This window comes from Anser brachyrhynchus (assembly GCF_964034855.1).
Source record: "Anser brachyrhynchus genome assembly, chromosome: W".
Classification (NCBI taxonomy): domain Eukaryota; kingdom Metazoa; phylum Chordata; class Aves; order Anseriformes; family Anatidae; genus Anser; species Anser brachyrhynchus.
In genome coordinates, this window is record NC_137704.1 from 13891010 (window position 1) to 14035188 (window position 144179).

Consider the following 144179-nt stretch of genomic DNA (forward strand, 5'->3'; position numbering starts at 1 on the left):
ATTCCAACCTCCCAAGGAGGAATTTCTGTTACAAAATGTGTATGATTGTTTATTGTCAGGACAGGAGAAAACAGTTGTGAAGGAAGCTACTAACAAGCTATTCAACTTTCTGGGAAAGCAGGGCTTGGGAGTATTGAAAATAAATTACAATACGTAGAAAGAGAAGTCAGGTATTTAAGGCATCTGATGTCTGAGGGAAAACTGAGAATAAATCCAGAGAGGATTCAGGGAATTGTTGAAAACTAAGAAAGAACTAAAAAGTTTTTAAGAGAGATTTCTTTAAGGAATCAGGAGCCACGAAGTCTGAGGGAAAATGGATACTCCCTGATGGGAGAGAAATGCTGAATAAAGCACCAATGAGGCAAATATGATGTTTTACATCAAGAGAGTCATTGGGAGATGCAAGCAATGTGTGATGTGGTGCTAAGAAAGTATGTCTGTGTAGGAATATACACTTTAGTGAAGCAAATATGCAGAGGATGTACCATATGTCAAAAGGCAAATAAAAAGGTCATTTGTAACTAACCTAGAGGGGGACGGGAGCCAGGGATTTGACCTTTACAAAGTATACAGGTAGACTTTACTGAGTTACCTAAAGGAGGGAGACTTAAGTACTTGTTTGTCCTAATTGACCACGTGACTGGATGGGTGTAAGCTTTCCCCTCTGTATCTGCCACTGCAAGCACGGTGGCTAAGGTATCACTGGAGCAAATAGTCCCTAGATACGGGATAGCTGAAAACATTGATTCAGATCAAGGAAATAATTTCATTTCACAAGTACTGCAAGGGTTAATGCAGGCCTTAGAGATTGAGTGGGCTTTTCACACCCCCTGGCACCCCTCCTCTTCTGGGAAGGCAAAGCCAATGAACCAGACATTAAAGAAGCAATTAACTAAATTAGTGTTAAAAACCCAACTTCCTTGGGTAAAATGCTTACCTTTAGCACTCCTACAGGTTCAAACAGCACCAAGAAAGGATATAGGAATTTCACCGTATGAGATGCTGTTCGGATTACCCTATCTGGGCAGAAGGGATGAGATACCACAATTCAAAACAAGAGAGTTTTCTTAAGAACTGTATTCTGGGGTTGTCCTCTTCTTTGTCATCTCTCAGGACCCGTGGGAAATTGGGTCCTGATTCAGACCTGGAAAGGATCAACTCCGGCCCGAATGGGAAGGACACTTCCAAGTACTACTAACCACTGGAACAGCCATAGGAACTGCGGAAAAAGGTTGGACTCACTATACTCGAGTGAAGGCATCCATCGACCCTAGTACCTGGGAAGCTATTCCTACAGAAGACTTGTTGGAAGCTGAAATCGAAGAGAAAAATCTCATAGTGGACTCTGAGCGGGATAAGAGCTTGCAATTGTAAACTAACCTTTTATTTTCACAGGTAACTAATGAGTGTGACTTGTGACTGAGAGAAAGGACATACCTATAGTGAATTGAAGTGTTCCCAAGGGGGGTTTGTTATAGTAGTAGTGTATATCTTATTCTTTGTATTGATAATTATTTGGAAACCTAAGGTTTAAAAATAATGACAGGGAAAAATCAATTATTAATTTTGTTTTTAGTGATTGTAGGCCTCAGAGAAAGTCTTGGTCAATTGGCAACTTGGAAAAGGCATGACCAGATAATAGTAAGATGGGATACCCCATAAAAATATGGGTGAATGTGACAGAGGGTTATGTACTGCAATCTGTCATGTTTGATGCTTGTGAGGTGTTAGCTTGTGGAGATTTAAATGCCCAACGACAATTGAGCAGAGGGAACAAATAACTGGTAGAGACCCAACAGCCAGATTGAGAATAGCTGTATGGAAACGATCCTCTATTGCCATCAGAGAAAGGGAGAAACTCAAGGAGAAAACAGGAGAGAAAACAGGAGGCCCTCTTTGAAATGCGGCAGTTCAAACATTTGAGATTGAAACAGGGTATGGGGATGTGAATGCCTGGATAGAATGGGTCAAATATACTGTCCAGAGTCTCAACCATAGCAATTGCTATGCTTGTGCCTCGGGATGACTGATTGCCCAGATAGTGCCCTGCCCATTGGGGTGGACCAAGGATTCCCAGGGAATGCGATGTATGATTGCATTGTACCAAGAAAAGACTGCAGACAACCAGACTCCTTAGAGCAATCAGGTGAAAATCACTACGTTAAGTCAAGCCAGATAAGGGGAGAAAACATTACCATCTCAAAAACAGGCCGGCAACTTAAGGCCAGGCATTGTCTGTGAAGCATCAGGTAGATTGTGAACCTGGATTACCCACTCCAGTGGGGAAACAGGGGAGGGTCCTGTCATCAAAAAGTATATAAACTGTGTTTTTGGAACTAGTAGGTGCGCTCTCCTGCTTGTGGGGCGCCTGCCATTGCAATCGCGAATAAATTACTACATCACTGAGATCCTCGCCTGAGCCTAAGTTATTGGCTACGGAGTGTTTCTCACAATATATAGCAGTCATGGCAGTGATGACATACAGTATTATATAATAATTAACATACTACAATTCAACTCATGGGCTATTCTCACCCAGTATCAAATCCCCTTGAGGTACACACCGGACCTCCCCATTCTTTTGCATTACCCACCAAGTGCATCCAGGTCCCTGAGCAAAAGCAATTCCACGAATGGGTTTGCTTTTCCTGAGCCAGGAGTAGCCCAGACTGTTTTACCCAGCATGTTTCTTACGTGCACTACAGGAACTTTATCCCCTTCTACAGTGCGTAACAGGTTTGATTGGGCAGGTCCAGCTCGGTTGGCAGATCCCCTAGTATTGACTAACCAGGTGGCCTTTGCCAAATGTGTATCCCAATTTTTGAATGTCCCAGCACCCATTGCTTTCAGTGTAGTCTTCAACAGTCCATTGTATCGTTCAACTTTCCCAGAGGCTGGTGCATGATAGGGGATGTGATACACCCACTCAATACCATGTTCTTTGGCCCAAGTGTCTATAAGGTTGTTTCGGAAATGAGTCCCGTTGTCTGACTCAGTTCTCTCTGGGGTGCCATGTCGCCATAGGACTTGCTTTTCAAGGCCCAGGATAGTGTTCCGGGCGGTGGCATGGGGCACAGGATATGTTTCCAGCCATCCGGTGGTTGCTTCCACCATTGTAAGTACGTGGCGCTTGCCGTTGCGGGTTTGAGGGAGTGTGATGTAATCAATCTGCCAGGCCTCTCCATATATATATTTCAGCCATCGTCCTCCATACCAAAGAGGCTTTGACCGTTTGGCTTGCTTGATTGCAGCACATGTTTCACAATCATAAATAACCTGTGCTATAGTGTCCATGGTCAGGTCCACCCCTCGATCACGAGCCCATCTGTATGTTGCATCTCTACCTTGATGGCCTGAGGAGTCATGGGCCCATCGGGCTATAAATAATTCACCTTTATGTTGCCAGTCCAGGTCCACCTGAGCCACTTCAATCTTAGCAGCCTGATCCACCTGCTGGTTGTCCTGATGTTCTTCAGTAGCCCGATTCTTGGGCACATGAGCATCTACGTGGCGTACCTTTACAACCAGGTTCTCTACCCGGGCAGCAATATCTTGCCACAATGCCGCAGCCCAGATGGGTTTGCCCCTGCGCTGCCAGTTGTTCTGCTTCCATTGCTGTAACCACCCCCACAGGGCATTTGCTACCATCCATGAATCAGTATAGAGATAGAGAACTGGCCACTTTTCTCATTCAGCAATATCTAAAGCCAGCTGAATGGCTTTCACTTCTGCAAACTGACTCGATTCACCTTCTCCCTCAGCAGCTTCTGCAACTCGTCGTGTAGGACTCCATACAGCAGCTTTCCATCTCCGATGCTTTCCCACAATACGACAGGACCCATCAGTGAACAAGGCATATTTCTTCTCATTTTCCGGTAGCTTGTTGTACAGTGGGGCTTCTTCAGCACGGACCACCTCCTCCTCTGGTGATATCCCAAAGTATTTGCCTTCTGGCCAGTCCATAATCACTTCCAAGATCCCTGGGCGTCTGGGGTTTCCTGTTCGAGCCCGCTGAGTAATCAGTGCAACCCACTTGCTCCATGTAGCATCAGTTGCATGATGTGTAGAGGGGACCCTTCCTTTGAACATCCAGCCTAGTACCGGCAGTCGGGGTGCCAGGAGGAGCTGCGCTTCAGTACCGACCACTTCCGAAGCAGATCGAACTCCTTCATATGCTGCCAATATTTCCTTTTCAGTTGGAGTATAGCGGGCCTCAGATCCTCTGTATCCCCAACTCCAAAACCCCAGGGGTCGACCTCGAGTTTCCCCAGGTTCTTTCTGCCAGAGGCTCCAGGTGGGACCATTCTCCTCGGCTGCGGTGTAGAGCACATTCTTTACATCTGGTCCTGTTCGGACTGGCCCAAGGGCTACTGCATGAACTATTTCCTGCTTAATTTGTTCAAAGGCTTGTCGTTGCTCGGGGCCCCATTCAAAAGCATTCTTCTTACGGGTTACTTGGTAGAGCGAGTTTACAATCAGACTGTAATTTGGAATATGCGTTCTCCAAACCCCCACGACACCTAGGAAAGTTTGTGTTTCTTTTTTGCTAGTTGGTGGAGACATAGCTGTTATTTTGTTGATCACATCCATTGGGATTTGTCGACGTCCATCTTGCCATTTCATTCCTAAAAACTGGATCTCTCGTGCATGTCCTTTAACTTTATTTTGTTTTATGGCAAAACCGGCCTTCAGAAGGATTTGGACTATTTTCTTCCCTTTCTCAAAAACTTCTTCTGCAGTGTCACCCCACACAATGATGTCATCGATGTACTGCAGGTGTTCAGGAGCTTCCCCCTGCTCCAGCGCAGACTGGATCAGTCCATGGCAAATTGTAGCACTATGTTTCCACCCCTGGGGCAGCCGATTCCAAGTATGTTGGACTCCCCTCCAAGTGAAAGCAAACTGTGGCCTGCACTCTGCTACTAGAGGGGTGGAGAAAAATGCCTTAGCGATATCAATTGTGGCATACCACTTGGCTGCCTTTGATTCCAGTTCATACTGGAGTTCTGGCATGTCCGGCACTGCAGCACTCAGTGGTGGCGTGACTTCGTTCAGGCCACGATAGTCCACTGTTAGTCTCCACTCACCATTAGACTTGCGCACTGGCCATATGGGACTATTAAAAGGTGAATGAGTCTTGCTGATCACTCCTTGGCTCTCCAGTTGACGAATTAGCTTATGGATGGGAATCAGGGAGTCTCGGTTGGTGCGATATTGCCGCTGGTGCACAGTTGTGGTAGCGATTGGCGCTTGCTGTTCTTCAACCCTCAGCAACCCCACAACAGAAGGGTCCTCTGAGACACCGGGCAAGGTAGACAACTGTTTAATGTCCTCTGTCTCTAAGGCAGCTATGCCAAAAGCCCAGCGGAACCCTTTTGGGTCCTTGAAATATCCTCTTCTAAGATAGTCTATGCCAAGGATGCACGGAGCATCCGGGCCAGTCACAATGCAGTGCTTTTGCCACTCATTTCCGGTTAGACTCACTTCAGCCTCCAATACAGTTAACTGCTGGGATCCCCCCGTCACACCATAAATACAGATGGGCTCTGGCCCTTTATAGCTTGATGGCATTAGAGTACATTGTGCACCGGTGTCTACTAAAGCCTTATACTTCTGTGCGTCTGACGTGCCAGGCCATCGAATCCACACAGTCCAATAAACTCGATTGTCCCTTTCCTCCCCCTGGCTGGAGGCAGGGCCCCTCTAGTCCTGGTCAGAATCTTCGTTTCTGTGTTTAAAGGACTGCCTGCTGGAAGTTGGAGCAGCAAACATTTCAGAGAACTCCTTTTTCCCGATTGTTTTCTTTTGCAACTCACGTACCCGTGCCTCTAGGGTCGCAGTAGATTTTCCATCCCATTTTCTCATGTCCTCTCCATGGTCACGTAGGTAAAACCACAGGGTGGCGCGGGGTGTGTGCCCACCATATTGTCTTCCTTGCACAGATGAACGTTTACCCCTAATAGCTGAGACACTGGTTTGTACAGGTGGGGAGGAAAATAATCTCTCTTCAAGTTGGTGGACCTCTTCAAACAGTTTCCCCAAAGTATTTTCCTTTAGCTGGTGGACACTGGTTTGTTCAGGTGGAGGGGAAGATAAATTCTCTTTAAGTTGGTGGACCTCTTCAGAAAGTTTCTCCAAAGTATTCTCTTTTAGCTGGTGGAACTCTTCAGAGAGTTTCTCCACAGCCGAGACACAGGCCTGTAGGGAAGAGGAGAGATTTCCTTCATACTGCCGGAGTATTTTAGCCACTTCATTCACTGTGGGTTCCTGATCCTCTTTCCAGGTTAGTATTGCCAATGAGCTGGCATATGATGATGGTGCACTCCGTACAAACTTCCGCCACATGGGTCGTGTACACTGGACTTCATCTGGATCTGTGGATGTTTGTGCGTCATCTAGGTCCTTATAAATTACTTCCCGTATGGCTAATTCCCTCAGGTACTGAATTCCCTTCTCCATGGTGGTCCATTTGCCTGGTAGACATACAAGTTCTTCCTTGAAGGGATACCTTTCCTGCACAGCTGACAGGAGACGCTTCCAGAGGCTGCAAGAGCGTGTTCCATCTCCAATTGCTTTGTCAATACATGCGTCCCTAGCAAGGGATCCCAGCCGCCTGGCTTCCTTGCCCTCTAATTCCACACAATTGGCTCCGGTGTCCCAGCACCGGAGCAGCCAGGTGACAAGCTGCTCACCTATACAGCGACCAAAATCTTTACGCACATCTCGTAGCTCACGCTGGTATAGAGTCCGGGTAGTTACTGTTGATTTTTCGACATCCTCATCCTCATCTTCATCCTCCTGCACCTTTGATGGCCCAGCCTCGTCTTCTCTATGCCCAGACCTAGCAGAAGACTGTCTGCGTTCTAAACGACCTGAGTTTCTATACCATTTTTTCACCTTGTCTACAGGGGCAACTTGCACTGCTACAGCTCGTTTCTCTAATCCAGACACAGGGTCTGCCACAGGGGTTGGAATACCCTCTGCGGGGTCAACTTGCACTGCTACAGCTCGTTTCTCTGACCCAGCCACAGGAGTGGGAGCAACTGCAGGAGCTGGAGCTGCTGCAGGGGCTGGAGTGGCTGCGGGAGCTGGAGCTGGAGCGGCTGCAGGAGCTGGAGCGGCTGCAGGAGCTGGAGCGGCTGCAGGAGCTGGAGCTGGAGCGGCTGCAGGAGCTGGAACTGGAGCGGCTGCAGGAGCTGGAGCGGCTGCAGGAGCTGGAACTGGAGCGGCTTCAGGAGCTGGAGGGGCTGCAGGAGATGGAGCTGGAGCGGCTGCAGGAGCTGGAGCGGCTGCAGGAGCTGGAACTGGAGTGGCTGCAGGGTCTGTCGCTAGGTTGATAGTAGCATCAATTGCAGCTCGATAGGCACAAGCCAGACCCCAGCACGCTACAGTGATTTGTGTCACTTTGGAACTGCCAGAGTCATGACACCTTTTTTTCAAGCATTCTGCCAGCTTTTTAGGATTTTGCAGTTGTTCAGGGGTGAATTTCCAAAACACTGGAGGTGACCACTGCTCTAGAAACCTGCCCATATCCTCCCACACTCCCTGCCACTCGCAACTATCCTGCCTCAAGACAGATCTCCGGATGAGATTCCTAAGTAGTTGTTTAACCTTAAACAAAACCTGAAGTGCATTCAGGAGACATAACAACAAGAACATGCTGGTCTGAGTATCCCAAGGATATCCAAAATCTTGAAGAGCTATCGTGACTAGCCTGGAGGAGAAGAGGGTGCTGAAGGAGAAAGGGAGAGTGAACAGGTAGGGAAACATGTCTTCCCCTGTCCCCTCCACAGATTGGCTCCCTAAAGAAAAAAGGCAATAGGTGTAATTGCTAATAGTTTCCGAGATATGGTTTCCAAAGTATAGAGTCGACGTCAGTGCTGAGTACAAATACCAGGTTAGAGTCATGACCAGAAATCTCAGCATTTCATAAGCCATTGTTACACCGCACAGTACCATAACAATCTTAAACCAGGGCCCGCAAAGGACAAACAGTGCGACAGGGAGCACATACAGAAAGTATCGTGCTATAAAATTTGGAAATTTGTAATACAGGTACAGCAGACTGGAGATTAAGGCAATCAACATCGTGACTAGCAACTATTAAGCAGGTCCAATACTTATACCAATTTTAGTTTAACACACTCTGGTCAAATCTGTCGATATCTCAACCCTTCGAGCCCCATGCTGGGCGCCAAAAGGACTGTTGTGGTTTAACCCGGCTGGCAGCTAAACACCACACAGCCGTTCGCTCACCCTCCCCCCTCCCTCTCTGGGATGGGGGAGAGAAACAGGAAAGTGAAGCCGGTGAGTTGAGATAAAGACAGTTTATTAAGACAGGAATATAATAATAACAATAATAATAATAGTGATAATGATAATAGTATTATGTAATTATGTAATAATAGTGATAATGATAATAGTATTATCACCCCACAACCAGTCCCTGGAATTCACCCGTGTTTCTTATTAAAAAGAAAAGCGGGAAATGGCGATTACTTCACGATTTACATCAAATAAGCAATGCAATGGAGGACATGGGAGCTCCCCAGCCCAGCTTACCTTCTCCTGCTATGATCCCTCGCAATTGGGATATCTTGATTATCGATTTAAAGGACTGCTTCTTTACTATTCCGCTTCACCCTGCTGATGCTCCTCGATTCGCGTTCTCTGTCCCAAAAATCAATAAGACCGAACCAATGGATAGGTATCATTGGACTGTGCTGCCTCAAGGGATGAAAAACTCCCCAACAATTTGCCAGACATACATAGCAGGAGCACTATGCCCCGTACGCAAACAATTCCCGCACGTATACATCTATCATTATATGGACGACATATTGCTGCTCGGCTGCGGGATCGACTGTGGAACGGATGCCCCTAGGTGCACCCCGAGCATTTTCCTCGGAGGGGTCTCCACTCTCAGCCGCTCACCGCGGGAGTAGACAAGGACCTCCTGAAGCCGCGGACAAATTATTTTAAGTGATATTTTCTTGTGGTATGAATGAGAAGTGCAAGAGGCCTCTTCGCGTGATTGTGTGATTGTGCTGTGTGAGTGAGAAGCAGCATCGCTGCAAAGCAACATCCCTAGCGCTTAGTGGCTTGTTGACTGATGTAGATTCTAGTAGGCACGCTACTTTACAATCGTAATTCTGCATGTGATTTTCACCCTGTTGCTTAGTACCATGCTTATTGCAATGTTTGCGATGATTGATGGAAAAATCTATAGAAAGCATTTGGTTGGTTGAAAATAAAAAAGGGGGAATTGTGGGAAAGGAATTCGCAGGTGGCTTCGCGCTGTTTCACATGTCCCTGAATTAGAGATAATGAGGAAACAAGAGGTAGAACCAAAAACTTGAGCAAGGTCGAGATAAAGTAAATTGGCTACAGTGTTAAAGATGAGCTTTGGGCAGTGGCCAATTGCTGGCTGGCTCGAGGCACGTGTCTGAGGGTCTCTAACCAATTGTAAGACAGATTCGGGCACGTGGACAGCGCGTGGGGCTATGGGGAAAGTATATGTAGCAATGAAAAATGGCAATAAAGGTCTCCTGTTCAAGAGCCATCAGGAGTCCATGTCTTTCATCCCTTCATTTAATGTCAGTATCTATAGCATGTGAAGGGTGTACACAAAACTGATTTCATCATCCCTGAAATCCCCTAGGGTGCATGATTAGAGTCTTACAATGATGCAGGAACTCTGCGATTCAAGTTGAAATACTGATTTCTTTATGCCATTTTCTCTCATTAGAATCCTTCCCTTGCACGAGTGAATACTGAAGAAGTAAAATGAGAACTGGTAAGAGTTTTTATCTTTCACAAAGACTTAAATGGGTGCTGTCATTCCAAAACAAGCTATATGCATTAATTGCTTGTGGATTTATCTACTTCAGATCATAGTCTTAATGATCTCTAGAGGGAAATTTTTGCTCTGGTATGGCAGAAGCAGTGCATGTTGGTAGGAGGAACTATTGGAGGAACAATATATAAAGCGACAAAGGCAGTTGAGCATAATGGTATCAGTGAGGATTAGGTATCTGTATGCCTCTGTATTTTCTGCTTCACATGTCAGAATGTTTATTCGCTCAACTGTGCTACAGCTTCTTGGTCTCACGACCTTCATTACTTACTGTGCCTGACTTCTCAAAGGGTAGTAGGGCCCATGTGTTATTGAACAGCTGCTTTGTGGACTGCAACAGGGACCTTTCCCTATAAAACACTGCCCATTTCATACTTGCTTGTGTAACCTGCAGTCATTGTTGGGAAAAACGTCATCTAAAGATGTTTGGGAAGTCTGTAGCTTTCCAGAGTGAGCTGGGCCACGTCTGAGCATAAAAGCTGTCTTTTATTTCTTTGGGTTACTGTCTGCTTGTTCATAGATACAGCACAAGGTATTCAGTGATAAGCCTTAAAACTGTGATCAGAAAACATTTATTTGAGAGTATTCTGTATGTTTTCAGATAGGACCAGTCAGGTTGGTGAGCCACTTTTTTGTTCCAGAAACACAAGCTCACCTTACCAGCCTGTAAGGCTTTTGTCAGGTGTGTACGCTCTGGAGTGCACCAGTTCAGCTCCAAGGTGTCTAATGTCCCATTGGGGCACAGTACAAAGGCCACAGAGCATGTTTGGCTGTTCCTTTGGAGTTTCCTCTGTAGTGACTACTGACGCTACTGACACTTGCAGCAGTGAGAACTTCCAGTTCAATGCTTGGGTTAATCAGTGCTAATAATATCCTGAGGTTTGATCGCTGCAGATGTTTTCATATATTCTTCTGATAAAAACACTACTGTGTGATCACTGAGTCCTTGTTTTGTTGTTTTGTTTTTTTCTTCTCCTAGAATGCCTTGGAGGCAGAGTTCTCAAAGCAAATTGACATGCTGACTCTTGAGATGCCAGAACCCAACAAACTCCAGTTCACCTGAAGTGGCTTGAATGGAAGATTTCTTTTCCAATTTTCTATTTACTTGCACTAGTTTGGACTTGAAGGCACGCATGACACGGACTCCTGATGGCTCTTCAACAGCAGGACCTTTATTGCCATTTTTCACCACTACATATACTTTCCCCGTAGCCCCACACGCTGTCCACGCGCCCGAATCTGTCTTACAATTGGTTAGAGACCCTCAGACACGCGCCTTGAGCCAGCCAGCAGTTGGCTACTGCCCAAAACTCATCTTTAACACTGTAGCCAATTTACTTTATCTCGTCCTTGCTCAAGTTTTTGGTTCTACCGCTGTTTTCTTCATAATCTCTAACTCAGGGACGTGTGAAACAGCGCGAAGCCACCTGCGAATTCCTTTCCCACAAAACAGCACAAAGCTCCCTGCGAATTCTTCTCCCACAATTCCCCCTTTTTTATTTTCAATCAACCAAACGCTTTCTACAGATTTTTCTATCAATCACCGCACACAATGCAATAAGCAAGGTACAATAAGCAACAGGGTGAAAATCACATGCAGAATTACGATTGTAAAGTAGCGTGCCTACTAGAATCTACATCAGTCAACAAGCCACTAAGCGCTAGGGATGTTGCTTTGCAGCGATGCTGCTTCTCACTCACACAGCACAATCACACAATCACGCGAAGAGGCCTCTTGCACTTCTCATTCATACCACAAGAAAATATCACTTAAAATAATTTGTCCGCGGCTTCAGGAGGTCCTTGTCTACTCCCGCGGTGAGCGGCTGAGAGTGGAGACCCCTCCGAGGAAAAATGCTCGGGGTGCACCTAGGGGCGTCCGTTCCACAGTCGATCCCACAGCCGAGCAGAGCGGCTCCTGGCGCAAGGAAGGATGCTATTATAATTTGTATAATGACAGCAAAGAGATGCATTGCAATAAGGAGCAAGTGTGGTGTTGACCTTTTTTTTTTTTTTTTTTTTTTTTTCCAAGCAATTAAACCTTACACATGCTGTTGCTGTTACACATCCCAGGATATCTAATTCCTGTGGCTCTAGGGGCGCTTGAGATAAGTAGACAGTCCAGTCTTTGTCATCCGCCGGGTTCCCCACCAGACGTGTTGTAGACGGGTCGTTTCATTGGCTCCACCAGAGCCAGGAACCTCCTCCCATCTAACATTTAGTGCACTGCTGTATTAATCAGCTCCAGATTATCACCGAATGGGTCACTCACAGTCTGGGCTGGACTGAGACCCAGGAGGCGCCAAAGGTGCAGAGGCGGACGAGGATGATGGTCCCAACCATGGTTGCACGCCACGAGCCGGCACCCATCGTGGTCCTTGCCCTGTGGAAACACAAGCGTACCCTCGCCCCCAGGTTATTAAGGGATATAGTCCTTCCCACCCCCCAGTATCCAGATTTCTCATCATAACCATCGCTTTTCCTGTTGGAACGGACGTTAGTCCAGATTCCATTGATTTAAAATGCTTAATTATAGGTGGTATTTCTTCGTATTGAAAAGGTAGTGTCAAATGATTCATGACATACACCACTTTGTTTAATCTATTCTGCGGGGTCTCCTGTGTCTCCCCCTTTTACCGTTTTGCCAATAAGTCCTTTAATGTGCGGTGAACACATTCTACTATTGCTTGTCCTGTGGATGAGTGTGGGATGCCTGTCTTGTGAGTGATACCCCAGCTATGGAAAAAAACCCGCATAGAGCGGCTTGCATAAGCCAGGCCATTATCAGTTTTTATTTCTTTAGGGATTTCAAAGGCGGCAAAGGCCGCACGGAAATGCACCTGTACGTGACGGCTTGTTTCGCCCGTCATCGCAGAGGCCCAGAGCGCGTGCGAAAAAGAATCTATGGACACGTGAATGTATTTTAGCCTCCCGAACTCGGGAACGTGAGTAACGTCAGTTTGCCAAAGCTGAAGAGAAGAGAGGCCCCTAGGATTAACTGTAGTCAGTGGGCCTGGTCGTTGCTGACAATCTGGGCAGGTCTGTACTATGAGCTTAGCATCTCCTATGGGGATGGCAAACTGTTTGGACAATGCCTTTGCAGCCTGGTAGAAGAATTGATGTGATAAATGAGCCTGGGACAATGTATTTGGCACTGGGACTTGCAATGCAATGTTAATCAATTATTCGGCCTGGGCATTTCCTTCTGCAAAGAATCCCGGGAGTGTCGTATGATTTCTAATGTGGATCATGCAATAAGGGTGGGTATGGTGCTCTACAAGAAATAATAACTCTTTAAATTTTAAGAATAGTGCTTCGTTCTGGATGTGTTTGATCTGAGATCTTTCAATTCGTTGTGCTACTCCTACTGCATAATGTGAATCAGACACAATATTTAGTGGAGCCTGGTCCCATTGCTTGAACGCCATTACTACCGCATGTAATTCTACTATCTGAGGGGAGCCCTGTATTGTTTCTATCACATGTTGCCAGTGGCCTCCTTGTTCCCACGTGACTACAGCTTTTCCCGTTCTCCCTGACCCGTCTGTAAATACTGTTTGTCCTTGGACTGGGTGCCATCGATATAGTGGCTCGTCCTCAGCGTGTACATTATTATAAAAGGTAAGCATTTTATGAGACGAGAGATGTATATCAAGTTGACCATTGAAACCCGAAAGGGCTGATTGTAGCTCTAAGCTATTCTGGAGGCACCAATCAAGATAGTCTTTAACTATCGGAATGATAATGGATTTTGGCTCTTCTCCGGCCATTTCTATAATTCGTTCTCTTCCCTTCCTAATCAAATCCGAAAACATTTCAATGCGGGTGGCAAGTGTCTTTGTTGGATGGTCGGGTAGAAACACCCATTCTAATAGCAGCAACGGGTCTGTTGCGTTGGAGTCCCATTGCGCAATAATAGCTAAAGGTTGTGGATTCTGGTTGCATATGTAGAGCTGAATGGGTAAACTTTCTGCTCGCCGCTGGCATTGTTGGGCAAAGATCTTCTCCTCTATACAGTTTAGTGCCACCCTGACTTCATTAGTCAGCCGGCGGGGAGCATTAATATTAGTGTCCCCTTTTAACAACTCGAACAGGGGTGCTAGTGTATGGTTGCCAATTCCGCATTGCGTCCTTATACAATTTATATTGCCTATAAGCTTCTGGACATCATTGAGCGTGCGAATTTCCCTTGTAATGGCTACGTTTTAGGGTTGAATACTTTGCTGCAGTATCTTCCAGCCTAAATATTTCCAAGGCACCTCCATTTGAATTTTCTCCAGTGCGATTTGTAATCCCCATGTCTGGAACTCCTGCCATAGAACAGGCAGTACTTCTTGCGTTAAGTTGCCTGTCGGACTGGAGAGCAATATGTCGTCCATATAATGATAGATGTATACGTGCGGGAATTGTTTGCGTATGGGGCGTAGCGCTTCTGCTATGTATGTTTGGCAAATTGTTGGGGAGTTTTTCATCCCTTGAGGCAGCACAGTCCAATGATACCTATCCATTGGTTCGGTCTTATTGATTTTTGGGACAGAGAACGCGAATCGAGGAGCATCAGCAGGGTGAAGCGGAATAGTAAAGAAGCAGTCCTTTAAATCGATAATCAAGATATTCCAATTGCGAGGGATCATAGCAGGAGAAGGTAAGCCGGGCTGGGGAGCTCCCATATCCTCCATTGCATTGTTTATTTGATATAAATCGTGAAGTAATCACCATTTCCCGCTTTTCCTTTTAATAAGAAACACGGGTGAATTCCAGGGACTGGTTGTGGGGTGTCCTGGTTCCAGTTAGGACAGAGTTAATTTTCCTCATAGTAGCTGGTAGGGTGCTATGTTTTGGATTAGGATGAGAAGAGCGCTGATAACATGCTGATGTTTTAATTGTTGCAGAGCAGTGCTTACACCAGGCCAAGGACTTTTCAGCTTCTCGCTCTGTCCTGACAGCGAGCAGGCTGGGGGTGCAGCAGGAGCTGGGAGGGGACAGACCCAGGACAGCTGACCCAAAGTGGCCAAAGGGGTATTCCATACCATCTGACGTCATGCTAAACAATATATAGGGGTGGCTGGCCGGGGTGGGGGGCGGCTTCTCGGGGATAGGCTGGGCATCGGTCAGCGGGTGGTGAGCAATTGCATTGTGCATCACTTGTTTCTTACACATTATTATTATTAATACTATTATCATTATCACTATTATTATTGTTATTATTATATTCCTGTCTTAATAAACTGTCTTTATCTCAACTCACCGGCTTCACTTTCCCTTTTCTCTCCCCCATCCCAGAGAGGGAGGGGGGAGGGTGAGCGAACGGCTGTGTGGTGTTTAGCTGCCAGCCGGGTTAAACCACAACATGGGGGTAATGTGTCCCAATTGTAACTGTTCTTGGACAAGTTCTTGGAGAGCAGAGACCTTTTCCACAGGGAGCGGCCATTGAGTCACCCACACAGGATTATTAGTCCTCCAGGTGAGTCTCACGCGTGATCATTTGTCAATGGCCGCTATCGAAAATTTTCCGGAAAGCTCAGGGTGAACTCGCCCTGTTCCATCACATCCCTTCCCAGGAGACTGACAAGTATGAGGGCAGCATACGGCCAGACGTTATACAGCGAGCCTTCATGAGTCTTAATGGTAAGCATATACCGGCTCTGAAAAGTATCAGAGACACCACCGACTCCCACAAGGCCTTTTGTGGTGGAATCTAAAGGCCAACTTTTGGGCCAGTCGTGAAGAGCAATTACCGTGACATCTGCCCCGGTATCCATTAATACGGTTTTTTGTGCGCTCAAGAGGACAGCCTTTGGGTGATGAAGTGTTAGGGTCAGTGTAGGTCTCTTGATGGTGATGGCCGAGGCCCAAAAAACTGATGGGCGTCCCGTCGATCCAAACTCCGCGCTGTGTCGGTCGCATGTCTCTGCTTGTGGAACTATGGCTTTAAACAGTATTAACTGTGCAATTGTAGTCCCCTTGGGAATGAGCATTGGAGGAGAAGGAGTCCATGCCATTGCTTGTATTATTCCTTCATAATCAGCATCGATTACTCCAGGCAGTACAAAAAGACCCGTTAGTGTGGTGCTAAACCGTCCTAGCAAGAGGGCGCTGCATCCCTTCCCTATTGGTCCCTTTACGTTTAGAGGTATTCTGCGGACCCGAGTGTCCCAAAGGGTGCAGCTCGTTACTGTGGAGACATCCAATCCGGCGCTTCCTCGGGTTCTGGCTGTGAGGGAATCCACGGTGACGTAGTAGGCGGGATCGCTGGAGCAGTGGGCGGCTGCAGTCGCAGCCCGGTAGTCATCATCGCCCAGGGCGGTGACTTCCGCGAGGACGGCCCGCCCACGAAGGAGGGCCGGGGCACTTGTGTCATCGCGCGGCCCCGCCCTGCGCTCTGCTTCCCGTTTCCCTGCCGCGGTTGTAAAGGTCGTCCCCCTGCATCATGCGTCGAACGGCACTGGCTAGCCCAGTGCCATCCCGTGCCGCACCGTGGGCAAACAGTGGGAGGGGCAGAGTTACCGCGTTCCCCCCCCGCTCCTCGCTGTGGGCATTCGGTGGCAAAATGTCCTGTGGCTCGATAGCGAAAACACTGTTTACCCCCAGTTTTAAGCGCAGCAGCAAAAGCTCCGGCCAAGGCGGCAGCGTGATGTTCTATGGATCCGACTCGATTGCATGCCTCTATCATTTGTACCAGTGTAGTATTAGCAGGCAGGGCTTGGAGTATTTTCTTACAGTCTGTGTTTGCATTTTCCACTGCCAGTTTTAGTATAAGGGCCTCTTTGGCCTCGCGGTTGTCAATTTGTTTGTCCAAAGCGTCTCGCAATCTATCAATGAATTGCATATAAGGCTCTGTTGCCTAATGCTGGTAAATGATGGCTCGGCTTTTCCAACTTCAGGCAACTTCAGCATAGCCTGGAGGGCCAGAGACGCGGACTGTCGCAAGATGGCATCGTCGAGCCTAGCCTGCAATCTCGGATCAAATAACGGCTCAGACCCCATCAACTGTGGGATCCCGACTCCCCGGAAGGGGTCGCCAGGCTGCCGTTCTATGTTACCCAGTGTAGCGGGTTTACGTGGCAAGGTTTCGGTAGAAAGGGGGCCATAGGGGTGGCTTCTGTGAAAAGAATCTAGAAGCTGCCCCATGTTTGGTAAGGGTCCCACTGCTGACCAGAGCTGAGCCAATAAGCGATGTTGTTTTGCGCATCTCTAAGAGCATATTTAAGACAGGGGAAAAGCACGCTGCACCACACACACCAGCTGAGAGAGTGAGAGGAGTGAGGAACAGCCTTGCAGGTGCCAAGGTCAGTGAAGAAGGAGGGGGAGAGGTGCTCCAGGCGCCGGAGCAGAAGTCCCCTGCGGCCTGTGGTGAGGACCATGGTGAAGCAGGCTGTCCCCCTGCAGTCCATGGAGTACCACAGTGGAGCAGGGTTCCACGCTGCAGCCCGTGGAGGAGACCACGGTGGAGCAGGTGGACCTGCACCGACGGAGACTGGGGCCTGTGGAAGACCCCTGCCAGAGCAGATTCCGGGCCAGACCTGTTCCTGTGGAGAGGAGACCACGCAGGAGCAGGTAACCTGGCAGGAGCTGCTGCCCGTGGGGGATCCAGGTTGGAGCAGTTTGCTCCTGAGGGATGGACCCCGTGGTACGGACCCATATCTGGAGCAGTTCTTGAAGAGCTGCTGCCTGTGGGCAGCCCGCGCCGGATCAGTTCAGCAAGGACTGCATCCCGTGGGAGGGACCCCACAGCACAGGGGACAAGAGTGACCGAGAAGGAGCGGCGGAAAAGAAGCGCTGTAGACTGACCATAACCCCTGTTATAAATGACTGAGTCCCAAATAGGATTACAATCAAAGTTTACAATTTATTAAATGAATAGAGGCAAGCAAACAGCGCTGGGTGTGCCGGGAGTCTCTGCTCCACCAGGACGCACACCTGTTACGTAAGGCGGCTGGTTTTTATGCTCCTAGGCTAATACATATTCATTACTACTTCTAGAAGAGGCAGGGTTATTATAATTGGTTTCCCGAATCCAAAGTCCTCCCAGGTGCGCCTGCTTATCAGTCTCTGTTAGTCTCTCGGGGGCCGCTCGGACAGGGAGGCTCATATTCTTCCTCCTTATCTAGTGGTCTCTTGGCTGGATGTCAGAAGCTACTGCATGTCCGTGCAGAGTCAGCAGTTTTTCTCTGAAGAAATCCCTTTGTTCTCTTCTCACCTAAACCCAGGCCTCAATGTTAACCCTTCAAATCCCTTAGTGTGGGAATAGAAATGTTGTTTTTGCAGTGTTACATTGTTTAGAAGGAAGGAATGTGGTATTGAGATATGCTTACAGTGATAAGAAAGCTCAGCAGGTGACCTCCTAAAATGCAGACAACCAGACTCCTTAGAGCGATCAGGTGAAAATCACTATGTTAAGTCAAGCCAGATAAGGGGAGAAAACATTACCACCTCAAAAACAGGCCGGCAACTGAAGGCCAGGCATTGCCTGTGAAGCATCAGATAGATTGTGAACCTGGATTACCCACTCCAGTGGGGAAACAGGGGAGGGTCCTGTCATCAAAAAGTACATAAACTGTGTTTTGGAACCAGTAGGTTCCTGCTTGTGGGACGCCCGCCATTGCAATCGCGAATAAATTACTACTTCACTGAGATCCTCGCCTGAGCCTAAGTTATTGGCTACGGAGTGTTTCTCACACAAGAAAAGACTGCCTGGGGAAATGAGGCCTGTAAGTCTCTGTCTTTGCTATTCCCTTCCTTGCGTGATAGCAATATCAGGGCTCCCCCTGCATTCTCTACAGCTATAGGTAACCATACAGCTTGCCTCTCACGGCAGGGTGTGAGTGCTACCCGGCATCTGGGAGAATTTGCCTTGTAGCTTCTCAGGTTCCCTCTTCAGTTTCTCCCGCTACTAATAGATCGTCCACATATTGCAATAATTTGACCCTCCCTAGGTAACGTGAAATCTTGTAAAATCTTTTCTAAAGTTTGTCCAAATAGATTTGGTGTCTCTGTAAACCCCTGTGGTAGCACAGTCCATCTTAATTGTTGTTTTCGTCCCGTTTTGGGGTCCTCCCACTCGAAGGCAAAATAATCTCTGGATCTCTCATCCAGAGGGCAGTGTGGGAATAGAAATGTTGTTTTTGCAGTGTTACATTGTATAGAAGGAAGGAATGTGGTATTGAGATATGCTTACAGTGATAAGAAAGCTCAGCAGGTGACCTCCTAAAATGCAGACAACCAGACTCCTTAGAGCAATCAGGTTAAAATCACTATGTTAAGTCAAGCCAGATAAGGGGAGAAAACATTACCATCTCAAAAACAGGCCGGCAACTGAAGGCCAGGCATTGTCTGTGAAGCATCAGATAGATTGTGAACCTGGATTACCCACTCCAGTGGGGAAACAGGGGAGGGTCCTGTCATCAAAAAGTATATAAACTGTGTTTTGGAACTAGTGGGTGCGCTCTCCTGCTTGTGGGGTGCCCGCCATTGCAATCGCGAATAAATTACTACTTCACTGAGATCCACGCCTGAGCCTAAGTTATTGGCTACAGAGTGTTTCTCACAGCAGGCCCAAAATGCATCTTTCAGATCTATTACACTATACCACGTATGTTTGGGAGATATACGACCCAATAAAGTATAATAATATAAATATAAATAAATAATGTTTTGCCCTCGGGGGGAACCGCTTCCCTTATTCCCTGTATGATTAATGTTCTCAAATCCCTCATATTCTGTCTTCCTTGGGGTTGTTCATGATCCCAGTGGGGATCCACGTTTGGCCATTTTTGGTCTCCCGGGGGTCCTGCCTGATTCTGTCTCTCCCACATTCTCATTCCAGCTTGCCTAATCATTCCTTTTTCCTCGACAGTAAATAAGATCCCTAAAATGGACTGTATTTCTTCCCAGGTATAAGTATTGGGACCTAGGAATTGGTCCAGTTTTTCAGCTACTCCGAGGGGGTCATCTAATAAGGCCCCCATTTCTTTCTTGAAATTCCTTACATCTGTGGTATTTAAGGGGACTGCCACAAACCCAATGCCTCCCTGATTGCCTCCGAGGGGTACCTCTCTTAAGGGATACAGAGAAGCTCCCTCAGATGTGGCAGTCCTACTTCTTGTACATGCAGCCGGAGGTCGGTCTAATTCCGGTGCTGTCGGCGGTGGAGATACCACAGCTGCCGGAGGTGGGGCCACTGCCGGAGGTGGATTGTTAGAATATAGAGGTGGTAAATTATCTAATGGCTCCCATTTATCATCTTTTTCTTTTTCCCGTTTTTCTTCTCCTTCTTCAAACTCCTCCTCTGTTTTTAGTGTAAATACTGAGGCTGGAAAAGGACGTGAAGTCCTGATTCATAATTCTGCATAATCACTTTCCTCCTGGCTAAAAGGTTCCTTTGAATTAACATGTAGATTTAAAGCCTGGCAAACCCAGTCTTCAAAAGATCCGAAAATAGGCCAAAAGACATGTGGTCTTAAAGGCTCCTTCGGCCATTCTATCATACAATACTGAATCATTTTTAATTTACTTTTTCCTTTTCCGGGGCCCCTATCGTTCCAATTTCTGATCATTATCCCTAATGGACTTTCTGGTGGTATGTCTGGTAATTTGCTCCCTTTTCTCTGGTCCCGGGTCTTCGACTTTGTCTGACCCATCTAGGAATTTTACTGTGGCAATTCCTACAGCCCTTGGTTGCCTTAGTGAGAGTGTCTTGCAGGGGATTCAGGACCTATCACCCACCCACGAATCCTATAGGAATCGCTTCGGTCCTTCACCGGCCAAGTCCCTCGCGGGAGATTGGAACCGCGGTTAGAAGACCTCCACAATCGCTTCGGAACTACGTTCCGTCTCAGTCACACACTCACACACACACAGGCAACGGAATCCCACCCAACCGAACGGTATACGCCTTAAATACTTACGACTCCGTCGTCTTCGTTCGGATCTTCGCGCGCAGAATTACGGGCAAAATATAGTGCTGCAGCCGGGAAAGGGAGCTCATAAAAAAATCTAAATCGTTGCTTGCCCTTATTCAGGTTCAAGATGGCATTAGCCCCGACCCGACTCGAACAGGAGCCACCAAATGGTGGGGGCGCCCCTCCTAGATCAAGTCAGAATTCAGGAACCAAGACCATCCCGTACGAGCCCCCAATTGTTATAAATGACTGAGTCCCAAATAGGATTACAATCAAAGTTTACAATTTATTAAACGAATAGAGGCAAGCAAACAGCGCTGGGTGTGCCGGGAGTCTCTGCTCCACCGGGACGCACACCTGTTACATAAGGAGGCTGGTTTTTATGCTCCTAGGCCAATACATATTCATTACTACTTCTAGAAGAGGCAGGGTTATTATAATTGGTTTCCCGAATCCGAAGTCCTCCCAGGTGCACCTGCTTATCAGTCTCTGTTAGTCTCTCAGGGGCCGCTCGGACAGGGAGGCTCATATTCTTCCTCCTTATCTAGTGGTCTCTTGGCCGGCTGTCAGAAGTTACTGCACGTCCATGCAGAGTCAGCAGTTTTTCTCTGAAGAAATCCCTTTGTTCTCTTCTCACCTAAACCCAGGCCTCAATGTTAACCCTTCAAATCCCTTAGTGGCACGAATTGCTGGACCATTCCTTACACCCCCGTTCCCCTGCACCGCTCAGGGGGAAGAGGTGGAAGAGGGTGGATGGGGGGGAAGGTGTTTTTGGTTTCTTTCCTTTGTTTCTCACTTCTCTAGGTTGTTAGTAATAGGCAATAAATCTCACTGTCTCCCTATGCTGAGTCTGTTTTGCCCCTCACGATAATTACCGTGTGACCTCCTCGTCCTTATCTCAACCCTTGAGCCCTTTTCATCATATTTTCTCCCTGTTCCACTTTGAGGAGGGGGAGTGAGAGAGCGGTTGTGGTGGAGCTCAATGGCAAATTGGAAAAGGCATGACCAGATAATAGTAAGATGGGATACCCCGTCAAAATATGGGTGAATGTGACAGAGGGTTATGTACCACAATCTGTCATGTTTGATGCTTGTGAGGTGTTAGCTTGCGGAGATTTAAATGCCCAACGACAACTGAGCAGAGAGAACAAATAACTGGGAGAGGCCCAACAGCCAGATTGAGAATAGCTGTATGGAAACGATCCTCTATTGCCATCAGAGAAAGGGAGAAACTCAAAGAGAAAACAGGAGGCCCTCTTTGAAATGCGGCAGTTCAAACATTTGAGATTGAAACAGGGTATGGGGATGTGAATGCCTGGATAGAATGGGTCAAATATACTGTCCAGAGTCTCAACCATAGCAATTGCTATGCTTGTGCCTCGGGACGACCGATTGCCCAGATAGTGCCCTGCCCATTGGGGTGGACCAAGGATTCCCAGGGAATGCGATGTATGATTGCATTGTACCAAGAAAAGACTGCCTGGGGAAATGAGGCCTGTAAGTCTCTCTCTTTGCTGTTCCCTTCCTCGCGTGATAGCCATATCAGGGTTCCCCCTGCATTCTCTACAGCTATAGGTAACCATACAGCTTGCCTCTCACGGCAGGGTGTGAGTGTTACCCAGCATCTGGGAGAATTTGCCTTGTGCATGAGGACCTTGAATGCTACCAAGGACTTGATGGGAAACTGCTCAAGACTTGAGATCCCCAGGGCAGATCTCTGGTGGTACTGTGGAGGGAAGATCTTACGGTCCACCCTGCCATCTAATTGGGGAGGCACTTGTGCACTTGTTCAATTAGCTATACCCTTCACCCTGGCATTTGAAAGAGAAACATCACAAATACCCAGAAGAAGTAAAAGAAGCTTAGGAGTATCATTCGATGATAGAGCGTACATAGATTCTATAGGGGTGCCTACAGGAGTTCCTGATGAACATAAAGCCAGGAATCAAATTGCTGCAGGGTTTGAGTCACCGTTCTGGTGGGTAACAATCAATAAGAATGTGGATTGGATTACTTATATTTATTATAATCAGCAGAGATTCATAAATTATACAAGGGATGCGATAAGAGGAATCGCTGAACAACTAGATGCCACCAGCAAAATGGCTTAGGAAAACAGAATAGCATTAGATATGATGCTTGCGGAGAAAGGAGGTGTGTGTGTGTGTGATACTGAGCAACCATTGTTGCACTTCTATACCCGACAATACTGCCCCGGATGGCACAGTAACTGAGCACTGCAAGGGTTTACCACCCTTGCCAGTGAATTGGCAGAAAAATTAGGCATATTTACATCCTTGATCGTAGTAGCAGGAGTTTTGACAGCCGTTGGTTGTTGCATTATCCCCTGTGTAAAAGGACTACTACAGTGGTTAACTGAAACTGCACTATTGAAACAAATGACCACGAAGCCACCACCTTACTCAGATAAGGTGATGATATTAGAGGAGATGGAAAGCAAAGAAGGTGAAGAAGAGGAAGATATCTACCAAATTACACCTTAGAGAAAAATTTTGCAAAAATCAACAAATTATAAAAAGAGAAAAGGGTGGAGTTGTGGGAATAGAAATGTTGTTTTTGCAGTGTTACATTGTTTAGAAGGAAGGAATGTGGTATTGAGATATGCTTACAGTGATAAGAAAGCTCAGCAGGTGACCTTGTAAAATGCAGACAACCAGACTCCTTAGAACAATTAGGTGAAAATCACGGTGTTAAGTCAAGTCAGATAAGTGATGAAACATTACCACTTCAAACAGTAAAAAAGTCAAAAGAAATTTGAAATTTAACAGGCCGGCAACTGAAGGCCATGCATTGCCTGTGAAGCGTCAGATAGATTGTGAACCTGGATTACCCACTCCAGTGGGGAAACAGGGGAGGGTCCTGTCATCAAAAAGTACATAAACTGTGTTTTGAAACCAGTAGGTTCCTGCTTGTGGGACGCCCGCCATTGCAATCGCGAATAAATTACTACTTCACTGAGATCCTCGCCTGAGCCTAGGTTATTGGCTACGGAGTGTTTCTCACAGGAGGACTTTGGATTCGGGAAAACAATTATAATAACCTCGCCTCTTTTAGAAGTAGTAATAAATATGTATTAGCATAGGAGTATAAAAAATTAGCCGCCTTACGTAATGGGTGTGCGTCCCGGTGGAGCAGAGCTTCACTTCTAGAACTTTCTACTTCTCTAGCTTGTTAGTAATAGGCAATAAATCTTACTATGTCCCTATGCTGAGTCTGTTTTGCCCCTCACGATAATTACTGTGTGACCTCCTCGCCCTTATCTCAACCCTTGAGCCCTTTTCATCATATTTTCTCCCTGTTCCACTTTGAGGAGGGGGAGTGAGAGAGCGGTTGTAGTGGAGCTCGGCCACCCACCGGAGTAAAACCACCACACCTAGGGCAGCTAATTCACACCCTTCTTTCCATTTTTGCTCCCACAGTAATTTTTGTGTTGGCGTTAAAATCATCGTGGCTATCTGAGGGCAGTCGTATGGCACCAACAATTGACCAGTCATAACATTTTTTTAACAATGACTGAGTAAATGGTGCGTGTAATCCATATGGAGTCACAGTCTTTCTTAATTCTTTAATTAGGTCCCATTGGAAGGCATTATATTCATTTGGACTGTTGGGTCACACCTGCACCGGGAAAGCTATTCCTACCGGGTCCCCGTCCTTTAGCGCTTCCCGGCGCACCAGCTCCCATCGTTCCCGCGGGTCGAAAGCTCGGGCCCCCAGGGAGGCATTATCAGGGGTAGGCAAGGCAGGAGCCGAGGCGGTCAGCAGGGAGGGGCTCTGCGGCAGCGGTCCGCGGCCCTCTTCCTTGTCATCCCCCAGGTCTATCAAATTGCACCGCTCTGGTGACCTTGCAGGCTCTGATCTCGGTTCGGCTGCTGTTATTGCCTGGGCAGCGGCATTCTGTACTTCCTTTTCTGCCTGCCACGATCTTAAAGTCTCTGTCACCAGCCGCCACGTAGTCATCCCCTCAGCAGCATTAGTATCCCCACTGGACACTGCTTCCCATACTTTTTCCCCAGCTTGGTCCCAGGTTTTTACATCAAATACTGTGGAAGCCATTGAGGGGAGTCCTTGTTTTCACAAAAATTTCAATAATAGCTTTATCTTAAATGGATCATATTTTACTCCCCCTGTCTATTAGGAGTTGCGCTAGTAGTTCCACTATAGCCTCTTCCTCTGCCGAAAGGCTAGCTCCCATGATTAATGCCCAGCTGCTCACCTGTCCTTCAGGTGATGTCCCAGGGCTGAAGCTGCAGTCCAGCTGCAAGCTTGACTTGTTTGGCTGGGTTCCCTTCAGACGCTCATGCAGCGCTGCTCCTCCCCTATCACATCAGGGTCACCATTTGAAGGGATGCAAGACACGGACTCCTGATAGCTCTTGAACAGGAGACCTTTATTGCCCTTTTTCACTACTACATATACTTTCCCCCTAGCCCCACACACCTGAATTGGTCATACAATTGGTTAGAGACCCTCAGACACGCGCCTCGAGCCAGCCAACAACTGGCCACTGCCCAAAGCTCATCTTTAACACTGTAGCCAATTTACTTTATCTTGACCTTGCTGAAGTTTTTTGTTTCTACGGCTTGTTTTCTCATTATCTCTAATTCAGGGACATGTGAAACAGCGCGATGCCACCTGCAAATTCCTTTCCCACAATTAAAAGCCTATTATCAGTTTGGTTTGGACAATCAGATATTTTTCAGAAGTTTGCTATGACCTAATGCCTAAAGAAATATTTGTATCTATTTTCCAAAACTACCAATTGAGGAAGTAGATTTTAAACATATCCAGGAATGAAGTTACCAGAGCACAACAAGCCTTTAGTAGTGTGCAAGCATTAACCTTCCTCCTTCATTTTGTCTGCACCAGCAGCAAGGCATCAGGGCTCTCTCCCCATCTCCACTGACAGAGAGTTGGGGGGGGGGGGGGGGGGGGGCGCGCAGAGGCGGAATTGCAGGAACCTAATCCAATTTGAACATCCTGTTTTGCTCGAGAGGAGGCAGCTGCCTCTTGGGGTAAGATGGATTTAAAAGAGTATCACTCCCCCCCCCCCCCCGCTTCATCCTTTTGTTCTAGGAGGGAGACAGCAGTATTTGTATAAAGGAGAAATTAGGTTACAGGAAGGGGTGCTGGTGCTGAGGAGCAGGAACTCTGTGCAAGGGCTGAGGAGGTAAAGGGTGATCCAGCAGACAGGTCCCCAGTTCACAACACAAAATACATGATTCATCTTAGAATTTCTACGTGAGTTTGGACAAGTCCCTTTGTTTCTCTGGACCTCTACTCCCTATTTATAAAACTAGAATAAATCCTTCACCTCTCAGAGGTTACCTGTCTTATGGACTGTGGGGTGCTCAGATGAGGAGGTAACGGTGGCAATAGCAGGTAACTCAAGTACAATTGCAACCATTTAGTTTACCGTTTTTATTTACTGTAGCCAAAACCCACTCAAATATCCGCTCCAGTTTTTGCCAAATCTCACTTGAATGACAGAGAAAATCCTTAATACTCATCTGTAAAAGTAGTGACGATCTTCCAAGGGAGACCAGAAATACTCGGGCTGAATCGTCCCAAGTATCTCAGGCAGTGATATACACACATCACACAAAGCCAAAGACATCTGTTTCACGGATTTACCGTTTCTCCATGATTTCTTTAAGCCATTAAGTTGTTTACAGAACCACCCTCAACTGAAAGTCTTTTGTAACACGGGTTCTTCTCATTTGAAATGAGTAAAACCCTTTTTATAAAAGGTGCTTCAGAGAGCGGCCTGATGAGGTGTGTACCCAGCACCCTCAAGAGAAATCAAGGAAGAGGATGGAGCAGCCAGTACTCATACAAGCTACAGTACTTGACTTGCTTAGGGAGAAGACTACATTTGGGTATTTCTTCATAATTTTTACAACGTTGCTCAGAGCTTTAACCTCTGCAGTGTGCTGTGTCTGCCATATTGACAGCCTGATTTACTAATGTAAACTAATTAGGACATGTGAAATCTAAAAACTTTTGTTATACTAAGGAATTACATTTTCTTCTAAATTTTTAACTTCTGGCTAATTCATCTTGATACTGGGCTCAACTAGCCTTTTTCTTCAGGTCACATTCCTAGACATTTTGTTAGAGCAAAGTTTGCCTGGCAAACACTTTTTTTGGGCTTTGATTAATCAATATATAGCTTAAGTGAAGTCTTTTGTTTACACCACTCATTAATAGATCTATAGATAGATCTTTATCTATTGAAACATGCAACAATTTCCTTTATATTTTTGAAGCCCATTGAAATTAATCTGACTGCAAATATAAAAGAACAGTGAAAAAATAATTACAGGAGTTAAATCAAGGTAGTACTCAAGTTTCTTCTTCAAAGGCACAATTTCTTCCTGCATTTCAGCCAGTTTCTGTGGACAGAACAAGTATTATATTCCATAGTCTTACATGTAAAGAGATGTAAATCAGTGAAACACATTTAGAATTATCTACAGCATTTCAGAATTCACTGATATTAGAGTTCTTGTGATCCTTCTCAAAATGTATGGAGAACTAAAGATCTACCTTTCACTCAGTCAGTCAAACCCAGTTCAAATTTTACAGAGGTACATTCTCTTCCTTTCTGAAAACATACAACACTGTTTCCTACAGGATAACCACCCAATCTCACCTCCCTGACAGGAGGGAGCCTGTCAACTCAGAAGCCACCAGAGGACTTTCATGGTCAACATCGCTGTAGGCCACACACAGACCTGAGCCCCAAGGAAGGAGATACAGTCTCATGTCTATGGCTTGTGTGTGAAAATTTTACACACGCAACAGAAAAAAAGTCCCCAAACATGCACTGCTTTGCTCATTGTGTTAACAAGGGAAGGTAGTTTCCCTGAGGGGCTGAAAATTTAGCACATTACAAAGCCCTTTTTATTCCCCTCAAATAATCAAACTAAAACATACCAAAAAACGCGCTCCAAAGATGAAGTCATTTGTGCTGCATAATTCACAGAGCTCTTGGCAAAGCAGACATAGAAATGCCAGGGAGTCAAACATGCCCTTTTACTCAAGTTTGAGAAGATGATGAAGGTCAGATAAAGACTAGAAAGGTTCCAATTCCATTTTGTATGTAGAATTCCAACATGATTTTTAGTTAGTGCTCTTCTGAAACACTGTGCAAAGTCAACATTGCCACCCAGTGCTGGTTCACAAGAATGACAGCGTACATTCAGGAAACCTATCTTAATTGTTCAACCTAATAGGCAGGAAGAGATAGTAAAAGAAATGGGAAGAGAGACTGAAATGCCCATTACAGTAACAGCAAGTAACATTAAAACACATTGAGTGCAGACAGAACTACTCAAATACATTAAATTTGTATAAATACTCAGTACAAAGCTGGACAATCTATAGTTAGTAACTCAAGAAATGTGGTTTTTTCCTTTTAAAAATATCCTGCTGGACTTACGATTTAGTTAAAAATGTTATGTTTAAAGACAAGAAAAAGGCACACAATAGTTCAGAATCTGGGCTTTGCTCAACCTCCTCCCTTTGCTCAGGGGCATTTGAGAGCAGGTGTATTTCACACACACTAGAAGCAATCACCTGGGTAATTTTATTTAGTAATTGCAATACACAGGCAGCCATGTAATGAGATATATTCCACAGAATATCCACTCCATTTGCAACATGGATTGCTGTAGAAACATCTGTCTTGTACCAACAGACCTACCTCAGACATGCTCACTAGTGACTGATGTGTCAATGACTGATCCAACCCTGTGGCAGCAAGCTGCTCCTACAAACAGGAAAGAGTTCAAAAGATACATGACAAAATATAACAGGAAAGAGAAAGATTTTGCCATTTCCTTGGGTTTTGATTGAAACAGTCAGACAAGAACACAGTCTGAAAATAGTAGAAACGTGCTACTTGAACTACAGCTCTAGCTGGTGTATGAAATCAGTCACTACTAAAGTTTACTCCAAGAATAACAAATCTTTACAGAAAATTAGTGGGAGAAGAGCACATGGCAAGGTTGTGAAGAGGTTTCTCAGTAAAGTGTTGTTAACACTAATTCAACATTTTCTATCTGATATTTGTCAGGATATTGAACAGCATCCAAGTATTAAATAAAGCATTCACATATCCTTCATCACATAGGGAAAGGCAAAGAAGACAGAACAACTTCTGCCTTCAACATTTAATCATTCATTAATCCCCCCCCAAATGGCTATATTCAGGATTTTGATACAATTTTCCTCAGTGAATCATATGTTCTACTGTTAATATAAGAGTATACAGACAAGTTAACAGTACATCACAGCAAACACAAAGTAGTCTTACCTAATATTCCCAGAAGGGAAAGTATCCTTGCATTTACCCAAGGACATTCAGAAGAATGAGCATGTACATATCAAGAACAATTGAAGTATGATAATGACTCATCCTGTTAGGCCAGATGTCCTAAATCCAGGAGTTTAGGAAGCTCCAGCGATGTCCCTAGCTAGTTTTTAGGCCTGACCAATCATGACTATGCCAACCTGTTACAGCATCCTGTTAGATAATTCCTTCCATCTACCTCAGCAGCCTTAATCCTGATTTTGAAATCCTCAGATTTGTCTTTCATGAACTTCAAGTTCTGGGATCGGCTCTCAGCCTTGGCTCTTTCTACCTCAAGATGTTCCTTTGGTTTTTTTTTGTTTGTTTGTTTTTTGTTTTTTTAAGATCCATTAAAAAAAAAAAAAAGAAAGAAACCTTTACATTCAAAGAAACACCAGTATTCACATACCACTTAGTCATCTATGCTCAAGCTAAATGCCATAATATAACCAACTTCAGAAGGGAGAGAATGTTTGCATTTTCCTGTGAGATTCCCTTACGTAAATATCCATGGCCGTCAACTCCAGACTCCCAAGACCCACAGGATAAAAGGTCAAGGGGAAAGCCATCTGTGTAACAGCACAGAGTAACAGTCTTCCGCTTAATTCTCTAATTCGCTTAGGGACATGTTATGAAGGCTAAACTTATGAGCATAGAGAGGAGCCATGGCAAAACTGGGAGAGGCATGTGGATCTTGTATCTTTGCTACAAGAGCACCACAATTACAACTTTGACAGAACCAGACAATAATTAGAATGGAAAGAAACTGTGGAGATCATCTGGACCAATGCCCAGGGAGGGGCTGATCACGCTGTACTTGGCAAAGCCCTTCAGATGACATCCTTTAGGAAATGGACTTGATACTGATTACTTTATTTTTTCTTTTAGACTCTCCCGTGCAACGGTTAAAGGAGATTCTTACCTGGGAACCCTTTTTGTTTTGCCTGGCTCCTTCATTCTAACTACAAAGCCCACAGTAAGCGTGGTAAGATGATGTGGTTTGCCCTCAACCTCAGCTGAAGAGGACTGGTGGAAGATGCCGTCCCATATCTGAAAACTGCTTGCAAACCATTTTTGGTTTAAAATAATAGGTTTGATCATAGCCCCAAAAGTCTTGACTTCTGAACGTGTCCATAGCACACAGCTTTTGGCAGACACTTCCCAATACTGTGGATTAAAGATGCATCAAAAACCTGTCAGTATGGTTACCCTTGTTAGTTGTCACAACGAATACACCACATGGCAGAGATCAGCAGCACTGCCTACATCTTTCCCCTTTCTCATCCATTACTTACTCCTCTGCTTTTCCAGCGCCAGTGCAGCAGTTCATTTTTTCCTAATGTTGGTCAACTCCAGTTCCATTTCTCTGTTCTTTGATTCTGTTGTATACAGCTCGGGACTCATATCATTGATGGCACAGAAGCAGCTGGTGGAAAGAAAGATTCAGTGGGAATACTAAACAGTCAACTTTTATGAAACTCAGAAGTCTTGTTGTTGTTTACCCCACACACACTTTCCTCAAGTGACCTGTTTTTCTCATGTTATGATGCGTCAGGTAATTAACTACCGGGTATTTTAGAAGAGGAAAATAAATCACTGAAGGTATTTGCTTCCCTTAATTAGCAGAGATTTTGTCCAAAAGGGGAAACAACTCAGTAAACTGAGTACTAGGACAGGCTAAACAGGACCTGACATTCTAGTGAATATAGCCACCAGGTTTGAAATAATAAAACGCTCCACTCCTGGCTTGCCAAACTGCCTTTGAAATTCAGTTTCTGAAAATACATGTCCCTGGGACACTCCCAGAAGTATTTCATTCACTCATTCTTCTCAAATTGTTCATTGCTGCCTGCCCCGCTGTCTCTAAAGAGCTGTAAGAGCAAAGCTCCCAAATGTGATTTTAAAAAAAATGGATTCCAAGGCAGATTTCAGCTCCTCCTTACTGAGGATGCTCAAGGGACTCCTGCTGTGTTATAGTTTAAGGTCAGGCAGAGGGGCTGAGAAAGAACAGACTAACAGCTGCCATTTTTCTCTGTGGCTGAGCCAAAGAATCACAGAATTGTAGGGGTTGGAAGGGACCTCAAGAGATCATCGGGTCCAACCCCCCTGCCAAAGCAGGTTCCCTAGAGCAGGCTGCACAGGTAGGCATCCAGACGGGCCTTGAGTATCTCCAGAGAAGAAGACTCCACAACCTCCCTGGGCAGCCTGTTCCAGTGCTCCGTCACCCTCGCTGTGAAGAAGCTCTTTCTCGTATTGGTGCAGAACTTCCTGTGATCCATTTTGTGGCCATTACCCCTTGCCCTGTCCCCACAGACCACTGAAAAGAGGTTGGCCATATCCCTCTGTCTCCCACACTTAAGATATTTGTAAACACTGATAAGATCCCCTCTCAGCTTTCTCCTCTCAAGGCTGAACAAACTCAGCTCTCTCAGTCTTTCCTCATAGGGAAGATGTTCCAGGCCCCATATCATCTTTGTGGCCCTCTGCTGGACTCTTTCCAGGAGATCCCTGTCTTTTTCGTACCGGGGAGCCCAGAACTCGACACAGTACTCCAGGTGAGGCCTGACCAGGGCAGAGTAGAGGGGGAGGATCACCTCCCTTGACCTGCTGGCCACGCTCCTTTTAACGCACGCCAGGATCCCATTGCCCTTCTTGGTCACCAGGGCACACTGCCAGCTCATGGCCAACCTGTCGTCCACCAGGACCCCCAGGTCCTTCTCCTCAGAGCTCCTCTCCAGCAGGTCATCCCCCAGCCTGTACTGATACACGCGGTTGTTCCTTCCCAGGTGCAGGACTCTACACTTGCTCTTATTAAACCTCATTTGGTTTCTTCCTGCCCATCTCTCCAGCCGGTCCAGGTCTCACTGAATGGCAGCACAGCCTTCTGGCGTGTCAGCCACTCCTTCCAGCTTCGTGTCATCAGCATACTTGCTGAGGGCAGACACTATTCCCTCATCAAGGCGGTCGGTGAAGATGTTGAACAGGACCAGACCCAGCACCGACCCCTGGGGAACACCGCTAGTCACAGGTCTCCAGCCAGACTCTGCACTGCCGATCACCACCCTCTGAGCTCGGCCAGTCAGCCAGTTCTCAACCCACCTTACTGTCCACTCCTCTATCCCACACTTTCTCAGCTTTGCTATCAGGATGTCATGGGAGACAGTATCAAAAGCCTCGCTAAAGTCAGGAAATCTCCTTAGAATAACTGAGGCTTGATAAGAAAGGAAAGAGAGGAGCTGAGACCAAACAACCAGTTACATTTCCACAGTCCTTGTCTCAGCAGTATAAAAGCTGCTCCAGCTTGTGCTACCTAGCATGAAAGTTGTAATGGACACATCCTGCATGCACTGATCATGAAGGCATGGGCTAAAAAGAGGTTTAATTGTAGCTAAGGCACCTTCTGGGCTTCAAAGACTTTCCTTACTGGGAAAGTCAAGTGTTGTGCTCAGTTTCTGGGTCCTCTAAAGCTGCCCCAGTAGTGCAAAAGAAGCTGGACAAGTAAGATCCCTGGTGTGAAAGTACAGTTTGAAACCGTAGAAAGGGAAATAGCACAAACCATCACCTCTGATGCAGAGTGGAAAGAATTACCTGACAAGAGAGGTGCCTTTCGTTTCAAGTGTCATTGCACTGTTTACCAGGGCACTGAGGTAGGCGGTGCCTTCGCTGGACAGACTAGATAATGAAAGACAAGATTTTTTTTTTTTTTTAATATAACTGTTCTTTTAAGCTCTAGGTATGACCCAATCCCACTCCAGAAGGTTTTGTTTTTTTTTTTTTAAAACCTCTCTGCTGTTACGGAAAGAGCCACCATGCTTGTCACATGAAACCTCTGCTAGTAATGATATTCCTTCCTACCACAGGAGTCTGAAATTGCAGCAGAGCTCGCACCCATACCTGTCTGGTAGCATCCACATTCTCTGACAGCCTAAATCAACTGTACAACCTCCATTATTGTTTATTTGATAGCAAGTCACTAGAGGACCCAAAGAAAAAAAATCAAAGAGAGTTTTTTACCACATTGTCCTCTTGTGTACAACGTCAATCTCTTTACAGAGCAGTAAAATTCCTTCCTGAAAGAAGCCAAGGAAGGGATGATCCTTTAGTACATGTGTTAAGATCTATTATGGCCCCCTAAACCACTCACTTGGTCTAGAAAAAACATTATTGGACACAGACTCCAGGCTGTGAGAGCATAACTTAATCACCTCACTGTTGTTTCAGATTCCTCAAGTGTTTTCCTTAACAGTAGATTAGCACCAGTTCAGACTCTTAAATCAGCTGTAGGGTCTCTCTGCTATCTATCCAGACAATATTCCAAAGCTGTGCTTATTCAGCCCAGCAGGCTAGGAGGCTTTAGTAATCAATCTGCCTGTCCATATTTACAGCCTACTCAAGCTGGCTAAAAAATTGCTTTTGACCAACCTTATGTCAGTCAGAGTGTATTTTGCTGAAAGGAAAGCATGGAGTACATTGGAGTAAAAGCTGTACCATAACAAAAGCTAAGCTTATTACTAGTTTGTTTTTTTAAATATGCTAGGTCATAAGGTTTTAACAAAAAAGTCTACAAGCTCACTAAGGAAAACCGTGATGAAACCAAGAACTGGAGCTTCTAACTCACCGTCTGCTTCATATTCTGCTGCCCTCTGCTCCATGCCTTCTATCAGCAAAGATATATCTCTGTCTCTGGATCCACTGTATTCTTCAGGCTTATACAAGATATCAATGGTCTGCGCATTCACTTCATATTGTGGAATGGGCTGATTCCCAAATATTTTCTTTAGCCATAAGGTAACCTGACAAGGAATGGGTGTGTGTGTGTAAAAAGTAAACAGTCAAGGGAAAGAGAGAAAATAGCTAATGGCTGTGAGAAATGTGAAGCACTGTGAGCTCTCCATTCCCGAAGAGCAGCTTCTACTACAGCAGTCAAAGCACTGCTGGAGAAAGGGGAAACAGCTTCCTTCACCTCTGCTTTAGACACCCTCTTCAGAGAACCACTTCCCTTCTAACCATCCTCATTTTTTTCTGGGCACCTTCTTATCTCCTAATTTTAGGAAATTTTATCTTTTTATTCTCATGTCCTGCTTGCTACAGACGCACTGATGACCCAAGAGACATTAAAGACCCCAATCACCACAGCCCCCTCGCCCACCCCTTACTCACCTGAGCCCAGGACCAAGCAGTGCCCGGGAGGACACAAGCTCGCTGTCCCCAACCATACGCATTCCACTTCTAAGCCCAACAGCGCCCCAACACCATTAGCGACTACAACTTCTCCCCCATAGCCATGACCATCAACAGCCGCCTTCAGCCTCCGCCCCGGCGTTCCCCGCGCGCCGCGGGGCCTGCTGGGAGTTGTAGTCCTGCGGGAGCGCCCAACCAGCCAGCCCCCATCCCCGGCGCCTTTACTGCAGGCACTGAGCCCGCTCCGCCTCTGCAATGTAGCCACAGCTGCGGTTGTCCTTTTCTTTTTCTTTTCGGGTCTGAGTTTTAGCACCTGAAACCTTTTCAGGTTCCTATTGCTTTATCCAGCCAGTGCAGTTCAGCGACAAGGTCACTAGCAGACAAGCGACCGGGAGCTCTCCATTTAAAGTTTACATATAACACCTTAGATATGAGGTTACAACATCCTAGTTTTAAAAATCTCAAAGCGTAAATAAAATAACAAATTGGTTCAATTCACTAACTGCAGCCATCACTTTTAATAGAACTGATTTAAGTGCTCTGAATGTTTTGAAATAATTTGCTTTTTCCTCTTACATACCTGATAGTTTAAGAAAACAGTCTTTAATCAGTAAAAATACTTGAGGTGAAATCAGTAAAATACTGAGGTGATTTTTGATGGAACTGTATGTTTCATGCATATCACAATACAAATTGCAAAAAAAAAGACATATAAAACTCTTCACCAAGAAGGTGTGAATCATCATGTAAGGAATGGTCCAGCAATTCGTGCCACTAAGGGGTGTGAAGGGTTAACATTGAGGCCTGGGTTTAGGTGAGAAGAGAACAAAGGGATTTCTTCAGAGAAAAACTGCTGACTCTGCACGGACGTGCAGTAACTTCTGACAGCCGGCCAAGAGACCACTAGATAAGGAGGAAGAATATGAGCCTCCCCGTCCGAGCGGCCCCCGAGAGACTAACAGAGACTGATAAGCAGGTGCACCTGGGAGGACTTTGGATTCGGGAAACCAATTATAATAACCCTGCCTCTTCTAGAAGTAGTAATGAATATGTATTAGCCTAGGAGCATAAAAACCAGCCGCCTTACGTAACAGGTGTGCGTCCCGGTGGAGCAGAGACTCCCGGCACACCCAGCGCTGTTTGCTTGCCTCTATTCGTTTAATAAATTGTAAACTTTGATTGTAATCCTATTTGGGACTCAGTCATTTATAACAATTGGGGGCTCGTCCGGGATGGTCTTGGTTCCTGAATTCTGACTTGATCTAGGAGGGGCGCCCCCACCATTTGGTGGCTCCTGTTTGAGTCGGGTCGGGGCTAATGCCATCTTGAACCTGAATAAGGGCAAGCAAAGATTTAGATTTTTTTATGAGCTCCCTTTCCCGGCTGCAGCACTATATTTTGCCCGTAATTCTGCGCGCGAAGATCCGAACGAAGACGACGGAGTCGTAAGTATTTAAGGCGTATACCGTTCGGTTGGGTGGGATTCCGTTGCCTGTGTGTGTGTGAGAGTGTGACTGAGACGGAACGTAGTTCCGAAGCGATTGTGGAGGTCTTCTAACCGCGGTTCCAATCTCCCGCGAGGGACTTGGCCGGTGAAGGACCGAAGCGATTCCTATAGGATTCGTGGGTGGGTGATAGGTCCTGAATCCCCTGCAAGACACTCTCACTAAGGCAACCAAGGGCTGTAGGAATTGCCACAGTAAAATTCCTAGATGGGTCAGACAAAGTCGAAGACCCGGGACCAGAGAAAAGGGAGCAAATTACCAGACATACCACCAGAAAGTCCATTAGGGATAATGATCAGAAATTGGAACGATAGGGGCCCCGGAAAAGGAAAAAGTAAATTAAAAATGATTCAGTATTGTATGATAGAATGGCCGAAGGAGCCTTTAAGACCACATGTCTTTTGGCCTATTTTCGGATCTTTTGAAGACTGGGTTTGCCAGGCTTTAAATCTACATGTTAATTCAAAGGAACCTTTTAGCCAGGAGGAAAGTGATTATGCAGAATTATGAATCAGGACTTCACGTCCTTTTCCAGCCTCAGTATTTACACTAAAAACAGAGGAGGAGTTTGAAGAAGGAGAAGAAAAACGGGAAAAAGAAAAAGATGATAAATGGGAGCCATTAGATAATTTACCACCTCTATATTCTAACAATCCACCTCCGGCAGTGGCCCCACCTCCAGCAGCTGTGGTATCTCTACCACCGACAGCACCGGAATTAGACCGACCTCCGGCTGCATGTACAAGAAGTAGGACTGCCACATCTGAGGGAGCTTCTCTGTATCCCTTAAGAGAGGTACCCCTCGGAGGCAATCAGGGAGGCATTGGGTTTGTGGCAGTCCCCTTAAATACCACAGATGTAAGGAATTTCAAGAAAGAAATGGGGGCCTTATTAGATGACCCCCTCGGAGTAGCTGAAAAACTGGACCAATTCCTAGGTCCCAATACTTATACCTGGGAAGAAATACAGTCCATTTTAGGGATCTTATTTACTGTCGAGGAAAAAGGAATGATTAGGCAAGCTGGAATGAGAATGTGGGAGAGACAGAATCAGGCAGGACCCCCGGGAGACCAAAAATGGCCAAACGTGGATCCCCACTGGGATCATGAACAACCCCAAGGAAGACAGAATATGAGGGATTTGAGAACATTAATCATACAGGGAATAAGGGAAGCGGTTCCCCCCGAGGGCAAAACATTATTTATTTATATTTATATTATTATACTTTATTGGGTCGTATATCTCCCAAACATACGTGGTATAGTGTAATAGATCTGAAAGATGCATTTTGGGCCTGCCCTCTGGATGAGAGATCCAGAGATTATTTTGCCTTCGAGTGGGAGGACCCCAAAACGGGACGAAAACAACAATTAAGATGGACTGTGCTACCACAGGGGTTTACAGAGTCACCAAATCTATTTGGACAAACTTTAGAAAAGATTTTACAAGATTTCACGTTACCTAGGGAGGGTCAAATTATTGCAATATGTGGACGATCTATTAGTAGCGGGAGAAACTGAAGAGGGAACCTGAGAAGCTACTATTAAATTGCTAAACTTCTTAGGGGAAAGGAGATTAAAGGTGTCTCGATCGAAATTACAGTTTGTGGAACAGGAAGTAAAATACTTGGGGCACTGGCTGAGTAAGGGGAAAAAGAAGTTAGATCCTGACAGGGTATCAGGGATTCTATCTTTAAGACCCCCACAAACTAAAAAGGAAATTCGGCAAGTATTGGGATTATTACGATATTGTAGACCGTGGCTTGAAGGCTACAGTGAAATGGTCAAATTCTTACATGAGAAATTAACTAATAACCAACTTAAGTGGTTCACAGAAGATGATCAGAAATTTGAGGAAATAAAAAGGGCTTTAATACAGGCACCTGTATTGAGCCTCCCCGATCTGGAAAAACCTTTCTATCTCTTTGTAAATACATCGAACCAAACAGCATATGGAGTTCTCACTCAAGATTGGGCAGGGATTAAGAAACCCGTAGGGTATTGCTCTAGGTTGCTTGATCCAGTAAGTAGAGGGTGGCCTGCTTGTCTTCAAGCTTTGGTCGCTACAGCATTATTAATAGAAGAAGTTAGGAAGATTACCTTTAGTGCTCCTTTAAAGGTGTATACTCCACACAATGTTAGAAGTGTCTTACAGCAAAAAGCAGAAAAATGGTTAACGGATAGTCGGATCCTAAAGTATGAAGCAATACTCAATAATTGACTCACCTGACTTAGAACTGAGGGTAACCTCTGCTCAGAGCCCAGCACAATTTTTGTTCGGAGAACCACAGGAGGGAGTACAACATAACTGTTTAGAGGTAATCGAGACCCAGACAACAGTGAGGCCGGATTTAAGGGATGCTGAGTTGGAGAAAGGAGAGGCACTGTTTGTAGATGGCTCCTCCCGAGTAGTGGAAGGGAGGAGGAAATCAGGATATGCAATAATCAATAAGAACTTAGAACCTGTGGAATCCGGACCTTTGAGCCCATCATGGTCAGCTCAGGCTTGTGAGCTGTATGCCCTATGTAGGGCCCTGGAACTATTAAAAGGGAAAAGTGGGACGATATATACAGACTCTAAATATGCATATGGCGTGGTCCATACTTTTGGAAAAATTTGGGAAGAAAGAGGTCTAATTAATACTCAAGGGAGGAATCTTATACATCAAGAGTTAATGATAAAAATTTTAAGGGCATTAAGAGAACCAAAGGAGATAGCAGTGGTACATGTAAGAGGACACCAAAAGGGACTGGATTATCGAATCAGAGGAAATAATCTAGCAGATAAGGAGGCCCAGGAAGCAGCCCTGAGGACTCAGGTTGTTAAAATCAATGTGATACGAGAGGAAGAAAGGCGAGAAAGAGGAGAAAAGAAATTTACCCCTGAGGAACAAGCAAGATTGGAGAAAATAGGGGCTAAGTTAGAACAAGGAGAATGGACACTGCCTGACGGGCGAGAGATATTGCCAAAAGCCTATGCGAGGCAAATACTGGAACGTTTACATGCACAAACACATTGGGGTATGAAGGCATTAAGCGATCATTTCCTTAAACAATTTGGTTGCATTGGGATTTTTGAAATAGCGAAACAAATTACACAAGGCTGTTTAACTTATCAGAAAATAAATAAGAAAGTGTTTCGACAAGCAGCTACGGGAGGGAGAAAAACAGCTTATAGGCCTTTCGAGAAAGTACAAGTTGATTCCACTGAATTGCCCAAGGTAGGGAGAATGAAATATCTATTGGTAATTGTAGATCATTTAACACAATGGGTAGAAGCTTATCCTGTAGCACGAGCTACGGCACAGACGGTGGTAAAAATTTTATTGGAACATTTAATACCAAGGTATGGGATAATCCAGTACATTGATTCTGATCAGGGCACACACTTTACTTCTAAAATAATAAAATTGTTGTGTCAATCATTAGGTATTCAGTGGGAATACCACACTCCGTGGCACCCACAGAGCTCAGGGAAAGTAGAAAGGATGAATCAAACAATAAAACAACAATTGACTAAGTTAATGATCGAGACACAGCTGCCCTGGACGAAATGCTTACCATTGGCACTTTTAAACATAAGAACTAAACCACACAGTGAGACTGGATTATCATCATATGAAATGTTATATGGTATGCCATATTCTCAAGGGATGCCCCTAGGGAACAATGTAGTTGAGGATCATAGTATCCAGAAATATATAATTGCCATTGGAAGGAGATTACAGGAGCTAAGAGAAATTGGGATGATGACTCAAACACCACCTTTAGGATTTGCTATTCATAAGATACAACCAGGAGACAAGGTCTTAATAAAAACCTGGAGAGAAGAATCATTGAACCCCCGATGGGAGGGACCGTACCTTGTTTTACTTACTACTGAAACAGCTGTGAGAACAGCAGAAAGGGGTTGGACCCACGCATCCAGAATAAAAGGACCAATAGCTACCGAAGCCTGGAGGGTTGAGTCCACTCCTGGGGAACTGAAACTGAGACTAAAGAGGAACTGATATCCCAGCAATGAGGTTCTGCATGAATGAAGGGCACTGGATAAAGAGGACAAGGCTGAAGGGAGGAAAGGGAAAAGGCAAGACCGGGGTAGGACCCTCCACTGCGGTGTGTATGGTCTACCGAGGGAGGCAACCCCTATGGGTATTGACAGCCGAGTGAGAGTGCCTCGACCGGACTTCTCCCGCGCTAAGATCAGGTTGTCCTGAGAAAAATAACATGAGAACCTTTTAAACCCATAATAAAATTGTGATTAGTTTTTCCAGGAGCTGGATCACCCCGAAGGGCTGAATGGTAACACAAGCTCTGAAAGCGGGCCCAACCTCATGACTGAAGGCGCTTACCACACTCTCAAGATTGGACGGCGAAAAAGGATAAGAAATGCTATACTTCCTGGTATTGTTTTTACAGGGGCAATTGGGCCATGGGCAGGAATGGAGGAATAACTTTTTCACTTTGGGGGAGGAAGTGGCTTAGGCCTTTAACCTTAGTAACTGCTGGATTTGTGGAGGACCAGGGGGGAACTGAAAGTTGGCCCTGGGTAGCAGGCCCAGTTGAACCCAAGTGGTGGGTCAGTAATTTGAGTGAAGTTCATAATGGGACGCAATTTTGGAAAGAGGAAGGAGGCCCATGGCAGTTGCACTCGTCAGCTCGGGGTGTATACTGCTTGAACAGAACAGGAACAGTGGCAGTGGGAAAAAGTATTTGCAATTGGACTCTGTCTCCCGGATATGATTGTACCGATCCTGGATGTAGTCCTATAAACTGTACAGCACGTAGTGGGAAATGGAACGCCACACATTTTCAGCTGAGAAATGGGACTTGGCTGAAATGCTCATACAGAGAATTTTTTGGATCCGGATGTAAAACTGTGGCAAGAGCACAAGCGGGGGGACAATTCGATGGTCAAATCTTGAGCTGTCAGCGTGATAACACCACTAAGGAACAGCATGTGGTGCGGGTCTATCGCTGGAGATGGCAGAATGAGAATGGGAGGCGTGTTCTTTAAACATTTCTGGTCAGCTTATAATATGACAGGCCACCAAGGAGAACTGAATTGTGACTGTAAGTGGAAACCCGATGCAGGAGCTTGAAGTGCACATATACGAGTACAAACGGGGCAGACATTGTAACAGGACCACTCGGTAACAAGGACACTCTGTATTATCACGCCCCAAGGGCTAAAAAGGGATGGGATGGTCCTTTTCCAAAAGGGACGTGGACCCTAAAGGGACATTATTGGGTGTGTGGCAAACATGCTTACAAGAGGCTACCTGGAAACCGGTCGGGAATATGCTATGTGGGGTACATAAGACCCTTGTTCTTTTTATTGTCACAAACACAAGGAAATCATTTAGGAATAAGATTATATGATGACTTGAACAGAATGAAACGATCTATTGATACTTCCTTAGCCGGGGATAGTGCCCAAAAATGGGGAAAGGATGAATGGCCTCCTGAAAGAATCATACAGCATTATGGGCCAGCTACCTGGAACCCAAATGAGTTGATATCAGGAGCCTGAGAACCTATTTATAATTTGAACCGAATAATTAGGTCGCAAGCTATCCTCGAAGTTGTAACAAATCAAAGAGCGACAGCCTTGGATCTTCTGGCTGATCAATCCACTCAGATGAGGAATGCTATATTCCAACATAGAATGGTCTTAGACTATTTACTAGCAGAAGAAGGGGGAGTATGTGGAAAACTGAACGATTCTAATTGTTGTCTACAGATTGATGATAATGGAAAAGTGGTCAAGCAGATAACAAAAGAAATTAGAAAGCTAGCCCACGTCCCAGTACAAACTTGGAAGGGTATGGATTGGGATTTCTTTTCGTGGTTGCCCGGTGGACCATGGGTTAAAAGGATTCTGTTTTTATTTTTATGTGGTATAGTGACATTATTGTTTATACCTTGTATGATACCTTGCTTTACGTTGTTGATATGGCGAGTAATAAATAGCACCCAATTTGTGATGACTTCGGTGGAGAGAAAAGGTGATGTGTCGATAATGATGCTTAAGAAGTGGACACCCCGAGAACTGACTGATGAAATCCAATTGTTATTGACAAAGGTTGAAGAAGAGACACGAATTGATGATATTAAAAAAAAGGGGAGGAATTGTAAGGAATGGTCCAGCAATTCGTGCCACTAAGGGGTTTGAAGGGTTAACATTGAGGCCTGGGTTTAGGTGAGAAGAGAACAAAGGGATTTCTTCAGAGAAAAACTGCTGACTCTGCACGGACGTGCAGTAACTTCTGACAGCCGGCCAAGAGACCACTAGATAAGGAGGAAGAATATGAGCCTCCCTGTCCGAGCGGCCCCCGAGAGACTAACAGAGACTGATAAGCAGGTGCACCTGGGAGGACTTCGGATTCGGGAAACCAATTATAATAACCTTGCCTCTTTTAGAAGTAGTAATGAATATGTATTAGCCTAGGAGCATAAAAACCAACCGCCTTACGTAACAGGTGTGCGTCCTGGTGGAGCAGAGACTCCCGGCGCACCCAGCGCTGTTTGCTTGCCTCTATTCGTTTAATAAATTGTAAACTTTGATTGTAATCCTATTTGGGACTCAGTCATTTATAACACTCCCTCTCTCAATTGCACTGTCTTTGTAATCGCTCTCAATGCTCAAAATGCCCTGTGCTGGACTGAAGTGCCTGAGGGAAGAGAGTTTTCTTCTCTCACGGTGATAACATGGAGTTGTGCAAAAAAAACAACTCATCAATGTGTATAAATTTACAAGGGGAGGGTGTCGGGAGGATGGAGCCAGTCTCTTTACAGTGGTGCCCAGTGACCAGACGAGACGCAACAGGCACAACCTGAAGCACAGGAGGCTCTGGCTGAATATGAGGTGGCATTTCTTTACTAGGAGGTGACAGAACACTGGGACAGGCTCCCCAGGGAGGTTGTGGGGTCTCCTTCTCTGGAGATATTCAACACCCACCTGGATGCCATCCTGCACAACGTGCTCTTGGCGATCCTGCTGGGCAGGATCTGGGTGATCTCCAGAGGTCCCTGCCAACCTCGGCCATTTGGCGATTTTTTGAAATTCTGTTCCATTCAAGCACTTTACCTGCACAAACGTTTAACTTGGAGAAGAGGCCCTCTTCCCATGCAACTGAGGATGCTCCTGTAGGAGTTGTGTCAGCTTCTTATCACTGATACGTAACCTTGGCCTGTGTAGCAACAGGCATACTATAAAATAAGCATTTTTTTTTCTTATTGTGGGGAACTGGCAGGAATAACAAAGGTGGCACATCATAAAGTTCTGTGCGTGTCTTGTACCTTAGACATCAAGCTCGTGTGGTCTTGATCGCTGATAAATCCATCTGCAAAGATAAAAATGTCACAACAGAAACTTAAATGTAATAAGGCAAGTTCCAGTCATGGTGCTGGCTATTTTAAGTGTTATAAAAAGTACATACATGCTACATGTTGTGCCTGTAACCACAACAGCCCAACAGAAAATCAGAAGGACGTGCAATGATGACGGATTGGATGGTTGTTACTGTTCAACAAGCAGGAAAAAAGATTCTGTATTGGATATTTGCTAAGGAAGGCTTGGAAAACTTGTGCGTGGAAAAATAGACAGCACTTGCAACACACCTATAAAACAGTAGTTTCTGAAGACAGCTTTTAGCCAGGTGACTTGCACGTAACCTCGCTGTTTTCTTCCCCTGTGCCTTTATACTTCGAGGGCTGGCCTCTATTTGAGGCCGATTCTTGTGCACCCATTTGTGTGACAGAAAAGCTGCTCGAGTGCCCCCTCTGCAAGAGGAGGGAGTAACCCCTCTGGGTGCTGAGTGTCCTGGAGCCCTGAGAACTTCCAGGCCAGCAGCAGTCTGCAAAATCCTCGCTGGAATGCAGGTAGTCAGCCACTGCATAGCCTATGAATTAGGACACCTGAATTGTGCCGTGGGCTGGATCGCTGCAGATCCAGTTTGCAAAAATAAAATTCACAGCATCCACTTTTTCAGAGCATTTTGAGCTTTATAGTCAGAGTCGTGTATCATTGCTTAGTGGTATTGTATTTGTTTTTACTTGAACAACACCATCGGTGTCGCTGGGACTTGCCAAAATGTGCTTGCTGAGGCCTTGAACCAGCAATACCAGACCTAATGATCCTCTTCCCAACAGTCTTAGTTGTTTAGAGAATTTTTGACGCGCACAAATAAAGGCACTTAAAAAACAAATAGCACCTGATTTCCATATATAGCGTCTTTGGGAAAATACCACCCCATCAATTATGTATTTTTTTAAACACTGCCTTTTATTTCTCTGTCTAAAGGGGCCCATTTAATACTACGAGTAATGTTCTGAGTAATACCGGGCTTGGCACAAATGAGGCGCTTAACTGAGTTCCTTATTTTTATTATCCATTGTCTGCTAACCAGTTTTCTGTTGTTTCATTTATTTACCTTTTCCCTGGGGAAGGAAGGACAGCAACTCGGTGCGCACTGAAAGCTGTCTTGGTGGATCTCAGCGGCACATTTCATGTTGAAGAATCAGCTGTGCCAGGCGTGCAGGAAGCTCTTAAAAGGCAAGCTACCTTTTTCGATTTCCTCTAATAGGTTGCGTCAGTGCTGCTTGCACAAAGACATTTCTTTAAGTAAACAGGCCTGAAGATTCTGCCTTTTTATGCTGGTATGGATAAGCAAATGTGTGGCCAAATTCTGCTTTCATTTACAACAACAGGAGAACTCAGCAAAGGGCGTAGACAGTGACATGCCACCATGTACCACCTGAGCCCCTGCAGCTTTCCTAAGCTGCTATCTAGGTCTCTAGTCTAAGTCTTTTCTAGACAGAAAAAAAAAAGACTTCAAAAACAGCTAATTCATATGGGATTGCAGCCTTAGCCCAAAGTGGAAGGTGTTAACCTGAATTACCCCATTCTAGTCACTTCAGCTCACCTGATGCTCAGTGCTTCATTTGGCTGCAGGAACCTGCTCAAATGTCTGAGCCCTTAAACCTGTGGTGAGCTAAACTGGAATAACAGGGAGAACATTGTGGCCTGGTGACTGAGGCATTTTTTGTAGAGTCCTCATTTCATGTGCTCTTTCAGCTGTGGATTTGCTTTATTATTTTTTTAGTTTCTGTTGTGGTTTAACCCGACCAGCAGCTAAACACCACACAGCCGTTCGCTCACCCTCCCCCCTCCCTCTCTGGGATGGGGGAGAGAAACAGGAAAGTGAATCCTGTGAGTTGAGATAAAGACAGTTTATTAAGACAGGAAAATAATAATAATAATAGTATTACTACTAATAGTATTACTAATAATAATGTGTAAGAAAACAAGTGATGCACAATGCAATTGCTCACCACCCGCTGACCGATGCCCAGCCTATCCCCGAGCAGCCGGCCCCCCACCCCGGCCAGCCACCCCTATATATTGTTTAGCATGACGTCAGATGGTATGGAATACCCCTTTGGCCAGTTTGGGTCAGCTGTCCTGGGTCTGTCCCCTCCCAGCTCCTGCTGCACCCCCAGCCTGCTCGCTGGCAGGACAGAGCGAGAAGCTGAAAAGTCCTTGGCCTGGTGTAAACACTGCTCTGCAACAATTAAAACATGAGCATGTTATCAGCGCTCTTCTCATCCTAATCCAAAACATAGCACCCTACCAGCTACTAGGAGGAAAATTAACTCTGTCCTAACTGAAACCAGGACACCAACACAATGAAGGAGTGCAAGAGAGACCTGCTGGAGAGGCTGACGAAACTGGGCTTCGACATTGCTGAAAATGAAATCTTCACATCTCTGACAGCAATCAGAAATCTTCGGGAGCAGAAGCAGGTGCAGCCTCTCCTCCTGGTGGACAAGAAGGCCCTGCCTGACTTCACAGGTGAGGTGCATGGAGAACAACATGGGAGAAGGTGCTGAATAAGGAAACATTCTGAACTCTGTTTTGTGGAATGACAGCCATCTGTAGTTTGCTAGCCACGATGAAGCCTGAATCATGGACTCTCCCGATCCTTTCTTCTATTAAATTTAACATTAAGCAGTTTGAAGTTGCGGTTGTGATAGCTTCTTGACGAGTAGTGAGAATAGGCAGGAATGCAGAAAGAACTTGATCCTTTTTTATTAATTTCCAGTGTAGAAAGTAATATTTATCACTAGATCATTGGAGATTTATTGCGCCTACCAATGTTGAAATGTTTTAAAGCAAGAATGTGATGATTTATTGGAAACCAGATTTCCCTCAGCTATTGTAGAGAGATTATGTCCATAAAGAACTAGTACTTCCATCAGTTCACGCGTCTGATGTTGGTCCTATGCTGCTGCAGCATGTTTTGTCCTACTGTCTTGTGGAGATCTTTCTTAGGGAAAGTTCAATATCAAAGTGTCCTGCATTTATTGTTAGGCCAGCAGTGACACAAGTTGCTGAGAAGCTGGTGTGTGGGCACACACTGGAGGCTACTTCTCTCTTAATAGATGATTATTAAATGTAAAACCTTAAATGTAAAACCAGGAGGCTGTGATGATACTCTCTGGAGACCTGGGAGCTTTAGCTGTCATAGTAAAGGTGTAGGGGATATGTTGTGTGAAGGCAGACCGAAAATGTTAGCAGAAATGCAGCTGTTACAAGAGTATGAGAGATTTATTTACAGCAGGTTATGTTTCTCCTGTAGATACTCTTCTGTAGATACTCTTCCATTGCTGGTTTAGTTCTTCACAGGCTTTTTAGGGTTGTATCTTTTAGGGTTGTATCTAGTTCCTTCAGAGGAGATGCTGCTATGTAAAATGATCATGCTCCCCTAGTGAGGGACACAGGAGGTGCAAGCTGTTCTCAAGGAGACTGGCCTGCATTAAAAACAGGCCTTCCAGAACCTTCCAGAAGAGCCAAAACTAACCTGGTGAGATAACTGTTAGGCCGTGCTGCAACACCATCTTTGCCACCATAACCAGACAAGATAGAACAACAGTCAAGCTTTGTATCCTAAGTGACCAGAGGAAAGTGAGAGAACTGGGTGGAACTCACTAATGTTCTTGCTTTACTGTCTTGCAAAGCCCATGAATGTATGTGGAGAGAGAGAGATCCTCACAAAAAGCTGTTCAGTGAAAAAAGTGATTTATAGTCTACAGCATCTCAGTGGAGGCAGTGGGAGAATCATTGCTAGACGATCACTGATCATCCAGACACAGATGTGTGCTTTGTGAAGGATGGTACAGTCTGTGTACATCAACACCTTTTCCACAGAGACTTACCTTGTTTCTAACATAGATAAATCTTGTCTACAAGATGTCTGTGACAGAAAATGCTCATTTTTGCTGTAAAGTGATTAAATTGCTCTTGTTGCACTCGCTGACTGTGTATTGCTAAGTATGACCAAGATTCACTTCATTCAGAATAACCATTGGTACCACGTTTTGATTTTCCAGGGATAGCCACTGATGACCCCATTGCAGTGGTTGTAGGACTGGCTCCTGAGCACTTTCACTACGAGATGATGAATGAGGAATTTCGGTAAGTCAGCCTCTCCTTGTGGCTTTTTGAAGGGTGGCTGTCTTGTGCTGTGTCCCTACAGTGCAAGGAAATCCTTCCACGTGGGGAGAAGAGGACGATACTGCTGCCAGCATTACGTAGTGAGGATTGTGGTGTCTTCCCCTGTGTCTGAGAGAACCTTTGTGGATTTGGGGCTTTAACTGTGAACTTCAGGCAGTCTGGCCCTAGGTTTCATAGCTTTCAGTCTGTAAACAACCTACAAAAGTGCAGCCTCAGTTGTCATCGAGGTGAAACGAGTTAGCAGTGCTTCAGGAGGAAAGACTGCTGCTGTGTTCAAAGCTGACTCTTCAGGGCCCACAGCTTAGAGGGAAGGAAATGCAATTGTTTCTGAAGCATCTTGTGTTCAGGAGCGGCCATTACAGGATGCTGGGTTATGGACTTTATCTGGTCTGTTTTACATCTAGAATGCTGTTTGTCTGTAGACTAAGTGGTGAGTAAACTGCTGCTGGTGTCAGTCTTGTTTGGTCTAAAGGAAGCATTAACTACTGGCTGCATTCTCTTCTTGAGCCTTATGTCATGTCCATATGCCTTGTCCTTTACTGCTCAGCTAATTAAGTCCCTTGGGATGTGCAGTGCTCATTGCAGAATGTTAAGGTGAACCTGATTAAATGCAGATACCTACAGTGCAGATGCCTGTATCTGAGCTGGTGACCTGGGCTCCTGAGGGAGAGGGGAGCTGCTTGTAAGGCGTCATTCATTTTCCTTCCACTAGTGCTTAAAATAGGACAGACGAACTGTGCCCTAGACGTGCCTTTTCCTTTCCACTGATGATGAGGAGCTCAGGCTGACTAATTTCCTGTTAGGCAACTACTTGGTTGAAACCCAACATTAGGCTAGGTAAATCTAACCCAATACTAGATACACAGAGTGAGGCCCTTCTCTAGGTACCATTTGGAATGGCTGAGACTAAATTTCTTTTTTCATGTACGTGGGATTTTGATGCCACATTGAAAAGAATTCTCTCAGGTGAGATCTTTCCTATAAACTGCTGAATGTAAGTGGTTGTAGTGTTGCTGTCAAATTAAATTCTTCTGTGTTCCACTATGAACATATCTGTCTGCTTGGAGATACACATGCCAGCTCTCTTGTTATGGAGCTTGCTTTGAAATGCATTGATCCAATAGAAATACTTTGTGATAATTAAGTGAAATAAAATATTATCATTGCTGAGAGTACCCAGGCTGCTCTGCAGACACATGGAAAAGAACAGGCAGCCCCCAAGGAGCAAGCAGCTAACCTGAGCCAGCTTCTGTGAGCAGAGCCACAGCAGAGCTCCAGAAAGGCAGTGAAGGGGCAAAGCAAGATTTTATTTTCTTAAGGGCTTTTTTGTAAGTCAGGCAGAGTTGAGGAGAAAAGAAAGCCTTCTTTCTGCTCTGAAGGTAACTGCCAATAGTTCCTTTCTGTCCCCCAGCCTTGCTGTTTCTGCTGTGCTTGTTACATTCCTATCTGTTGTGATAAAGACTTGAGTTGTCTGCAGTACCTGAAGAAGGTGCTTTAAAATCCAGTGGGAGGCATTTGGCAGTCACTGCCTCAGCTTTTATGGATGCTGTCTGGAGGGCTTTTATTGCGCTGAACCTGAGGCTGGGGAGGACTGTGGTAATGTTGCTGTGTTTGGTCGTGTCAGGAGGATTCCTCAGCCCCAGCTGCTGCCATGCACATTTCCCTTTGCTACAGAACAGGTAGCTGCTGGGTTGGCTCCAAGAAAAATCTACCAGGCAGGCAGCAGAAATGGAAGAATCAAAGATTCTGGAGGATTAGGTCCAGAGCCTGTGAAAGCAAGCTCTCTTAAACTTCTCTTTATTATTCTGTTGTCATGGCCCTATTGATTCAGGCACCGCATGCTAATGAGACACTCCCTGCCACAAAGGTTTGACAAGGCGAAGGTTAGATGAGAGCCCTCAAGCAGGCATGAAATGAATTGGCAGGACTGACAGGGTAGTGAGGCTCAGGAGCTGATCGAGATTGGTGGAGAAACAGCACTTTCCTAGTTACTTCTGCCCTTCCAGTTCTGTGATTCTGATTTTTTCCACCTGTTCCCAGTGCCCCCGTGTTCTGTGCAGATTTTTAACAGGTAGGCAGGAATGTGAATGTGCCCAATATCTTTGTGCCTTTTCACTTAACTTGTTGTAATTCCTCCAACATTAAAATACAAAATCAAGGTCTGCCTTCTACTTGGGATTTACCTGAACATCCATCTCTGCTGGAAGTGCGTAGCCGTTGACATGTTTGGCTGTTACAGGAGATAGCAACAACCCTAAGAGCTGCTGGGCCAACTGCCTGCACTGTAGACTTCCTGCAGCAGCATCCTGAAAGCATAGTTGTGTCTGCAGTCCAGGCAAGGAGATTAATGCTGTGGCCATCAATCAGCTTCCTACAGTCACTACCTGTGGCTAATGTATTTTAAAATATTTGCATGGGAAAATCAGATGGGTCCTAATGTTAGGATGTTGGCCTTAGCAAAAGGTGAGGTTGCTTAGAGTAATGAACCTAATTGCATTAGAGAGAGTATTTTAAAAAGTTATATGTTAAAATCCTCAAGATAGTAACTCCTTTCTCTGCAGGATTTTTTTTTTTATTAGCTGTTTCTGGACAAAAGAAAGGAAGGAACTTTACTTAATTCTCCATGTGAATGCTAGCTTGATGGAAACCCCATTATAATTTGGGTCTCCATGAAAGTTTTGTCATCAACTTAAAAGCAGAATTGGGCCTTCAGCTGTAAGTATCTTTAATATAAGTTTTGTGTTCTCTTCTTCATTCATCCTTCAGGCTGATCTTAGATGGCACTCCTCTTATAGCTATACATAAAGCCAGGTATTTCAAGAAAAAAAAATGGCTTGGCTCTGGGACCTGGACCTTTTGTAGCTGGGCTGGAATACGCAATGGACACCAAAGCAACAGTGGTGGAGAAGTCAGGGAAAACTTTCTTCCTAGAAGCTTTACGAGGGACCAGCTGTGCCCCAGAGGAGGCTGTCATGATAGGTGATGTACGTGGAGACCAAATACCTTGTCACCTGCCTGCTAACATAGTGTGTGCAGGTACTTCCCAGGGGCCGTGAACCGATTTTTCTATAAGCTTTGTGATTAAATGAAGGGTGAAAACTGAAACATTGAAACTTGCACAATTTAAGGTGTAGTCCATGGGGTTAGTTCTCTCATTTCAGTGGCTTCTGGAGAAGCCCTAAGCATCCTGCCTGAGGGCACGGAAAGTCTGCTGGCAATTAGCTCCTGTCCTCTCTCTGATGTCCTTTCTAAAATCACCCAGTGACTTAACAGCTCCATTGCTGTGTTGATTAGGCCTCACTATCTGATTAGGCAACAGCACATGGCAAACCATTCCCTTGACAGTTTGTCTAATAGGTTGCTAAAGAATTTGGCTTGGTGTAGCTGCTTTTAAGTGGCTGATTAGTGATGTGCAAGGCAGAGAACGTTATGAGCCACTCATTAACAAATTGTCTCTGCCCACAAACTAACTCATCTCCTGTTCTGTCACAGGACTGCAGGGATGATGATAGTGGGGCACAGGATGTGGGCGTGCGTGGGATTTTGGTAAGGACAGGTAAGTACTCGATGGTGCAGTCATTTCTGGGGACAGTGGTGGATTCCGTGATCTCGTCCTGAGCACTGGCAGCTCGCATGCCCAGAGCAGAGGGGCCTGGGTCTAGCCCTAGGCATTTTTAGAGGCCTGGCATCCCTGCAGATGTAAGTACACCAGGGATTTGCTGGGAGAGCCTGAGTGTATTATGGAGCAACTCCTTTTGGGTGAATTCAGCAGATACATTTCCTCAGCTGCAGCTTTACAGGCTGCCAAGTAGTAAACTGCAGTTAAGTCAGGATAGGCTTCAGGTTATATTTAATGTTAATGATCGCAGGATGGTATGAAGTGATGGGTGGGAGTGGGTGAACATGTAGCTGTGAATCTTTTTCAGTGACTAAAATCCTGGGTGGTAGTCACAGAATCCAGAGAACTGTTATTGTGACATCTTAGATTACATTGATATGACTGATCTTGGCAACCTCTGCTTATTCAGGAAGTTTGACATTCCCTAGTAATTACACAATTGCCTAAAGTGGAACCTTGAGCAGCCTACAGGTATCACAAACGTTACTGATACTGTGATAGAACCACCTCTTTCTGAGGTGGGTCCTCTTTCTCTTTTTTTTCATAAAAGTCAGAAGGGAAGATGATAGCATTATCATTTCAAGAACTTACAACACATTGAATAATCAGTGAGAGAATAGTGCCAGTATAGCATGGCAGATTGAAACCAGTGCATAAGTACCACTATGCTTGAGCTGGAGCTGCCCCTGGCAGACCTTCAGTAAAGTTCAATGTTTGTTTGGAGAAGATCTGTGAGATGTTTGTTGCAGGAGAACAGCAGATGGGCATCCTGTGTCTAGCTGTTACTAACCCTGGAAGGCTGCTGTTTTCAAGGGGAAAAAAGGATGCCCAAATGAGCTTGGTAAATGCATCTATTTGTTCATTTGTTACAGGTAAATATTGACCAGGAGATGAAGACAAAATCAATCCAGCTCCTTATTTAACCTGTAAGAGTTTCCCAGAGATGGTGGAACATATCCTAGACCGTATGCTATGGGAAATGGAATAGTTTGAAGAAGCAGATGTGTTGTGGTTTAACCCGGCTGGCAGCTAAACACCACACAGCCGTTCACTCACCCTCCCCCCTCCCTCTCTGGGATGGGGGAGAGAAATGGGAAAGTGAAGCCTGTGAGTTGAGATAAAGACAGTTTATTAAGACAGGAAAATAATAATAATAATAATAGTGATAATGATAATAGTATTAATAATAATAATGTGTACGAAACAAGTGATGCACAATGCAATTGCTCACCACCCGCTGACCGATGCCCAGCCTATCCCCGAGCAGCCGGCCCCCCACCCCGGCCAGCCACCCCTATATATTGTTTAGCATGACGTCAGATGGTATGGAATACCCCTTTGGCCAGTTTGGGTCAGCTGTCCTGGGTCTGTCCCCTCCCAGCTCCTGCTGCACCCCTAGCCTGCTCGCTGGCAGGACAGAGCGAGAAGCCGAAAAGTCCTTGGCCTGGTGTAAACACTGCTCTGCAACAATTAAAACATCAGCATGTTATCAGCGCTCTTCTCATCCTAATCCAAAACATAGCACCCTACCAGCTACTATGAGGAAAAATTAACTCTGTCCTAAGTGGAACCAGGACAAGATGTTTCATCATTTCCTTTACTCTTGCTTCACAAATTAAGGTCACAGGATTGGTGCATGCAGTGGATCAGAAACCTAGCCCTCAACTCCTTCCCCTCGAGTTGGGAAAGGGAGGAGAAGTGGCACGTGGCCCCAGTGCAGTCAGAGCCAAGCCCTTTTCCTGTAGTAGTTTCATGAGGATGTGATTAGGGATTTTAGATGCTCAGCAGGTAAGATATCCAGCACCAGAAGAGCTAGAACAGAACTGCTTTCATGCATGACATAGGGAGCATGGCAGAGAGTTCTGTTTATTTTCAGGTTTCAGGAAATGACTGATGAAAAGCTCTCTAAGAAGTGTTGAGTTCTTCTGCTGAATAAGCTGAACTTTAAAACTCACTGGAAATACTCAAGTAAATAAACTGCAAAGACTAACAGAGCCTTAGACTGTAGCAATTTCACTATGTCTCTAATTTAAAGGCAATGATTGTCACATCTAGAAGTGACTTTTAATTTAAAATATTACCATTGTTAATAATAACTACTGTTAGCATCTTTCCTCTCATTAGAGCAGATCCTGTTTTTTGTTTTTCAAATTTTACGTAAAACTAAAACTCAGCATTTTACAGATGTTTTAATTAGATGCTGTTATTAAAAAGAATGGTACACAAACAAAAAATCTGGTCTTAAATGCTTTAGACTGAATTTTTTAAGTTAGACTTCAGCAGGGTCCTATTAATGCTACAGTTGCAAAATTTCACTTTTTTTTTCTAATGTTATGGGAAAAATCCTTTGCAAGCCATGGGGCCAGATTCCAGTTTTTACACAGTTGGTTAGCAGAGCTGTAAAATGAGATTTATGTATGTGAGAAACAAAGTTGTGTTTTTGCAGTGGAAAATTCCACTAACCTTGCATATTCAAAACTGATTGTGCAGCATAGCAGTATGGAGTATGTTAAGCAGATAAGGGGAAGGTCCCATTGTCCCAAAATAAGGAGGATAGCTAAGGAAAACAGGATGAGCAGTATGAAATCAGTAAAAAACAAAAATCATGGGCCCTCTAGTCACGAGAGAAGAAGGAAGAAAAAGGAAAAGGAGAAATTAACGGTTGGTCAAATAAAATTGTACATATATGGTACAGAAGTGTGTTGAGTAGGTTGTGAACCTGTAGTACTCAGCCAATGAGGAATCGGGAGAAATCAGGTGTTGGGTAATAGGGAATATAAGGTTATGATAAACTTTTACTGTGCCCTCCTGCTTGCATGATGCCCACCATTGCAATTGCAAATAAAATAGATTCACAGAAGATCCTGTCTGAAGAAAATTAAGATTTTTCTCACAATTTGGGGGGCTTGTCCAGGATCTTGTCACCTACTGAAGAGTTCTTGCCACCACAGACAGGAAGGTGCACCCCGCTGATTTCAGCGGTCCCATCGGGGGTGGTGGGTTGTCTCGGTATGGCTGGCAAAGGACCGAGACTGTTAATCTGAAGACAGGCTCTGCGAAGCACTGGGGAGAAGGGAGGCCAGCACTGACACAGCACAGGCAGGAGGATAACTGCTGATAATCTGGACTGGGAAGTCTGTGCATGGGCTGAGGTAAGGCAAACTTTACCGTATCTTGCCTTGGGTTGGGTTCGGGGAGACTCTTGTTTGAATGAGATGCACTTTTAGTGCGAAACGAGTGCGGAGTCCCAATCTGCGGTTCTGTAGTCCTGTGAGGGGCACGACTGGAGACTTACGAAGCAAAAGATAGATGAGCGAAAGAGAGTCTTGGGGGTTTGGGCACTTAAGTGTATGGTACCCTGAGCATGGTGAAGTGAGGTGCTTGGCAGTACACCCCACCTCTGTCCTAATCCTAGGTGAAGGTGTGTGGTACCCTGTGGGTGGTAAAGTCCACAGCAGCACGTCAGGAAGAGCTGGGGATTAAGGGTTCCAAGAGTCAGCAGGGTGGGGGTGGAGACCCCGGGACTGTGCATAAAGATAGTCCTTTGGGGAGAATGACAAGGATTTGGAAAAAAAAAACCCAAAAACTAGGGAAAAAGATTAAAATATATATGAAACGGTTTGATATTGTGTAATTCTCTGGCCTAAAAAGCCAATAAAAGGGACTTCAGTATTTTGGCCAAAATACGGGTCTGATGAAAATTCAGGCTTTGAATTTATATGTAAACAATAAGGCTCCTTTTTCGGAGGAGGGATCAAGTTATGGTCCCTATAATCCTAATATTGCACTGGAGGCAGAAGCAGCTGCTCCAGGAGGGGAGACAGGGACTGCAATTGATGCTGTCCCTGGAGAAGGAATGCACTCTAGGCTCTGGCAAGAATTAGAACAAAGTAGAAGAGATACTGAGAATTTTGCCTTCCCTGGTACTAACGCTGTGTATCCTCCTAGGGAGGTTCCAGTGGGACAAGGACAAATACTTCGTGAACTTGCCCCTTACCAGCAGAAAGATTAGGAATTTTAAGAAGGAAATGAAGTCTTTAATTGTCGGCCTAGCAGAAGAGTCAAATCTGTTTTTAAGGCCTCAATTATATTCCTGGGGGGGAGGGGAATGTCAATCCTGAGTATGTTATTCACTGAAGAAGAATGGGGGGGGGGAATGATTCGGCATAGCAGGCAGCTATGCAAGAATGGGAAAGAACCCCCCCCCCCCCCCCGACCGAGAGTAATTCTGATAGAGCAGAAATATCTGCTTATCCAACTGAAATAATAACAACCCACAACACAGAAATCATATGAGAGACTCAAGGCCAGAATTAGAAAATCCTCAGGGATTAATCCTGAGGACCTGGTAGCACAAGGGCTCTTCAAAGTTCCTTTTGTGATTTAAGTCTGGCCAGATATACAGAAAAAGCTCCAGAAGGTGGGAGGATGGAGTGAACAGTGTAGGTAGTATGAAGGTGTATGCCAGGAGGGGAGGAAAAAAGGAAAAGGAGAAATTAACGGTTGGTCAAATAAAATTGTACATATATGGTATAGAAGTGCGTCGAATAGGTTGTGAACCTGTAGTACTCAGCCAATGAGGAAACGGGGGGAAATCAGGTGTCAGGTAATAGGGAATATGAGGTTATGATAAACTTTCACTGTGTGCTCCTGTTTGCAGGATGCCTGCTGTCCTGGTTTCAGCTAGGATAGAATTAATTTTACTCCTTGTAGCTGGTAGGGTGCTATGTTTTGGATTAGGATGAGAATAGCGCTGATAACATGCTGATGTTTTAATTGTTGCAGAGCAGTGCTTACACCAGGCCAAGGACTTTTCGGCTTCTCGCTCTGTCCTGCCAGCGAGCAGGCTAGGGGTGCAGCAGGAGCTGGGAGGGGACAGACCCAGGACAGCTGACCCAAACTGGCCAAAGGGGTATTCCATACCATCTGACGTCATGCTAAACAATATATAGGGGTGGCTAGCTGGGGGTGGGGGGCCGGCTGCTCGGGGATAGGCTGGGCATCGGTCAGCGGGTGGTGAGCAATTGCATTGTGCATCACTTGTTTGTGCACATTAGTAGTAGGAGTACTATTATCATCATTGCTGTTGTTGTTATTTTCCTGTCTTAATAAACTGTCTTTATCTCAACTCACAGGCTTCACTTTCCCGTTTCTCTCCCCCATCCCAGAGAGGGAGGGGGGAGGGTGAGTGAACGGCTGTGTGGTGTTTAGCTGCTGGCCGGGTTAAACCACAACAGTCCTTTTGGCGCCCAATGTGGGGCCCGAAGGGTTGAGATATCGACAGCTTTGACCAGCATGTGTTAAACTAAAATTGGTATAAGTATTGGACCTGCTTAATAGTTGCTAGTCATGATGTTGATTGCCTTAATCTCCAGTCTGCTGTGCCTGTTTTCCAAACTGAGTTTTATAGCGCATTACTTTCTGTATGTGCTCCCTGTCGCGCTGTTTATCCTTTCCGGGCCCTGGTTTAAGATTGTTATGGTACTGTGCGGTGTAACAATGGCTTATGAAATGATGAGATTGCTGGTCATGACTCTAACCTGGTATTTGTACTCAGCACTGTCGTCAACTCTGTACTTTGGAAACTATCTCAGAAACTGTTAGCAATTACACCTATTGCCTTTTTCCATCAGGGAGCCAATCTGTGGAGGGGACAGGGGAAGATATTTTTCCCTACCTGTTCACTCTCCCTTTCTCCTTCACCACCCTCTTATCCCCCGAGCTAGTTACGGTGGTTCTCCGAGATGTTGAATGTCCTTGGGATACTCAGACCAGCATGTTCTTGTTGTTATGTCTCCTGAATGCGCTTCAGGTTTTGTTTAGGGTTAAACGACTACTTAGGAATCTTATCCGGAGATCTGTCTTGAGGTGGGATAGTTGCGAGTGGCAGGGAGTGTGGGAGGATATGGGCAGGTTTCTAGAGCAGTGGTCACCTCCAGTGTTTTGGACATTCACCCCTGAACAACTGCAAAATCCTAAAAAAAACTGGTAGAATGCTCGAAAAAGGGGTGCCATCATCCTGGCAACACCAGAGATACAGAAATCACTGCAACGTGCTGGGGTCTGGCCTTTGCCTATCAAGCTGCAATCGATACCACTATAAACCTAGTGATGGGCCCAGTGGTCATTCCAGCCCCTGCGAAGGGCCCTGTGGCTGGGTCAGAGTCACGAACTGTAGCAGTGCAAGTTGCCACTGTAGCCAAGGTGAAAAATGGTTCAGAGTCAGATTGTTTAGAACGCAGAGGAACTCCTACTAAGACTAAGCATGGAGAAGACGAGGCTGGGCCATCAGAGGAACAGGAGGATGAAGATGAGGATGTTGAAAAATCAACAGTAACTACCCAAACCCTATACCAGTGTGAGCTACGAGATGTGCGAAAAGATTTTGGTCGCTGCATAGGTGAGCAGCTTGTCACCTGGCTGCTCCGGTGCTGGGACACCGGAGCCAATTGTGTGGAATTAGAGGGCAGGGAAGCCAGGCGGCTGGGATCCCTTGCTAGGGACGCAGGCATTGACAAAGCAATTGGAGATGGAGCACGATCTCACAGCCTCTGGAGGCGTCTCCTGTCAGCTGTGCAGGAAAGGTATCCCTTCAAGGAAGAACTTGTATGTCTACCAGACAAGTGGACCACCATGGAGAAGGGAATTCAGTACCTGAGGGAATTAGCCATACGGGAAGTAATTTATAAGGACCTAGACGACGCACAAATATCCACAGATCCAGATGAAGTCCAGTGTACACGACCCATGTGGCGGAAGTTTACACGGAGTGCACCATCATCATATGCCAGCTCATTGGCAATAATGGCCTGGAAAGAGGATGAGGAACCCACAGTGGATGAAGTGGCTAAACAACTCCGGCAGTACGAAGAAAGTCTCTCCTCTTCCCTACAGGCCTGCGTCTCGGCTGTTGAGAAACTTTCTGAAGAGTTCCACCAACTCGAAGAGATTATTTTGCTTCCCACCTGTACAAACCAGTGTTTCATCTATCAGGGGAAAGCGTCCTTCTGTTCAAGGAAGATTATATAGTGGGGACACACTCTGTCATTTTACCTACGTGACCATGGAGAGGACATGAGAAAATGGGATGGAAAATCTATCTCAACCCTAGAGGCACGGGTACGTGAGTTGCAAAAGAAAACAATCGGGGAAAAAGGGGTTCTCTGAAAAGTTTGCTGCTCCAACTTCCAGCAGGCAGTCCTTTAAACACAGAAACGAAGATTCTGACCAGGACTAGAGGGGCCCTGCCTCCAGCCAGGGGGAGGAAAGGGACAATCGAGTTTATTGGACTGTGTGGATTCGATGGCCTGGCACGTCAGACGCACAGAAGTATAAGGCTTTAGTAGACACCGGTGCACAATGTACTCTAATGCCATCAAGCTATAAAGGGCCAGAGCCCATCTGTATTTATGGGGTGACAGGGGGATCCCAGCAGTTAACTGTATTGGAGGCTGAAGGGAGTCTAACCGGAAATGAGTGGCAAAAGCACCGCATTGTGACTGGCCCAGATGCTCCGTGCATCCTTGGCATAGACTATCTTAGAGGAGGATATTTCAAGGACCCAAAAGGGTTCCGCTGGGCTTTTGGCATAGCTGCCTTAGAGACAGAGGACATTAAACAGTTGTCTACCTTGCCCGGTCTCTCAGAGGACCCTTCTGTTGTGGGGTTGCTGAGGGTTGAAGAACAGCAGGTGCCAATCGCTACCACAACTGTGCACCGGCGGCAATATCGCACCAACCGAGACTCCCTGATTCCCATCCATAAGCTAATTCGTCAACTGGAGAGCCAAGGAGTGATCAGCAAGACTCATTCACCTTTTAATAGTCCCATATGGCCAGTGCGCAAGTCTAATGGTGAGTGGAGACTAACAGTGGACTATCGTGGCCTGAAGGAGGTCACGCCACCGCTGAGTGCTGCAGTGCCGGACATGCTAGAACTCCAGTACGAACTGGAATGAAAGGCAGCCAAGTGGTATGCCACAATTGATATCGCTAATCCATTTTTCTCCATCCCTCTAGCAGCACAGTGCAGGCCACAGTTTGCTTTCACTTGGAGGGGAGTCCAATATACTTGGAATCGGCTGCCCCAGGGGTGGAAACACAGCCCTACCATTTGCCATGGACTGATCCAGTCTGTGCTGGAGCAGGGGGAAGCTCCTGAACACCTGCAGTACATCGATGACATCATTGTGTGGGGTGACACTGCAGAAGAAGTTTTCGAGAAAGGGAAGAAAATAGTCCAAATCCTTCTGAAGGCCGGTTTTGCCATAAAACAAAATAAAGGACCTGCACGAGAGATCCAGTTTTTAGGAATAAAATGGCAAGATGGACGTCGTCAAATCCCAATGGATGTGATCAACAAGATAACAGCTATGTCTCCACCAACTAGCAAAAAAGAAACACAAACTTTCCTAGGTGTCGTGGGGTTTTGGAGAATGCATATTCCAAATTACAGTCTGATTGTAAACCCGCTCTACCAAGTAACCCGTAAGAAGAATGCTTTTGAATGGGGCCCTGAGCAACGACAAGCCTTTGAACAAATTAAGCAGGAAATAGTTCATGCAGTAGCCCTTGGGCCAGTCCAAACAGGACCAGATGTAAAGAATGTGCTCTACACCGCAGCTGGGGAGAATGGTCCCACCTGGAGCCTCTGGCAGAAAGAGCCTGGGGAAACTCGAGGTCGACCCCTGGGGTTTTGGAGTCAGGGATACAGAGGATCTGAGGCCCACTACACTCCTACCGACCGACATTAAACTAGGATGCTACTTAGTGTCTTTGCTAACTATGGTGCATTGTGCAAATTAACTAAAGCAAGAAGCCTTGGGCCCCTTACCAAGGTCAGTCTCCTAATAAGAGAGTGAGCCTGTCTTAAGAAACTGGTAGAAACTGGTCCTGCGGATGGACAAGAGCCAAGGAGCAGCTGAGTCTGTGCGAAGACAAGAGGTCAACTAGCGGACACGAGGAAGAGTCATCAACCTTCATCCCCATGACCCCCGACGACTACCACCAGAATACACTGCTCAAGCCCGGATGGGAGGAGTTTATGGAAATGACTCTTTGGAACTAATTTTAATAGGAAGCGGGGACAGGTTATGAATATGTATAGGCGTGTTGTGAAACTTCATGCATATGTAACTCTTTACTGCATATAACCAAGGCATGTTGCCGTGTCAGGCGCGCATGACTTTGGCGGGACTACCCCCCGTGCTGCCCAGCGCTGAATAAACATACCTACTTTAGAATCTTACTGATTGTGGAGTCCGTTTTCTGCAAGTCAGTTTGGTGAGCCAGGCAGGAGACGCTCTGCTCGGCTGCGGGATCGACTGCGGAGCGGATGCCCCTAGGTGCACCCTGAGTATTTTCCTTGGAGGAGACTCCACTCTCAGCCGCTCACCATGGGAGCAGACAAGGACCTCCTGAAGCTGCGGACAAACAGTATGTTTTACAGTACAGGAAGCGCCTGTAAGTCGTACACGTGGCCGGGGCAGCTGGTAAATCGCGCAGAGACATCTAGCGTGCAGCATAGTCCCCATGTGGGAGGAGGGTACCCTACAGGCTGACCGATAGAGCGGTCACAGGAGATTAGGTGACCGATGGAGTGGTCAAGGGGTATTTGCTGACCGATAGAATCAAGGGGGATTTGCTGATTGATAGAGCAGCCGCTAGCAATCTTGGGAGCAGATCGAGCAAATCCGAGGTTACCGCTGCATCCCAGTTTTGGGAGCCAGGTTGGACCTGCTAATGACTGTATAAGAAGCAGGAGAAGGGTAAGCGGGCCTCTCAAAATTGTGACAAGGTTATCTGGGTAATATTTGCAGCTGCTGGAGGGATAATAATTGGAGTGTTGATAATTGTATGTCTTATTTGTGGATGTCTGGGCATCTCATGTTGAAAGCATTTGTGTATGTGTTTGAGACAAAGTATTGTTGTGAAGTGAATTACTCCACGAGGAACACGGCCGGAGATGATACAAACAAGTTTTGTTACTGTTTTAAGTGATATATTCTTGTGGTATGAGCGAGAAGTGCAAGGGGCCTCTCTGTGTGATTGCGTGATTGTGCTGTGTGAGTGAGACGCGGCATTGCTGCGAAGCGAGTGCGAAGTTCCGATCTGCGGTTCCATATTCTCCGCGAGGGGAGCGGCTGGAGACGAACAAAGTGCATGACAGACGGAAAAGAAATGCTGTTTTATCCAAGTGTTGATTGGTGGTGCCCAATATACAGGCCCGGCGGTGCATCTTGTAATCCTATTTCGTTCTTAAATGTTTTGAGTCTGACAAGGAGGAAGGTGGGAGCATTAGCTAAGTAACAGTTTAGAAGTTTGGGTATATTCGCGGTGGTGTTTGGTCAGTTTCCCAAGTATCAGGGGAGGGGGGCCGACTGATTATCAAAGCGGTAGAACGGAGAGTCACTTCTTTGGTGGTTCGGGCCTGAGCCCTGGGAATTTGGTAAGAAGGGGGAGAGCGAATTTATTTAGGCCTCAATACCTTTTAAACCCCCATCTTGACGGATACACAGGAGTGATTCCTTGTTTTGTGTGGGATTACAAACAAAGTGCATGAGAAAAATTAGCATTCGGCTTGAAATTCAGTCTTGTTGAAATGTAAATTTTGTGGAAAAGGTGGTATTGTTTGTCTAGAAGACAGAAGACTGAGTGCTTCTGGTGTTTTTCCGAAGCCCTGTGGATTTATGATTGGAATGGGGCTCATTAAGAATCTGAAATAGTGAAGTTTGTATGTGGAAAGAAGAGTTCAATCCCAGAGAATTGGGACATCTGGGAAGAAGATTAGGAAAAGATAGTAAAAACCTGCAATAAAAAGATTTGCGTGGAAATTGAAACAAGGGACAGTAACTAATATAAATAAATAAAAGGGAATGGGAAATCAAGGAAAAGGGGAAAATCCAAAACAAACACGTCCTAAAAAAAAAAAAAAGCCTCCTTGGGTGCATATTGGCACATTGGAAGGATATTGTTAGAAATGGGGGCACAGAAAGCAAGAGGACTTTCACTAAGTATTGCAATCAATGGTGGCCACTATATAAACTAAATGGCCACTTTATGGATCAATCGACTATAACAGTGTCTTGGAATTAATGTTGTTTTTGAGGAGAGAAGGAAAATAGGATGAAATGTTGTATACTGATATGTTGTTTCAGCATCTTGGAGGGAAAAGGTTTGGAATTAAGTTGGCCCCTGACTGAGCCTTTGGTGTTGGCATTAGAAAAGTACAGGCTGGAGAAAGATAAAGGAAGTGTTAAATGGGTTGTTGAAGGTGTTAAAGGTTGTGTGGCATGTAGTATTTAACAGAGCTGTTTGAAGTTGAATGAGCAGGGAAAGAGGATGTAGGAATGTTAATAGTTCCGCCTCAACCCGAGGCTGAGATCTCTAAATCGCGGGTGTGAGCCCTCTGGGGCAGAGGGACCGTGATGGGTCCGAGAGAGTTGTCATGGAAACAGAAAAGCAGCTAACTCTCAAAACAACCTGAGTTCCTGTGTGAGCTCAGATTGCCAATGGGACCGCTCAGGGAACTGTCACCGATTGCATTCCCCTGACCGACCCCCTCACTGAGACCCTAATCACCCCGGAAATTATGTAAATAAAATCTGGTTAAATCGGGAATTGAGAATCTGTTCCAACAAGGTCCAAAAGAAACCCCTATGGAATTTTTGAATTTTTGGACCAACTTTGAAATGCAATGAAGAGAAAAAAAACTAAAACAGACAAAAATTGGCAATTGGCTAGCCTCTTTCTAGGGCAATCTGCCCCTGATATCAGAAAGAAATTGTCTTAGGCTGCAGGACAAACTTACAACAGTCAGGAATGACGGGGACCTGGGGCATCTATCCTAGCAGGTCCACCAGTTGAAATAAAGCTAGGAAACAAAGACAGAGGCTTGAATTTTTGTTGGTTACGGGAGCTTCTTTCTCTGTGTTAATTAGTTGTAAATGTAATAGGAGCAACTGGCCAACAGGAAAAGGCGTTTTTTTTTGCAATGCTTGAAATTTAAATTGGGAAAAATGATTGGAATTACAAACTGAGAAAAACAGTCAAGTTTGGTTCATGGTACTAGATTTAAAGGGTGCCTTTTCTGCCTGTCCGTGGCAACTGAAAGCCAGAAACTCTTTGCCTTTGAATGGGAAAATCCTAATAGAGGACAGAAAACTCAGCGTACGTGGACAGTGTTACCACAGTGGTTCAAGAATAGCCTCACCATATTTGGGAACTGTGATCTTGAAGCTTGAAAGACCCCTTTGGGAAAAGGGGACACTGTAGCAATACGCAAATGATAGCCACTGAAGAAGAAAAGGAATGTGTATAATGGACTATTAGTTTACTAATTTTTTTCGGCACTAATACTGTGAACCCAGCCTCTTTCCTTAGTAACAGAGCTTCCAGATCACCCATTCATGATTGCATCAAGACCATGGACACCGTATACTCCAGCTGACTAGACCTGAAGGATACGCCCCTAGAAGATGTGGAGGATTGGTATATAGGTGGCAGCAGCTTCATCTGCCAGGGACTTTGCCTCACAGGATATGCGGTAACAAACATCAGCCTAAAAGGTGGATATCATCGCCTTGATAAGAGCTTTTGAGCTGGCAAACATTTGGACAGATTTGAAATATGCCTTTGGTGTGGTGCATGCACACAGGGCAATTTGGAAAGAAAGAGGAGGACTTTTATTTTCCTCAATTAAACATGCAGAAGAGATACTGAAATTACTCCAAGCAGTATACCTGCCTACTAAAGTTGCCATTAAAGGACATCAACTAGGGGATACTGATATTGAAGAGGGAAATAGATCGGCTGATGCAGGAGCCAAAGGGGTGGCAGAACGGGCATCTGCGAGTGAAATTTTGGCACTAGTACCAGGAACAGAAAACCAGGCATTAACAAAAGCTTTAGAAAATGAAGTAGAATATTCTAAGATGTAAATGGAAAATGTTACCTGCAGGTTTAACGTCAATAAATGATGGGAGAATTGTGATACCATATTAAATTGAACGGTAATTGTAGAACATAATAAAGCATGCTGGGGAGCTGAAGTAGTATAAGAGTTTTTAAATAGAAAATGGATAGGGCCTAATTTGTATACCATTGTTAGACAGGTATAACAGTAATCAAGCTCCAAACAGTAGCAAATTATTTTTTTTGAACTCCCAAGAAAAGAGGGGTATCAGTATTGACTGTTATTAACTGACACCTTTTCAGGATGGCCAGAAGCATTCCTGACTAGAACAGCCAAGGCTCGGGAGGTAACTAAGATACAAGAAATAATACCGTGTTTTGGAGTTCCAGCAACTATATCCTCTGACAGGGGACCACACTTTATCTCAAGAGTGGTACAAGAAATTAGCCGCCATTTGGGTACAGGCTGGCAACTTCATATCGCCCTCAGTCGAGTGGCCAAGTAGAAAAAATGAACCACTTAATCAAACAGAACATTGTGAAACTGGGAGAAGATGCAAATTTGGTCTGGCCTCAGTCTCTTCCTTTAGCCCTTTTGCGTATACCAAGGGCAAAGGAAGGGTTAAGCCCCTTTGAAATCTTATATGGATGACCCTATGGAATACAAAGAGGGATATCCATGCAAGCTGGGGATGAAATTATGACCTCCTATATGGTGGCCTTAGGTAAACAGCTCGATGAAATTGGACAGCATGTGAGTGGGACTCGGGGTAGAGGGTTAGATGGACCAGTGCACAATATACAACCTGGAGATTATGTGTATGTAAAGTCTCTTGCAGAGAAGACCTTGAAACCACAGCGGGAAGGACTGTTCCAGGTCACAGTGACAAGAATCAAGGAGCAGAATGCCTGGATCCATCACACCAGAGTGAAAAAGGCACCCAAGACCCCATGGAAGGTTACTCAGGTGGAACCTGGAAGGTTACATTTCTCACAGTCTTAATGGTATCATTGGTCAAGGAAACTGAACAGTGGGTGCACAATACCTGTGTGAAACTCACTCAGGCAGTGAATGACAGTTTCAACCTTTCTGACTGTTGAGTGTGCACAGTGCTGCCTAGAGGCAACCTAGAATTCCCCGTATGGGGCATACCCAGTATGAATTGGACATTGACCTTTGCGCACCCAAGAAATGGAACATGTCCATTTGGCAAGGATGATCGTGAACATCTAGGGGAGAGATTTGAACTACTCCCACACAAAAATGTTAACATATACACCAGATGCTTAAACGATAAAACCTCATGCGTAGGTACAGGTCCACTTATTTAGCCCAGGAACCTGACAACTGTAGTATGGCAGAATATGTAGGAACTTTTAATCTTACTAAAATTAGAGGTTATGGTGTAGGTGTCAACGAACTCAGGGTCTCATGGCCGCAATTCTCTCATGCAAATCTGCAAGCTACAAAAAGGATTCTATTGGCTATGTAGAGATGATCATGCTAGAAAAGCTTACCCTTAAATTAGAAGGGTCATTGTATTGGGGGCTATATTAGCCCTCGAGGGGGTATATTCAAATAACCCCTTTGTGGTGAGACCCACGGGATTCCACAGTTTTGTAAGGTGGTTGATTCCATCTCTGGGAATAAGTGAATTAGAAAAAGCTGTCGTAAATATCTCAGCCACATTAGAAATTATTGAAAATGCCACAGCTGATGCTCTTTCGGCATTACAGGACGAAATTTCCTCCCTACACAAAGTAGTGCTTCAGAATAGGATGGGATTAGATATACTCTTAGCCAAGGAGGGAGGATTGTGTACAGTCATAAACCAAACTTGCTGTGTATATGTCAACAAAAACAGATTGAGACTGACCTGGAGAAGATTTGGGAAAAGAATAAAATTGTGCATGCAGTAGCTCAGGATGATACATCCTGGGGATTTACAGATGTAGTGGGTTTAAGTGGCAAGGTTTTGGTAGCAGGGGCCATAGGGGTGGCTTCTGTGAGAACGATCTAGAAGCTGCCCCATGTTTGGTAAGGGCCCCACTGCTGACCACAGCTGAGCCAATAAGTGATGTTGTTTTTCGCCTCTGTGAGAGCATATTTAAGACAGGAAAAAAAATGCTGCGCCACACACAACAGCTGGGAGAGTGAGAGGAGTGAGGAACAGCCTTGCAGGCGTCAAGGTCAGTGAAGAAGGAGGGGGAGAGGTGCTCCTCGCGCCGGAGCAGAAGTCCCCTGCGGCCTGTGGTGACGACCATGGTGAAGCAGGCTGTCCCCCTGCAGCCCATGGAGTACCACGGTGGAGCAGGGTTCCACCCTGCAGCCCGTAGAGGAGACCATGGTGGAGTAAGTGGACCTGCACCAACAGAGGCTGCAGCCTGTGGAAGACCCCTGCCAGAGCAGATTCTGGGCCGGACCTGTAGCCCGTGGAGAGGAGACCACGCAGGAGCAGGTGACTTGGCAGGAGCTGCTGCCCATGGGGGATCCAGGTTGGAGCAGTTCGCTGCACAGGTTGGACCCCGTGGTATGGACCCATATCTGGAGCAGTTCTTGAAGAGCTGCTGCCTGTGGGCAGCCCACGCTGGATCAGTTCAGCAAGGACTGCATCCCGTGGGAGGGACCCCACAGCACAGGGGACGAGAGTGACCGAGAAGGGGCGGCGGCGAAGAAGCGCTATAGACTGACCATAACCCCCATTCCCCTGTTCCCCTGCGCCACTCGGGGGGAGGAGGTGGAAGAGGGTGGATGGGGGGGAAGGCGTTTTTGGTTTCATTCCTTTGTTTCTCGCTTCTCTAGCTTGTTAGTAATAGGTAATAAATCTTACTATCTCCCTATGCCGAGTCTGTTTTGCCCGTCATGATAATTACTGCGTGATCTCCTCATCCTTATCTCAACCCTTGAGCCCCTTTCATCATATTTTCTCCACGTTCCTCTTTGAGGAGGGGGAGTGAGAGAGCGGTTGTGGTGGAGCTCGGCCGCCCACCCGAGTAAAACCACCACAACAGACTTAGTAGAAAAATTAACTTCCTGGTTGCCAAACCTAACCTGGCTGAAACAGTTGTTTATCACAATAATTGTGTTTGTGGTTTTGTTCATGGTTCTTTGTGTAGTGATCCGATGTATCTTATGGTGTTCTAAGAGTACAGGAAACTCCTGCAGCAAGTGGAAAAAAACAACCCAAATGGAAACTGGAGTCTAACAGATATTTTGAGTGATAGATAGAGAAACACTATATTGAACCTAGAAATAGTAAAAGAATTTACTAACTTTTTAGAAAAGGGGGGACTGAGAGAGGGAGTTAGGAGAATCTTATCAAGTAGAGAGAGAGCGCTGATGGCATTAAACTAGGATGCTACTTAGTGTCTTTGCTAACTATGGTGCATTGTGCAAATTAACTAAAGCAAGAAGCCTTGGGCCCCTTACCAAGGTCAGTCTCCTAATAAGAGAGTGAGCCTATCTTAAGAAACTGGCAGAAGCTGGTCCTGCGGATGGACAAGAGCCAAGGAGCAGCTGAGTCTGTGCAAAGACAAGAGGTCAACTAGCGGTGACGAGGAAGAGTTATCAACCTTCATCCCCACGACCCCCGATGACCACCACCAGAATACACTGCTCAAGCGCAGATGGGAGGAGTTCATGGAAATGACTCCTTGGAACTAATTTTAATAGGAAGTGGGGACAGGTTATGAATATGTATAGGCGTGTTGTGAAACTTCACGCATATGTAACTCTTTACTGCATATAACCAAGGCAAGTTGCCGCGTCAGGTGTGCACAACTTCGGCGGGACTACCCCCCCGTGCTGCCCAGTGCTGAATAAACATGCCTATTTTAGAATCTTACTGATTGTGGAGTCTGTTTTCCGCAAGTCACACATGGCAAGGTTCTGGTAGCGGGGGGGGGGCTGCAGTGGTAGCCCCTGTGAGAAGAATCCAGCAGCTGCCCCATGTTAGATAAGGGCCAGTTTCAGCTGGCTCCAAAGGGGCCCACCACTGCCCAGAACCAAGCCATGAGCAATGCAGTTTAAATCTCTATGAGAGCATATCCAAGAAAAGGAAAAAAAAAAAATGCTGCACAACAGCAGCTGGGAGAGTGAGGAGTGAGAAACCTCCCTGCAGACACCAAGGTCAGTGCAGAGGAGGGGCAGTGCAGTGCAGAGCAGAGGTGCTCCAGGTGCTGGAGCTCAAAGCCCCCCCTGGGGGCTACAGAGAGGCCCCTGGTGGGGAAGGCAGACCCCCGCAGCCCATGGTGTACCGCAGCGGAGCAGATCTCCACGCTGCAACGCAACCTGTGGAGAGGTGCCCATGCAGGAGCAGGTGATCGGGGGGAGGGGGGGGGTTGGACCCCAGGGGGTCCCAAGCCAGACCAACCCGGTCCTGATGAATAAACCCCATGGCACAGACCCACGGCTGGAGCAGCTCCCAAAGAGCCTGTTTTTCGCTGCCTGTGGAGAAACCCACACAGGACCAGCCCAGGAAGGTCGGGACCCCCACAGCAGAGCAGGGGGAGAGAATGACTGTGAAAGAGCAGTGGAAACAAAGCACCACGGACTGACGGCAGCCCCCACTCCTGACCTCCCCCCATGCCACTCATGGCAGGGAAGAGGTGGAAGAGAGTGGATGGGGGAAGGTGCCCCCAGCTTGTTTCTCTGTTTCTCACTGCTCCAGCCTGTCAGCAATAGGTAGTAAATTTTATTAATCTTCCTATGCTAAGTCTGTTTTGCCCCTAACGATAATTGTAGAGTGATCCCCATTGAGGTACACTTGAGTTGCCCTTGAGGTATGCTTTTTCATTTATCAGGGAACTAGCTTTCTGAGAAGCCCTGACTCCCCTATTCTGAATTTATAACAGCAGTCTCTCCTCCTTCTTCCACTCCGGATATTCCTATTTGAAGTGGCTGGCCTGGCCACACTTAAAACATCTTCTCAAAGCCTGTCCCTGCTAGGATTTAGGCTGCAACACAGGTAGCTTTCCTTGTCTGTTATTCCTTCATCTCTCTTCCTCTCCTTTCCATCCTGGGCCCTCTATCTCCCCCTCTGCCTCACTACCCAGTACGCTGTGAATACCGTTTATTTCGCTCTCTGCTTTTCCTTCTCATCTCCCCTCCTGGCATACACCTTCATACTACCTGCACTGTTCACTCCATCCTCCCACCTTCTGGAGCTTTTTCTGTATATCTGGCCAGGCTTTAATCACAAAAGGAACTTTGAAGAGCCCTTGGGCTACTGGGTCCTCAGGATTCATCCCCGAGTACTTTCTCATTCTGACCCTGAGTCTCTCATAGGATTTCTGTGTTGTGGGTTGTTATTATCGCAGTTAGATAAGCGGATATTTCTGCTCTATCAGAATTACTCTCGGTCCGGGGGGGTTGTTAGATCTTTCCCTTTCTTGCATTGCTGCCTGCCCAGTCATTCCCCCCCCCCCCCCCCAAACATTCTTCTCCAGGGAATAACATACTCAAGATTGACATTTCCCCCCCCCCAGGAATACAAATTAGGCCTTGGAAACGGATTTGACTGTTCTGCTAGGCCCTCAATTAAAGACTTCCATTTCCTTCTTAAAACTCCTAAACTCTCTGCTGGTAAGGGGGGAGTGGCATTGGCCCTGCATGGCCCAGCTGTCGTCCCCCCCCCCCGCTCCTGCCACTCCACGCTCCCAGGTGCAACTTCTCCAACTTCTCCAGGGACACTAACAATTGCAGTCCCTGTCTCCCCTTCTGGAGCAGCTGCTGTTGCCTCCAGTGCAATATTAGGATTATAGGGACCATAACTTGATTCCTCCTCCGAAAAAGGAGCCTTATTGTTTACATATAAATTCAAAGACTGAATTTTCATCAGACCCGTATTTTGGCCAAAATACTGAAGTCCCTTTTATTGGCTTTTTAGGCCAGACACACACAATATCAAACCTTTTTTTAATTATATATATATTTTAAATCTTTTTCCCTAGTTTTTGGGTTGTTTTTCCAAATCTTTATCAGTCTCTCCAAAGGGCTATCTTTAGGCACAATTCCGGGGTCTCCACCCCCACCCTGCTGACTCTTGGAACCCTTAATCCCCAGCTCTTCCTGACATGCTGCTGTGGACTTTACCACCCACAGGGTACCACACGCCTTCACCTAGGATTAGGACAGAGGTGGAGTGTACTGCTGAGCACCTCACTTCACCGTGCTCGGGGTACCGTACACCTAAGGGCCCAAACCTCCGAGACTCTCTTTCACTCGTCTCTCTTTCGCTCTGTCCCTCTCCAGCTGAGGGGACTTCGTTCATCCCCTCGTGGGACTACAGAACCTTGAGGATCGGGACTCCACACTCGCTTCGCACTATAAGTGCGTCTCGTTCACATTCCACACAAGAGTCTCCCCGAACCCAACCCGAGGCAAGATACGGTAAAGTTTCCCTTACCTTGGTCTGTGCACGGCTTCCTGGTCCGGATTATCAGCAGTAATCCCCGTGCCTGTTTCCAATCTGGGCTGGACTATATGTGGGCTGTGTCTGTGTATGTCAGTGCTGGCCTCCCTTCTCCCCAGAGCTTCGCAGAGCCTGTCTTCAGATTAACAGTCTCGGTCCTTTGCCAGCCATACCGAGACAACCCACCACCCCCGACTGGACCGCTGAAATCAGCGGGGTGCACCTTCCTGTCTGTGGTGGCAAGAAATCTTCGGCAGGCGACAAGATCCCAGACGAGCCCTCAAATTGTGAGAAACATCTCAAATAATTTTCTTCAGACAGGGTCTTCTGTGAAGGTATTTTATTCGCGATTGCAATGGCGGGCGTCCTGTCAATCAGGAGCGCATTTTAGTGAACAAATCATAACCTTTTATTCCCTGTTACCCGACACCTGATCACCTCCCCTGTTTCCTCATTGGCTGAGTACTACAGGTTCACAAGCTACTCGACGCTCCTCTATACCATATATGTACAATTTTTCTTTTTTTCAACACTTTAATTTCTCCTTTCTTATGTTTTGAGAACTTGTGATCTTTGTTTTAGTGTTCTCACACTGCTCATCCTGTTTTTCTCAAGCTTCCACCTTATTTTGGAACAGTGAGGCCTTCTACTGTCCACTTATCTACTTAGCGTTTCTCCTTATGACTACACAACTACCTTGGAATACAGAAAAGTAATTCTCTACTGCAAAAACACAACTTAGTTTCTCACATCATGCATCTGTGCATTCTTTCATGCTGTCTTTGCACGTACATCTTGTCTTCTCCAAGAGCAGCACAAGCACAGTACATCGCAAACATAGCACATATTAAGCAATGAGTGTTGTCTGCATATTCATTTTTAAGCAATCGCTCTCTAATTTCTAACCCCATGTCTCAGTCCCCCCTTTTCTAGAAAATCTAGTAAATTGTTTTACTTAATACAAAAATTCTTCTTCCCAATCTCTATGATATGTATCCCTCAATGCCTTGCCATGTACTTTCGACAAGGAAGCTAATATCGCCATTCGTTGTAACATTTTCCAATTCCAAACAAGTATTACAAAAGACAATACTAAACTTACACCAACTAATATCAATAAAACAATAATTGGGTGACACAATGTGTTCAAAATCCCAGTTGCAGTTGGCGACCACCCAAAGAGTGCATCCCACCAGTTGTGATTTGCGTCTCGTTTCACTCTTTGCAAAACTCTGCTTATTTCCTTCATATCACGATGGAGAGTGGTTAGAGTCTTCTCCCCATTTTCCTGAATGCCTTTTAAAATTTTGATCAGGTCTTGGTGTTTAACTAATTGCATCACTAAGGTGAGGTTCATCCCAATAGGTGTAGGTAATAACTTGTGATACATTGTGTTGTTAGACTTGATCAACTGGTGGGATACCACTGGTGCCAAATATAGAAAAATCACACCCGACAATTTTCCGACTAATTTCTAACCCCATGTCTCAAGACAATAGAACAAGAGGGGACTGTTGCTTCTCCAGAGGTCCGGGAGCATGCTGGAGAGCATCGTGACACTTAAAAAAGCAGCTTCACAGAAAACCATGCAAAGAAAACATTGGAAGAAACACAAAGAAAACAACTGTCTTGCCAAGCAAGAGAGAAGGTAAGAGGGGGACAGTGATGAGTCCTGAAAGGCTGAAAAAATGACTTAGAATTTCCAATAAAAAGCTTGACAGGCACCTGACTGGTTACTTGGCCATGATTATCGGCAGCAAAGTCTCCAACTTGGGTAATACTTACCGCAGCACTGCACAGACTCACCTTTTTATGTGACTCACCTCACATTTTATGACTGGCTGCAAACCAGTGGGTTACCAGCAATCCAGTTTCTAGCCAGATTAGCCTAGATAATGCTGATTTTCTACAATAATTCCAAATTCTTCTGATCCCTTGCACTTGCCACCTTGGAAATATCCCAAATGTTCAGCACATCAAGATGACCTTTAAGGTTCCTTCCAACCCAAACCATTCTATGATCAAGGCTCTGATCGCAGATGAAAACAACAAACTAACCAAGTTTACCAGGCACTATTAAACTGAATTTCATTGAAAACAATTGCTTTTGCTTTGTTAAAAAGGCATGCAAGCCTCTGTTGCTAGAGCTGCTCTGATCGTGATGTTTTAGTGAGTCTCAGAAAGGAAGAATTACACTAACCATCATATTGCTCTTAACAAGCTTTCTGCTCCAACTCTTGTACTACAGACCTGTAAACAACTACCATGAAAAAAGACTAAAAATTAATCAAAATCAATCAAATCCAAATCCTTTGGAGGTGACGCAGATGCCATTTTGGATAGCAAAAATCTTTGAAGTTCTCAGTCTTTTATGATTTTTCTCTCCAAACTAACTCAAACTCTCTCTGCCAAGCTGTGTACTTCTGGCTCAGCTTCTTTGCCGATGGCTTGGTATAGGCAATCACATGCAGGAAATCCGCTGTTGTGATTGTGTCCAGTTGGATCACAGGTAAGTTACTGTTACCTAGAGAAAACAGATCAAATACCATTATTACTACCAAAAGATATTCTTTTAAGTCTAACATACGACTTACTATATAAAAACAGCAGAATGAACCTAGAGAGATAAAGAGAAATTCATATTTATGCACAGATACTGACATAAAAAAGGGATAATTTTCAGAAACATTAGCTTTAGTAAATGTTTTAGAAATTGAGTTTAAAACTTCTCTAAGCAGAAAGAGCTCCACCTGCTGGGGTTAACGTAATTTCTAGAGTTACAGCAGTGGATCAGCATTTCCCAGATTAGATTCTCTAATAAAAGCTGTGGTACCTTGCTGATGGTTTTCAAGAGCATCGAAGATTTTCCTCACTGGTCTCATGGTTGCTTCCTTGCACACGAGTTTGATGTCAGAACCAGAGTACCCATCAGTTTTCTGTGATAGAACCAGAACAATACATTACAGTTTACAGCCTTACAAATCAGACAACAGTGGCATTTACAAGCATACATGTTTTATGTGTATTTTTATAAAGTATCTGTAAGTTCTATTGCTGTCAGAAATATACCATAGAATATAGAATCAGGATATCCAGAGTTGGAAGGGACCCACAGGGGTCCTTGAGTCCAACTCCTACACACATCATATATGTATACATACATATGTGTATATGTACATATATATATATATGCACCTTCCTACACACCCCTTCCCCACCCCAACATTACACTGGTTGCTCTAGTGTTGAATGCCCACAGTACCTTTCAGGTGCAAGGGAAATACTGAGCATTTTCTTTCTAAGTGACAATTTTATGTAGGTCAACTAAAACTCACTTTTCTGTGTCTGTTCCCAGCTTTCCTGTTAATAAAATAACTACGTTTCCTTATTTATAAAACAAAAACTGAGTGGAATTGTCTCTGAACAGAAGAGACAACTGGGCAAGCTGTAGATATTTCCAAAGAATTTAGGATGTGACAAGGGGCTAAATAAAGCAAGCCTGATTTCCTAGTGAATCTCACCCTTGTCTGAAAGCTGGTTTCTCCTGCTGCAGTGGAGCTGTGACAAACCTTCCCTACCCAATTAATTGTTCATTACCCCAGTGAATTGGAAGTGCTCCCAGCCCAGTAAGAAGAGTGAGAGAACATACTATTGCTGTAAGTCTCCCTGTATTTAAGGCTGAAAAATTGGCCCAACAAAGAGGATCAGACAACACAATTCTGCAAGCAGAGCTGTGTGGAACCAGTGATTTCCACAGCCAGGTGTGTACCTATGATATGCTCAGCCCTGCCTCTCACTAATTTCTGGCTGGCTGGAGCTTCAGACGGACCCAAAGTCCTTCCCCCAGCCCTGTATGTTGCGATTGCTGCATGCAGAGAGGTGCTGTCCCTACCCTCTGCCCTGGACCTCTTCCACTATGACACAATCCCATCGCTGTCAACAGTACACGTCACTCTTGCTTATGTTTCCCACTCTGAAAGTCCCCAAGCTGCTGCAGTGCTGTCTCACCTGTCCCAGCAAGCTGTAGTCCAGATCTGTTCTCAGCTCCACTCCTCCGCTGTTGCTCAGAGTGGGCAGCCAGTGCTGGATCACTGCCCGCCGCGCCTCTTTACTTGGAAGGTCAACCAAAATCCGCTTCTCTAGCTGTTGCAGCATGGCAGAATCCAACTCTCTGCAAGCAAAGCAGAAGAGGAATCATTTCAGTTCATCTCTTTGCAGAGACAGTTTTCACAGGAAGCTCCTCACTACAAGGACTGACAGTTTTCGACCCCACCTGTAGCTGTGCCAACCTAGTTTTGAAAAAATAGATTAATTATCAAGTGTATTCCTGTTCGCTGTGTTAGCAATACACTGGCTTGTGACAACAAGGCTTAACAACAGCAGTCAGAAGTTTTAGTTATCTTCTCTGGTACTTGTGTGCAGCATGTCCCATCACTAATAACCTCACCATTTCTCCCTTTGCTATTAAGGAGACACTGCAAATTGTCTGTCTGGGGTAATGTGTCAGGACTAATTAATTGCTGCTTTGTAATGGATGCTTAAAATATAGACAGAAACACAGACTTTCAATCTGGGATGCAAGGACCACGTTCGTGGCAGAACAGGAGCTTCATCTGAGGCTGCTCCTGCAATGCAAATTATATATAATACAGCCCCAAAGGACAGTATCCTTGTAAAAAGGAGCATGTGAAAGATGAACAGGCTGGATCAATGTGCCAATGAGCCAAAACCTCTGTTGACATCAGCTCTGATAAAGGTGTTTGGCAAAAAACCCACAAACAAACAAAAAACAAGACTCAGAATACTCCTTATTTTTACTTGTTTGTGGTGCACAAAGGAAGCTTGAAAGAAAAAAAGAATGTTTCTTTCTGTTCCTTTCTCAAAGCATTTCATGACCACCTAGATGAAGTCTTTCTTGACAGTGCCCCAGATTCTGTCAGTTTGCAGCAGTCCTGGTATGCCTGGCATGCCAGCTCCGCAGATGCACATCCAAGTGGGTTATTTAATCTAGCCTTCTCCCAAGTGCTCTTCAGTTGTCTGCATCTAACAGTGACATAACTGAACACAAATTTCTTCTCTGGTTCATCTCTTGTTACTCGTATAATGGGAACAATCTACAGGTACCCCAATCATCCGTACAATTTTCAAGAAGAAATAGCAGCTACGAAGTATTTACTCATAATTCTCCAGTGTCTTCCAGGAGCTGCTCTGAGCTATTATCCTTTCAAATGCAGTACCAATCTTTCTCCAGTGGCCCCATTCAGTCACTGAATTGTTATTTCAGTTTAAAATTTAGTTCCCCATGCCTGCCAAGAAACTCTCATCAAGGAGAAACTCCCTTCAACGTGTCTTGTGCAGAGAGGAAAAAAAAAGGAGCCCTAAGCACCATTTCCACCCCTGCCAGTTGAGCAGAAAGAGCCAGCTGCTGGAGGACTACACGTGCAGTGTAGGTACACTTAAACCTGCCTCTACCTTTGATGATTCCTTGAGTGAAATCCTTTTGCCAGCAAAGCCAACATACAAGCAATACTTCTGGTATAAAACCCCTCTTGAATTTACAGGGAGTTGACTGCCAGCTCAGGACAGACCTGGAGCACACCAACAAAGCTTATTTCTGTCACCTTTGGTAACTTGTCCTTATTTTTTAATAGTATCTTCTACTGGCACACAACATAAGAAAAGGAAAAACGGCCTCCCAAGTAGGTGCTGTCGTTCAGCTCAGTGGGATCGGAAGTGCCTCTGTCCCCAGAAAGAACCTCTCAGTTTTGGAGAGCTGAGTCAATGGCTCAGGATGAGAAAACCAGATCAATAGGCTCTCACACGCCAACAAAATTCACTCAGATCCTTACCAGTACTTCTAATCAAGGCCTCTGATGTAAATACCAGAGCTTTGCTAATCAATGGCCATTCGTATATTGATACCATTACTGAGGCTGCTTAAGAGGCTTGCTGAGCAGCCGTGGGGCTTCAGCCTACGCTGTGCAACACCCAGTGCAATGCCTCTCACACAGGCTGCAGAATGGGCACAGGACCATTTTGGTCCCCCCTCTCCTTCCAAATGCATATTTCAGCAACTTCTCAGAATTGCTCTGCTAGGCTAGAAATTAATTACTCTGCAGCTGACCACCCGCTTGGCTGTTATTTACCCACACTGCCTTCCTCCATGTACCCAAACAGAGACAAAGTTCTCAGGGTTTCAGAGGTGCCCACGCAGGTACTCTAACTGCTCTTGCAGGAGAAGGACAACCACAGCCAGAGTCCCTGCACCCCATGAATCCACCAAATGTGGATGTTTTTCACCACTTCAGAGCACTATTGGGCTGCCCCTTGAAATCACATCTTCACGAGCTCCCTAGCCATGCACAGAGGAAACAACCTTGCCCTTAGTGGATATTAACACAGCAAAAGCACAGCACCCAAGAGGCGCTGGGCTCCCAGGCAGTATTTCCAGCTGTTCCTCCTACTGCTGTGTTTTAGTTCTGCAGAGATGCAAGCAGTGAAATAGAGGTCTAAGAAGTGCTCCCAACACAGGGAACCGCTCTGTAAATGAGCCCACTGATACATACAACTCGCTCTATTTATCCAGAAAGGTTACAGTGACCCTGCTTCTTGGCTAAAGATGAAAATAAAGACATGATATCTTTGTTATCTTTAAAGTGTTTAGGTTGTTTGCTAAATTGTTTTGTTAGTGAACAAATGCAAGGTTAAGTGACAACAATAACCAGAACAGAATAATAAGTACTGCGCCAACCAAAATATTATGGGCTATTATTTCAGAGAAAAATATTAAGAAATGCTCGTGGAAAGAACCTCTACAGTTGGAAGAGGGTGACTTTTGGGAGCTCTCCCAGGTTGACATCACAAGGCATCACGTCTCATTATCACTGCCACATTTCATGGAGGTAAACAAGGCAAACAGCTATTTTTGTTTCTAGGAGGAATATCAACAAATGCATTAGGCAGAAATTAAGAGACCTCAACACCTCCAAAGGTGAAGCCAGAAACAGCAACAAGAGCTCACTGATAATTAATCCCTGCCTACTGGGATCATCACCGTGGTGCAGAAGATGAAAAGGCACCAAGAACAGCAAGCTTCTCATCATCCCACCTCCTGTCCAGCCATGCAGGTGGCCTGAGCAGAGCCACAACAGGCTGAGGGCTTGTTCTAAGTCCACGTCTTCTCCTGGGGCTTCCCCACACTGTCCTCCTCTGCTCTCCTTCCTTGCTGTCCTCCACCATACACACCAGGCATGCACTGCTGGGAGTGAAGGGAAGGGCTGACTGTGGGGTAATCCCAGATGTTATTTTGGGATTGCAGCCCAGCTCCCCTGTGGTGGTTTTACTCGAGTGGGCAGCCGAGCTCCACCACAACCGCTCTCTCACTCCCCCCTCCTCAAAGAGGAAGGGGGAGAAAATACAACACAAAGAGCTCGAGGTTTGAGATGAGAATGATTTAATTAAAGGGAAAGGGAATGGGAAAAACAAACAAACAAACAAACAAACAACAAGGCTGCGCAGAAGCACAGAGAGAAAGGAAAAAAAAGTTATCCTCTACTTTCCATTAACGAGCGATGTCTGGCCACGTCCTGGGAAGCAGGGCCTCAAAACGCGTAACGGTTGTTCAGGAGGACAGCCCCCCTCCCCCACGAGAGCCCCCCTTTTTATTGCTGAGTGTGACATCAGGTGTTATGGAATATCCCTTTGGTTGGTTTAGGTCAGCTGCCCTGGCGATGTCCCCTCCCCATCACTTGCCCACCCCCAGCCTACTGGCTCTTGGGGGCTTGGAGGGAGTCCTGATGCTGTGCCAGCACTATGCAGCAATAGACACAACACTGGAGTGATACCAGTGCTGTTCCAGCTACGAGTGCAGAGCACAGCACTGTGTGGGCTGCTGCAGGGAAAGGTGACTCCATCCCAGACAGACCCAACACAACCTCCACCCCTTATTCCATAACATTTGTGTCACACTCGGGTCCCACATAGTTTAGTATATAGATATTCTCATCACCATTGTTCCCTGTCCATTAAAGTATTTATAGGTCTGTACTTCTTTTCATTCCATAGGCCTTTCCCCAAAATGTTCATAAAAACTGTTGATGGTTTCAGCTTCATCTGTCAAAGTGGTCACTCAGGGCAGGCGAAGTTGGTTTTCTTGACGCCAGCACCAGCTCAGCTCACGTCACTGTTGCACTTGCCCGGTTCCTTGTGAAGTTGACCTGTCATTGGTTCTGCAGTGTCCTCCTACAACACATAACTTGGATTACAGATTAATTTTCTCCCAAGGTTAAATCTCCTTGAGGCACACACCTGATATCCCCATCCTTCTGCATTACCCACCAGGTGTACCCTGGTCCTTGGGCGAAGACAATCCCACGAGTGGGTTTGCCTTTTCCCATGGCAGGAGCAACCCACACCGCCTTCCCCATCCACTTTCCTACATGCACTACGGGGACTTTAGCTCCTCCCACAGTGTGTAGGGGTTTTGTTTCAGCAGGACCAGGACGGCTGTCAGACCCCCTGTTGTTAACTAGCCAAGTGGCCTCTGGTAGATGTATGTCCCAATGTTTCCACGTCCCAATGCTCGTAACATAGTCTTTAACAGTCCATTGTACCTCTCAGCCTTCCCAGAGGCTTGTGGGTGATAAGGAATGTGATACACCCACTCAGTGCCACGTCTCTTGGCCCAGGAGGTGACCAAATTGTTTCGGAAGTGACTCCCATTGTCGGACTCAATTCTCTATGGTGTACCATGACGCCACAGTACTTGTCTTTCCAGGCCCAAGATAGTGTTTTGGGCCGTGGCATGGTTTACAGGGTATGTTTCCAGCCACCCAGTAGTTGCTTCTACCATGGTAAGTATGTAACCTTTGCCTTGGCGGGTTTGTGGGAGTGGTCCGATTTAGTCAATCTGCCAGGCCTCACCATATCGAAATCCAAGCCATCTCCCCCTATTCCAGGGAGACTTTACCCTCATGGCTCATTTGATTGCAGCACAGGTCTCACACTCATGGGGAACCTGTGTAATGGCCTCAATGGTCAGGTCCACCCCTCGATCATGAGCCCATCTGTATGTGGCATCCCTCCCCAGATGTCCTGATGTTTCCTGGGCCCATCGAGCTACAAACAGCTCACCCTTACGTCCCCAGTCCAGATCCACCTGAGCCACTTCAGTTTTTGAAGCTCGATCCACCTCTGCATTATTCTGATGTTATTCGGTGGCACGATTCTTAGGCATGTGAGCATCTACATGACGTACGTTTACATCCAGGTTTTCTACCCAGGCAGCAATATCTTGCCACAGGGTAGCAGCCCAGATAGGTTTACCTCTGCACTGCCAGTTGCTCTGTTTCCATTGCTGCAGCCACCCCCACAGAGCATTTGCCACCATCCATGACTCAGTGTAGAGATACAGTACTGGCCATTTTTCTCTTTCAGCAATTTCTAGGGCCATTTGTATGGCTTTCACTTCTGCATATTGACTTGACTCACCTTCCCCTTCCATGGCCTCCACGACTTGTCGTGTGGGACTCCGCACAGCAGCTTTCCATTTCCAATGGCCCCCTACCACACGGCAGGATTCGTCAGTGAACAACACATACTACTTCCTGTCTTCTGGCAACTCATTGTATGGTGGTGCCTCTTCAGCACGAGTTACCTCTTCTGTCGGTACTCCGAAATCTCTGCCTTTCGGCCAGTCCATAGTCTCTTCCAGGATTCCTGGGCGGTTGGGTTTCCCCATTCAAGCCTGCTGTGTAATTAACACTACCCACTTACACCACATAGCGTCGGTTGTGAAGGGATGAAAGACACGGACTCCTGATGGCTCTTGAACAGGAGACCGTTATTGCCCTTTTTCACTATTACATATACTTTCCCCGTAGCCCCATGCACTGTCCACGCGCCCAAATCTGTCATACAATTGGTTAGAGACCCTCAGACACGTGCCTCGAGCCAGCCAGCAATTGGCCACTGCCCAAAGCTCATCTTTAACACTGTAGCCAATTTACTTTATCTCGACCTTGCTCAAGTTTTTGTTTCTACCTCTTGTTTCCTCATTATCTCTAATTCAGGGACGTGTGAAACAGCACAAAGCCACCTGTGAATTCCTTTCCCACAGGTTGCATGGTGTGTAGTGGGGATTTTCCCTTTGAAATCCCCTTAGTGGGAATTTTCCCTTTTCCCTTCCCCTTCCAATGTAACACAGGTAGCCGTGGGGCCAAGAGGAGTTGTGCTTCTGTACCAACAATTTCTGAAGTGGCTTGAATCCCCTCATACGCTGTTAATATCTCCTTTTCAGTTGGGGTGTAATTCTTAATATTTCCAAAAAGATAATCTCCAGGAGACCAGAATGATAACAATGCAGGGCCTCAGTACCAGACGAAACTGAAGGCCAGTATGTTACAGCACAGTATGGTAAAGAAACCAAACACAGATTTTAACACGTTCTCTGACCAGATATAGAGGAGAAAAGAGAACAAAGAACGGATTACATACAACATAGTCACACAGAAAATTATTAACAGCAAAACGAACATTGTGACTAGCAAGTATGTTAGTTGTAAATACTTTAATCAATTCTACTGTTATCTCAACCCTCAAGCCCCACGAGGCGCCAAAAAGGACTATGGTGGTTTTACTTGAGTGGGCAGCCGAGCTCCACCACAACCGCTCTCTCACTCCCCCCTTCTCAAAGAGGAAGGGGGAGAAAATACAACACAAAGAGCTCGAGGTTTGAGATGAGAATGATTTAATTAAAGGGAAAGGGAAAAACAAACAAACAAACAAACAACAAGACCGCGCAGAAGCACAGAGAGAAAGCACAGAGAGAAAGGAAAAAAAAAGTTATTCTCTACTTCCCATCAATAAGCGATGTTCGGCCACGTCCTGGGAAGCAGGGCCTCAAAACGCGTAACGGTTGTTCAGGAGGACAGCCCCCCTCCCCCACGAGAGCCCCCCTTTTTATTGCTGAGTGTGACATCAGGTGTTATGGAATATCCCTTTGGTTGGTTTAGGTCAGCTGCCCTGGCGATGTCCCCTCCCCATCACTTGCCCACCCCCAGCCTACTGGCTCTTGGGGGCTTGGAGGGAGTCCTGATGCTGTGCCAGCACTATGCAGCAATAGACACAACACTGGAGTGATACCAGTGCTGTTCCAGCTACGAGTGCAAAGCACAGCACTGTGTGGGCTGCTGCAGGGAAAGGTGACTCCATCCCAGACAGACCCAACACATCCCCTGACCCCACCTTGGCCATGTGCTCAGGGTGATCCAGCACACCCCAGGCTCTGGTGGAAGGGAAGAATCTATCAGCTGCCACCAAAGCTTCACCCACCCTGAGGGTGGGGAGGGAAAAGCAAGCAGCACTGCAATGGAAGTTAAATACGCTAATACATTAGGAAACATTCACTATGTGGTTAAGGACCACTTTATTTCTTCATTAACAAGGCCTTTATTGTACATAATTATGTTGAATCACTTCAACAAGGAATTTGTCAATAGGAAGTGCCTGGCTGATAAGCAGGGGGAAGCAAGGCTGGGCAGCAAACACTGCCTGAAGAGGAAGATCAATAGCTGCAGTGCAGCTTAGGACAGCATAAAGGGCTTTGTTTAGGCTTCTCTTTATTCATCTAAAAGCAGCTTGGTACTTTTTTCTTTTTTACGATCAATAAATATCCAAGTGTTGTGGTTTAACCCGGCTGGCAGCTAAACACCACACAGCCGTTCGCTCACCCTCCCCCCTCCCTCTCTGGGATGGGGGAGAGAAACGGGAAAGTGAAGCCTGTGAGTTGAGATAAAGACAGTTTATTAAGACAGGAAAATAATAATAACAATAATAATAATAATAGTGATAATGGTAATAGTATTAACAATAATAATGTGTAAGAAACAAGTGATGCACAATGCAATTGCTCACCACCCGCTGACCGATGCCCAGCCTATCCCCGAGCAGCCGGCCCCCCACCCCGGCCAGCCACCCCTATATATTGTTTAGCATGACGTCAGATGGTATGGAATACCCCTTTTGGCCAGTTTGGGTCAGCTGTCCTGGGTCTGTCCCCTCCCAGCTCCTGCTGCACCCCCAGCCTGCTCGCTGGCAGGACAGAGCAAGAAGCCGAAAAGTCCTTGGCCTGGTGTAAGCACTGCTCTGCAACAATTAAAACATCAGCATGTTATCAGCGCTCTTCTCATCCTAATCCAAAACATAGCACCCTACCAGCTACTATGAGCTACTTAACTCTGTCCTAACTGGAACCAGGACAGATATCCACCCCTTATTCCATACCATTTATGTCATGCTCAGGTTACACTCTGTCCAATACCTTGTAATTAATCACCATTTTCATCTATGATATATAGCAATCATGGTAGTGATGACATACATTATTATATAATAATTAACATACTACAATTCAACTCATGGGCTATTCTCACCCAGTATCAAATCCCCTTGAGGTACACACCGGACCTCCCCATTCTTTTGCATTACCCACCAAGTGCATCCAGGTCCCTGAGCAAAAGCAATTCCACGAATGGGTTTGCCTTTTCCTGAGGCAGGAGTAGCCCAGACTGTTTTACCCAGCATGTTCCTTACGTGCACTACAGGAACTTTATCCCCTTCTACAGTGCGTAACAGGTTTGATTGGGCAGGTCCAGCTCGGTTGGCAGATCCCCTGGTATTGACTAACCAGGTGGCCTTTGCCAAATGTGTATCCCAATTTTTGAATGTCCCAGCACCCATTGCTTTCAGAGTAGTCTTCAACAGTCCATTGTATCGTTCAACTTTTCCAGAGGCTGGTGCATGATAGGGGATGTGATACACCCACTCAATACCATGTTCTTTGGCCCAAGTGTCTATAAGGTTGTTTCGGAAATGAGTCCCGTTGTCTGACTCAATTCTCTCTGGGGTGCCATGTCGCCATAAGACTTGCTTTTCAAGGCCCAGGATAGTGTTCCGGGCGGTGGCATGGGGCACAGGATATGTTTCCAGCCATCCGGTGGTTGCTTCCACCATTGTAAGTACGTGGCGCTTGCCGTTGCGGGTTTGAGGGAGTGTGATGTAATCAATCTGCCAGGCCTCTCCATATTTATATTTCAGCCATCGTCCTCCATACCAAAGAGGCTTTGACCGTTTGGCTTGCTTGATTGCAGCACATGTTTCACAGTCATGAATAACCTGTGCTATAGTGTCCATGGTCAGGTCCACCCCTCGATCACGAGCCCATCTGTAGGTTGCATCTCTACCTTGATGGCCTGAGGTGTCATGGGCCCATCGGGCTATAAATAATTCACCTTTATGTTGCCAGTCCAGGTCCACCTGAGCCACTTCAATCTTAGCAGCCTGATCCACCTGCTGGTTGTTTTGGTGTTCTTCAGTAGCCCGATTCTTGGGCACATGAGCATCTACATGGCGTACCTTTACAACCAGGTTCTCTACCCGGGCAGCAATATCTTGCCACAATGCCGCAGCCCAGATGGGTTTGCCCCTGCGCTGCCAGTTGTTCTGCTTCCATTGCTGTAACCACCCCCACAGGGCATTTGCTACCATCCATGAATCAGTATAGAGATAGAGAACTGGCCACTTTTCTCGTTCAGCAATATCTAAAGCCAGCTGAATGGCTTTTACTTCTGCAAACTGACTCGATTCACCTTCTCCCTCAGCAGCTTCTGCAACTCGTCGTGTAGGACTCCATACAGCAGCTTTCCATCTCCGATGCTTTCCCACAATACGACAGGACCCATCAGTGAACAAGGCATATTTCTTCTCATTTTCCGGTAGCTTGTTGTACAGGGGGGCTTCTTCAGCACGAACCACCTCCTCCTCTGATGATATCCCAAAGTATTTGCCTTCTGGCCAGTCCATAATCACCTCCAAGATTCCTGGGCGACTGGGGTTTCCTATTCGAGCCCGCTGAGTAATCAGTGCAACCCACTTGCTCCATGTAGCATCAGTTGCATGATGTGTAGAGGGGACCCTTCCTTTGAACATCCAGCCTAGTACCGGCAGTCGGGGTGCCAGGAGGAGCTGCGCTTCAGTACCGACCACTTCCGAAGCAGATCGAACTCCTTCATATGCTGCCAATATCTCCTTTTCAGTTGGAGTATAGCGGGCTTCAGATCCTCTGTATCCCCGACTCCAAAACCCCAGGGGTCGACCTCGAGTTTCCCCAGGCTCTTTCTGCCAGAGGCTCCAGGTGGGACCATTCTCCTCGGCTGCGGTGTAGAGCACATTCTTTACATCTGGTCCTGTTCGGACTGGCCCGAGGGCTACTGCATGAACTATTTCCTGCTTAATTTGTTCAAAGGCTTGTCGTTGCTCAGGGCCCCATTCAAAAGCATTCTTCTTACGGGTTACTTGGTAGAGCGGGTTTACAATCAGACTGTAATTTGGAATATGCATTCTCCAAAACCCCACGACACCTAGGAAAGTTTGTGTTTCTTTTTTGCTAGTTGGTGGAGACATAGCTGTTATCTTGTTGATCACATCCATTGGGATTTGACGACGTCCATCTTGCCATTTAATTCCTAAAAACTGGATCTCTCGTGCAGGTCCAATACTTATACCAATTTTAGTTTAACACACTCTGGTCAGATTTGTCGATATCTCAACCCTTCGGGCCCCACGTTGGGCGCCAAAAGGACTGTTGTGGTTTAACCCGGCTGGCAGCTAAACACCACACAGCCGTTCGCTCACCCTCCCCCCTCCCTCTCTGGGATGGGGGAGAGAAACGGGAAAGTGAAGCCTGTGAGTTGAGATAAAGACAGTTTATTAAGACAGGAAAATAATAATAACAATAATAATAATAATAGTGATAATGGTAATAGTATTAACAATAATAATGTGTAAGAAACAAGTGATGCACAATGCAATTGCTCACCACCCGCTGACCGATGCCCAGCCTATCCCCGAGCAGCCGGCCCCCCACCCCGGCCAGCCACCCCTATATATTGTTTAGCATGACGTCAGATGGTATGGAATACCCCTTTTGGCCAGTTTGGGTCAGCTGTCCTGGGTCTGTCCCCTCCCAGCTCCTGCTGCACCCCCAGCCTGCTCGCTGGCAGGACAGAGCAAGAAGCCGAAAAGTCCTTGGCCTGGTGTAAACACTGCTCTGCAACAATTAAAACATCAGCATGTTATCAGCGCTCTTCTCATCCTAATCCAAAACATAGCACCCTACCAGCTACTATGAGCTACTTAACTCTGTCCTAACTGGAACCAGGACACCAAGTTAAACAAATCTCTTGAAATCCAGCTTAATACCAAATGTTTGCAAAAACACAGGGCCCTGCTGTGAAGCAGCAACCTCTGGATTGTAAAACTAGGTATTTTGAAACTTTGTTATAAAATAGCCCTACGCAGCTCAAGCCTGGGGTCTTACAGTAAGACTGATGGTAGCCAAGCACACAAAAATAATCCATAAACACACAGGTGAGATCTTTAAGGGGGGCTCAACCCCACCAACCTCTCTGGAAGCAAACACTCCCAAACTCCTCGAGGCTGTCAGCCTCAATGATGATATAAGATGCTCCTGGATTTCACCTTCCTAAAATACCTAAGTATATACTCAGCTGTATTTTAAAGCATCAGCATTTTAAAGCATCTCCACTCAAGGCACAGTGCTGCCAGACATTCATAGGTTGAATTAACTCAGGAGAGGGAAAAAATCCCACCTTCCCATGAGCAATGCTGAAAAAGTCTAAAAAGAACATCTAAGCTCTCAGGTATCAAACTTTCAGCAGTGGGAGCTGGCTTCTCACAGCAGCTCAGCTCCCACCCTTGTACCAACACAGATTGCCATCTTTCTGTGGGAGCAGTTCCTCCAAAATAGAAATCTTGTCATTTTGGATCTACCTTCGAAAAGCTGTGTCATTTTCTTGATGTTTCAAGGGGGCAATTTTGAAGAAATTAGCACTTCAGAATTGCAAAATGATCCAAATCCAAATGCGTAAAACATTCAAAACGCCTGCCTGTAACTTCTGCCCGGCTTTCCAGAAAGAGTTTCAGTTGCATAAGACAGATGCATGGTAACAAGACACGCAGGAATCCCTTTTTCTGCAGAGGTGTACAGAGACAGGTCAGCCTCATGCTTGCATTAACACATCTCCAAGATCCCTAGATCCAGCACTGTGGGAAAGGAATTCGCAGGCAGCTTCGCGCTGTTTCACAGGTCCCTGAAGTAGAGATAATGAGGAAACAAGAGGTAGAAACAAAAACTTGAGCAAGGTCGAGATAAAGTAGATTGGCTACAGTGTTAAAGATGAGCTTTGGGCAGTGGCCAATTGCTGGCTGGCTTGAAGCACATGTCTGAGGGTCTCTAACCAATTGTATGACAGATTTGGGCGCGTGGACAGTGCATGGGGCTACGGGGAAAGTATATGTAGTGGAGAAAAATGGCAATAAAGACCTTCTGTTCAAGAGCCATCAGGAGTCTGTGTCTTTCATCCCTTCAAATGGTGACCCCGACGTGATCGGGAAGAGAGCAACGCTGAGAGAAGCATCTGAAGGGACCCCAGCTGAACGATGGGACCGCAGCTTTAATCCCAGGACATCACCTCAAGAAGCAGTTGAGCGGCTGGGGCATTAACTATGGGAGCTAATCTATCGGCCGAGGAGGAGGCGATAGCTAAGTTACTGACTCAACTCCTGGTAAAAAGAGGAGTGAAACATGACCCGTATAAAGTGAAACAATTGCTAAAGTTCTTACGAAAGAATGGGGCCCCGGCAACAGTTTCGACGGCGTTTGATGTAAAAACTTGGGAAAACGCTGGGACAACTATATGGGACGCTGCCTCCTGGGGAGATGCAACAGCTGCTGAGGTGATGACAACCTGGCACTTAGTAACTGAGACACTGAGATCATGGCAAGCGGAAAAAAGGGAACCGACAGCGGCCGCTCAGGCTACGCAGGCGGGTGAAATAAAAAGCGGTGACTGCGTACCACCAAAGGAAGTAAACCTGATAGACTTGGAAACAGAGGCAGAGAAACTCAGCGGCCATCAGCGCCGCCGCTGCCGCCGCCCACAAGGTCAGCAGCGCCACCCGCGGGGGATCCTTTTGACCCCCAAGATCGTTGGAAACAACTTCAGAGAGAAGCAATAAAGGGGGGGGGGGTAGGGCTCCTTTTTCCAGTCCAAGTTTGGGATCACGGGCAAAATGACTGGAACCCCTTCCAGTGGGACCTTATTAAAGAACTGTGTAAGACGGTGACCAATTATGAGTTATCGGCCCTGTTTACACAGTCCCTGCTGGAGAATGTCATGATGGGACAGCTTTTAACCCCCTTTGACATACGACAAGTGGCAGCGATGATATTAACTCCAACACAAAAATTATTATGGGAATAGAAATGGAAAGAGTTGTGCGAACATGCAGCGCTCCAAAATTTAGAAAGGCAGCCGGGGGATCCGCTTTTCGGAGCCGGTATACCTCAACTGATGGGTACAGACCCGATGGCAGATCCGCGCCTTCAGGTGAATCTAGATCCAGGCATCCTCCGGCTGACTGCGACCCTAGCCCTCCAGGCAATGTTAAGAATTCCAAAGACCGGGAAGCCCGCGCAGCCTTTTACAAAGGTCCAGCAAGGGGTGTCTGAACCATACATGCAGTTTATTGATCGGCTTCGCGATGCATTAGATAAGCAGATTGACAATCGGGAAGCAAAAGATGCCTTGCTACAAAGGCTAGCGGTAGAAAACGCAAATACCGACTGTAAAAAGGTGCTACAGGTCTGCCTGTGAATGCAACGCTAGTTCAGATGATAGAGGCGTGTAACCGAGTGGGTTCTATCGAACATCATACCGAATCGCTGGCGTTCACTTTTGCAACAGCAGTCAGGACCCAAGGGTCAGTAAAAATGCTATCGGTGGGGAGACCCGAGCCACCTAATCTTCGCATGCCCCTGGCGGGGACGGGGGGGCGGCCCGCCGGCAGTTCCGCCCACTTTGTGTCCCAGATGTGTGAGAGGATGCCACTGGGCGAGCCATTGCCGCTCTAAATACAACGCGGAAGGACATCCTTTGCCGCCGCGGAAGGGAAACAGGAAGAGGAGCGCGGGGCGGGGCCGCACGACGACACAAGCACTCCCGCCTCCCGGTCAAAGGAGGAACCTCCCACAAGGGAGGGCAACAAATGCAATGCTGACGCAGGGTCCAGCGCCACCTGCTGCCCCGTTGCCACGGTTACCACCGTGGACACCCTCTCAGCAAGAACCAGAGGGAGTGCCGGAGTGGATGCCTCCACAGTAACAGACGCCACGTTGTGGGGAACTCACGTTCATAAAATTCCATTGAACGTCAAAGGATCAATTGGGAATGACTGTAGTGTATTGCTGCTAGGACGATCAAGTACAACTTTGACCAGATTGTTTGTTTTGCTGGGGAAAATTGATGCTGACTCTAATGGACAAATCCAAGCTATGGCTTGGACACCGTCTCCACCATTGTCAATACCAAAGGGAACTAGAATTGCTCAATTGATTCTTTTCCGAGCAGTAGTCTACAGGAGTTGGTTCAAGAACAACTCCAACAAGGACATATTGTTCCAACAAACAGCCCATAGAATTCACCAGTGTTTGTCATCAAGAAGAAGAGCAGGAAACGGAGATTACTGCATGATTTGCGACAAATCAATGCAGTGATCGAGGACATGGGCTACTTGCAGCCAGGATTACCCTCACCTACAATGATACCCCGTAATTGGGACATTGTTGTTATGGACTTGAAAGACTGTTCTTTCACAATTCCTTTGCATCCTGACGACGCTCCTCGTTTTGCCTTCTCGGTACCAAAGATCAATAGGAAGGAGCCTATGGACCGATATCATTGGACCGTACTACCACAAGGCATGAAAAACTCCCCAGCCATGTGCCAAACCGATGTCGCAAAAGCTATCCAACTAGTACGCCAATGCTTTCCGGAGATATACATATACCACTACATGAATGATATCCTACTAGCTGGACCATCTAGTGATAAGGTCCAAGAGGCACTGCCTGCCTTAAAACAAGCGTTACAGACAGCAGGACTCCACATTGCACCTGAAAAGATGCAGACCCAAGCACCTTGGAATTATCTGGGGGTGGAAGATATTACAGCAGACCATTCAACCACAGCAGATATCCATTAATGCAGATGTTAAGACACCGAATGATGTACAGAAATTACTAGGGAATATAAACTGGATTAGACTACAATGTGGGACAGACAATTCGATATTGGCGCCTCTCTTTGAGTTATTAAAGGGAGACACTGATATTAATGCCCCAAGGCGATGGACTGAGGAGGCTCATAAAGCATTGCAAATGGTTAATGAAAGAATCTCAGCACAGAAATGCCATCATCATAGTGAGAACCTCCCCCTTCAATTATATATTTGTAATCAAGAACAACAACCAGTGGCTATTATTTGGCAATGGGACCCCTCCCATAAGGACCCCCCGCTTAGTGGTCCTGGAACGGGTCTTTTTACCCCATCAACCCTCAAAAACTACTGCAATGCAAGTGGAAATGTTCACCGTCCTAATAAAGAAAGGACATGAGAGAACAGTTGAATTAGCGGGAGAAGAGCCCAATCTGATTATAATCCCCGTAGTAAAAGACTATTTCACCTGGTGCTTGCAGAATAGTTTAGAGCTCCAAATAGTGTTGACGGGATTCGACGGACAGGTTGATACCCACCGTCCACCTCATAAAATGTTCTCCTTTTATAATAATATAAAAATAGAAGAGCGGCCGTTGTGTCAACGGCAACCAGTGGATGGCCGGACGGTCTTCACAGATGGGTCCGGAAAAACAGGCAAAGCTGTAGTAACTTGGGAAGAAGGTGGAAAGTGGCAACACCAGCCTGAGCGGATCCAAGGTTCCCCACGGACAGTTGAAATACATGCTATTATAATGGCTTTTAAGCGCTGGCCAACAGTACCTTTGAATATTGTATCTGACTCACAATATGCTGTAGGTGTCGCTCAGCGTATTGAGAGGGCACATTTGAGACATATCCCAAAGGAAGACTTGTTTCTAAAATTTAAAGAGCTGTTATTTTTGGTGGAGCAGCGAGCGCACCCATATTGTATTATTCACATGCAGAGCCACACCTTGTTACCCGGTATTTTTGCAGAGGGTAATGCACGCCTTGACCAGCTATCTAATAAGGCACCGGGGCAGTCAGGGTCAAAGGTGCTGGAGCACGCATGGTTATCCCATGCCTTTTTCCATCAATCCACCAAAGCCTTGGCGAAACAATTCACTATATCGATCAATGACGCCAAATTGATTGTCCAAACATATCCTGACTGTCAACAACATGTTTCGACCCCATCTTTAACGGTAAACCATAGAGGTCTATGGTCCTTACAGTTATGGCAGACCGACATCACGCATATTCCAGAATTTGGTCGCTTGAAATATGTTCACATATCGGTAGACACTTCCTCTCATGCTATTTGGGCGACAGCTGCGGCAGGTGAAACTAGCCGCCATATCCAGGCTCACTTCCGTGTTGCTTTCGTGGCGCTAGGCATCCCAAAGGAAATAAAAACCAACAATGGCCCCGCCTATGGTAGTCACTTCCTTCAAACGTTTTTCAAACTTGGGGTATCCGACACATCACAGGCATTCCTCATTCCCCCATGGGCCAAGCCATTGCTGAGTGCACACATCTGTCCTGGTTTCAGTTAGGACAGAGTTAATTTTCCTCCTAGTAGCTGGTAGGGTGCTATGTTTTGGATTAGGATGAGAAGAGCGCTGATAACATGCTGATGTTTTAATTGTTGCAGAGCAGTGCTTACACCAGGCCAAGGACTTTTCAGCTTCTCGCTCTGTCCTGCCAGCGAGCAGGCTGGGGGTGCAGCAGGAGCTGGGAGGGGACAGACCCAGGACAGCTGACCCAAACTGGCCAAAGGGGTATTCCATACCATCTGACATCATGCTAAACAATATATAGGGGTGGCTGGCCGGGGTGGGGGGGCCGGCTGCTCGGGGATAGGCTGGGCATCGGTCAACGGGTGGTGAGCAATTGCATTGTGCATCACTTGTTTCTTACACATTATTATTATTAATACTATTATTATTATTATTATTGTTATTATTATTTTCCTGTCTTAATAAACTGTCTTTATCTCAACTCACAGGCTTCACTTTCCTGTTTCTCTCCCCCATCCCAGAGAGGGAGGGGGGAGGGTGAGCGAACGGCTGTGTGGTGTTTAGCTGCCAGCCAGGTTAAACCACAACAACATCGCACCTTGAAAACACTGCAAAATAAACAAAAAGGGGGAGACACCCAGGAAACACCACAGAACAGGTTGGGAAAGGCACTTCACGTAATCAATCACCTATCATTACCCTTTCCTCACAAAGAAGTACCGCCCATAATAAAACATTACAAAAGTATGAATCCCACACTGTCATGGATGCCACAGTCAGAGCAGGCCTCAGTAATGGTAAAAAATTAAATACAGGTCTTTGGGAGGGACCCCAGCCGCTAATAACTTGGGATCGAGGGTATGCTTGTGTCTCAGCAGGTCACAGACCAAGATGGGTACTAGCAAGGGGGGTAAGGCCATGGTTGGCCTCCGCCTCACAATTGCCGCTGTCATCGGTTATTGCCAGCCCTGGGTCTCCATCCAACCACGCCGCAACATCTGGGTCACCCTCGCCAACATGACAGGACAAGAAGTGATGTGCCTGTCCCCGGCTAGTGCTAACGACCCATTCACGACATGTCTGGTGTGGAACCCAGCAGATAACAAAGACTGGACTGTCTACTTGCCGCAAGCACCCCTAGAGCCACAGGAATTAGATATCCTGGGATGTGAAACAGCAACAGCATGTGTAAGGTTTAATTGCTCAGGGAAAAACCAAACCATGAATCAAATCATCAACACCACACTTGTTCCTTATTGCAATGCATCTCTTTGCTGTAATTATACAAAACTATAATAGCATCCTTCCTTGCGCCAGGAGCCGCTCTGCTCGGCTGTGGGATTGACTGTGGAACGGACGCCCCTAGGTGCACCCCGAGCATTTTCCTCGGAGGGGTCTCCACTCTCAGCCGCTCACCGCGGGAGTAGACAAGGACCTCCTGAAGCCGTGGACAAATTATTTTAAGTGATATTTTCTTGTGGTATGAATGAGAAGTGCAAGGGGCCTCTTTGCGTGATTGCGCTGTGCGAGTGAGAAGCAGCATCTCTGCAAAGCAACATCCCTAGCGCTTAGCAGCTTGTTGACTGATGTAGATTCTATTAGGCACCCTACTTTACTATCGTAATTCTGCATGTGATTTTCACTCTGTTGCTTATTGTATCTTGCTTATTGCAATGTCTGTGGTGCTTGACAGAGAAGTCTATAGAAAGCATTTGGTTGGTTGAAAATAAAAAAGGGGGAATTGAGGGGAAGGAATTTGCAGGTGGCATTGCGCTGTTTCACAGGTCCCTGAACTAGAGATAATGAGGAAAACAGCGGTAGAACCAAAAACTTGAGCAAGGTCGAGATAAAGTAAATTGGCTGCAGTGTTAAAGATGAGCTTTGGGCAGTGGCCAATTGCTGGCTGGCTCGAGGCGCGTCTGAGGGTCTCTAACCAATTGTATGACAGATTCAGGCGCGTGGACAGTGCATGGGGCTACGGGGAAAGTATATGTAGTGGTGAAAAAGGCAATAAAGGTCTCCTGTTCAAGATCCATCAGGAGTTCCCTGTCTTTTGTCCCTTCACAGCACCTTCAGGCCAGCTGTGTTCTTTGACCTCTTCCTCTGAGGGTTTTGAATACCCAATTTTTCTTTTCAAATCAGTAGATCCTGTAAAGGCCACTGAAAGGTGCAATGCATTGCTTAGAGTTTCTCCTTCTAAAAGGATAACGATGCTACAGTAACAAACATTTGTAATGTATTACTAATGAACCACAAAGAGATGAATGGATTATCAACGTATTAATTTCCTTTCAATATTAACTGTTCACACACACAGTAGCTATTTTTTCCAGCATTTTCTTATACAACTGTAACATAATTGAGTCCTTGTCTGCTCAATTCCTTTCCTTGTGCGTCACAACCAAGAAGTGTGTCTGTACATTACACAAAATAAAATATACACTGAGGCTTTTTTAAAAGTGCTCAGAAAGCAATCAGCTGTGAATACACACACCAAGTCATCCAGACATGGACACCCCCTACGGTCAGCAACAGCCTTCTGATCACAGCCCAATGCCCTCCACTCACACAGAAAGGCTTTTCAAATGTGTCTCCCTATGGCACCACTGAGATAACCAGCCAAAAAAACCCCACTAATCATGAAAAACAACAACCCAGAAAAGAAGTCTGTGACTTTGCAGGTGCAGAGCCCTCACTTGCTCCCAGACAGTTTTGGATGGCCCTATTCTGTGGCTGTCAAGCTTCAAGGACAGGAAGGAGCATGGACAAAAGAACCCTTCATACGCCTATCATCTTTTTTGCAGTTGTTTTTCCAAGATTGTCCCTCACCAAACCTAATTTCCACAGTTTACTTCTCTGCAGTTCCCCTCTCTGCTTTCAACATACCAATTTCTCTGTAGAAAAAGATGCTCTTCCACTGAAGATTTCATGGATTTATAGCCCAGGGAGAGGGAGAATTTCAGGGAAAGCAGAAATCCACAGACTAGTTCCAGACCTCTGAAAGCTAACTTCAAAAACAAGCTCATCATCAATTTGTTTCAAATCCCAGTACAGGTGTTGGCTCCTACTCTGAAAAAAGGTTAATGAGCTACAAATCAGACTGTTAAAAACAGCTGTGCTTGCCCAACAGCCATTATTTTCCCCTTGTACTATTTGCAACCATTTGAAAAGGTTTGGTTGAAACCAAGAGAAATACTGCACCAGTTCAGATAAGTGATCCAGCCAGATCAACCTGCTAGCTGCTGGTGGCCATGGGAGAGGCCATCCAAGGAGAGCACAGAGCTGGCCATTTTCTGCTGACTGTTGTCATCCTCTCATCCTCTCTTGTCTTGTTCTCAGTACCTGTTCTGCCCATTTTGATAGCCAATGTGATGAAATATTCTAGTTCTAATTTCCAACCATTTATTCTTCTGTTCCAAATTATGTTAAAAGAACCAAAGAATTTTGTCCCTCAACTTTTAAAAGTCAAATTTGATACCAATGAAATCCAACCTTCTTATTTGTGGAATATCCTTCTAAACACTGTATGTTTTAAGCACCGTATAGTTCCAGGCTGAAACCCTTCTTAGCTTAAACATAGTAAATAACTCGCCTCTAAAGTCAAATACTCCACTTTAAATGTTAGCAGCTGGTAGCACCAGCATATGTTGACTTTATTATGAATTATTCTCATGTGGTACAAATAGCAAGAATTGCAGAGTTTAAAAGTAAAAGCTCCAAATTAATCTTTAAATGCTTTAACCAAATATCAAGGCTTTTTCTGCAAAAGTCTAAATAAAATCTTTATCTGTGCTTAGAAGCTCATGCAAATGTATTCAAAATGTACTCTGGATCTCTTACCATGGCAGATTGGAAGCTGCTAAAACAAATACAAGATCATCAGATCGGGCCAAGCCATCCATCTGCACCAGTAATTCTGTTTTCATCTGTCAACTTCCTTCATGTTCATCACTACCAAGATTCAGAGAAACATTATTTGCTCAGTGCATTAAAATAATCATCTTTATTTATACAGTGTAATTCACAGCAACTGAGTCCTTGTCACCACTTTGCCCCAATTCAAAGCGTGATTATGCTCCATTAGCTAACATCTAAGCATTAAAATCAAGCTTTCTAATGATTACTTTAATGGACTCTTTTCAGTGCACTAAAATGAGGATTGTTCACCATTACTGAATCCAAAGAAACTATTTAGTTTTATTTTTTTCTTTATATTAATCTCCAAATAAAACTGATGTTTACTGGAAAACAACTAAGGCTTAGATTGATTGACCTATGTAGGAGAATTTATAACACAATAGTTGCCATTAAACAACTTACACACCTACCTATTCAGGGCAACTACTGGCATTTTTCTGTGAGTGAATTTTAAGTGGCCACAAGAAGATACACGTACTGCTGAATTCAACAGTTTGCAAAATGTTGTATCAAAAGTAAACAGAAAAGTTTGCAGCATTGAAACAAATTGAAAAATAGGGCAGAGACCACACACAAAGGATCCTTCTTCAAGGAGAGAAGGGAAACTAAGGAAAGTGCTAAGAATTCTGGCCCTGATCCAGGTAACCAATTTTGAAGGAAACCAGTTTGAACTCTTGGTCCCAGATGTGAAGTTCTTGGTAACCCCTGGACCAAATCCAGAGAAAACATCAGGGCCTTAGATGGTAAGAATTATAATTCAAGTTTAATGGCTTATTTCTGCAAAGGCATCTACACATTGGTGTGATGTCAATATTTAATAAGGATACGTAAAAATAACTATATAGTCTCAGATAAAAACCCTTACTGAAATACATAATCCAGTGATGTTAATGAGAGCTTTTTTAAAAGTATGAAGGCAAGACTTGGCCCATAATTTATAGCTATCAACTGACAATTATTACAAGTTGTGTATTTATGATATGGCATATTCTATTTATGCATATGCGTAAGCATATAATTTATAGTATATAGCATACATATAGCCACACTGTAATGGGCTCCTAATGGGTATAATGATATTTTTGTATTTCTCCTGCTTCTCCTCCTTATTCAACCCTCTCATTTTTTTAAACTAAAACTGTCTACCCCATGGATGACAATAATAACACCCCCCCCATTCCTGCAACTCTAAGTCCTGACAATGCCATCAAAATTTGTCCCATTAATGAAAATGCCATTCCACTGTATACACTGCATCTTACCCTGCTATGCCTCAGCCTGTCCAAAGTGTCACAAAACCAGCTGCTTTTCACTTGCCTCTAACAAGCCACCTGTTCTTTCCCCCAGCTGTCTTTACTTCCACTTCAAATACCTTATTTGAAAATACAACAGCACTGGTTATGCATTCATGCTCCTCTCTCCTGCTCACAATCTTCCTGGATGCATTATTTCCACAGTCCCGTGCTAAACTTCACACAACCTGCCTTTCACACTTCTCTACTGATCTCATCTACTGTGAATGAAACAATGGCCACATCTCTCTCTTTAAATCCCCACAGCATATGCAACATTTTCATGGAACAGTATTTTCAGAGCTGATAGGCATTCTGAAAATAATACACTACAAGGCTGCTAAAGCTGACAACATAACAGAAGAAAAATAACTTACTATTAAGTCATGAAAATTACCATTATCACTCAAAATAACTCTACTGTCAATAAAATCTAAAAGACAAGTCTTTCAGGGGCCCAATCATGCTCCTATTAAAGTTTACAGAGTAGTCTCATGCCTTACTTTAGCTAAGATTTGTTTCTAGCAGGTATATTGTATGATTAAACTTTGGTCAGCACTTGAAACACACTATTTAAAAGATGCATTGCAAAGGGGGACATATATTCTCCTAAGACCATAGGAAGTGATCTCATCATTTACCCAGAAACAGTGCCTCTTTGACTCATAACTGACTCCAGCTCATCCAAGAAAATTGTGGAAGGAGCATGGTACCAGACAAGCTCAAATAGCACCTGTTTACAGGGAAGAGTAAAAGTGACAGAAAAGATTAACAAGAAAACTAACACAAAAAAGGCATTAAGAGCCACTGGCGCAGGAGATAAATAACGGTACCCATACTCCAAACTTCTAGGACAAAAAGCAGTATGTTCCAGGGCAAAAGATCTGGGTAGGCTGAGGGTCCCTGAATCCTCTCAAATTCTGAAAGGTTTGTAAAGGAGATATACAGGCACGTAATCCTGTCTTTATATGTAAATCTTTGTCTAAATCCTATCAGAGTACCCTGAGAATAATGGGATAGAAGAAAATGACCCATCAGAGGATTCTGGGAAGTCCTAAATTGTTATCAGAGATTAAATATTCTGTCCTCTATGGTGCTCCATTTGTAGTTTTTTTTTAATAAGAATTTGAGGAAAATAATAAATCAACCGCACCATAATGAAAAAAAAATGGACTGCTTCTCTTGATAAGAATTAAGAAGTTATTTTGTTTTTTCCTGGAGAAAACAAACTGCTTGAACAATCAGGGCTAGATTAAAATATGGAATATTAAGCTGACACACAAAACCTGGGTCTGCCATTTTGAAAAAAAAAAAAAGGTTTCATCTATTTTTCTGTAAAGAGGGAGTAACAGTAAGAATATATATATATTAATTTCTTCTTTGGTGAAGCATTCTTGCAGTTTTTAAATAAGTATCACTAATAATATATATTAATCCAGCACTTTTTAATCTGAATATTTAAAAACAAATTTAAAAGATATATATTATTTTCTGCACTTTGGATCACAAGTAGTGTACGATCGGCATTGTAACTCATACTGTTTAAGGAAGCAAAAGTTTGCAATTAAGTCAAACACTGGATCGTATAATAATTTTGCCATGTTGTTAGTGTTGGGGAGAATCGAATGGATGTTCTATTAATGTTTCTCAGGTGATGGATCATACGGTATAATTAAATATCATTAAATGTACTTACATTATCAAGTAATCTATGTACACTGGAAACTTAGGGAGTACATTGAACAATCAAAAGAATCGTTGGAGGGGAACCCCGGGAGGGAATAGGTACAACCTGACCTTGGATAAGGGCCTGGAGATGATGAAGTGAGTTGAAGCAGAACCGAGGAGCGGAGGGAGCATGCGTCGAATAGAAAGGTGAAGAGTTTAGCGAAGAGGAAGACTCCTTACTTCATCTGGACGACCACCTGGACGACCACCAGAGTGCGCCACGCATGTGCAAAGGGGAGGGGAGCTAATTAGAATGAAAAGCGAGGCTGATGTTGCAACCTGTAATGAATATGTATACCTGACGCAATATTGTATGTATAAATAATGGCTGGGAAGTAACGGGACTGGAAGCCAGATTTGGGCACCTGCCCCGGCTTCCAGCGCTGAATAAAGCACCTTCATATAATCACTTGGTGGTTATGTGGTTGCTACGCTAACATTTTGGCGACCCAGATGGGACGGCGTGGGCACTGCTGAGGCGGATCGTGTCTCGGTTTCGCTCCAGCCGGCACCGAGGGATTCTCGGGGAGCAGTCGACCGCGACCGACCTCCGCTGCTCACGACGTACCACTGGAGTGGTAAGCAAAGGTGCTTTCAACTTTGGGTATTCGGTACCGATTTGGTTGGGAAAGCCTGCCGGTCAGACGCGGCAAAAGCCACGCTCGGTTGGGCAGGGAGCTCCCGGGGTAAGCCTAGGCGCCGTCCGTTAGACAGAGCGAAAGCTCTGCAGGTTCGGCACTGGTGATTGTATTGGTTTGTGCTGAAGGGTCAGCACCTGGTATTATTGGTATGTAGAAAGCGTGCTGCTGCTCCGGCAGCTTTTGGGAAAGCACGCTGCTGCTCCGGCAGCTTCTGGGAAAGCACGCTGCTGCTCCGGCAGCATCTGGGAAAGCGTGCTGCTGCTCCGGCAGCTTTTGGGAAAGCGTGCTGCTGCTGCTCCGGCAGCTTCTGGGAAAGCACGCTGCTGCTCCGGCAGCTTTTGGGAAAGCACGCTGCTGCTCCGGCAGCTTCTGGAAAGTGTGCTGTTGCTGCTCCGGCAGCTTTCGGAAGAGTGTGTTGCTGCTCCGGCAGCTTCCGGGAGAGTGTGTTGCTGCTCCGGCAGCTTTTGGGTTCGTATCATAAGCTCAAAATGAAAAAGATTAAAGAAATTCTGGGAAAAGATGTACCTATCCCGCGGACATCCCCGCTGGGGTGTTTGCTAGCACACTGGAAAGAGGGAGGTTTTGGTCAAGAAATGCGGAAAGGAAAGCTGATTGATTATTGTAACATTTGGTGGCCACAGTATAAACTAGAGGACCAAGAAACTTGGCCTGAGAATGGGACATTGCAATATAATACAATTTTACAATTGATGCTATTTTGTAAGCGGGAAGGAAAATATGATGAACTGCCGTATGTGGAATTATTCTTTTATTTGCGCCGAAAGCCTGAATGGCAGCATGCTTGTGGAATAATGGTGCTTGAGGTTTCAACTGAGGAACGTTGTTGTGCATGTACTAAGGAGGGACGCTGTATACAGCATCAGGCGATAGAGAATAATAAGTATTATGGGGAAATGAATAACGGAAATATTGACTTGGAAGTTGCGCCGTCGGCTCCGCTGGAAGAGCCAGGACAGGGAGGAAAAAAAAAGAAAAGGAAGATAGCAGTAGTAATGGAGAATCCCCGACTTTAGCCTCCCCTGTGTCACATAGGACCCGGCAACAGCGAAGGGCAGGAGAAACTATAAATGAACAGGGAGGGAAAATAATCGCTCCCCTCAGGCAAGGAGTGGGGACAGAAGGACCGGTATATGTCAAGGTGCCTTTTTCAGCTGGGGATTTAATGATATGGAAGCAAGCAGCCGGCACCTACAGGGAAAACCCAGATAAAGTAGCTAGGGTAATGAAAATGATAATTAAAACCCAAAATCCCGATTGGGATGATCTCCAGGTGATCCTGGATACTTTGATGGATTCAACAGAAAAGGACATGGTATTGCGGGCAGCCAGAGAGAGAGCCCGAGAAGATATACGAAATGGATTAGTGCTTGGAAATCTAGATCAAAACTTCCCCACCGAGGATCCCCAATGGGATTATAACACAGGGGATGGAATAAGGAGGCTGAAGAGATATCAAGATTGGGTACAAATCGGGGTACAGAATGCCATGCCCCGGACCATAAATTGGTCAAAATTGTATAATGTCAGGCAAGAAAAAGCGGAATCACCTTCCGCCTTTTTAGAGAGATTGAAAGAAACTGCTAAGAAATATACAGATTTAGACGTAGAGACTGAGCAAGTTAAAGCTCAGTTAGCACTCATTTTCCTGGGACAAGCCCAAGAGAATATTAGGAAGAAATTGCAAAAGTTGGAAGGTGCAGATTTGAGAAATTTGGATAGGCTGTTGGAAATAACCTGGAAAGTGTATAATAACAGAGAAAAGGAAACGACAAAAAGGCAACAACAGAACTTATTAGCAGTAATTCAAGGGAGAGAACATGCAGGATTAAGGGGCAGGGGAAGGAGGAAATACGGCCGTTCTTACAACCCCTTGATTTACGGTTTGGAGGTAAAGAAATTACGCATGAATTTTTATATGTACCAGAATGCCCTATTCCTCTTTTGGGACGGGATTTGCTAACTAAACTAAACGCTACCATAATGTTTGAAGATGGAGAATTGATTATGAGAATCCCGGAATCAAAAGTGGGACAAATATTAATGATTAAAGAGAAGGCTGTTCCTCATATCCCAAAAGAGGTAGAAAATGCAGTAATGCCTGCAGTTTGGGAAACGGATGTGCCTGGAAAATCAAAAGTAGCCCAGCCAGTAAAAATTGAACTTAAGGAAGGGGCACGACCGGTACGGATTAAACAGTACCCGTTGAAGCTAGAAGCTAGGCTAGGGATAGTAAAGATTATAGATAAATTTCTTAGCTACCACATTCTGGAGGAATGCAAATCTGAATATAATACCCCAATTTTCCCAGTAAAGAAACCTAATGGGGAATACAGGCTAGTGCAGGACCTTAGGGCAATAAACGAAATAACAAAAGATATTCACCCAGTGGTGGCTAATCTTTATACATTGTTAACATCTGTAAAAGAGAAATATAAGTGGTTTACGGTAATTGATTTAAAAGATGCCTTCTTCTGCATACCCATTGACAAGGATAGTAGAAAACTTTTTGCTTTTGAATGGGAAAATCCACGGAACGGACGAAAGATGCAACTAACCTGGACAAGGTTGCCTCAAGGATTCAAGAATAGCCCGACCCTCTTCGGCAGTCAACTAGCTAAAGAAATAGAAGATTGGATTAACCAAGGGCAGATTCAGGTACCAATGGATCGATACGTGCTGTTACAATATGTGGACGATATATTAATAGCTACCGAAGGAGAGTCAGAATGTATTCAGGTAACTATTGATATTTTGAATCAATTGGGACTAAATGGGTACAAGGTTTCTAAACAAAAGGCACAAATCGCGTGCACAACAGTAATTTGTTTGGGATGTGAAATTTCTCAAGGACAAAGAAAATTGGGAGTTAACCGAATACAAGCTATTTGTGAAATCCCCGAGCCGCGAAATCTGCATGAACTACGGGCTTTCCTAGGTATGGCCGGGTGGTGTAGACTGTGGGTAATGGACTATGGACTCATAGCAAAGCCCCTCTATGAAACCCAAAAGGCCTGTACATTTACCTGGGGAAAGCCACAACAAGAGGCCTTTAAGAAATTAAAAGAAGCCCTGATAAAGGCGCCTGCCTTGGGCTTGCCGGACTTATCAAAGGACTTTCAGCTGTTTGTGCATGAGAGACAACAATTGGCATTAGGAGTACTGACCCAGCGACTTGGGAGCTGGAAAAGACCTGTGGGGTATTTTTCTAAACAATTGGATGCGGTAAGCGCCGGATGGCCCTCGTGTTTAAGGGCCGTGGCAGCCACAGTCCTTTTAATACAGGAAGCCAGGAAGCTCACATTAGGGAAACGAATTGAGGTGTTCGTGCCACATATGGTGACTACGGTATTGGAGCAAAAGGGGGGCCATTGGCTATCGCCCAGCCGAATGATGAAATATCAAGCTATATTAACTGAGCAAGATGATGTAATCTTAAGAACTACTAACCTATTGAACCCAGCAGTGTTTCTAGGAACAACTACGGAGGAAGGAGACCTCAGTCATGATTGCGTGGAGATCATCGAACATACCTATGCCAGCAGAACAGACTTAAAAGATCAGCCTCTGGAGAGACCAGATTGGGAACTTTTCACGGATGGAAGCAGCTTCGTGGAAAATGGGACTCGTTATGCAGGATACGCGGTAACTACATCAAAGGTAGTGTTTGAGGCAAATTCCCTACCTCCGGGGACTTCAGCCCAACGAGCAGAAATAGTCGTCCTGACACGAGCCCTGGAACTAAGCGAGGGTAAGAACGTGAATATTTGGACAGATTCAAAATATGCATTCGGGGTAGTTCATGTACATGGGGCATTATGGAAAGAAAGGGGAATGCTATCCTCACAAGGGACTAATATAAAATACCAGGAAGAAATATTGAAATTAATAACAGCTGTACAGAAACCCCAACAGGTGGCCATAATGCATTGTAAAGCCCATCAAGGAGGGGCGTCAGAGATTGCAGAAGGTAACAGACTGGCAGATTTGACGGCCCGGAAGGTTGCGCGTGAAGTATGGAAAGCAATGGCTCTAATTCCATCGAAGGTAGGCCTCTCTTGTTTTAAATTACCTAAAGACCCAAAGTATTCAGCAGAAGACGAGAGACTTGCAAATTTGATGAAGGCCCAGAAGAATCCTGACGGATGGTATGTGACTGCGACAGGACAACTTATAGTGCCTCCTATAGTAATGCGAGAAATCTTACAAATAAAACATAATGAATGTCACTGGGGTGCAGAAGCAATGGTGACCTATTTGAAACGAGGTGTCATCTCGGTACACGTTAACAATGGCAAAGTCAGTAATGTCAAAATGTGAGCTTTGCTTAAAGAATAATCCGGTAGCAAGGAAACATGCTGAGATGGGAAGAACTAGAGCTGGGATAGAGCCTGGAGATTACTGGCAAATAGACTTCGTGGAACTGCCTAAAGCAAGAGGTTATAAATACCTATTGGTAGGGGTTGATACTTTTTCAGGATGGCCGGAGGCCCTTCCCTGTCGCACCAACCAAGCAAAGGAAACGGTAAAATGGTTACTACGGGAAATAATCCCTAGATTTGGTGTACCGTTGGGTATTTCTTCAGACAGGGGACCACATTTCATTGCCGATGTGGTTAAGGAGGTTAGTAGGTTAGTGGGAATTACCTGGAACTTACATACCCCATGGAGGCCTCAATCTAGTGGTCAGGTAGAGAGGATGAACCAAACTTTAAAAGGACAATTAAGCAAAATCTGTCAGGAAGCTAAAATACAGTGGCCACAGGCCTTACCAATAGCCTTGCTAAGAATTAGAATAAAGCCAAGAAGTGGGATGTCAGTAAGTCCCTATGAAATCATGTCTCCTGAACCGAACCCGAATATGCATGTTACCGGTAAACAGGATGTATATAATTATGTTTTAATAGTAATGAAAATACTTGCTCTTGGTATGAAGTATTTTCAAAGGGGGGAAATGTTAGTGTTGGGGAGAATCGAATGGATGTTCTATTAATGTTTCTCAGGTGATGGATCATACGGTATAATTAAATATCATTAAATGTACTTACATTATCAAGTAATCTATGTACACTGGAAACTTAGGGAGTACATTGAACAATCAAAAGAATCATTGGAGGGGAACCCCGGGAGGGAATAGGTACAACCTGACCTTGGATAAGGGCCTGGAGATGATGAAGTGAGTTGAAGCAGAACCGAGGAGCGGAGGGAGCATGCGTCGAATAGAAAGGTGAAGAGTTTAGCGAAGAGGAAGACTCCTTACTTCATCTGGACGACCACCTGGACGACCACCAGAGTGCGCCACGCATGTGCAAAGGGGAGGGGAGCTAATTAGAATGAAAAGCGAGGCTGATGTTGCAACCTGTAATGAATATGTATACCTGACGCAATATTGTATGTATAAATAATGGCTGGGAAGTAACGGGACTGGAAGCCAGATTTGGGCACCTGCCCCGGCTTCCAGCGCTGAATAAAGCACCTTCATATAATCACTTGGTGGTTATGTGGTTGCTACGCTAACAATGTGAGTGGCTTTTCCAAGATGGTTGCTGAAACAAAAATTGGATGCTATGATATCAGTTTTGTTTGTATATCTTCCACTGCTGTCACGCAAAAGGTGCTACCAGTTTGCAGTCTACAATTTTATTATGAATCTAAACTATAAAATAACATCAATACAGGTGAGAAATGAGGAAAACAGAATAAGCTGATATTCCTCTGCATGACTGCAAAACTGCCATATACTTCACACAACTTCAGAAGACCATGCATCAGTTTCATGTCATTTCAGGATATAAATTCACATGGTACTTTTCTTAGAGCTGTCCTGATCCACAATCTTATTTCATTTCTGGATTGTGCCAAAGAGCCAACTAAGGGTGAAATACCACAGATTCAATATAATTGCAAGTGCTGCAGCATGTTCACAACTTTCTGGATGGTGTTGTGTCAAAAAACAGATCCCTTCTCCTGACAGGAGGGAAACTTTTAGGGAGATACTGACACAGATGTCAAGAGGATCAATAACACACGAGGTGAATGTCAGAAGAAAAACATGCCATTTTAAAGGAAAAAATGACACAAGAAAAATAATTACGTTGCAGACATCCTAAATTTCAAGGGAGATTTTGAAGCATTAACAGTGCTTGTAATGGCAGTTGTTAAGTGCAATCTATCATGACTACTCATTTTCAAGAGCTCTGTATCTATCTGAAGAAGATTCTAAGAGGTGAGAGTAAAGGAAGACTAAAAGTTTGTAGATTTTTTACACTGAAATGGTTGACATTACAGAAGGAGTCGGATGGGCACCTCAGGGTGCAGAGGCCACACCTAAATTCCTGAAATGTTCTGTATCACAGCTGAACCATTCATGCTAGTTGCCAGTCTGTATTGTGAAAATACATTTACCCAATTGCCATCAAACTACCTTCATTAACGCAACATTATGTCTGTGTTTGACTGTGACAACGGAGTTCTTTGCCAATTCTGTGCCTTGCAGGATGAGAGTAGTAGGGAATTTGGGAACCTAAAGAGCAGGTATATTTTGTAGGGAGCCTAGAAGCCAACCCTCACACAAAGGCTGTGAAGTACTCTGAAGGGGTCACTAAGAAAACACTAGTTTAGTTAGGGATACAGCTTGCTTGTTTCTTACTAATGAGTCGAAAATCTTTGCTGGCTTTGGGACACGTACTTCATCTTGCATTACATAACTAAAATTCCACAGCAAGAATCCATTTTAAGACTTCTGCAGAAGTGATGTTATTCCCATTTTAAGAACTAGATACAGAGTCACACATTTTCTCCAAGACAGGAAAGATGATGAGTATCAGAGAAATACTCATTTTCCAGTTCTGTTTTAAACTCCAGTTCTTTAAGTGGGAATCTGATGTTTGTATAACAAATAAGATAACTCTTACCCGGACAAGTTTTTCTGAATCACCCCTCCATTTGCTGATATGTTGAAAAATACATGGATGCTGATATGTTGAAAAAGGTTGTATCGCATTCTGTGGCAACAGCCTCAGCAAGCAATGTTTTTCCAGTACCTACAAACAACAGTGTTGAAGAAATTCACTCTCTAAAGAAATACAATGCAAATGTTTGAATAATTCCCCTCATCTTACTATTAGTCAGATAAAAGTATTAAAATAGGAAAAGTCCTTCTAGGATTGCCTGGAGAAATTCAGGTATTACAGCACTGCAAATGTGTTCTCCATATTCTGAAGTACGACATGCTGAGATGGCCAGACCACTTTCTATGGCAAGTGCATCTAAGCGTTCACTAGAACAAATGGAGTTTACTGGAATGACAGCTTTGGCAATCTGACTCACAGTATTTGTGCCCTCTGTCCCCTCCCAGCCACACTCATGTGGTGGCAGTGCTTCCTCCCTTGTGTTGAAGTGGAGCAGAAGGAGCAGTGAGGCTGTGCTGAGTGGAAAACACCCAGCTAGCACAGAAGAGAGCAAAGCTTCCACCTCATTTCCAAAATGATCGCCAAACACAGAAGAGAGAAGGCAAGGACATTTTTCTTCAAGAAGGTGAGAGCCCATGCCAGATTTATTTGCATTTTGCAAGATGAGGTCAAGCCAAACTTGATTAATGTTGTCCAAGCTGAGTAGCAATATCAATTCTCATTTCTCCTAATGGGTAGTGTAAGTATTGTTTTTTTGAAGATTCAAGTGTAGAAACAGTCAAAGGTTGTGAGAAAGGCAAATAGAGAGGTTTGAGTGCAAGAGACAGATATGATCATCCATATTGTCTTCTTTCATTTCAAATTACAGAACATGTTCTTAATTATTAATTATTATGTGATACATTAACACATTTGATCTAATTAGCATCAGTGATTTATGGGTAGTACAAAAACAGAAGTAGTGACAAACACATGGATAGGCTATAAAAACACTCCATACCTGGTGGTCCATACAGCAATAAACCCTTCCAAGGAGACAGAATGCCTGTCAATAGCTGTGGGTACTGCGGAAACCAAAAAGTACTTCAGGGATTATAAATATCATCTATAACAAGATGCAAGGAATTCTAACCCTTACCCCCCTGCTCCTAACACATTCAGGAAATCTAAGAAATTGGAAGACAGGAAAAAAACAAAGCAACCTATGATATATATGATCTGAGTACTGAGAATAATACTGTATTAACTGTATTTGAAATTGTTTTAAATTAATTCTTCAAATGCAGTTGGCTTTATATTCTCTTCTGTAAGTCATTTTACACTGAATTAGTAAAGGCCAAATCCAGTACATTTTACATTGCCAAGGGTACAAAATAATAGAACCCCAAACTTAAAATTTTTACATTTTTACATTCTCCTATAGGAGAATGGGTATTCCATTTCTAAATGAAACAGGAACAGTTCCAACAGAAACTGCCTACAAAAGCACAGAAATAGTGAGACCACCACTGTAATTACAAGGAAGATGGTAATGAGCTCAATGATGGTTTTCTCTGATCTATTTAGCATCTTACCCTTATAGGATAAACAACTGCTTCCTTGACTAGTCTTTTAGTTGCATCCAGTCCAATAATATCATCCCACTTCACATTTAGATTATGGAGGTAGATGTCCTGCAACATATATCACATCATGTTAGCAAAACTTAACTACTTCTACACTAGAATAACCACCTTTAGCAAAGTAAAAGCATCGACTCAGTTATAAAACAATTGTGCTATTAAGTGATGCAAACCTATCATTTAACCCTGTGTACTAGTCAGCTCACAAGAGGAAAGCACACATCGCAATCATTTCCACAGAAGTGCTACAATATGCCTTGCTTCCCCTGAAACCCCTAGTTTTCCAAGAGCATATACACTGCCAAATGAGGTGCAGTTGAGGGAACAGGGTTATAGAAAAACCTAGAGAAAAAGATATCAGGAGAGACCTGATCACTCTCTACAACTACTTCAAAGGAGGAGGTAGTAGTGTGGTGGTCAATCTCTTCTCCCAAGCACCAAGACAAGAGGAAATGGCCTCAAGTTGCACCAGGGTAGGTTTAGGTTGGATATTAGGAAAAATTTCTTCACCGAAAGGGTTGTGAGGTATTGGAACAGACTGCCCAGAAGAGTAGTTGAGTCACCATCCCTGAAGGTATTCAAAACACGCGTAGATGTGGTGCTTAGGGACAAGGTTTACTGGGAGACTTGGCAGTGCTAGGTTAACTGTTGGACTTGATCTTACAGGTCTTTCCCAACCTACATGATTCTATGATTCTACCTATATGCTGAGCAGATGTGTCTCTCAGATCTGTTTTCTGTTAGTTGTTTTTAGTAACCAACCAATATATGAAGAGCTACTGTAATGTGAAGATGTGAAGATTACCTGTTTTTTGAAATGTTTATTCTATAGCAATGAGTTGCACAGTTTAATCAGATGCTATGTGAAAATACTTGTTTCTTTTAAACTTGCTGCTCAGTAACTTCACAGCTGCACTTATTGTTATAAATAATACTGAAAAATTGCTCTCTATGTACTCTACACTATGCAAGAAAAGGTGCAAGAAGCTTTGTAGCAGGAGGAAAATTCCCCCCTAAGCATCTATCAAAATACAGTCAGTAATTAGTTCATGCCCTGAAGCACTCACTAATTTAATTTCATTTAATTCATCAAACTATCCAAATCTTCTATGAATCTTTCCATTTCCTTTAGTAATATTTTGTGGCTTAGTGTTCCACAGACTAATTGTTCTGCAGAAAAATATCGTATCCTCAAGACAAATACTTGGGATAAATTCTGCTCTCTGATAAAAATAGGCAGTCTCCAGAAACTAAAGAAAAAATATGTGCTTATATCCAAGGGGAAAATTTGATTTAATACAATTAGAAAAATTATTTATATAGAGTAGATTATACTTTCCCTTTCTATTAACAGCAAATTAAGATGAATCAGATTTATGATACTAAGTAGAGGCTTCCATAACTGTTTCCAAATTAAATTAGATTGTGTTGTGAAATAGATACCACATGCTATTTATTTTTATTGATTTACACAGCGATGATTACTATAGCAATTAGGAACATACCAACACAATTTTAAAACATATCATAATGAAGGCTAAAGCAACCCTATTTCTTGTTGCTAAAATAGAAGCAAACTTACCAAATCCTGTGATATTGTGAAGCCTTTTGGACAAGTGCCTAGTGGGATTTGGGAGACAATGAAAGCCACGCATTTGCCTGCTTCACTGCTAGACTAGTTGATCCCCAGTAGTCCAGGGCCTGTTTGCTGGACCACACTTCAAACCCATGACTGAAATAAAATGGTGCTGACAGCGTTGGGATACCCTCCAGGTGCCAAACTGCCCATACCAGAAGAATCCCCAGGATACAGAATCCCCTGGGCTACAGAATATTACTGATGCTGCCCATGCAGCTTCTGGGAAGAACGAAGGGCACTGTCAGCAGAGCCTACAGTAACAGCACATCCCAGGTGAGCCAACCAAGAAAAGATGATGAAAAGTATAGATTATGCAGGCAGTGCAATGCAAGACACAGGTCTAGTATGTTAAAAAATGTGGGAATATCAGTGTCTCATAATCTTGGTACGTGGTATCTAGTAGATACACTCAGAATCAGGATATTGCTGTAATACTGGCAGATCATCCACACTGAATACAGCCCAATGCCTTGAATGGAAACGGCACCTGTGGAGTTGAATAAAGGTTTTCCCACCATTCAATCACAGTAAGATAATACATTATATAATAGATAGTACTAGATCATATATTTAAATCAGTGTTGTATTGTACATTTTCTGTACCAATAAGAACAAAGGTAAAAGCTACAAGAATACCACAGTTAGTATGATTACATGTTACATGTAATCCCTATTAGAAAGATCTTAATTACTTCGTTCCACTGTGTATCAGAAAGAAACACTGGGACATGTAAAGAAAAGAATGATTTCCAGATAGTCACATGGTTTAAAAAAAAAAAAAAGAAATGGCTTGCACCTTCGAGAATAAGCACTGTCAGCATTAACAAAGAGAAGCAAACAGCATTCTCAAATGACAAAGATAACCAAGATCGCTATATAAATGAAACAGAAATCTGATCTTACTTTGCTTACAACTGTTGCGAGTTCTCTCATCTCACCAGTCATGCCAATAAAAGCACTATGGGGTTTTAATAATCGTTCCTAAAAAAGACAAACTTAAGTTCTTGTCAGACTTCAATTATTATAAATAGAAGAACGGTAAAATAATTTCAAAAAAGCTGGTACACCATAATATCAACTTTCAAAATTGTAAAATAAGGATAAAGATTTTGAAGCAAGCCTTATTTGTAGTAACCCATTTTTTCATCTGACAGAATCTAATCCAGAATTAACATTAAAATGAGCAGCTTTCTTACTGCATAAGTAGTCCTAAACATGCCCTACACATATTAAGAGCAGTGAAAAATATAAACATGGGTTGTCACATTGCCACACAGTCCGTTTTGAAAGTTTCTTCAAATGTAGTAATTACCAGGCAAAGTGGCACTGAGTAATTTGGATGCACTGTCCTAGAAGTTATAGCTCATATCAAGGAGTGATTGCTTTACTGAAAATTTCTATCTCAGCCATCTAAACTGTGTTCCTGTCTCAGCTGAGGTGAATGCTAAATAGCATACTGGATTCAAAGGAATGAGAATTTCACCCCCAAAAGTACGGTGGGTTTCTGCAAATTTGTTTGTGAATCATACAGCACAATGTGTATTTGTTGACTTCTTTTGTATTCAAAGAGTAAACAACTGTCAACAAATTAGACCATTATCAACTACGACTGTCCACTCAACAAAGAAATATACCACTCAAAAAATCTAAGCCCTTTTTTTAGCACTTCAGAAACAAGACAGCATCATTACAGTATTTTATTTTGTTCCTGGTGATATAAACCTGATGTTCATGCACATTGGATGAAAATATGAAGAGAAACACCGATGGATCTGGATCCCAATTAAGACTGTTCAAGGCTATTCCATTTGATGATACTTTGATAGCATCTTGGATCATCCCATGGAAGTCAATTATTTGGCTCTTAAGAAGAAGATAATGTTGTGATAAGCTTTTACCAGGATGTTAGAAATGTTAAAAATGCACTGGGACAAAATTTTGCTTAACATTACAGCAATTAGTTTCCTTGTTGCATATACAGACATAAACATGGCAAAAAGCTGACCACAGAATCTGTGGTAGCAATGGGAAATGAACGTACATCTCATGTACATAGTGTAACAATTTAACTGCAGAACCTCTTATTGCACTCACAAATTTCATATTTATCTTCAATTTAGGTATTATTGCTGAGTTTTAAAAACAGAAACACTGTTCCTTCTTGTCTAATTTTGAAATACTATTTAACATAAACTGAGCCTCCTGTGCAAAAATTTACTGCCCAAATCATAAAATTGACCCTTCAGCTAATTATATAGCAAAACCGTATATAAAAATATACAGAAAAAGATCACATTGGATACTTATGAAAAGCTTTTATGTGCTTTTCCTACATGCACATTTCTGTCATAAATCACATATTAGGTTTCTACCAACCCTCCTTGGGTGAGGGCCTTCTCCTGCTCCTCCAGATTTGTTGATTGCTGAGACGCAAGCCAAAATCAGATTGCTCTGGAGTAACTGCACTGTCATTATTCTAAAGAAAAATGAATTTTAAAGTAAATGTGTTGCCAGGTATATGAGTTGCAGATAACATTCTATTATAGGTATAATCCCACCACTTCATACATGCCTAGATAAACTGTATCATTACATGGAAGTTACAACAGTAATCCTATATTTGTCAAACAAACCACTGCTGTGCATTTAGTTAGGCTTCATCTGACTGCTGACAGCAGAACAAAAGCCATAGCTCTACAGCTCAGCATTCAAGTTCTTTTCATGCAGAGAGCTTCCATTTTAAGTTGTAGAAATCTGCATCTTTTTTAGCCGTGAGAAGAAACACTTATGAGCAGTGACAGGCAAGTATATGGCACAGCACATCAACTTAGAAATGAGGAGCCATTTCAGGACTGTAAGTTACTTTGACATTCACTTCACAGCAGTCATTGCTGTACTGTCCAAGGGCTACATTTTTTTAAGGGTGAGAAATGGTCAGAGGTGAGATCCAGCCCTATACAGAAATATGGACAAGGACTTATATATATATATATATAAATTTAAAAAAGAGGCTGTCCCTCACCCAGTTTCATAAAAGCTGTAGCAGACAGTACTTGCCCACCAACCTGCTGTTCCTGCTCTCTCCTATGTAAGGGATGGTAATAAAGTAGTTTTTGAAAAACAGACATCTTACTAAAACAAGACTCACAAAACTGAAAATTACAGAGCCAAATGACTCCCACAATCTCAAACACCTTATGTACTGTGAAGATGCTTAAAACTGACACAAGACTTTCTGCTTGGTTGGTTTGTCTTGTTTTCTGATGCTAAAGGATGAATCCTTAAATCTACAGATGTTAATGGAAAGACTCCTGCTTATTTCGGTATAGGTTGGATTATATGACTTCTCTTCTTTTCCTCTAATTTTGGCTTGTGACTTGCTCCCCAGATGACAGCTAGAAAGCATCTTCTCCCGAAGTCTTGCATCTATAATGCTTAAATTATGCAAACAGTAAAACCCATAAGTTATGCAAACACAAATTGTGTAACATCCTCTCATTGACTATAGCTGCTCAAAATAAAATCACATTGATTTCAAATGTAATGCTGACGAGATAAAACACATTTGAACCTGTTTGGGGCGCTCTTTGGTGGATGATTTAAGTTCTGTTGTCCTCCCAGGTGAAGTTTTTGATGATGGTCATTGCACTGTCTGACGTTTTGTCCTTGGAAGATTCTGAGAAGAGCTTGCTGCCCTAGAATGCAAGTTATATCATCAAAGGCTTTCACAACCTCTTTTTTTTCTTCAAAATACCAAGGATTAAAAGGCACAGTTTTCAAACAAAGCAGTTTGGGGCTAACTTTGTTCCCGCTGAAGTTAAGGCATCAGTCTCAATGACATAAAAGCTCAGTACTCACAGCTTTCAAACACTCCACCCCACCTTATCACACACTGCAGAAACTTTGCAGATTGTCTGCATCTCCAGTTGGGAAGTAAACCTTTATTTTTCTCTAAAAGATAAAGAAAAATCCACCACGCAGTATCAGGGGACTCTAGGCCAGTTTAGTATCCCTACAGTATCACAACATTATTATAACTACGCTGCATATTGCTCTTAGAGGAAACTTTTCTGCCCAGAAAAAGCCCCATGCATTTCTCTTACCTTGTTTTTTCCTGCAGTTCTCAGCTGTTGTTTGTTTTCTGCTGTAGCAAAACTAATATTAAAATGGAAAATAATTAAGGATTATTATTTTAAAAGGACAACTTGCTTCCCCCCCCGAAATATTTCTGAGCATATTTTAATGACCTTGGAAATAGCAACGTGTAAACAAGAACAGCATGATTCTAAGCAGTGCAAGCTTGCAAAAATGTTTCAAAAACATATTGGAAAGAGCAGTTTGGCTTCAGACTTGTTAAATTTTTAGGCCCATTCAGTTTTTGATTTTTCATCATATTTTTAAACCAAAACTCTGAACTGGTGCAGCCTCACCTTGAGTGCTGTGTGGTTTTGGACTCCACAACAGGAGAAGGACATAAAAATGCTAGCAAGTCCAAAGAAGGACTACAAAGATGGCGAAGGGTCTGGAGGGCAGGACGTATGAGGAGCAGCTGAGGTCCCTTGGCTCATTCAGACCAGAGCAGAGAAGGCTGAGGGGAGGCCTCATGGCAGCCTGCAGCTCCCTCACGAGGGGAGCGGAGGGGCAGGCACTGAGCTCTGCTCTCTGGGGACAGCGACAGGACCCGAGGGAACAGCATGGAGCTGGGACAGGGGAGGGTCAGGATGGGTGTTAGGGAAAGGTTCTGCACCCAGAGGTGCTTGGCCACTGGGACAGGCTGCCCGGGACAGTGGTCATGGCTCCGAGCCTGCTAGAGTTCAAGAAGCATTTGAACACTGCCCTCAGACACAGGGTTTGGTTTTTGGGTTGTTTTTAAGGCAGGTGACAAATGACCAGGCAGCAGTTTCTCAAGTGAGACGTGCAGGAGGGAGGCTACTTCTGCTTCAGGGACACAGGCAGATGCATCTCTTCCAGCCTGGTGGCAATTCTGGGCTTGTGTAATGGAAGAGTACTGCATGTACTCTTTAGCTTCACTAACCAAAATGGGAACTGAGGGCTTGTAAGTGTCTAAGAGATTTATTGGCTTTGGGGAATTGTTTGCTTGGATTTATGTTCATGGATCCAGCCTTGGCTACCAGTCAGTTTGACTAAGTTTGATGTAACAAATGCTTTGTAATACATTTTCCTTCTTGATTCATAACAAATCCCTTTGGTTTTGTCCTGCAGGGCTGCTCCTCTTTGTATTAACACCAGTCAATAAGTTCTAGCTGTAAATATCTCCCTCACACAGATAGTTTGCCTCCAGCTAGTACTGATCTTCTATATCACCCTTAATGTCATGATGACTACTAGCTTTACTGCCTTTCAAAATCATTTCACCTATACAGGTAATTTTATTGTGGTTGTATAACGTTCCATTTACCTGGGATTTCAAAGTTGCTCGCAGTCATATGCAATGATGAAAACTGCTTGAAGATGTTCCCAGACCATCAACCCCTCCCCTGATGATTACATTTTTCTTATAAGAAATATAGGAAGAGATGCTGGCATTTTCTGCACCCTCCAAGCTCTTCATAACTGACTCTTATGCAGTTGTTCTTATGACTTCTGTAAGTTACATTTTGTGCTCAAGTACAAAATCATTCAGGACCTCACAGTCATAACAGAACGCTCATGTTCTGCTCTGCCTTATCATCATTCATTTATACCTCAGGCTTTTAAGTCCTTTGGAGAAAATATACTAAAGGTAATGTGACAAATGTGTAGGTTTATAAAAATATGCAAAATAAATGGTTAATGAGACTAGTGGTAATAGACTTTAAAGCACTAGCTTGGATGAGCTAAGATGTAATATTTAAGTGGTTTATTTTACTTTAAAAGTTAAATCCAGAATACAACGAAGTTACTATTCTCTCCCCATCAGAAGAAAGACAGAATATATCCATGTCATTTTGCAGTTCCATGTCATTTTCCAATAGCAAATTTGTTTTTAAAAGACTGAAAAATATGTTCATCTTGTCCTTCTACATAAAGAGAGAATGGAAGAGCAGAAAGGATGCTTTTAATCTCTAAATTCATCTCTTAATTTTTATGTCCTAGAACTATAGATCTATAAGAGTTCAAACATTGAACACAGACATACATGAGAAGTGTTGGGAGTATATCAGGCAAATATACTTTTTAGTCTTAGAAAAACCAAAAGCTTTATTTAGGAACACAGCCACATACCAGTGTCCATGACCTTCTTGGTAATTTTAGGATACTTTTGAAATTTTACAAAGTAATAGCTTTCATATTCCATCAAAATTGTCTCAAGATCAATGTTGTCACAAACTTCAAACTCACATAAACCTAACATTGTCTCTTTTTCCAAAGCATTTGCAGCCTCAACATACCTGGTCATTTAAAAAATAAAAAATAAAAAGAACAAAAACCTGAGAGTTATTACCTTACTGTGATTTGTGAGAGAAAAAGCAAGCAATGGCATTAGTAAGTATATAGTAGTTTTAAGTTGTCCACATCTCTTTTCTTTTATAAAAGCCATAAACTGTATTTAAAAATCCTTTCAGCAAAGGATTGACCTAACATATTTGGAAATGATATAGGACATTTTTGTTCCAGAAACTGAAACAAATTAGCAAAGCAAGCTGTCAAGTCATTTAATAGTAGTTTAGCTCTTTCTCATATGGAAGCAAAGGGTCTTGCTGTCCATTTGCCCAACAGAGGACAAAAGTACATGTTACGGGAGGTCAGACACACAGAAACACAAATGCAGGGCGCTATTATTTAAATTACTTATCCTCCCTCCATTAAGTAATGCAAAATTAGAATGAGGAGATTTTTTCGACGAACTTCTGTTCGCAGCTCATCCTGTGAATTAAGACAGAACTCTAGATCAAATGTAATATTCTCTTTACTGCTGTAAACAGCATCTAAATGTAGCCTGTGGAAACAAACAAATTATGAAAACAGCATGTAAGAACTGTAAAACAACTCACTGTTAATAAACAGAAGTAAAGTGGTTTTGAATGCAATTTTTCTTACACATTATCAGGGCTAGTGGATGGGTAGAAACCTTTTCCCAGAGAAAAGAAAATTATCTTGAAGTTGAAAAATACCTTCCTGGCCTTGCTATGACTATGGATTTCCAACAGGTTCAGGCAGTCACGAATTACAGGGTAGGGCTCTTGCAGACCTCACGCACAGCATCTCCAATGGCTGTGCAAGCAAACCACGTGCTTCAGTGTAGCTGCATCCCTCCCTTGCAATTAGAAACCCATTTTCTGAGCACCCAGAGAAGTGACAGAGAACAGGCCAGGGATCTATACAACTACACTACATTATGCAGACCTGCTGCACACTGTTGACACCTCCCATCTTGTGGGCCTTGATACATAGACACGAAGGAAATGCACTTGAAGAATTAATAGTTTTGGATGATGTCAAACTTGCCCAATTTTAACACAGAAGGGACCCATGTCATGTCCCGACATGCAGAAAGGCCCATAGATTTCCTCACACAGCCTGGAGAGACCAAAGGCATTCACAAATGGTTCAGCGATAACAAGGCAGAGTAAGACATCTTTGCCATTATTCGGTGAAGCTACACCTATGGGAGTACAGAGTGTAATATTAAGTACAGCAAAAGGGGCACTGGAAACAAATCTAGTAGGATGCTAGAACAAAGCCTCACCCTGATGAAAATTACCATATATGCTGGATGTCTCCAGATATAAACTCTGAGATCTTAGGGTCATAACAGAAGTTGCTACAAGGAAAAGAGCATATCGACTTTGCTCTGCCTCATTGCCCCCCTGAAGCTGGGACCACAGGAAAAGCAGGTAAGGCCAAAACGACATTTAGGTAAATAAATTATTTCTGGTCTCTTTGAGGATGCTGACTTTCAGCATTACTCTTGAGGAACCAGCGTGAACACAATGGACTGGCACTGATTCAGTGGATGGGGAAAGAGCAGCAGCTTTTACATTGCTTGCACAGCACGTACATGTTGCTGACCGTGTTGCGGACACTGCCTATACAGACACCCACCCCCAGCTTCCCTCCCCTTCTACCGCACCCAAACAGTGGCTGTGTCCATCCCAGAGAAGCCCAACCCAAGCATTAGGGCTCTGCAGGCCACCAGCCCACAAAGCTTCACCCTCTTCACACTGGAAGGCAGAGCCCCAGCTTCAGTAGCAATGACTTCTGCTGCACTCTGCCACCGCACAACAGGCAAACAAGTCAAAGAATTACTACTGATCAAGGCTTCACGCTTTTAAATCCCAAAAGATGCATAAAAGGAATATTCACACAGCAAGGCAATTATCCTATCCTTCCCGGTCTCCTGGAATGAAGCACCACTACAGCCAATTGCAGATATTGGATGTTATAAATGACTGAGTCCCAAATAGGATTACAATCAAAGTTTACAATTTATTAAACGAATAGAGGCAAGCAAACAGCGCTGGGTGTGCCGGGAGTCTCTGCTCCACCAGGACGCACACCTGTTACATAAGGAGGCTGGTTTTTATGCTCCTAGGCTAATACATATTCATTACTACTTCTAAAAGAGGCAGGGTTATTATAATTGGTTTCCCGAATCCGAAGTCCTCCCAGGTGCGCCTGCTTATCAGTCTCTGTTAGTCTCTCAGGGGCCTCTCGGACGGGGAGGCTCATATTCTTCCTCCTTATCTAGTGGTCTCTTGGCCGGATGTCAGAAGTTACTGCACGTCTGCACGTCCGTCCGTGCAGTCAGCAGTTTTTCTCTGAAGAAATCCCTTTGTTCTCTTCTCACCTAAACCCAGGCCTCAATGTTAACCCTTCAAATCCCTTAGTGGCACGAATTGCTGGACCATTCCTTACATTGGAGAAACCTTTATTCCTCCAAGCCAAGGTGCTTTTGGGTGGTGCAATGCACTGCAAAACCAACTTCCCTCTTCAGCATGCCCTTCCTCACTCAGATTAGACCTATCTGCTCCCTCTGCACTGCCCGTAGCAGCAGGTATCATACAGCATTCTGCTGCCCATTTGCGCTTTTGAGATAGCACAATCACCTATTGTTTTATTTTGAAACTGATGCCTACTAGTGTGTTTACTCTGTAAAAAGTACCAGGCAGAGCAGGCAAAAGGTCAGCCAGTATAGCAGGTATTTTCTGGGGTGTATGCTTCAGGCATGGGGCCATCTAGTGACACAACAAGGAAAGGGCTGGGGTTTGCTTTTAAACAATGTTTCCTGACGGTTGGAAATGTATTTGTATTTCACATATTATTAAAAGGATTGGTAAAATCTTCATTCTGGTTTTGTAGACAAAGGAATCAAACTGGCTGGGAAACAGGGAAGAAACCATACCCCACTTCTCACTTTTGCTACTTTTTCTTGATAAAGTTACACAGCCACTCTGTTCCCCTATCCATAATGAAACTACAATACTATTTGCCTTCCACTGGTGGTACAAAGACGATTTTTGCAAACCATTTCAGGCATGAAGAGTGCTCTGCAAATGCCCAACTTCTGAATGAAGTTGATCCATTTTAGAGAGGTGCTGCAAGCAGAAATGAACCAGTTCTGGGAATGGTCTTAAGCAAAGACAAAACACTGGCACCCTACAGTGAAAGGATCATTCTTTTTTTTCCTGAACCACTAGTATTTGGGAAACAGATTACGAATTGTGGACTTTTTACTACTTTTGGATGATCTGAATCTTCTGAATCAGGGTTTGAGGGGCAAGAAGGAAGGTGGAGTCATCACTTACTGAGAATCCCACCTGCACATTCTTCTAAATGTAACTGCTCCTGCTGTTTATGCGAAGAAAAATTAACTGCTGTGTTTGCCCACATATCAAAGGACAAGAACACAGCTGCCTCTGAGTATTTACAATATGGTATGAAAACAGTGGTTGCCACAGATGACAAACACATCAAGTGCTCCATGTTTGAGTATTTACAGTAGTGCTGAGAGAGGAATTGCATCTGATGAACTGACAGCGCTCACAATCAGTGCTTGAAAATAGTCTGTATTCTTGTCTGTCTTCTGCTGTTAATTCCATCAGGTTACTTCTGCTGTCTCTAGAGGTATTTTAAATGCTAGCTTAGACAGTGATGGACAGCAGCTCAAATACTCTTCTAGGCAGAGACTTGCCTCGAGTGGTTTGGGAGAGCATCGTGTCTACGTATTTACAACCCACTCCAACCTCACCATAGTAATGTTCTTCTTGGGTTAGCTGAGCAGAAGCAAAAGCAAACTTTTATACCCAAAAAGAGCCCCATCTAAAAATCAGAAGATAGTTTAGACAGAGATTAATTCTATGTTTATCTTTTGTTAATAAGAATGTAAATAGCAATGGCTAATTTTAGGAAGTTAGCCATCTGTCCAAACAAAATTAACTAAGCATTACATCAGTTGATTAACTGACAGAGACTTGCATTAGATTGGATCATAAAACAGAACACAAATATCAAAATCTCTGGTCCCAGTTCCATGAACAAAGAGAAATGAAGGACCTTTCCACATGTACCTCTTACCAAATCAGAAATCTTATCAGTTGGTTGTGAACAGACCACTGCTTCCTTGACCAATCCCACCAAGCCACCTCTCCCAGCCATTTGCTACCACGTCCCCTTTCCTACAGGCACATGAACCTCCGCACATACCAGCATCGCCAGCAACTGCCCACATGACCAGCTCTCTGCCCATGCCCATCTCCCTTCTGAAACCCAGTTTAGCCCCTAGAGACTGGCCCTCACTTCAAATATATCCACAAAACCTGCCTGACAGCGCAGACAGACAATAACACTGCCAGGACTTCAGCTGCGTGTGGAGAGGGAATTGTGAATCTTATACTGCGTGAAAAAAAATCAGAGTACTTACAAGTGTAAAGTTACTTAAAATTCAGTTTGGCTTTATAGTGATTTAGCCTTCCTGTTTAATTAGTATTTGGAACTGCACATTGTTTATAGCCACTGGTTATTTCAATAGATGTTTAAGTGTTTAAAGTTTAACAAGCTTCTATTCTTAAAAGAACAAAAAATGTATGTAATTAAATTTTCAATTACTACAGGGGATTTTTGGGTCCATGCAATTAATAAAAGCTTAAGGCACTTAAGCATGATCCTGTTTTAAAAACTAAATAGTTGAGCACTTAACTAATTATCTCCAACACTTATAGTGTATTTTATTTATTTCTATCTTAACAAAAGAGTGGTACGTTCTCCTTTCTTTGCAGCCATTTAAAATTAAACTCTCATAGAGTCATGCATCTTTAACTGCAATTGTTTGTTTAGTTATTTCCATACCTTTTACCAAAATGTATTTACATTGTAAATCAACCTAGTCTCTGTTACAATTACATCAAATTAATGGAGCTACTAAAAGACTAATTTAACCCCATAATGTTTCATTAGTATCTGACCCCGTATTTCTGCATGAATATGTATGATTGTGTGAAAATAAAGTTGAAGAGTAACTCACGGTTGAGAAGCTCGGAAGTTACAACACTAAAATGTTCCACCCTTGGACATCCAGCTGGGGCCACGACTCACTAAGATGAGTTCAGATGGGTCTGTGATCAGGGATCCAACAAAGAGGCAAACAGTTAGCTCTGTAATTGCATCAGGGAAGACCTTATTGTCATATGCATGCGGTGTCCCTCCCCTCCTGTTCCTTTGGGACCCTGACAACTGCCAGCAAACTGGCCCCACAAGCCAGGAGGGTGAGCATAGCTGAGGCATCACGGACTCCATCACTCCCTACCCTCAGTTTTCCCTCTTCCCTAGCCCTTTGCACATTATATCTGAAGCCTTGCCAGCCTTTTTAAGAAGGATGGTGTTCAATTGGTGCTTGGTGTGGTGACAATATTTTTGGAAACACAAGCAGAGAAGGGAAATGGTGAGTTTTAAACAATGTATAAGTTGGCTGCCATTGAATAGAATTTCCCAGCACGAAGAAAAGATGCTTCTTTAGGCTGTTCTCTCTTCCAAATTATACAAGGCTGCTGCAAACAATTGAGCTGGCAAAGTTTCTCAACAGGGATTACAAATAGCTTTCATAATTAAAAACATACAGCAAGCTCACATGGAAGTTATAGCTGTCCTAGTAATAACACTAAGATGCATTTGAGAGGTATTACATTTAAAATCTAAAGATGTTAAAATTTGAGTCTGGTGCACTGAAAATCTTCCAATTCCTCCTCCTTTTGCAGTAGTTACATGCTGTTGTTCACAAATTCATGCTCCAGTGTTAAAGACTTTGTGCAAATGCCACTCACGGGAGCACTATTACCTCCCTTCTCTACAAAAACCACTGCTGAAGCCAGGTTTTACATTGCCAAGACCTCACTAATTTGAAGCAAAATGTATTTATGAAAAATACATTAAAATGAATGGCATGTGGTATGGTGAGTTATTAAACAACACAAAATTAGTATGTTGAGTTTACAAATTAATTAATAAGCATTAACTCTCCTACTCATTTGTAGGAATTCGCTAAATTACACTACAGTTTGCAATAATATTGCTTTTTGAAAGTGATTTACAGGACGAACATAGAAAAAACGTGGCAATTAAAACCAGTGAGACGCCTCACAAAACAATTTTCTGTGATTTTACGACTATACCGAGTGCCTGTGAATAGCCACAGACTCGTACGGCATAAACACATCATCATTACAAAACTTCTCTGGTGAAATCTCACGTCTGTTGTGAAACGAATAGCACATCCTTCTTCCATTTGGGGCCTTAGATCAGCATTCCTACTTTTTTCCCGGCAAGCCAGTATCCCTCTCCCTTCCCAGCCGTGCATGTTGCTCCTTCTCTCTCCTAAATCCAGAGTCGAGCATTTACCAGTACAGACGAGACGTGAAAGGACAAGAAGCACAACTCTGGCAAAGCCAAAGCACTGCTTCCACATGTCTGCACCTCCAATGCGCTCCTCCCCACCACCACCCTCCCACTTTGAGGGGCAGCATCTCAGGTACGGCTCTTGTTTCTAGTTGGAAGGTGAAGCTCAAGGTATAGGCTGCGTGTACCTGCGAGGGATGTGCCTATTCCTCTGCCTCTCTTCTTTGCCCCCAGCTGCCCATTTTGGCCAGAGCAGAAAATCCTGCTACTAAAGGGTACGTCAGAACCGACCTGAGAGAAAAGCAACAGACTGAGGCGAGGGAAAGGCTGGTTTGTATCAGTGCAACAACTGAATCTGGCTCAAGCGAACAAAATATTTAACTAAGCAAATGTTCATACAATATACTCATTATCATTAAATAACTGGGGTTGGACTGAAATTATTTTGCTGGACTATGTTCATAATAGGAGTTTATTTTTTGAAACACTTTTCCCAAAATTGGTAGGAAACAATAATCTCCATTCTACAACACATATTAATGGAAAAAAAATGCCCTATAGGTAGGTACAGGACTAGGGAACCAGAAATTCCAGTCATTTAGTGATACAAATTAAAGATGTAGCTGCCTAATTTTTAGATACAGAACTGCAATACTGGAATTCAGAAACCAGAAATTATGTATCTAGGTTCTCTCCACAAAAAATAAGTCAGTAATCTTAAAACAAGAATATAAAAATCCACTTCTCTCGGCATCTCCAGGTTGTTCCTCAGTTACTGATGGGCTTAAACAAAGCAGGCTCCAAACTTCTGCCCCTCTGCAGAATACAAATGCCTCTCTCCACTTCTGTATACAAACTACGAAATCTAATCTTCCTTCCTTTTGGCAGAACGGAAAAATCAGCTATAAATCAGACCAACCCGAACTCAGTGATCCAGCTGAGGAGGAAGAATTCTTGAATTCCAGGTCCCATTGATACAAACATTTCTGCATTTAGTAGTCAAAACCAGCCCTGGCACCAGGGCTCATCAAATCCCTGCCGGTGAGGTTGCAAACCATCCCCCTTTTCCCCTGCCTGCCCAGCCCAAGTCCTGCCATCCTTCTGCGTGTTAACACCATTGCAGTACCCACCTCAGGGCACCTTCCTCGGTGGTTGACATCCAGGCTCAGAAAGAGACTGACGTGGAGACTCCCATTCGCAGGTAAATATATCATCTGCTAATCGAAGAGGTTGACATAACCTACACCTCAGTCCCCAAACCCCTCCCAGCAACCACCTTTTGTCAGATTTGTGCACAGTGGCAGCAGGGACTTGTGCACACACAGGGTGCCAGCACAAGAAAGATGTGTGGTTGTTAGATCGAGTCCAGAGGAGGGCTACAAAGATGATCAGAGGGCTGGAGCTCCTCTCCTAGGAAGGAAGGCTGAGAGCTGGGGCTGTTCAGCCTGGAGAAGAGAAGGCTCCAAGGTGACCTCATTGCGACCTTTCAATACTTAAAGGGGTCTTATAAGAAAGAAGGATGAGGACTCTTTACTTGGGTAATGACAGGACAAGGGGGAATGGTCTTAAACTAAAAAATGGTACATTTAGATTAGACATTAGGAGGAAATTCTTCACTGTAAGGGTGGTGCGGCACTGGAACAGGTTGCCCAGAGAGGTTGTGGATGCCCCATCCCTTGAGGTATTCAAGACCAGGTTAGATGAGGCCCTGGGCAACCTGATCTTGTGGGTGGCATCCCTGCCTATGGCATGGTGGAGGGGTGGAGCTACATGATCCTTGAGGTCCCTTCCAACCCAACCCATTCTATGATTTTGGGGGAAAGGTTTTTGGCACTCCTGCAGCACAGCCCTGCCCCTTATCAACTGAATCTAGCCAGCAGGTGGAGACAAAAGAACAGGTTAAGAAATACAGCAAACTAACGCTGCTGAGCTTCCTGGAGCCTTGACTGACCCACAGGATGAAGGCACAGCAGGGCAGCCCGATTTTTTTGGAAAAAGGAGAGAGGAAAGCAGGGTAGCACATCCTTTTTGCAAAAAGGGAGGGAGTAAGAGGGAGAAAGGTATGTGGGCTTGTTCCCTTCGCGGTACCAGCTCCCACCACGACTGCACCTCGGAGAGGGGACAAAGGAGCCTGCGGTACTCTGAAAAAAGGACAGCATCAGGAATGCTCCCCCCCCTGCGAATGGAGGGGAAACGGGCAAGGGTAGTGGGGATCTATCACCCCTACAAAGAGCCGGGCCCACGGTTGTTGCTAAGACCCCCACGGCGACAGACCCGATTCCCGCAGCCCCTGCCACCCACCCCCCCAAACGTCATAAGGGCCGCCTCGGCCCTCCCCAGGCTCCATAAGGACCTCTTAGGTCCTATAAGGACCCCCAACGGCCCCCTCAGGCCACCCCACGCCCCATAAGGACGCCCCTAAGGCCCCTCCTCAGACCCACTCCAGACCACCTCCAGACCCCATAACGGCCACTCCAGGCCCCCCCCCCCCCCAAGCCCTATAAGGCACCCCTCAGGCTGTTCCAGACACCCCCCCCCTCCAGGCTCCCTCAAGCCCCATAAGACACCCGCCGGCCCCATAAAGACCCTTTCCAATCTCCCCTAAACCGTCATAATGGCGGCGGCCCCTCCCTCAGCCCCTGGCGCCTGCGCACCGCTCCCCGCGCATACGAAGAACCGCCCCTCCTGCTCCCATAGCAACGAGGGCGCACGGACCGCTGGCCCCCGACCCTTACCGCCTCCCTCGCCTGGCGGGCGACTCGCAGCGCCCCGCACGGCAGCTCCATCGGGGCGGGCGGCGGGGTGGGGACGAGCGGCGGGGAGCGTCACAGCCAGCTTCCATCAGCCACCAGTCGCCACAAACTGTGGGAACAAAAATGTTGTTTTTGCACAGAGTTACATTGTTTAGAGAGAAGGAATGTGGTATTGAAATATGCTTGCAGTGATAAGAAAGCTTAACAGATGACCATGTAAAATGCAGACAACCAGACTCCTTAGAACAATTAGGTGAAAATCACGGTGTCAAATCAGATAAGTAAAGAAACATTACCACTTCAAACAGTAAAAAAGTCAAAAGAAATTTGAAATGTAACAGGCCGGCAACTGAAGTCCATGCATTGTCTGTGAAGCATCGGATAGGTTGTGAGCCTGGATTACCCAGTCAATGGGGAAAAAGGGGAGGGTCCCGGTCGTCGAGAAAGAAAGTATATAAACTGTACTATGTGACTAGTAGATGTACTCCTCCTTCTGGGACGCCCGCCATTGCAATCATGAATAAAATTGCTACTTCACTGAGATCCTCGCCTGAGCCTACGTTATCGGCTACAGAGTGTTTCTCACACTCTTATCGCATCCCTTGTATATTTTATGAATCTCTGCTGACTATAATAAATATAATTAATCCAATCCACATTATTATTGATTGTTACCCACCAGAACCGTGACTCAAACCCTGCAGCAATTTGATTCCTGCTTTATGTTCATTGGGAACTCCTCTAGGCACCTGTCCTGGTTTCAGTTAGGACAGAGTTAATTTTCCTCCTAGTAGCTGGTAGGGTGCTATGTTTTGGATTAGGATGAGAAGAGCGCTGATAACATGCTGATGTTTTAATTGTTGCAGAGCAGTGCTTACACCAAGCCAAGGACTTTTCAGCTTCTCGCTCTGTCCTGCCAGCAAGCAGGCTAGGGATGCAGCAGGAGCTGGGAGGGGACAGACCCAGGACAGCTGACCCAAACTGGCCAAAGGGGTATTCCATACCATCTGACGTCATGCTAAACAATATATAGGGGTGGCTGGCCGGGGTGGGGGGCCGGCTGCTCGGGGATAGGCTGGGCATCGGTCAGCGGGTGGTGAGCAATTGCATTGTGCATCACTTGTTTCGTACACATTATTATTAGTGTAAGGAATGGTCCAGCAATTCGTGCCACTAAGGGATTTGAAGGGTTAACATTGAGGCCTGGGTTTAGGTGAGAAGAGAACAAAGGGATTTCTTTAGAGAAAAACTGCTGACTCTGCACAGACCTGCAGTAACTTCTGACCTCCAGCCAAGAGACCACTAGATAAGGAGGAAGAATATGAGCCTCCCCGTCCGAGAGGCCCCCGAGAGACTAACAGAGACTGATAAGCAGGCGCCCCTGGGAGGACTTCGGATTCGGGAAACCAATTATAATAACCTTGCCTCTTCTAGAAGTAGTAATGAATATGTATTAGCCTAGGAGCATAAAAAATTAGCCGCCTTACGTAACAGGTGTGCGTCCTGGTGGAGCAGACACTCCCGGCACACCCAGTGCTGTTTGCTTGCCTCTATTCGTTTAATAAATTGTAAACTTTGATTGTAATCTTATTTGGGACTCAGTCATTTATAACAACTGGGGGCTCGTCCGGGATGGTCTTGGTTCCTGAATTCTGACTTGATCTAGGAGGGGCGCCCCCACCATTTGGTGGCTCCTGTTCGAGTCAGGTTGGGGCTAATGCCATCTGGAACCTGAATAAGGGCAAGCAACGATTTAGATTTTTTTATGAGCTCCCTTTGCCGGCTGCAGCACTATATTTTGCCCGTAATTCTGCGTGCGAAGATCCGAACGAAGACGACGGAGTCGTAAGTATTTAAGGCGTATACCATTCGGTTGGGTGGGATTCGGTTGCCTGTGTGTGTGTGAGAGTGTGATTGAGACGGAACGTAGTTCCGAAGCGATTGTGGAGGTCTTCTAACCGCGGTTCCAATCTCCTGCAAGGGACTTGGCCACTGAAGGACCGAAGCGATTCCTATAGGATTCGTGGGTGGGTGATAGGTCCTAAACCCCATGCAAGACACTCTCACTAAGGCAACCAAGGACTGTAAGAATTGCCACAGTAAAATTCCTAGATGGGTCAGACAAAATCGAAGACCCAGGACCAGAGAAAAGGGAGCAAATCACCAGACATACCACCAGAAAGTCCATTAGGGATAATGATTAGAAATTGGAATGATAGGGGCCCCAGAAAAGGAAAAAGTAAATTAAAAATGATTCAGTATTGTATGATAGAATGGCCGAAGGAGCCTTTAAGACCACATGTCTTTTGGCCTATTTTCGGATCTTTTGAAGACTGGGTTTGCCAGGCTTTAAATCTACATGTTAACTCAAAGGAACCTTTTAGCCAGGAGGAAAGTGATTATGCAGAATTATGAATCAGGACTTCACGTCCTTTTCCAGCCTCAGTATTTACACTAAAAACAGAGGAGGAGTTTGAAGAAGGAGAAGAAAAACGGGAAAAAGAAAAAGATGATAAATGGGAGCCATTAGATAATTTACCACCTCTATATTCTAACAATCCACCTCCGGCAGTGGCCCCACCTCCGGCAGCTGTGGTATCTCCACCGCCGACAGCACCGGAATTAGACCGACCTCCGGCTGCATGTACAAGAAGTAGGACTGCCACATCTGAGGGAGCTTCTCTGTATCCCTTAAGAGAGGTACCCCTTGGAGGCAATCAGGGAGGCATTGGGTTTGTGGCAGTCCCCTTAAATACCACAGATGTAAGGAATTTCAAGAAAGAAATGGGGGCCTTATTAGATGACCCCCTCGGAGTAGCTGAAAGACTGGACCAATTCCTAGGTCCCAATACTTACACCTGGGAAGAAATACAGTCCATTTTAGGGATCTTATTTACTGTCGAGGAAAAAGGAATGATTAGGCAAGCTGGAATGAGAATGTGGGAGAGACAGAATCAGGCAGGACCCCCGGGAGACCAAAAATGGCCAAACGTGGATCCCCACTGGGATCATCAACAACCCCAAGGAAGCCAGAATATGAGGGATTTGAGAACATTAATCATACAGGGAATAAGGGAAGCTGTTCCCCGAGGGCAAAACATTAATAAAGCATTTAATGAGCAACAAGGGAAAGATGAATCTCCAACAGAATGGTTGGAGAGATTAAGGAGAAGTTTACAAATGTATTCTGGAATTGACCCGAATACAGTGGCTGGAACTGCACTCCTTAGAACGCAATTTGTAGCTAAATAAGAAGGAAATTAGAGAAGCTGGAAGACTGGCAAGAGAGGGGATTAGAAGAGTTACTTAGGGAAGCACAGAAAGTATATGTTCGGAGAGATGAGGAAAAACAAAAAGCAAAAGCCAAGATTTTTGTAGCAGCAGTAAGAGAAAGTCAGAGAAATAAGACTCTGTCCGGAGAAAGGAGGGAGAAGGGAATAGAGAAAGCCCCTAGGGGGCAGTCTTGTCGAGAGAAATACACCATTCCCGCTCGTTACTATTGCAACAAGAAGGGACACATTCAGAGGAACTGTCGTAAGCGGGAACAAGATGAGAAAACATTCAAAGAAGAATAGGGGTGTCAGGGGCTATATCTTCTGGGGACTTCAACATCAACGGAGCCCTTGATAAAACTACTAATTGGTCCCCATAAAGAGGAAGTTTTATTTTTAGTGGACACAGGAGCTGAAAAATCTACTATTCAAAAACTTCCAAAAGGAGTAGAAGAAGGGAACAATTATATGTCAGTGATAGGGGCAAAAGGAGAGCCTTTTAGAGTGCCTGTCTTGAAAAATGTAAAAGTAGAAACTGAGAAGAAAACTTATGTTAATGATTTTCTTTTGCTCCCTGAAGCGGAGTACAATTTACTAGGGAGAGATTTGATTTTAAGATTGAGTTTGAGCATTCAGAGTCAAGGGGACGAATTGCAGATTAAATTATACACTTTGACACAAAAAGATGAAGAAGTCATTAACCCTTTAGTATGGTATAAGGAGGGGGAGACTGGAAGGATAGAAATGGACCCCATAAATATTCAAATAATGGATCCACATCGTCCAATCCGAGTCAAACAATACCCTATACCAATGGAGGGTCGAAAAGGATTAAAACCTGTAGTTGACAGACTTCTGGAAAAAGGAACTTTAGAACCGTGCATGTCGCCTCATAATACACCCATCCTCCCCGTAAAAAAATCGGATGGGTCATACAGGATGGTGCAAGACCTGAGAGCTGTAAATCAGCGAACACTCACTAAATTCCCTGTGGTAGCAAATCCTTATACTTTATTGAGTCGCATATCTCCCAAACATACCTGGTATAGTGTAATAGATCTGAAAGATGCATTTTGGGCCTGCCCTCTGGATGAGAGATCCAGAGATTAATTTGCCTTCGAGTGGGAGGACCCCGAAACGGGACGAAAACAACAATTAAGATGGACTGTGCTACCACAGGGGTTTACAGAGTCACCAAATCTATTTGGACAAACTTTAGAAAAAATTTACAAGATTTCACGTTACCTAGGGAGGTCAAATTATTGCAATATGTGGACGATCTATTAATAGCGGGAGAAACTGAAGAGGGAACCCGAGAAGCTACTATTAAATTGCTAAACTTTTTAGGGGAAAGGAGATTAAAGGTGTCTCGATCGAAATTACAGTCTGTGGAACAGGAAGTAAAATACTTGGGGCACTGGCTGAGTAAGGGGAAAAAGAAGTTAGATCCTGACAGGGTATCAGGGATTCTATCTTTAAGACCCCCACAAACTAAAAAGGAAATTCGGCAAGTATTGGGATTATTAGGATATTGTAGACCGTGGCTTGAAGGCTACAGTGAAAAGGTCAAATTCTTATATGAGAAATTAACTAATAACCAGCTTAAGTGGTTCACAGAGGATGATCAGAAATTTGAGGAAATAAAAAAGGCTTTAATACAGGCACCTGTATTGAGCCTCCCCGATCTGGAAAAACCTTTCTATCTCTTTGTAAATACATCGAACCAAACAGCATATGGAGTTCTCACTCAAGATTGGGCAGGGATTAAGAAACCCGTAGGGTATTGCTCTAGGTTGCTTGATCCAGTAAGTAGAGGGTGGCCTGCTTGTCTTCAAGCTCTGGTCGCTACAGCATTATTAATAGAAGAAGTTAGGAAGATTACCTTTAGTGCTCCTTTAAAGGTGTATACTCCACACAATGTTAGAAGTGTCTTACAGCAAAAAGCAGAAAAATGGTTAACGGATAGTCGGATCCTAAAGTATGAAGCAATACTAATTGACTCACCTGACTTAGAACTGAGGGTAACCTCTGCTCAGAGCCCAGCACAATTTTTGTTCGGAGAACCACAGGAGGGAGTACAACATAACTGTTTAGAGGTAATTGAGACCCAGACAACAGTGAGGCCGGATTTAAAGGATGCTGAGTTGGAGAAAGGAGAGGCACTGTTTGTAGATGGCTCCTCCCGAGTAGTGGAAGGGAGGAGGAAATCAGGATATGCAATAATCAATAAGAACTTAGAACCTGTGGAATCCGGACCTTTGAGCCCATCATGGTCAGCTCAGGCTTGTGAGCTGTATGCCCTATGTAGGGCCCTGGAACTATTAAAAGGGAAAAGTGGGACGATATATACAGACTCTAAATATGCATATGGCGTGGTCCATACTTTTGGAAAAATTTGGGAAGAAAGAGGTCTAATTAATACTCAAGGGAGGAATCTTATACATCAAGAGTTAATGATAAAAATTTTAAGGGCATTAAGAGAACCAAAGGAGATAGCAGTGGTACATGTAAGAGGACACCAAAAGGGACTGGATTATCGAATCAGAGGAAATAATCTAGCAGATAAGGAGGCCCAGGAAGCAGCCCTGAGGACTCAGGTTGTTAAAATCAATGTGATACGAGAGGAAGAAAGGCGAGAAAGAGGAGAAAAGAAATTTACCCCTGAGGAACAAGCAAGATTGGAGAAAATAGGGGCTAAGTTAGAACAAGGAGAATGGACACTGCCTGACGGGCGAGAGATATTGCCAAAAGCCTATGCGAGGCAAATACTGGAACGTTTACATGCACAAACACATTGGGATATGAAGGCATTAAGCGATCATTTCCTTAAACAATTTGGTTGCATTGGGATTTTTGAAATAGCGAAACAAATTACACAAGGCTGTTTAACTTATCAGAAAATAAATAAGAAAGTGTTTCGACAAGCAGCTACGGGAGGGAGAAAAACAGCTTATAGGCCTTTCGAGAAAGTACAAGTTGATTCCACTGAATTGCCCAAGGTAGGGAGAATGAAATATCTATTGGTAATTGTAGATCATTTAACACAATGGGTAGAAGCTTATCCTGTAGCACGAGCTACGGCACAGACGGTGGTAAAAATTTTATTGGAACATTTAATACCAAGGTATGGGATAATCCAGTACATTGATTCTGATCAGGGCACACACTTTACTTCTAAAATAATAAAATTGTTGTGTCAATCATTAGGTATTCAGTGGGAATACCACACTCCGTGGCACCCACAGAGCTCAGGGAAAGTAGAAAGGATGAATCAAACAATAAAACAACAATTGACTAAGTTAATGATCGAGACACAGCTGCCCTGGACGAAATGCTTACCATTGGCACTTTTAAACATAAGAACTAAACCACACAGTGAGACTGGATTATCATCATATGAAATGTTATATGGTATGCCATATTCTCAAGGGATGCCCCTAGGGAACAATGTCGTTGAGGATCATAGTATCCAGAAATATATAATTGCCATTGGAAGGAGATTACAGGAGCTAAGAGAAATTGGGATGATGACTCAAACACCACCTTTAGGATTTGCTATTCATAAGATACAACCAGGAGACAAGGTCTTAATAAAAACATGGAGAGAAGAATCATTGAACCCCCGATGGGAGGGACCGTACCTTGTTTTACTTACTACTGAAACAGCTGTGAGAACAGCAGAAAGGGGTTGGACCCACGCATCCAGAATAAAAGGACCAATAACTACCGAAGCCTGGAGGGTTGAGTCCACTCCTGGGGAACTGAAACTGAGACTAAAGAGGAACTGATATCCCAGCAATGAGGTTCTGCATGAATGAAGGGCACTGGATAAAGGGGACAAGGCTGAAGGGAGGAAAGGGAGAAGGCAAGACCGGGGTAGGACCCTCCACTGCGGTGTGTATGGTCTACCGAGGGAGGCAACCCCTATGGGTATTGACCGCCGAGTGAGAGGGCCTCGACCGGACTTCTCCCGCGCTAAGATCAGGTTGCCCTGAGAAAAATAACATGAGAACCTTTTAAACCCATAATAAAATTGTGATTAGTTTTTCCAGGAGCTGGATCACCCCGAAGGGCTGAATGGTAACACAAGCTCTGAAAGCGGGCCCAACCTCATGACTGAAGGCGCTTACCACACTCTCAAGATTGGACGGCGAAAAAGGATAAGAAATGCTATACTTCCTGGTATTGTTTTTACAGGGGCAATTGGGCCATGGGCAGGAATGGAGGAATAACTTTTTCACTTTGGGGGAGGAAGTGGCTAAGGCCTTTAACCTTAGTAACTGCTGGATTTGTGGAGGACCAGGGGGGAACTGAAAGTTGGCCCTGGGTAGCAGGCCCAGTTGAACCCAAGTGGTGGGTCAGTAATTTGAGCGAAGTTCATAATGGGACGCAATTTTGGAAAGAGGAAGGAGGCCCATGGCAGTTGCACTCGTCAGCTCGGGGTGTATACTGCTTGAACAGAACAGGAACAGTGGCGGTGGGAAAAAGTATTTGCAATTGGACTCTGTCTCCCGGATATGATTGTACCGATCCTGGATGTAGTCCTATAAACTGTACAGCACGTAGTGGGAAATGGAACGCCACACATGTTCAGCTGAGAAACGGGACTTGGCTGAAATGCTCATATAGAGAATTTTTTGGATCCGGATGTAAAACTGTGGCAAGAGCACAAGAGGGGGGACAATTCGATGGTCAAATCTTGAGCTGTCAGCGTGATAACACCACTAAGGAACAGCATGTGGTGCGGGTCTATCGCTGGAGATGGCAGAATGAGAATGGGAGGCGAGTGTTCTTTAAACATTTCTGGTCAGCTTATAATATGACAGGCCACCAAGGAGAACTGAATTGTGACTGTAAGTGGAAACCCGATGCGGGAGCTTGAAGTGCACATATACGAGTACAAACGGGGCAGACATTGTAACAGGACCACTCGGTAACAAGGACACTCTGTATTATCACGCCCCAAGGGCTAAAAAGGGATGGGATGGTCCTTTTCCAAAAGGGACGTGGGTCCTAAAGGGACATTATTGGGTGTGTGGCAAACATGCTTACAAGAGGCTACCTGGAAACTGGTCGGGAATATGCTATGTGGGGTACATAAGACCCTTGTTCTTTTTATTGTCACAAACACAAGGAAATCATTTAGGAATAAGATTATATGATGACCTGAACAGAATGAAACGATCTATTGATACTTCCTTAGCCGGGGATAGTGCCCAAAAATGGGGAAAGGATGAATGGCCTCCTGAAAGAATCATACAGCATTATGGGCCAGCTACCTGGAACCCAAATGAGTTGATATCAGGAGCCTGAGAACCTATTTATAATTTGAACCGAATAATTAGGTTGCAAGCTATCCTCGAAGTTGTAACAAATCAAACAGCGACGACCTTGGATCTTCTGGCTGATCAATCCACTCAGATGAGAAATGCTATATTCCAACATAGAATGGTCTTAGACTATTTACTAGCAGAAGAAGGGGGAGTGTGTGGAAAACTGAACAATTCTAATTGTTGTCTACAGATTGATGATAATGGAAAAGTGGTCAAGCAGATAACAAAAGAAATTAGAAAGCTAGCCCACGTCCCAGTACAAACATGGAAGGGTATGGATTGGGATTTCTTTTCATGGGTGCCCAGTGGACCATGGGTTAGAAGGATGTTATTTTTATTTTTATGTGGTAGAGTGACATTATTGTTTATACCTTGTATGATACCTTGCTTTACGTTGTTGATATGGCGAGTAATAAATAGCACCCAATTTGTGATGACTTCGGGAGAGAAAAGGTGATGTGTCGATAATGATGCTTAAGAAGTGGATACCCCGAGAACTGACTGATGAAATCCAATTGTTACTAACAAAGGTTGAAGAAGAGACACGAATTGATGATATTAAAAGGAAGGGGAGGTATTGTAAGGAATGGTCCAGCAATTCATGCCACTAAGGGATTTGAAGGGTTAACATTGAGGCCTGGGTTTAGGTGATAAGAGAACAAAGGGATTTCTTCAGAGAAAAACGGCTGACTCTGCACGGGACGTGCATTAATTTCTGACATCCGGCCAAGAGACTACCAGATAAGGAGGAAGAATATGAGCCTCCCTGTCTGAGCAGCCCGCGAGAGACTAACAGAGACTGATAAGCAGGTGCCCCTGGGAGGACTTCGGATTCGGGAAACCAATTATAATAACCTTGCCTCTTCTAGAAGTAGTAATGAATATGTATTAGCCTAGGAGTATAAAAAATTAGCCGTCTTACGTAACAGGTGTGCGTCCTGGTGGAGCAGAGACTCCCGGCGCACCCAGTGCTGTTTGCTTGCCTCTATTCGTTTAATAAATTGTAAACTTTGATTGTAATCCTATTCGGGACTCAGTCATTTATAACATTAGTAATACTATTATCATTATTATTATTATTATTATTGTTATTATTATTTTCCTGTCTTAATAAACTGTCTTTATCTCAACTCACAGGCTTCACTTTCCCGTTTCTCTCCCCCATCCCATGAGGGAGGGGGGAGGGTGAGTGAACGGCTGTGTGGTGTTTAGCTGCCGGCCGGGTTTAACCACAACAGTCCTTTTGGCACCCAATGTGGGGCTCGAAGGGTTGAGATAACGACAGATGTGACCAGAGTGTGTTAAACTAAAATTGGTATAAGTATTGGACCTGCTTAATAGTTGCTAGTCACAATGTTGATTGCCTTAATCTCAAGTCTGCTGTGCCTGTTTTCCAAATTTCCAAATTTTATAGCACGTTACTTTCTGTATGTGCTCCCTGTCGCACTGTTTATCCTTTGCGGGCCCTGGTTTAAGATTGTTATGGTACTGTGCGGTGTAACAATGGCTTATGAAATGATGAGATTTCTGGTCATGACTCTAACCTGGTATTTGTATTCAGCACTGACGTCGACTCTATACTTTGGAAACCATATCTCAGAAACTATTAGCAATTACACCTATTGCCTTTTTTCGTCAGGGAGCCAATCTGTGGAGGGGACAGGGGAAGATACTTTTTCCTACCTGTTCACTCTCCCTTTCTCCTTCACCACCCTCTTATCCCCCGAGCTAGTTACGGTGGTTCTCCAAGATGTTGAATATCCTTGGGATACTCAGACCAGCATGTTCTTGTTGTTATGTCTCCTGAATGCGCTTCAGGTTTTGTTTAAGGTTAAACAACTACTTAGGAATCTCATCCGGAGATCTGTCTTGAGGCGGGATAGTTGCGAGTGGCAGGGAGTGTGGGAGGATATGGGCAGGTTTCTAGAGCAGTGGTCACCTCCAGTGTTTTGGACATTCACCCCTGAACAACTGCAAAATCCTAAAAAGCTGGCAGAATGCTTGAAAAAAGGGTGTCATGACTCTGGCAGTTCCAAAGTGACACAAATCACTGTAGCGTGCTGGGGTCTGGCTTGTGCCTATCGAGCTGCAATTGATGCTACTATCAACCTAGTTCCAGCTCCTGCAGCCGCTCCAGCTCCTGCAGCTGTTCCCGTTCCAGCTCCTGCAGCCACTCCAGCTCCAGCTCCTGCAGCCATTCCAGCTGCTGTGGCTGGGTCAGAGAAACGAGCTGTAGCAGTGCAAGTTGCCCCTGCAGAGGGTATTCCAACCCCTGTGGCAGACCCTGTGGCTGCGTCAGAGAAACGAGCTGTAGCAGTGCAAGTTGCCCCTGTAGACAAGGTGAAAAAATGGTATAGAGACTCAGGTCGTTTAGAACGCAGACAGTCTTCTGCTAGGTCTAGGTATAGAGAAGACGAGGCTGGGCCATCAAATGTGCAGGAGGATGAAGATGAGGATGAGGATGCTGAAAAATCAACAGTAACTACCCGAACCCTATACCAGTGTGAGCTACGAGATGTGCGAAAAGATTTTGGTCGCTGCATAGGTGAGCAGCTTGTCACCTGGCTGCTCCGGTGCTGGGACACCGGAGCCAATTGTGTGGAATTAGAGGGCAGGGAAGCCAGGCGGCTGGGATCCCTTGGTAGAGACGCAGGCATTGACAAAGCAATTGGAGATGGAGCACGATCTCACAGCCTCTGGAGGCGTCTCCTGTCAGCTGTGAAGGAAAGGTATCCCTTCAAGGAAGAACTTGTATGTCTACCAGGCAAGTGGACCACCATGGAGAAGGGAATTCAGTACCTGAGGGAATTAGCCGTACGGGAGGTGATTTACAAGGACCTAGACGACGCACAAATATCCACAGATCCAGATGAAGTCCAGTGTACACGACCCATGTGGCGGAAGTTTACACGGAGTGCACCATCATCATATGCCAGCTCATTGGCAATAATAACCTGGAAAGAGGATGAGGAACCCACAGTGGATGAAGTGGCTAAACAACTCCGGCAGTACGAAGAAAGTCTCTCCCTACAGGCCTGCGTCTCAGCTGTGGAGAAACTCTCTGAAGAGTTCCACCAACTTAAAGAGAATTTATCTTCCCCCCCACCTGAACGAACCAGTGTCCACCAGCTAAAACAGAATACTTTGGAGAAACTTTCTGAGGAGGTCCACCAACTTGAAGAGAGTTTATTTTCCTCCCTACCTGTACAAACCAGTGTCTCAGCTATTAGGGGTAAGCGTTCATCCGTGCAAGGAAGACAATATGGTGGGCACACAGACCGCGCCACCCTGTGGTTTTACCTACGTGACCATGGAGAGGACATGAGAAAATGGGATGGAAAATCTATCTCAACCCTAGAGGCATGGGTACGTGAGTTGCAAAAGAAAACAATTGGGAAAAAGGGGTTCTCTGAAAAGTTTGCTGCTCCAACTTCCAGCAGGCAGTCCTTTAAACACAGAAACGAAGATTCTGACCAGGACTAGAGGGGCCCTGCCTCCAGCCAGGGGGAGGAAAGGGACAATCGAGTTTATTGGACTGTGTGGATTCGATGGCCTGGCACGTCAGACGCACAGAAGTATAAGGCTTTGGTAGACACCGGTGCACAATGTACTCTAATGCCATCAAGCTATAAAGGGCCAGAGCCCATCTGTATTTATGGCGTGACGGGGGGATCCCAGCAGTTAACTGTATTGGAGGCTGAAGTGAGTCTAACCGGTAATGAGTGGCAAAAGCACCGCATTGTGACTGGCCCGGATGCTCCGTGCATCCTTGGCATAGACTATCTTAGAAGAGGATATTTCAAGGACCCAAAAGGGTTCCGCTGGGATTTTGACACATAGCTGCCTTAGAGACAGAGGACATTAAACAGTTGTCTACCTTGCCTGGTCTCTCAGAGGACCCTTCTGTTGTGGGGTTGCTGAGGGTCGAAGAACAGCAGGTGCCAATTGCTACCACAACCGTGCACCCGCGGCAATATCGCACCAACCGAGACTCCCTGATTCCCATCCATAAGCTAATTCGTCAACTGGAGAGCTAAGGAGTGTTCAGCAAGACTCATTCACCTTTTAATAGTCCCATATGGCCAGTGCGCAAGTCTAATGGTGAGTGGAGACTAACAGTGGACTATCGTGGCCTGAACGAAGTCACGCCACCACTGAGTGCTGCAGTGCCGGACATGCTAGAACTCCAGTACGAACTGGAAAGAAAGGCAGCCAAGTGGTATGCCACAATTGATATCGCTAATGCATTTTTCTCCATCCTTCTAGCAGCAGAGTGCAGGCCACAGTTTGCTTTCACTTGGAGGGGAGTCCAATATACTTGGAATCGGCTGCCCCAGGGGTGGAAACACAGCCCTACCATTTGCCATGGACTGATCCAGTCTGCGCTGGAGCAGGGGGAAGCTCCTGAACACCTGCAGTACATCGATGACATCATTGTGTGGGGTGACACTGCAGAAGAAGTTTTCGAGAAAGGGAAGAAAATAGTCCAAATCCTTCTGAAGGCCGGTTTTGCCATAAAACAAAATAAAGTTAAAGGACCTGCACGAGAGATCCAGTTCTTAGGAATAAAATGGCAAGATGGACGTCGTCAAATCCCAATGGATGTGATCAACAAAATAACAGCTATGTCTCCACCAACTAGCCAAAAAGAAACACAAACTTTCCTAGGTGTCGTGGGGTTTTGGAGAATGCATATTCCAAATTACAGTCTGATTGTAAACCCGCTCTACCAAGTAACCCGTAAGAAGAATGCTTTTGAATGGGGCCCTGAGCAACGACAAGCCTTTGAACAAATTAAGCAGGAAATAGTTCATGCAGTAGCCCTTGGGCCAGTCCGAACAGGACCAGATGTAAAGAATGTGCTCTACACCGCAGCCGGGGAGAATGGTCCCACCTGGAGCCTCTGGCAGAAAGAACCTGGGGAAACTCGAGGTCGACCCCTGGGGTTTTGGAGTCGGGGATACAGAGGATCTGAGGCCCGCTATACTCCAACCGAAAAGGAGATATTGGCAGCATATGAAGGAGTTCGATCTCATTTGGGCGTGGGTTGCACTGATTACTCAGCAGGCTCGAATAGGAAACCCCAGTCGCCCAGGAATCTTGGAAGTGATTATGGACTGGCCAGAAGGCAAATACTTTGGGATATCACCAGAGGAGGAGGTGGTCCATGCTGAAGAAGCCCCACTGTACAACAAGCTACCGGAAAATGAGAAGAAACATGCCCTGTTCACTGATGGGTCCTGTCGTATTGTGGGAAAGCATCGGAGATGGAAAGCTGCTGTATGGAGTCCTACACGACGAGTTGCAGAAGCTGCTGAGGGAGAAGGTGAACCGAGTCAGTTTGCAGAAGTGAAAGCCATTCAGCTGGCTTTAGATATTGCTGAACGAGAAAAGTGGCCAGTTCTCTATCTCTATACTGATTCATGGATGGTAGCAAATGCCCTGTGGGGGTGGTTACAGCAATGGAAGCAGAACAACTGGCAGCGTAGGGGCAAACCCATCTGGGCTGCTGCATTGTGGCAAGATATTGCTGCCCGGGTAGAGAACCTGGTTGTAAAGGTACGCCACGTAGATGCTCATGTGCCCAAGAATCGGGCTACTGAAGAACATCAAAACAACCAGCAGGTGGATCAGGCTGCTAAGATTGAAGTGGCTCAGGTGGACCTGGACTGGCAACATAAAGGTGAATTATTTATAGCCCGATGGGCCCATGACACCTCAGGCCATCAAGGTAGAGCTGCAACATACAGATGGGCTCGTGATCGAGGGGTGGACCTGACCATGGACACTATAGCACAGGTTATTCATGATTGTGAAACATGTGCTGCAATCAAGCAAGCCAAACGGTCAAAGCCTCTTTGGTATGGAGGATGATGGCTGAAATATAAATATGGAGAGGCCTGGCAGATTGATTACATCACGCTCCCTCAAACCCGCAGCGGCAAGCGCCACGTACTTACAATGGTGGAAGCAACCACCGGATGGCTGGAAACATATCCTGTGCCCCATGCCACCGCCCAGAACACTATCCTGGGCCTTGAAAAGCAAGTCCTATGGCGACATGGCACCCCAGAGAGAATTGAGTCAGACAATGGGGCTCATTTCCGAAACAGCACCCCAATAGAATCTATGTACGCTCTATCATCAAATGATACTCCTAAGCTTCTTTTACTTCTTCTGGGTATTTGTGATGTTTCTCTTTCAAATGCCAGGGTGAAGGGTATAGCTAATTGAACAAGTGCACAAGTGCCTCCCCAATTAGATGGCAGGGTGGACCATAAGTTCTTCCCTCCACAGTACCACCAGGGATCTGCCCTGGGGATCTCAAGTCTTGAGCAGTTTCCCATCAAGTCCTTGGTAGCATTCAAGGTCCTCATGCACAAGGCAAATTCTCCCAGATGCCGGGTAGCACTCACACCCTGCCGTGAGAGGCAAGCTGTATGGTTACCTATAGCTGTAGAGAATGCAGGGGGAACCCTGGTATTGCTATCACGCAAGGAAGGGGACAGCAAAGAGAGACTTAGAGGCCTCATTTCCCCAGGCAGTCTTTTCTTGGTACAATGTAATCATACATCACATCCCCTGGGAATCCTTGGTCCACCCCAATGGGCAGGGCACTATCTGGGCAATCGGTCCTCCCGAGGCACAAGCATAGCAATTGCTATGGTTGAGACTCTGGACAGTATATTTGACCCATTCTATCCAGGCATTCACATCCCCATACCCTGTTTCAATCTCAAATGTTTGACCTGCCGCATTTCAAAGAGGGCCTCCTGTTTTCTCTCCTGTTTTCTCCTTGAGTTTCTCCCTTTCTCTGATGGCAATAGAGGATCATTTCCATACAGCTATTCTCAGTCTGGCTGTTGGGTCTCTCCCAGTTATTTGTTCTCTCTGCTCAATTGTCGTTGGGCATTTACATCTCCACAAGCTAACACCTCACAAGCATCAAACATGACAGATTGTGGTACATAACCCTCTGTCACATTCACCCATATTTTGACGGGGTATCCCATCTTACTATTATCTGGTCATGCCTTTTCCAAGTTGCCAATTGACCAAGGCCTTCTCTGAGGCCTACAATCACTAGAAACAAAATTAATAGTTGATTTTTCCCTGTCATTATTTTTAAACCTTAGGTTTCCAAATAATTATCAATACAAAGAATAAGATATATGTACAATACTACTAGAACAAAAACCCCTTGGGAGCACTTTGATTTGCTATAGGCCAGTCCTTTCTCTCAATCGCAAGTCACACTCATTAGTTACCTGTGAAAATAAAAGGTTAGTTTACAATTGTAAGTTTTTATCCTGCTCAGAGTCTATTATGAGATTTCTCTTTTTGATTTCAACTTTCAGCAAGTCTTCTGTAGAAACGACTTCCCAGGTACTAGGGTCGACGGGTGCCTTCACTCGAGTATAGCGAGTCCAACCTTTTTCTGCAGTTCTTACGACTGTTTCAGTGGTTAGTAGTACTTGGACTGGTCCTTCCCATTCAGGCCGGAGTTTTGATTCTTTCCAGGTCCGAATCAGGACCCAATTTCCTGGTTGATGGTGTTTAATGGGGAATTCCAAAGGTGGGGTTTGAGCCAAGAACCCACGGGTCCTGAGAGATGACAAAGAAGAGGACAACCCCAGAATACAGTTCTTAAGAAAACTCTCTTGTTTCAAACTGTGGTATCTCATCCCTTCTGCCCAGACAGGGCAATCCGAACAGCATCTCATATGGTGAAATTCCTATATCCTTTCTTGGTGCTGTTTGAACCTGGAGGAGTGCTAAAGGTAAGCATTTTACCCAAGGAAGTTGGGTTTCTAACACTCAGTTAATTGCTTCTTTAATGTCTGGTTCATTCGCTCCACCTTCCCAGAAGAGGAGGGGTGCCAGGGGGTGTAAAAATTCCACTCAATCTCTAAGGCCTGCATTAACCCTTGAAGTACTTGTGAAGTGAAATGACTGCCTTGATCTGAATCAATGTTTTCAGCTATCCCATATCTAGGGACTATTTGCTCCAGTGATACCTTAGCCACCGTGTTTGCAGTGGCAGATACCGAGGGGAAAGCTTACACCCATCCAGTCACGTGGTCAATTAGGACAAACAAGTACTTAAGTCTCCCTGCTTTAGGTAACTCAGTAGAGTCTACCTGTATACTTTGGAAAGGTCGAATCCCTGGCTCCCGTCCCCCTCTAGGTGGGTTACGGATGACCTTTTTATTTACCTTTTGACATATGGCACATCCTCTGCATATTTGCTTCACTGAAGTGTATATTCCTACACAGACATACTTTCTTAGCACAACATCACACATTACTTGCACCTCCAAATGACTCTCTTGATGTAAAACGATTAATATTTGCCTCCTTGGTGCTTTATTCAGCATTTCTCTCCCATCAGGGAGTATCCATTTTCCTTCAGACTGCGTGGCTCCTGATTCCTTAAAAAAATCTTTCTCTTAAAACGTTTTAGTTCTTTCTTAGTTTTCAACAATTCCCTGAATCCTCTCTGGATTTATTCTCCGTTTTCCCTCAGACATTAGATGCCTTAAATACCTGACTTCTCTTTCTACGTATTGTAATTTATTTTTCAATACTCCCAAGCCCTGTTTTCCCAGAAAGTTGAATAGCTTGTTAGTAGCTTCCTTCACAACTGTTTTCTCCTGTCCTGACAATAAACGATCATCCACATTTTGTAACAGTAATAGTCCCTGCCTCGGGTGCATACAATAATTGCCCAGTGATCATTCTATCCCTAGTCTCAGCTTGGTGTCCCCAAAAAGTGGCACTGTTATCCCAGCCCCTTCTACCCCCATCACTTTTTGGGTTTCATTAGTTAATTTAATCCTTGATACTTTATAGGCCAGTAATGACCTAGCTGCCCCAGTGTATTGGGTTTGATGGCAAGGTTCAGGAGGGGGCTGCAGTGGCAGCCCCCACGAGGAGAATCCAGAAACCGCCCCGTGGCAGATAAGGGACAATTTCATCCGGCCCCACAGGGGCCCACCGCTGCCCAGAGCCAAGCCATGAGCAACACAGTCCATGCCTCTGTGAGAGCACATCCACAAAAACAAACAAACGAACAAACAAAAACCTGCTGCTCAACAGCAGCTGGGAGAGGGAGGAGTGAGAAACCTCCCCGCAGACACCAAAGTCAGCACAGAAGGAAGGGGGTGGAGGCGCTCCAGGCGCCGGAGCCAAAGTCCCCTGTGGCCTGTGGAGAGGCCCCTGGTGGAGCAGGCTGCCCCCCCGTCCCCCCCCCTTCTCGATACTTGGGAAACTGACCAAACACCACAGCAAATATACCAAAACTTCTAGACTGTTACTTAGATAATGCCTACATCCTCTTTCCCTGCTCATTCAACTTTCCCAACTCATTCAAAAAACAGCTCTGTCAAACATTACATACCACACCTTTAACACCTTCAATAACCCTTTTTAACACTTCTATTTATCCTTCTCCAGCCTGTACTTTCACCAAAGGCTCAGTCAGGGGCCAACTTAATTCCATACCTTTCTCCCTCCAGGATGCTGAAACAACATACCAGTATACAACATTTCATCCCATTTTCCTTCTCTCCTCCTTCTTCCACTCCGGATATTCCTACCTGAAGTGGCCAGCCTGGCCACACTTAAAACATCCCATCAAAGCCTGTCCCTGGTAGGATTCAGGACGCAACACAGGCAGCCTTCCTTGCCTGCCATTCCTTCATCTCTCTTCCTCTCCTTTCCATCCTGGCCCTGACTCCCCCTGAAGATTTTCTTCCTCTTTCTCCAACCCTCTGCCTCACTACCTGCTACTCTGTCAATACCATTAGTTTCGCTCTCTGCTTTTCCTTCTCATCTCCCCTCCTGACACACACCTTCAGGGCCTCCCGCAGGAGGGCCCCCCAGTGACTGTTCACTACATCCCCCCACCTTCTGGACCTTTTTCTGTGTATCTGGCCAGGCTTTAATCACAAAATGAACTTTCAAGAGCCTACCGGGTTAAGCCGGGACCCGGGCTACCGGGTCCTTGGGATTCATCCATGAGTACTTTCTCATTCTGATCCCAAGTCTCTCATATGATTTCTGTGTTGCACACTATTATTATTCCAGCCAGGATCGGCAAGTGGGTATTTCTGCCCTGCCGGTATTACCCCTGGTCCTGGAGGATGAGCTCCTTCCCATTCTTGTATAGCAGCTCTCCTCCTGATCATTCCCATTTCTTTCCCTGTAAACAACATACTTATATACATAATTCCCCCCCCCTCAAGAGTATAAGTTAGGTCCTAGGAACTGGTCTAATAGTTCAGCTAGCCTGTTGGGGTCCTCAATTAAAGACTTCATCTCCTTCTTAAAACGCCTAACCTCTCTGCTGGTAAGGAGGGGGGGAAGTTCACCTAAGAGGATACACAGTTAGTGTTAGTACTGTTAGCATCAGGGAAGGCAAAATTCTCAGTACCACTTCTACCTTGTTCTAATTCTTGCCAGAGCCAAGAGTACGCTCTTCTCTAGGGACAGTGTTAATTGCAGTCCCTGTCTCCCTTCCTGGAGCGACTGCTGCTGCCAGCGGTGCAATATTACGATTATAGGGAGCATAACTTGGCTCCTCCTCCGAAAAAGGAATCTTATTGTTTACACATAAATTTAAAGCCTGAATTTTCATCAGACCTGTATTTTGGCCAAAATACTGCTGTTTCCTTAATTGGTTCTTTTGTCCAGACTAATACACAATATTTAACCTTTTCTTTTTTTTTCTTTTATCATCTCCTCTAATTTTGAAATTATTTTTCCAATTTCTTATAATTCTTCAGGAAGATCTGTCAGTAGGCACTCCCCCAGGGATATTTCCCTGTCCCCTGGAACTCATATTTCCCATTTTTCCTAGCCCTTGTCAGTGTGCTGCTACAGAAATTTCCCTCCTGCAGGGTACCACACATTAACGTTCCCATTCTGGAAAATGGGGGTGTACTCCCAAGCACTTCCCCGTGCAAGGGGTACTGCACACCTATGAGTTTACCAGATTCCCTGGTGTACTTCCAAGCACTTCCCCGTGCAAGGATTACTGTACACCAAATTTCCCTGGTGTACTGCCAAGCACTTCCCCGTGCAAGGGCTACCGTACACCAAATTTCCCGAGACTCTTCCTTTCTCTCCCTCTTATCTCACACTTCGTCCGTCTCCGGCTGCGCCCCTCGCGTAGCTATGGAACCGTGGATCAGGACTCCACACTCACTTCGTACAAACGTACGTCTCAATCACACGTCACACAGAGTCTCACCCGACCCCCAAGGCAATACTTAATATTTCTTACCTTGGTCTGTGCACAGAG

General features: G+C 44.9%; 5 protein-coding genes and 1 long non-coding RNA gene across 10 annotated transcripts; 2 read left to right on the top strand and 4 right to left on the bottom strand.

The window, feature by feature from the left end:
- Nucleotides 1-8072: 8072 nt before the first annotated feature.
- LOC308184871 lies at nucleotides 8073-12094 on the top strand. Its single transcript, XR_013942979.1, has 2 exons — nucleotides 8073-9796; nucleotides 10836-12094. It is a non-coding gene; the product is annotated as an uncharacterized lncRNA (long non-coding RNA).
- A 14090-nt stretch (nucleotides 12095-26184) lies between these two features.
- HAUS1 (HAUS augmin like complex subunit 1) lies at nucleotides 26185-34492 on the bottom strand. The gene is given in 11 exon segments (XM_080572533.1): nucleotides 26185-27173; nucleotides 28487-28552; nucleotides 29334-29471; nucleotides 29635-29703; nucleotides 30204-30301; nucleotides 30430-30460; nucleotides 30464-30560; nucleotides 32723-32806; nucleotides 33149-33204; nucleotides 33753-33927; nucleotides 34295-34492. Coding segments are annotated over 10 exon segments (816 nt in total). The 5' UTR covers nucleotides 33765-33927; nucleotides 34295-34492; the 3' UTR covers nucleotides 26185-27008.
- A 10977-nt stretch (nucleotides 34493-45469) lies between these two features.
- Nucleotides 45470-51990, top strand: HDHD2 (haloacid dehalogenase like hydrolase domain containing 2). Its single transcript, XM_080572373.1, is given in 6 exon segments — nucleotides 45470-45675; nucleotides 47214-47298; nucleotides 50104-50158; nucleotides 50160-50321; nucleotides 50830-50893; nucleotides 51829-51990. Coding segments are annotated over 6 exon segments (543 nt in total). The 5' UTR covers nucleotides 45470-45509; the 3' UTR covers nucleotides 51840-51990.
- Nucleotides 51991-71324: 19334 nt separating this feature from the next.
- LOC308184971 (katanin p60 ATPase-containing subunit A-like 2) lies at nucleotides 71325-97653 on the bottom strand (the record flags this gene model as incomplete). Its single annotated transcript, XM_080572517.1, has 5 exons — nucleotides 71325-72804; nucleotides 73114-73216; nucleotides 74289-74451; nucleotides 96768-96859; nucleotides 97645-97653. The coding sequence occupies 5 exons, from the start codon at nucleotides 97651-97653 to the stop codon at nucleotides 72650-72652; spliced, it is 522 nt and encodes a 173-aa protein (XP_080428643.1). The 3' UTR covers nucleotides 71325-72649.
- LOC308184749 (uncharacterized protein) lies at nucleotides 78508-84443 on the bottom strand. The gene is made up of 2 exons (XM_080572185.1): nucleotides 79770-84443; nucleotides 78508-78534 (listed from the first exon to the last, which is right to left on the bottom strand). Exon 1 carries the CDS (start codon nucleotides 84264-84266, stop codon nucleotides 82695-82697), a length of 1572 nt encoding a protein of 523 aa, XP_080428311.1. The 5' UTR covers nucleotides 84267-84443; the 3' UTR covers nucleotides 78508-78534; nucleotides 79770-82694.
- LOC308184793 (katanin p60 ATPase-containing subunit A-like 2) lies at nucleotides 84508-114883 on the bottom strand. Of its 5 annotated transcripts, none has more exons than XM_080572360.1 (10): nucleotides 113116-114883; nucleotides 112789-112840; nucleotides 112257-112380; nucleotides 111062-111161; nucleotides 110450-110548; nucleotides 109589-109666; nucleotides 106999-107097; nucleotides 106425-106488; nucleotides 105428-105556; nucleotides 84508-86449 (listed from the first exon to the last, which is right to left on the bottom strand). In XM_080572360.1, the coding sequence occupies exons 1-9, from the start codon at nucleotides 113158-113160 to the stop codon at nucleotides 105447-105449; spliced, it is 771 nt and encodes a 256-aa protein (XP_080428486.1). In that variant the 5' UTR covers nucleotides 113161-114883; the 3' UTR covers nucleotides 84508-86449; nucleotides 105428-105446. The 5 variants fall into 5 exon arrangements, with proteins under 5 accessions (XP_080428486.1, XP_080428487.1, XP_080428490.1 ...); XM_080572361.1 differs by lacking the exon at nucleotides 84508-86449 and adding an exon at nucleotides 92685-92704; XM_080572362.1 differs by lacking the exon at nucleotides 84508-86449 and adding an exon at nucleotides 96868-101130.
- Between the last annotated feature and the right edge of the window lie 29296 nt (nucleotides 114884-144179).

Excerpts from the sequence above, each read along its gene's own strand:
- LOC308184749 (XM_080572185.1), bottom strand. The coding sequence starts at position 84,266 with ATGTTCAAAGGAAGGGTCCCCTCTACACATCATGCAACTGATGCTACA.
- LOC308184793 (XM_080572360.1), bottom strand. The coding sequence starts at position 113,160 with ATGTCCTTCTCCTGTTGTGGAGTCCAAAACCACACAGCACTCAAG. Across the intron at positions 112,841-113,115 it reads AAAACCACACAGCACTCAAG|TTTTGCTACAGCAGAAAACA; the intron begins GTGAGGCTGCAC and ends TTTTAATATTAG. Across the intron at positions 107,098-109,588 it reads TCGCAACAGTTGTAAGCAAA|GACATCTACCTCCATAATCT; the intron begins GTAAGATCAGAT and ends TATATGTTGCAG.